Source organism: Salvelinus namaycush, chromosome 1 (assembly GCF_016432855.1).
Source record: "Salvelinus namaycush isolate Seneca chromosome 1, SaNama_1.0, whole genome shotgun sequence".
Classification (NCBI taxonomy): Eukaryota; Metazoa; Chordata; class Actinopteri; order Salmoniformes; family Salmonidae; genus Salvelinus; species Salvelinus namaycush.
In genome coordinates this window covers 7,816,525-7,959,962 of record NC_052307.1, presented here as the reverse complement: position 1 = coordinate 7,959,962, position 143,438 = coordinate 7,816,525, and the positions used below count along the sequence as shown (strand labels likewise).

At 45.7% G+C, this 143,438-nt stretch overlaps 7 protein-coding genes across 9 annotated transcripts in view; 3 read left to right on the top strand and 4 right to left on the bottom strand.

Annotated features, from left to right (window-relative positions):
- The first annotated feature begins 39,447 nt into the window (after positions 1-39,447).
- On the top strand, positions 39,448-66,867 carry LOC120044501 (SWI/SNF-related matrix-associated actin-dependent regulator of chromatin subfamily A containing DEAD/H box 1A-like). 2 transcript variants are annotated; one of them, XM_038989192.1, is made up of 23 exons: positions 39,448-39,906; positions 40,321-40,459; positions 40,600-40,747; positions 40,864-40,927; positions 41,175-41,266; positions 43,968-44,066; positions 44,963-45,041; positions 45,197-45,693; positions 49,632-49,828; positions 50,384-50,474; positions 52,560-52,659; positions 52,874-52,933; positions 53,219-53,294; positions 60,519-60,654; positions 60,883-61,014; positions 62,925-63,020; positions 63,308-63,425; positions 63,868-63,983; positions 64,169-64,357; positions 64,534-64,652; positions 64,877-65,059; positions 65,975-66,084; positions 66,308-66,867. In XM_038989192.1, exons 1-23 carry the CDS (start codon positions 39,795-39,797, stop codon positions 66,367-66,369), a joined length of 3,015 nt encoding a protein of 1,004 aa, XP_038845120.1. In that variant the 5' UTR covers positions 39,448-39,794; the 3' UTR covers positions 66,370-66,867. The 2 variants fall into 2 exon arrangements, with proteins under 2 accessions (XP_038845120.1, XP_038845195.1); XM_038989267.1 differs by lacking the exons at positions 39,448-39,906; positions 40,321-40,459; positions 40,600-40,747; positions 40,864-40,927; positions 41,175-41,266 and having other exon boundaries at positions 44,058-44,107.
- Positions 66,868-66,870: 3 nt separating this feature from the next.
- Positions 66,871-76,153, bottom strand: LOC120044662 (hematopoietic prostaglandin D synthase-like). 2 transcript variants are annotated; one of them, XM_038989370.1, is made up of 5 exons: positions 75,931-76,153; positions 73,828-73,920; positions 72,731-72,840; positions 70,667-70,765; positions 66,871-67,297 (listed from the first exon to the last, which is right to left on the bottom strand). In XM_038989370.1, the coding sequence occupies exons 1-5, from the start codon at positions 76,067-76,069 to the stop codon at positions 67,133-67,135; spliced, it is 606 nt and encodes a 201-aa protein (XP_038845298.1). In that variant the 5' UTR covers positions 76,070-76,153; the 3' UTR covers positions 66,871-67,132. The 2 variants fall into 2 exon arrangements, with proteins under 2 accessions (XP_038845298.1, XP_038845367.1); XM_038989439.1 differs by having other exon boundaries at positions 73,828-73,908.
- Positions 76,154-93,569: 17,416 nt separating this feature from the next.
- On the bottom strand, positions 93,570-106,083 carry prf1.5 (perforin 1.5). The gene is made up of 3 exons (XM_039000821.1): positions 105,998-106,083; positions 95,053-95,584; positions 93,570-94,686 (listed from the first exon to the last, which is right to left on the bottom strand). Exons 2-3 carry the CDS (start codon positions 95,577-95,579, stop codon positions 93,663-93,665), a joined length of 1,551 nt encoding a protein of 516 aa, XP_038856749.1. The 5' UTR covers positions 95,580-95,584; positions 105,998-106,083; the 3' UTR covers positions 93,570-93,662.
- A 906-nt stretch (positions 106,084-106,989) lies between these two features.
- mpeg1.1 (macrophage expressed 1, tandem duplicate 1) lies at positions 106,990-110,074 on the bottom strand. The gene is made up of 2 exons (XM_038989084.1): positions 109,586-110,074; positions 106,990-109,257 (listed from the first exon to the last, which is right to left on the bottom strand). Exons 1-2 carry the CDS (start codon positions 110,048-110,050, stop codon positions 107,557-107,559), a joined length of 2,166 nt encoding a protein of 721 aa, XP_038845012.1. The 5' UTR covers positions 110,051-110,074; the 3' UTR covers positions 106,990-107,556.
- A 10,569-nt stretch (positions 110,075-120,643) lies between these two features.
- LOC120044316 (histone H1-like) lies at positions 120,644-121,554 on the bottom strand. Its single transcript, XM_038988967.1, has one exon. The coding sequence runs from the start codon at positions 121,468-121,470 to the stop codon at positions 120,931-120,933; it is 540 nt and encodes a 179-aa protein (XP_038844895.1). The 5' UTR covers positions 121,471-121,554; the 3' UTR covers positions 120,644-120,930.
- A 1,661-nt stretch (positions 121,555-123,215) lies between these two features.
- On the top strand, positions 123,216-130,376 carry LOC120044223 (tetraspanin-36-like). The gene is made up of 7 exons (XM_038988860.1): positions 123,216-123,463; positions 127,334-127,525; positions 127,977-128,051; positions 128,187-128,282; positions 128,613-128,762; positions 128,921-129,004; positions 129,246-130,376. The coding sequence occupies exons 1-7, from the start codon at positions 123,404-123,406 to the stop codon at positions 129,321-129,323; spliced, it is 735 nt and encodes a 244-aa protein (XP_038844788.1). The 5' UTR covers positions 123,216-123,403; the 3' UTR covers positions 129,324-130,376.
- Positions 130,377-141,149: 10,773 nt separating this feature from the next.
- LOC120050284 (mitogen-activated protein kinase 4-like) overlaps positions 141,150-143,438 on the top strand; it is a 14,871-nt gene continuing 12,582 nt past the window's right edge. The window contains exon 1 of the mRNA XM_038996863.1: positions 141,150-141,692. Within this exon, the coding sequence (XP_038852791.1) occupies positions 141,150-141,692 (543 nt within the window). The remainder of the gene's footprint in view (positions 141,693-143,438) is intronic.

Sequence of the window (143,438 nt, the reverse complement as noted above, 5' to 3'; positions counted from 1 at the left end):
TTTATATAATACTTTTTCTCCCCAGTCCCTAAACATCTTTGCTACGCGTAAGAAGCAGAGATTATAGAGAAAACCTTACCGATGTCAACAAGTTTGAAGCATTCATCCTATCGAGTTATGACATTATTCTGGTGAGCAAGGGATAATTTAGTTTTCTAGGGCAACATATGACAAAAGAGAAGCTGCATGTATCTAATTCTAGACAAGTTGACTAACAAATAGCCTATACCAAAATGTCAGAAACATATCTAAATCAGGCAAAAGAAAATCCTGCAACCACTGTCAAAAAACATTTCCGCTGTCTCTGAATGTAGCGCACAGCGCATTTTCTATATTAGCAGGTTAGCGTCAGGTGTGGGCCTCAGATGTTCACATATAGTCGGGCGGTTGTTATTTGTAATTGCAGGTGGGTGCGGGTAAACAAACAGCGTACCCGCATACCACTAGCGGATGCAGAAGAGAAGGTAGAGAGGAAGGATGATAGGTCCTCCGGAAGTTTAGTTTTCCTCCATTTCCGCTCAAATGCCCGCAGCCCTATGCTGTGAGCTAACTCAGCCACGGAGCAGAGGGGGGACAGGAAGAGTCATAGGATGCAGAAAGGGAGGAGAGTAGGGTTGAAGAGGCAGAATCAGGAGAGAGAATGATTTAGCAGAAGGAATATAGGATAGAAGAGGAGAGACTAGTGGGAGGGAGAGTGAAGATTGCAATGGCGCATAACCACCTGGGAACGTCTGTAAAACCTACAGGGAGAAAAAGCGAACAGGGATAGAAAACACACACGGTTGAAAACGCTACAAGTTCGCCGATAGTCTTAGTTTTGGCTACGGAACGCCTCTGAAAAAAAGCGGAGACTGTAGTACTAACACTAATTGCTGCTTTCCTAGCAGAGGTGAAGGACACACCTCCCGGCACTAATTGCTGATTGGAGGAGAGGTGAAACCACTCCCCGTCCAACACAGGCACTGATAATGAAGGTTACGTATGTAACCACGGTTATGTGACCTATTTGGATTACTCCAATATATTGGTATCATTCCGCGGCGGAGGGATACATCCAAGGTGAGGATTTACAGATTCACTCCCATGTACACCTGTGTCACGGCTGGGGTCCACCCCTATATATAGACCCCATGGCCGTGACATACGTTCTCTACATCATTTTTAAGGCGCCTCTAGCACCGTAGAGGATTGGAGTGATCGAAATAGCTCACATACGTAACCTTCGTTATGTTTCACTATATTGGATCACTCCAATATATTGGTATACCCATACCAGATTAGTCGGTGCTAGAGGGACCTGGCCAGCCAGCGGCAAAGTCCTAGCGCTGGACTGAGACGCAGGGGCCGTCAATGTGGAAGGGGGGGTCCCGGCACAGTCCCCGGAAGGCAAGGCGACACCCAGGACCGCTGAACCAACCGCAGAAGGAGATGCCACATTTACCCAAAAGTACCTAGCAAAGGTGCAAGAGGAAGCCCAGCTGGCCGCAGCACAAATATCAGCGAGGGGCACTCCTCTCAGTAGAGCTCAGGATGCAGCCACACCTCGTGTTGAATGTGCCACCACAGATCCCAGCACTGGCCTGCTAGACAGGCGGTATGCTGTCATAATCGTTTCCACGATCCAGTGAGAGAGCCTATGCTTTGATAGTCCTGGGGGCTGGGCTCTCTCACCATAGCAGACAAAGAGCTGATCTGTTGTTCTCACTGACCGTGTCTGCTCCACATTGGCAGCCAGTGCACTCACAGGGCACAGCATGCCGGAGGGAGGCCCAGACTCCCCCGCCATTGCTGAGGGGTCATAAGCAGACAGGATAAAAGGGATGTTCACATGCCTGTCTGACAGAACCTTCGGGAGGAATGAAAGGTTGGGGCGGAGAGACATACTCCTCCCCCCAGGGTCCATCCGGTAGCATTCAGAACTTACCGAAAGAGCATGGAGCTCACCCACCCTCTTCATGGAAGTAATCACTACCAAGAAAGCCACCTTTATAGACAGGTGTTTCAGGGAGGAAGACTCCAACGGTTCGAAAGGCTGCTTCGCCAAAGCCGCCAAGACCACATCCAGATCTCAGCTCGCCATTGAGCGGGTACTAGCTGGACGCAGGCGACGAACCCCCTTCATGAACCTGGAGACCAGGGGATGGTGCCCCACTGGCCTGTCCATCCACCCCACATGGCAGGCAGATATAGCAGCCAAATACCCTCTCAGTGTAGATGCTGTCAAGCCCTCATCAAAGCGAGACTGCAGGTATTGGAGGATATAATGCACCCCGCATGACTCGTGCACAACCTCACAACCAAGAGCAGAACAACCGCCAGTGCAACTGGTGTGCCGTGATTGTAGCTGGCACCCTTGCATTCTGCATAGTGTTCCTTACACCCTCCAGTATTCCTAACGTGGACCATTGGTGCCATTCAGTGGCCAAGCCCACAGATTAAGGCGGTGCAGCCTCAGATGCCACAGAGTTCCCCCGGCCTGAGACAGCAGGTCCGGTCTCAGGGCAAGTTGCCAAGATGTCCCAGACAACAGCGACAGGAGAAGGCTGAACCAGGGTCGTCTGGACCAGTATGGGGCCACCAGAAGCAGACGATGCTCTGCCAATCTGGTCCTGTCCAGCACAGACTGGATCAGGGGGAAAGGGGGGAATGCGTAAAGCTCCAGGCCTGGCCAATCGTGAGCCAGAGCATCCAAGCCCAGAGGCCCTGGTGGCTCCGACATGGAGTACCACAGGGGGCAGTGTGCATTGTCCAGGGAGGTAAACAGGTCCACCTGGCCCTCCCAAACTTGACCCACAGGTGCTGCACTACCTGGGCATGTAGGCTCCAGTCGTAAGGTGGCGGGCCCTCCCTCGAGAGCATATCCGCTGCCACATTCAGGATGCCAGGTACGTGTGCGTACGAGACGTTAGTCATCCCTGAGCCCAGAGAAGGAGCTCCCGTGCCATAAGATGGAGGCGGTGCGACCTCAGTCCACCCTGATGGTTGATGTAAGCCACCACTGTGGTGTTGTCCATTCTCACCAGGACATGGCTTCCCTTCAGATGTGGAAGGAAAAACTGCAGGGCCAGCAGTACAGCTCGGAGCTGTAGTGTATTGATGTGCCTGCCGCTCCAAGGGGGTAGCCAACAGTCGCTGGCCAACCTGCCCTTGGTCACACACCCCCAGTCGAACTGGGAGGCGTCTGTGCTGACCAGCATCCTCAGCATCTCCACCCCACCTGAAAGAAAGGAGTGACAGAGCCACCTCAACAATGCCCTGAGGCACTGTGCGGTCACCCGCAGCTGGCGGTAACGGTGGCGCTTTGGGTGAAGCCGGTGGGAGTTGAACCACTGTTGAAGAGGCCGGAGATGTAGCAGGCCCAGAGGAATCAACAACAAGGCCGCCGTCAGCAAGCCCAACAGGTGTTGGCAGGTTAGGAGTTACTCCCGAAAGTGGTCGAGGCAAGATAAGATCGCTGGAACCCGGTGAGGGATACATTACCCAGTACCTCTGCAAAAACGGGGAAGACCCGTGTGGGAGAAACAGGCATACAAAAAACAGAAGGAAAGTAATGGATTTGATGTATGTGTTTTATGCCAACTGCAATATTACCTAGCTGGTTTAATATCCAAGCAGTAAAAATGATGGAGTAACTCCGTCAAGGAACTCTAAAGTTAATGTCTCAATGTAGTGGAAGCCCACCATGATACTCTTACATTATGCAGGGGAAAGAACAAGAAAAAAACTTGTTTGGTAATTAACAGAGAACCTGCGCAGCATGTTAAGCAATTCACAACACGCACAGAACTAGCCAGTCAGCAAGTTGTGTAAGGTAAATACAGTTTGTGGCTAACGAAAGACAAGCACGACAAATCACGGGCGGAAGATACAGATCAACCAAATGCAGCGAGTGGAGAATTCAAGAGGAGGGGCTGGCCATTTGGCCATGAAAGAGAATATGTGTCGCGGCCATGGAGTCTAAATAAAGGGGCTGACCCCAGCCGTGACACAGGTGTACACGGGAGTAAATCTGTAAATCCTCACCTCGGATGTATCCCTCCGCCGCAGAGTGATACCAATATACTGGAGTGATCCAATATAGTGAAACATAACCAGAGATTACTACAACAACTGCCCTGAAACTTATCCATGTCAGATTGTCAACACCACAAGTGGTGAACAATTAACAGTTCAGACAGCAATGGTTAATTAGGTAACTAGAGAGACAGCACTTTACATCGATTGACCAAGCAAGACTATATCAACAACAAGTTATTGAAACAAAAATGACACTGAACTATTCTTGTAGAAACAGAAACAGTCTCTTCCCAGCCATAGATGGAGCACAATAATAATAACAATAATACATTTCATTTGTATAGCGCTTTTCATTACAGAGTTGTCTCAAACCTCTACTGAGGAAAAAAATAAGAAATTATATACAATAAAAACAACATACATTTAGAATATATGCAATAGTGGGCTAGGTGCTAAATACATTTTATATTGGGACTAGGACTATGAAAAATACATTCTGTAGAAGTGAGTTATAAGGCCCGTTTTAAAAGTTCTGAGTGATGGAGAGGCTCTCAGATGGTCAGGGAGAGCATTCCATAGGCGAGGGGCAAGGGAGCAGAAGGCTCGGCCCCCTATATTTCGGAGACGTGTCTTGGGGATTTGAAGCAGTGGCTGAAGCGGAGATTGTGAGGTGGCTCGTTGATATTAATGAGGTCGCTGATGTAGGTGGGACTCAATCTTTTCAAGGGTTTAAATACACTACATGACCAAAAGTATGTGGACACCTGTTCGTTGAACATCTCATTCCAAAATCATGGCCATTAATATGGAGTTGGTCCCCCCTTTGCTGCTATAACAGCCTCCACTCTTCTGGGAAGGCTTTCCACTAGATGTTTGAACATTGCTGCGGGGACTTGCTTCAATTCAGCAACATGAGCATTAGTGAGGTTGGGCAATGATGTTGGGCAATTTGGCTTGGCTTGCAGTCGGCGTTCCAATTAATCCCAAAGGTGTTTGATTGGGTTGAGGTCAGGGCTCTGTGCAGGCCAGTCAAGTTCTTCAACATCAATCTCAACAAACCATTTCTGTATTGACTTCGCTTTGTGCACGGGGGCATTGTCATGCTGAAACAGGAAAAGGACTTTCCCAAACTGTTGCCACAAAGTTGGAAGCACAGAATCATCTAGAATATCATTGCAATGTTAAGATTTCCATTCACTGGAACTAAGGGGCCTAGCCCGAACCATGAAAAACAGCCCCAGATCATTATTCCTCCTCCACCAAAATGTACAGTTGGCACTATGCATTGGGGCAGGTAGTGTTCTCCTTACATCCCCCAAACCCATATTTGTCCGACAGACTGCCAGATGCACCATCGAGAGCATCCTGACTAATTGCATCACTGCCTGGTATGGCAACTGCTCGGCCTTCGACCGCAAGGCACTACAGAGGGTAGTGCGTATGGCCCAGTACATCACTGGCGCCAGGCTTCCTGGTGTCCAGGACCTCTATACCAGGCGGTGTCAGAGGAAGGCCCTAAAAATTGTCAAAGACTCCAGCCTAGTCATAGACTGTTCTCTCTGCTACCCCACGACAAGCGGTACCGGAGCGTCAAGTCTAGGTCCAAAGGCTTCTTAAAACTTATTGCGCATCAGTGGCACGCTAGCGTCCCATCTCACAACTTCCCGGTAAAATTGCAGAGCGCGAAATTCAAAAGACAGAAATAGTCATATTTAAACATACATGAAAATACAAGTGTCATACATCAGCTAAAAGCTTAACTTCTAATAATAATCCACCGGTTTCCCTCCTTCAAAATGCATACAAAATGAATCCCAAATGTTACCAATAAACTTCTCCAAACAAGTCAAACAACGTTTCTAATCAAACCTCAGGTACCCTAATACGTAAATAAATTATAACAATTAAGACGGAGAATCGTTATTGTCATTACCGGAGATAAACAACAAAGTACGCGCATTCGCCAGTACGCGAAACAAACACTACAGCCAAAATGGGAGCCACTTATAAAAACTACAAATTCTAGATCATTTTTCCAAAAACAAGCCTGAAACTCTTTCTAAAGACTGTTGACATCTAGTGGAAGCCATAGGAACTGCAATCTGGGAGGTTTTCCCTTCATGTTAAAAATGACAGCCATAGAAATCAGTGATGGGCTGAATTTGTTTTCTTTTTCTGGATGGTTTGTCCTCGGGGTTTTGCCTGCCATATCAGTCCTGTTATACTCACAGACATTATTTTAACAGTTTTAGAAACTTTAGAGTGTTTTCTATCCAAATCTACCAATTACATGCATATCCTAGCTTCTGGGCCTGAGTAACATGCAGGTTACTTTGGGCACACTTGTCATCCAGACGTCAAAATACTGCCCCCTAGCCCAAAGAGGCTAACAGCTTCTACCCCCAAGCCATAAGACTCCTGAACAGCTATTCAAAGGGCTAACCAGATCCCTCGTTTACTCTGCTGCTACTCTCTGTTTATTATCTATGCATAGTCACTTTAACTCTACCTGCATGTACATATTACCTCAATTACCTCGACTAACCAGTGCCCCTGCACATTGACTCTGTAATGGTACCCCCTGTATATAGCCTCGCCATTGTTATTTTACTGCTGCCATTGAATTATTTGTTACTTTTATTTTAAATTTTTTACTTATCTATTTTTTACTTAACATTCTTAAAACTTCTTAAAGCATTGTTGGTTAAGGGCTTGTAAGTCAGCATTTCACTGTAAGGTCTACACCTGTTGTATTCGGCGCATGTGACTAATACAATTTGATTTGATTTGAAGCATGATTCACCAATCCAGAAAACGCATTTCCACTGCTCCAGAGTGAAATGCTATACACCACTCTAGCCAACGCTTGGCATTGCGGATGGTGATCGGCCATGGAAACCCATTTCTTGAAGCTCCCGATTAACAGTTATTGTGCTGACTTTGCTTCCAGAGGTAGTTTGGAACTCAGTAGTGAGTGTTGCAACCGAGCATAGATGATTTTTATGCGCTTCAGCACTTCAGGACTCGCCGGTCCCGTTCTGTGAGCTTGTGTGGCCTACCACTTTGCGGCTAAGCCGTTGTTGCTCCACTTCACAATAACAGCTCTTACAGTTGACCGGTGTCTTGTTTTGCACGCTTTGTACAAAATAATAAAATGCAGTACTCCAGGATATTTCTTAACGTAGCTCTTTATTAGCTAGCTATAACTTGCATGTTCACGTATCTCCAACCATGATCAACTGACCATGACCTAACCATCTGGGTGGTCTTAACCAATCATAGCACAGTATGATACGGCGGTAAAATGCATCCAATTATAATTCAGTATGTTTATACATATGCATATTACAACAGGGGCAGCTCTAGCGGGTCAGAAATTTGACAAACTGACTTTTAGAAAGGATGTTGTGGTCTACAGTGTCAAAAGCAGAACTGAGATCTAAGAGGAAGATGATGCTAGGAGAGCCAGAACCAGTAGCCATCAGAGGAAGATGATGCTAGGAGAGCCAGAACCAGTAGCCATCAGTAGAAGATGATGCTAGGAGAGCCAGAACCAGTAGCCATCAGTAGAAGATGATGCTAGGAGAGCCAGAACCAGTAGCCATCAGTAGAAGATGATGCTAGGAGAGCCAGAACCAGTAGCCATCAGTAGAAGATGATGCTAGGAGAACCAGAACCAGTAGCCATCAGTAGAAGATGATGCTAGGAGAGCCAGAACCAGTAGCCATCAGTAGGAGATGATGCTAGGAGAGCCAGAACCAGTAGCCATCAGTAGAAGATGATGCTAGGAGAGCCATAACCAGTAGCCATCAGTAGAAGATGATGCTAGGAGAGCCATAACCAGTAGCCATCAGTAGAAGATGATGCTAGGAGAGCCAGAACCAGTAGCCATCAGTAGAAGATGATGCTAGGAGAGCCAGAACCAGTAGCCATCAGAGGAAGATGATGCTAGGAGAGCCAGAACCAGTAGCCATCAGTAGAAGATGATGCTAGGAGAGCCAGAACCAGTAGCCATCAGAGGAAGATGATGCTAGGAGAGCCAGAACCAGTAGCCATCAGTAGAAGATGATGCTAGGAGAGCCAGAACCAGTAGCCATCAGTAGAAGATGATGCTAGGAGAGCCAGAACCAGTAGCCATCAGAGGAAGATGATGCTAGGAGAGCCAGAACCAGTAGCCATCAGTAGAAGATGATGCTAGGAGAGCCAGAACCAGTAGCCATCAGTAGGAGATGATGCTAGGAGAGCCAGAACCAGTATCCATCAGTAGAAGATGATGCTAGGAGAGCCAGAACCAGTAGCCATCAGTAGAAGATGATGCTAGGAGAGCCAGAACCAGTAGCCATCAGAGGAAGATGATGCTAGGAGAGCCAGAACCAGTAGCCATCAGTAGAAGATGATGCTAGGAGAGCCAGAACCAGTAGCCATCAGTAGGAGATGATGCTAGGAGAGCCAGAACCAGTAGCCATCAGTAGAAGATGATGCTAGGAGAGCCAGAACCAGTAGCCATCAGTAGAAGATGATGCTAGGAGAGCCAGAACCAGTAGCCATCAGTAGAAGATGATGCTAGGAGAGCCAGAACCAGTAGCCATCAGTAGAAGATGATGCTAGGAGAGCCAGAACCAGTAGCCATCAGAGGAAGATGATGCTAGGAGAGCCGGAACCAGTAGCCATCAGTAGAAGATGATGCTAGGAGAGCCAGAACCAGTAGCCATCAGTAGAAGATGATGCTAGGAGAGCCAGAACCAGTAGCCATCAGTAGGTTGTTGGTTACTTCAACCAGAGCTGTTTCGGTGCTGTGAAAGGACATAGTAATAGGACTAGGGCCTTTGGGACAGAGAGGTCAAGGTCACCCACTATTAACCAGAAATTACTACACCAATTGCCCTGAAACTTATCTAAGTCAGGCTGTCAACACCAACCACAGAACAAGTGGTTAGCAAGGAACTGTTCAGACAGCAATGGTTAACTAGGTAATTAGAAAGACAGCACTTTTTTAATTCAATGGACCAACCAAGACTATGCCAACAGCAGGTTATTAAAACAACAATTATACTAAGCTATTCTAGTAGAAACCGTAGAGGTCCCTTCCCAGCTATAGGGAGGTCCCTTCCCAGGGACTGCCTCTTTTAGATTCAATCAAATCAAGCGTTAAACAGCGATAGCCGACACGCACATAGCTGTTGTTTTGGCGGTGTCGGAGGTATAACTGCGTTGGAGCTGTCAAATCGGTGAACAGCTGCTCTTCTGATCATTGTCACGAAGCCACACCCATCCCACTGGTGTTAGAAGTGCAGAAGGAGAAAGTGTAACCTATATACAGTTGAAGTCAGAAGTCTCCATACACCTTAGCCAAATACATTTAAACTCAGTTTGTCACAATTCTTGACATTTAATCCGAGTAAAAATTCCCTGTCTTAGGTCAGTTAGGATCACCACTTTATTTTAAGAATGTGAAATGTCAGAATAATAGTAGAGAGAGTGATTTATTTCAGCTTTTATTTATTTCATCACATTACCAGTGGATCAGAAGTTTACATACACTCAATTAGTATTTGGTAGCATTTCCTTTAAATTGTTTAACGTTCCAGACAGCCTTCCACAAGCTTCCCACAATAAGTTGGGTGAATTTTGGCCCATTCCTCCTGACAGAGCTGGTGTAACTGAGTCAGGTTTGTAGGCCTCTTTGCTCGCACACGCTTTTACAGTTCTGCCCACAAATGTTCTATAGGATTGAGGTCAGGACTTTGTGATGGCCACTCCAATACCTTGACTTTGTTGCCCTTAACCTGTCTGGCTCTGGCGTTCCGCCAGCGGAACTCCTCCCACATTCCACTGAAAAGGCAGAGCGCGAAATTCAAAAGATATTTTTTAGAAATATTTAACTTTCACACATTAACAAGTCCAATACAACAAATGAAAGATACACATCTTGTGAATCCAGTCAACATGTCCGATTTTTAAAATGTTTTACAGCGAAAACACCACATATATTTATGTTAGCTCACCACCAAATACAAAAAAGGACAGACATTTTTCACAGCACAGGTAGCATGCACAAAGCCAACCTAACTAACCAAGAACCAACCAAACTAACCAACAAACAACTTCATCAGATGACAGTCTTATAACATGTTATTCAATAAATCTATGTTTTGTTCGAAAAATGTGCATATTTCAGGTATAAATCATAGTTTACATTGCAGCTACAATCAGAAATTGCACCGAAAGCAGCCAGAATAATTACAGATACCAACGTCAAATACCTAAATACTCATCATAAAACATTTCTGAAAAATCGATGGTGTACAGCAAATTAAAGACAAACATCTTGTGAATCCAGCCAATATTTCCGATTTTTTAAGTGTTTTACAGCGAAAACACAATATAGCATTATATTAGCTTACTACAATAGCCTACCACACTACCGCATTCATTCATCAAGGCACGTTAGCGATAGCAATAGGCACGTTAGCGATAGCGAATAAACCAGCAAGATATATAATTTTTGACTAACCTTGATAAGCTTCATCAGATGACAGTCCTATAACATCAGGTTATACATACACTTATGTTTTGTTCGAAAATGTGCATATTTAGAGCTGAAATGGTGGTTATACATTGTGCTAACGTAGCATCTTTTTCCCACAACGTCCGGATATTTTTCTGACACTTTTTCTGACACACATACAGTGGGGCAAAAAAGTATTTAGTCAGCCACCAATTGTGCAAGTTCTCCCACTTAAAAAGATGAGAGAGGCCTGTAATTTTCATCATAGGTACACTTCAACTATGACAGACAAAATGAGAAAAAAAAATCCAGAAAATCACATTGTAGGATTTTTAATGAATTTATTTGCAAATTATGGTGGAAAATAAGTATTTGGTCACCTACAAACAAGCAAGATCTCTGGCTCTCACAGACCTGTAACTTCTTCTTTAAGAGGCTCCTCTGTCCTCCACTCGTTACCTGTATTAATGGCACCTGTTTGAACTTGTTATCAGTATAAAAGACACCTGTCCACAAACTCAAACAGTCACACTCCAAACTCCACTATGGCCAAGACCAAAGAGCTGTCAAATGACACCAGAAACAAAATTGTAGACCTGCACCAGGCTGGGAAGACTGAATCTGCAATAGGTAAGCAGCTTGGTTTGAAGAAATCAACTGTGGGAGCAATTATTAGGAAATGGAAGACATACAAGACCACCGATAATCTCCCTCGATCTGGGGCTCCACGCAAGATCTCACCCCGTGGGGTCAAAATGATCACAAGAACGGTGAGCAAAAATCCCAGAACCACACAGGGGGACCTAGTGAATGACCTGCAGAGAGCTGGGACCAAAGTAACAAAGCCTACCATCAGTAACACACTACGCCGCCAGGGACTCAAATCCTGCAGTGCCAGACGTGTCCCCCTGCTTAAGCCAGTACATGTCCAGGCCCGTCTGAAGTTTGCTAGAGAGCATTTGGATGATCCAGAAGAAGATTGGGAGAATGTCATATGGTCAGATGAAACCAAAATATAACTTTTTGGTAAAAACTCAACTCGTCGTGTTTGGAGGACAAAGAACACCATACCTACTGTGAATCATGGGGGTGGAAACATCATGCTTTGGGGCTGTTTTTCTGCAAAGGGACCAGGACGACTGATCCGTGTAAAGGAAAGAATGAATGGGGCCATGTATCGTGAGATTTTGAGTGAAAACCTCCTTCCATCAGTAAGGGCATTGAAGATGAAACGTGGCTAGGTCTTTCAGCATGACAATGATCCCAAACACACCGCCCGGGCAACGAAGGAGTGGCTTCGTAAGAAGCATTTCAAGGTCCTGGAGTGGCCTAGCCAGTCTCCAGATCTCAACCCCATAGAAAATCTTTGGAGGGAGTTGAAAGTCCGTGTTGCCCAGCAACAGCCCCAAAACATCACTGCTCTAGAGGAGATCTGCATGGAGGAATGGGCCAAAATACCAGCAACAGTGTGTGAAAACCTTGTGAAGACTTACAGAAAACGTTTGACCTCTGTCATTGCCAACAAAGGGTATATAACAAAGTATTGAGATAAACTTTTGTTATTGACCAAATACTTATTTTCCACCATAATTTGCAAATAAATTCATTAAAAATCCTACAATGTGATTTTCTGGATTTTTTTTTCTCATTTTGTCTGTCATAGTTGAAGTGTACCTAAGATGAAAATTACAGGCCTCTCTCATCTTTTTAAGTGGGAGAACTTGCACAATTGGTGGCTGACTAAATACTTTTTTGCCCCACTGTATTCTGACCAAATAACTATTCATAAACATAACTAAAAAATACATGTTGTATAGGAAATGATAGATACACTAGTTCTTAATGCAATCGCCGTGTTAGAATTCTAAAAATAACTTCATTACGACATCCAGCTTAGGTATAGCGAGAGAGTACCCAAAAGCTGGGCGCAAACGACTAGTACAACATGTTCGACAGATATATGAAATAGCATCATAAAATGGGTCCTACTTTTGCTGATCTTCCATCAGAATGTTGTACAAGGGGTCCTTTGTCGGGAACAATCGTTGTTTGGTTTTAGAACGGCCTTTTTCCCTCTCGATTTAGCAAGCACACTTGCCAAGTGGCGCGAATATCTCCATCGTCAACAAACTCAGAGAACGGAACACGGCAAAACTCCCGAAAAAATGTCAATAATCTGATTAAACTATATTGAAAAAACATACTTTACAATGATATTGTCACATGTATCAAATAAAATCAAAGCCGGAGATATTAGTCGTCCATAACGACAGCTTATCAGAAGGCAAATCCAGGTCCCTTCTCGCGCTCTCCAGAAAACAGGAAACTGGTGACACATCATACCAAGAGCTATTATTCGAGCCCAGATCAAGTTACACACTCAATTTCTTCTCTCACTGCTTGTCGACATCTAGTGGAAGACGTATGAAGTGCATCTAAACTAATAAATATCAAGGACTTTAATAGGCAGCCCCTAGAACAGTGCATCGATTTCAGATCTTCCACTTCCTGTCAGGAAGTTTGCTGCAAAAGGAGTTCTGTTTTACTCACAGATATAATTCAAACGGTTTTAGAAACTAGAGAGTGTTTTCTATCCAATTGTAATAATAATATGCATATTGTACGAGCAAGAATTGAGTACGAGGCCGTTTAAATTGGGCACGATTTTCCCCCAAAGTGAAAACAGCGCCCTCTGTCCTCAACAGGTTTTAAGCCATTTTCCACAACTTTGGAAGTATGCTTGGGGTCATTGTTCATTTGGAAGACGTATTTGCGATCAGGCTTTAACTTCCTGACTGATGTCTTGAGATGTTGCTCCAATATATCCACATAATTTTCCATCCTCATGATGCCATCTATTTTGTGAAGTGCACCAGTCCCTCCTGCAGCAAAGCACCCCCACAACATGATGCTGCCACCCTTGTGCTTCACGGTTGGGATGGTGTTCTTCGGATTGCAAGCCTCCCCCTTTTTCCTCCAAACATAACGATGGTCATTATGGCCAAACAGTTCTATTTTGTTTCATCAGACCAGAGGACATTTCTCCCAAAAGTACGATCTTTGTCCCCATGTGCAGTTGCAAACCATAGTCTGGATTTTTTGTGGCGGTTTTGTAGCAGTGGCTTCTTCCTTGCTGAGCGGCCTTTCAGGGTATGTCGATATAGGACTCGTTTTACTGTGGATATAGATACTTTTCTACCCGTTTCCTCCAACATCTTCACAAGGTCCTTTGCTGTTGTTCTGGGATTGATTTGCACTTTTCGCACCACAGTACGTTCATCTCTAGGAGACAGAACGCGTCTCCTTCCTGAGCGGTATGACGGCTATGTGGTCCCATGGTGTTTATACTTGTGTACTATTGTTTGTACAGATGAATGTGGTACCTTCAGGCGTTTGGAAATTGCTCCCGAGGATGAACCAGACTTGTGGAGGTCTACAATTTTTGTCTGAGGTCTTGGCTGATTTCTTTTGATTTTCCCATGATGTCAAGCAAAGAAATCAAATGTTATTTGTCACATACACATGGTTAGCAGATGTTAATGCGAGTGTAGTGAAATGCTCAGAGACACTGGGTTTGAAGGTAGGCCTTGAAATACATCCACAGGTACACCTCCAATTGACTCAAATTATGTCAATTAGTCTATCAGAAGCTTATAAAGCCATGATATAATTTTCTGGAATTTTCCAAGCTGTTTAAAGGCACAATCAACTTAGTATATGTAAACTTTTGACCCACTGGAATTTGATACAGTGAATTATAAGTGAAATAATCTCTCTGTAAACAATTTTTGGAAATATTACTTGTGTCATGCACAAAGTAGATGTCCTAACCGACTTGCCAAAACTATAGTTTGTTAACAAGAAATTTGTGGAGTGGTTGAAAAAACGAGTTTTAATGACGCCAACCTAAGTGTATGTAAACTTCCAAATTCAACTGTATCTACACAATACAGTCAATTTGCAGATGCTCTTATCCAGAGCAATTAGGGTTAAGTGCTTTGATCAAGGGCACATCGACAGATTTTTCACCTAGTCAGGTCAGGGATTCAAACCAGCAACCTTTCAGTTATTTGCCCAATGCTTCGAAGCGCTAGGCTACCTGCTGCCTCTTAATAATGATTACTGCACTGTTGGGTAGTAAACATGAACTTGATGCCTGGTGGGCCCCCTATGAATGAAATACAATGGTGGAGAATTAGCCTACAACGGGGAAGAGAATAGAGATTACGAAAACCAACCACTCCAAAGAAAACCACTATTGAAAATGTATAAAAGTACCCAGACTCTTCATGCTGGTACATTTCCCTATGTATGCATACAGACAGACAGACAGACAGACAGACAGACAGACACAGACAGACAGACAGACAGACAGACAGACAGACAGACAGACAGACAGACAGACAGACAGACAGACAGACAGACAGACAGACAGACAGACAGACAGACAGACAGACAGACAGACACCCAGTCTGTGTCCCTCCCCTGCCGTCCCCTGCTCATCATCCCCCTGCCCCTCCAGTGAACGGGCTAAGTACTTTGGGGAAGACCATGTGATGTGAGGGTCTTTAGCTGCCAGGGAGACAGGGCAACACAAATGGCCCCATTAACAAAGGCCCTGTATCCAGGCCGGGGCCAGCCATTGTTCTGCCCAGGGCCTGCCACTGAATGTGAGACGGCCAGGTCCCCCCTCCACACAAGGAACCTAATAGGAAATCAAAGTTCTCTGGGAGAATGGACCAGGCTCAGAGTTACCCTCCCTTGGGTCCCGCTGAAAGAGGAGTGCAGAAAGGCTCTGGCAGTGGTGGGGAAGGTTAATGTAGCGGATAGTCTTTCCCTGCCTGCACCCCTGGCCCCCTTTCGTCTCCGTAGCCCCAGCACACACCCCTGCTCCCCGATGCACAGGTTATGTGTCCATGCTTGACATCCTGGCTTTTATAGTGCTTGTGTGCTGCTGTGTTGTCAAACATACAGCCCATGATTATTCAACTTCGCTATTTACACATTGAATGTGTGGGTGTGTACAGTACAGTGCAGTACATACATTTTGGTGGATGTCAGAGGTCAAGGGACCTGCTGAGTGGAACATATGAAAACCCAGGGTTTAGCCCAGAATTAGGTGGTACTAAGGCAGTGTTAAGCTGCTTAAACTCCAGGCACCCTGGAGGGAGAAGGATCATCACCAAGAAGAAGTTAGCTGGGACTGACTGATCCTGCTGCTGATGCAGTGTCTCAGGCCTCCGCTCCCTCCTCAGCTCCTTTCTGGGTTACCTGCAGGAGAGAATAAGAGCTTTTTACAGTTCAGATACTTGGAAGGTGTTGGATGTCTGCAGTGTAACAACTAACAAAACCATTTGAAAACAAAGTGGTCCGGTGAATGCCCCGGTGCAATCCGATCCGTCGATCTTTGTGCTGCTAGAGAAAACGTCTCCCTCGGAATCAAGGAGCGACACCATTTAAATCCACAGATTTCCTCCCTTTTAAGTGCATTCTTCAAAGGTGAACATGCTATCTGAAACAGAGCTGTGTTACCGCCAAGGATCAGATCCTCTCTTCAATTCTTATTGAAATCGGTGTAGATTTTTTTTGCAGTGTTCCCGACTGCAAAATCAATAGAGAGAATTGCTGAAGAGTTGCACCAAGAAGAGCAAAGATTGAGGTCGACTTGTAATGGGAAATGTGCATTGTGTTAGAACTCTGGGGTTCAGCACAACCCTGTTTAGAGACTTCTGTGAAATAGTGTTCAACTAAAGCAGTGAGTGGAAGGAACAGTGTCAATCAACGACAACAGTTTATATTTGTGTCCTAGAAATCTTGCTCATTAGTCAGTTATGAAATTTAGTACACAAAGGTATGGAGAGGTTTCTGTCTCTACAACGATATAATAGCTCTTTAGTGGAGTTGAAGACTATAAAGCCTGTGTTGATATTTTGAAGCTGATTCTATCGTGGCGTTGAAAACAGTAATGTCCATTCAAGTAATTTACAAATCAATTATGTTTTGAGTTGTCAAAACATGGTGATCAAAGTTTTAAGTCATTGCATGCCTATAAGTTAAACTACTGTACATCCCAGATAGGCCTTTTCTCAATTAGATTTCCTCAACGCCTTTGTCCTCTCTCTTCTGGTCAAAGTTCATCGAAGAGAGGAGGCGAGGAGAGGGAAAGTGTGCTTGTAATGGGCTTGTATGAAATGACTCTCCTTCTCCAATCGCGCATCAGTCAAGTGACGTTTACAAGGTGGAATCCCAAAATAAATGTATAAAGTGATAAAAACGAATTTAGCTAGTTGTGCTAGACATTTTACAGATAAAAGGATAAGTAGCATATCATTTCATATTATAGCATATCATATCATAAGTAGCATATCATTTCATATTATAGCATATCATAAGTAGCATATCATTTCATATTATAGCATATCATATCATAAGTAGCATATAATTTCATATTATAGCATATCATATCATAAGTAGCATATCGTTTTAAAATGTTTGCTTGCTTTCTCCTTTGAGAAAACAATAGCTGATTTAAAGGGGGTGTGGCAAATTTCAAAACTCTTCCGTGAAGGACTCAGGTAGGACACATTTGTGTTTCCTCGCCAAAAGGAGGCTATCGAGAAGGGGAGGACCGTCTTCCATTTGCCTACTAACAAATTGACACACTCCTCGGCCACTCAACCACTTATCGGTTTCCGGCTCACGGAGGAGAGAAGATGGAAAACTTTTGCCCAAATGAGAAAATCCCACGACTGATTGACTCCAGACTTGAATCCCAGAAGAATCCATGGTCTTACGATACTGCGAATGCCGTTGTTACGTTACCCCATGTGATGCATCGGTACGACATTGAAGACTTGTGATGGGAAAGACAAGCCCTCTCTCCAAGTCCCAACGTGGCTGGGGGTGTGACTGTGGGACAAACAGACAGCTCCTTCACCTCTCCTCTGAGAAATGAACTGGCTGTCAATCAGGTCCCCAGTTAATTACCACTGAGTGTGAGACTGTGTCAGGAACTCTGACCCGGGGGGGCGCGCCCCTCATTCCTCTCCCAGGAGCCCACTGGGGTCCACCCTGCCTGCCTTCCTGCCCCATCAGAGCATGCGGACCAGGGCCGCCTCTCTTTGTGCACTGGGATGATGAGTGAGAGGACGATGACACCTACGTGAGTATGAGAGAACACACTACACAGTATGTGGGTTGGTTTGGGAGAGTTAACGCACACCGTGTGGACATAGACCTGTATTGGGCTTCAGTGTTTTGGCGTGTGTGTGTGTGTGTGTGTGTGTGTGTGTGTGTGTGTGTGTGTGTGTGTGTGTGTGTGTGTGTGTGTGTGTGTGTGTGTGTGTGTGTGTGTGTGTGTGTGTGTGTGTGTGTGTGTGTGTGTGTGTTTGACTGTGTGTGAGGAGTGTGAGGACCCTGTCTGAGGGAGACAGTGATGGATGGAGACGGACCCCCTGGGACTTCAACTAATCCAGTGGGCCAACAATGGGCCCCGGGCGGCAGGGGGCCTTTCACTGGGTCTGGCTGAGGCAAGGGGGGGGGGTGGGGGGGCAGGAAAATAACACAGTGACATGTTTCATTAGCTTGTTAAGGCTGTGTCTGCCCCTGTCTCTGTGCCTGCCACCAGTGCAGCTCGGGTCCCACCATCTCTCCTGGCTCCACTCACCACACACTGCTGGGAACCAGAGTATATCCTCTGTTGTTCTAGTATCCCCTCTTAACAATATCAAATCTATCTTGAAGTATGCTACAGTTACTTGGTAATGCTTTGTTGAGTACTTCTGACACTTGATTTGTTAGACGTGTAATATAACACATGTATAGGCCTGACATATAGGAATATCACATGCCTTTTGTTTCATTTGACCTCATTTATCTTTCTATTTATGGAGCATGCCAGTACTATACTTTTAATGTTGCTGTTTCCTCTAAGAGTGATCTAGGGTTGAGATGTTGCAGCCTATAGCCAACCCAATATCTTTGATGTTGCTGTTTCCTCTAAGTGTGATCTAGGGTTGAGATGTTGCAGCCTGTAGCCAACCCAATATCTTTGATGTGGCTGTTTCCTCTAAGTGTGATCTAGGGTTGAGATGTTGCAGCCTGTAGCCAACCCAATATCTTTGATGTTGCTGTTTCCTCTAAGTGTGATCTAGGGTTGAGATGTTGCAGCCTGTAGCCAACCCAATATCTTTGATGTTGCTGTTTCCTCTAAGTGTGATCTAGGGTTGAGATGTTGCAGCCTGTAGCCAACCCAAGAATACTGTACCATTGACCATCAATAAAAAAAGCAATGACCGCACAGACATCAATAAATGTAGTTTGTTTCCATCAGGGACCACCACATCATGACAAAATAGACCACAAATATTACTCAATCAGCACAGAAACCACAAGTAAACCATAGTGATTGGTCCCCTTATCAAATCTGAACCCCAACAGCAGCCCTTAGAATTCCTAGGACAGAAATAAACCCAATTTCAATGACCAATACCTACATGTGTCTCAGTTCATAAACACCAAAAAAAAGGTTGGTAAATAGATCAAGAGAAATACAAGAATGAAAATGAAAATGCCATCACCTTGTTGTAAGATGAAACATTGAGAATAAAAGTAAGGCTTTCGTAAACCTATTGGGTTAGGGCCACTGAAATCACATCGCTAAAGATTTGCCTCTCCACTGCAAATTTGATCTTGAGCAATAACCCGTTGATTAGGAGCCGAGACGGGCAGGTCTGAATAGAGTCTCTGGTCCTGGGTGACACTATGCTGGGACTACTGGGATTTGATTAGGGCTGATGTGAGTAGCCCAGCAGTGGGGGAGAATACTGATTAGGATAGGTGTGGGGACTGGAGGAAACAAATGTCCATGGAAGTGTCCAACAAATGTCCAAATGTCCATGGAAGTGAATTTCTGTTTCCTCCTCTTTCAACAGACCCAAGTGTTAACACAAATGTACAAAGAAATCTTCAAATGTAGCAATTTGTCAACTTTTAGTGATGTAGAAAAAAAGCCTTGGATTCATAAAATAATGGCCAGCAGAAAACACATAGCTCCGTCTCATATGGATAAATAATTCTTCTTCTTCTTCTTCTTCTTCTTCTTCTTCTTCTTCTTCTTCTTCAGTACACATAAACACATCATAGCTCCCCCACGGAGTCAAAGCTAGAGAGCTGCAGCCTCACATGATCTCAACTCACCCTGTAACCTCAGTCACCTCAGGTTACCTGATTCCTACCAGTGAACTCGGATGGCCACAGCCCTCTCTGATTTCTCCTGACAAATTGTCTTATCAGACTGCAGCCGATTGGGCGAATAAAAACATGACCTTTGCCTGGGCTCCCTGACATTCCCCCAGCAGCCATCGTTGAGTACACTGATGGGGAGATAAGGAGGATGGGTGCAGCCACTGAAGTGGCTAACAAGGACCATTATAGTCTCTTTCATGCATGCTGCTGGGGGCTTTTGGGTGGCGCTGGACGGACAGGGGGCGTGGAATTGGGGTGGGGGGTTGGGGGGTTGTAGCATAGGTAGCCATAATGGTGATGGTGGTGGTAGTGGGGGGGGGGGGGGGGGGGGGGGGGGGGTGTAAGAGCACATAGCAGGCTAACTTTCAGGTCGGCGGTGTCATTGTCTGGCATTAAAAGCAGGCAGCCATTGTGCAGGAAAGGTTCTCTGAGTGGAGGGTTAAGTAGGAGCAGGAGGGGAGGAGGAGGAGGAGGACGACGAGGAAGGACAAGGAGGAGGACGGGGAGGAGGAGCAGGAGGAGGATGAGGAGAAGGACGAGGAAGGACAAGGAGGAAGACGAGGAGGAGGATGAGGAGGAGGACGTGGAGAAGGACGAGGAAGGATGAGGAGGAGGAGGAGGAGGAGGAGGAGCAGGAGGAGGACGAGGGGGAGGAGGAGCAGGAGGAGGAGGAGCAGATGGAGAAGGACGAGGAGGACGAGGAGGAAGACGAGGAGGGGGAGGAGGAGGAAGGGGAAGAGAAGGAGGGTGAGGAGGATGAGGAGGGGGAGGGGTGTAGAGATAAGTGAGTCCTCTTTTCGGCCTCACGCTCGGGTGCTCCATGAGGAGCCGGGGACAGGCCAGGGACACAGTGGGGGCTTTGTGGCGACTTATCAGGAGTGAGACCAGTGAATAGGGAAGGAGAGAGGGATGGATGGAGGGTGGAAGGGAGGGAGGGTGGCAGGGAACTACAGACAGAATGAGAAAGGAGAGGGGTGCAGAGGGGAGAGTCTGCTGGACAAGCAGGAGAAGAAGAAAAATGCTCCCCAAGATCACATTCCTATCCTGAGACAGAGAAGAAGAGGGAGAGAGAAGCAGACGTGGTGGAAATAGAGAACGAGGGAGAAGGTGAAGAGGAGATACACAATTTGGATTGGGTGACTGTGTGAGCTTTGATTACACAAAAGCTGTCATGTCTGTCAAGCATATTTTTTTGGGGGGATTGGAGTGGAACAGAGATAATAGGGGGAATGTGTCAGTGCTACTTCCTCAATGTGATCTACTGGCATGACACAATCACACCCAGAAACAAGAACAATATCAAGGAGCAGTCACATCCGCATACTCCACAGAGCAGTGCAGTCCTTCAATGTAAGTAGAGGAACTTCACATGACTCAGGTATTTTTTTCTGTAGACAATGTGGACCCCAAAAAATAAATACAAATAAGGATGTTTATTTGTCACATACAGTGGCTTGCAAAAGTATTCACCCCCCTTAGCATTTGTCCTATTTTGTTGCCTTACAACCCGGAATTAAATTGTTTTTGGGGGGGTTGTATAATTTTTCTACTTTTAAACTCGGACAAAACAGAGATGCTAGTTCTAGGTCCCAAGAAACAAAGAGATCTTCTGTTGGATCTGACAATTAATCTTGATGGTTGTGGAGTTGTCTCAAATAAAACTGTGAAGGACCTCGGCGTTACTCTGGACCCTGATCTCTCTTTTGACGAACATATCAAGACTGTTTCAAGGACAGCTTTTTTCCATCTACGCAACATTGCAAAAATCAAATTCTGTCCAAAAATGATGCAGAACACTTCTAGGTTACAATACTGCAATGCTCTACTTTCCGGCTACCCGGATAAAGCACTAAATAAACTTCAGTTAGTGCTAAACGCGGCTGCTAGAATCTTGACTAGAACCAAAAAATTGGATCACATTCCTCCAGTGCTAGCCTCTCTACACTGGCTTCCTGTTAAGGCTAGGGCTGATTTTAAGATTTTACTGCTAACCTACAAAGCATTACATTGGCTTGCTTCTACCTATCTCTCCGATTTGGTCCTGCCGTACATACCTACACGTATGCTACGGTCACAAGAAGTAGGTCTCCTTATAGTCCCTAGAATTTCTAAGCAAACAGATGAAGGCAGGGCTTTCTCCTATAGAGCTCAATTTTTATGGAATGGTCTGCCTATCCATGTGAGAGACGCACACTCGGTCTCAATCTTTAAGTCTTTATTGAAGACTCATCTCTTCAGTAGGTCCTATGATTGATTGTAGTCTGGACCAGGAGTGTGAAGGTGAACGGAAAGGCACTGGAGCAACAAACAACCCTTGCTGTCTCTGCCTGGCCAATTCCCCTCTCTCCACTGGGATTATCTGCCTCAAACCCTATTACAGGGGCTGAGTCACTGGCTTACTGGTGCTCGTCCATGCCATCCCTAGGAGGGGTGCGTCACTTGAGTGGGTTGAGTCACTGACGGGGTCTTCCTGTCCTGGTTGGTGCCCCCCCTTGGGTTGTGCCTTGGGGGAGAACTTTGTGGGCTATACTTGACCTTGTCTCAGGATGGTAGGTTGGTGGTTGGAGATATCCCTATAGTGGTGTGGGGGATGTGCTTGGCAAAGTGGGTGGGGTTATATCCTACTTGTTTGGCCCTGTCTGGGCGTATCGTCGGACAGGGCCACAGTGTCTCCCGACCCCTCCTGTCTCAGCCTCTAGTATTTATGCTGCAATAGTTTATGTGTCGGGGGGCTAGGGTCAGTCTGTTATATCTGGAGTATTTCTCCTGTCTTATCTGGTGTCCTGTGTGAATTTAAGTATGCTCTCTCTAATTCTCTCTCTCTTTTTCTCTCTTTCTTTCTCTTCTTTATTTCTTTCTTTCTCTCTCTCGGAGGACCTGAGCCCTAGGACCATGCCTCAGGACTACCTGGCCTGATGACTCCTTGCTGTCCCCAGTCCACCTGGTCGTGCTGCTGCTCCAGTTTCAACCTTTCTGCCTGCGGCTATGGAATCCTGACCTGTTCACCGGACGTGCTACCTGTCCCAGACCTGCTGTTTTCAACTCTCCAGAGACAGCAGGAGTGGTAGAGATACTCTGAATGATCGGCTATGAAAAGCCAAGTGACATTTTCTCCCGAGGTGCTGACCTGTTGCACCCTCTACAACCACTGTGATTATTATTATTTGACCCCGCTGGTCATCTATGAACATTTGAACATCTTGGCCATGTTCTGTTATAATCTCCACCCGGCACAGCCAGAAGAGGACTGGCCACCCCTCATAGCCTGGTTCCTCTCTAGGTTTCTTCCTAGGTTCTGGCCTTTCTAGGGAGTTTTTCCCTAGCCACCGTGCTTCTACATCTGCATTTCTTGCTGTTTGGGGTTTTAGGCTGGGTTTCTGTATAACACTTTGTGTATAACACATCAGCTGATGTAAGAAGGGCTTTATAAATACATTTTATTGAAATTTGATTGATTTGATTTACACAACATGCCTACCACTTTGAAAATGCAAAATATTTTATATTGTGAAACAAACAAGAAATAAGACCAAAAAAAAGAAAACTTGAGAGTGCATAACTATTCACCCCCCGAAGGTCAATACTTTGTAGATCCACCTTTTGCAGCAATTACAGCTGCAAGTCTCTTGGGGTATGTCTCTATAAGCTTGGCACATCTAGCCACTGGGATTTTTGCCCATTCTTCAAGGCAAAACTGCTCCAGCTCCTTCAAGTTGGATGGGTTCCGCTGGTGTACAGCAATCTTTAAGTCCTTCCACATATTCTCAATTGGATTGAGGTCTGGGCTTTGACTAAGCCATTCCAAGACATTTAAATGTTTCCCCTTAAACCACTCAAGTGTTGCTTAAGCAGTATGCTTAGGGTCATTGTCCTGCTGGAAGGTGAACCTCCGTTCCAGTCTAAAATCTCTAGAAGACGGAAACAGGTTTCCCTCAAGAATTTTGTATTTAGCGCCATCCATCATTCCTTCAATTCTGACCAGTTTCCCAGTCCCTGCCGATGAAAAACATCCCCACAGCATGATGCTGCCAACACGGTGTTCTTGGGGTGATGAGAGGTGTTAGGTTTGCACCAGACATAGCGTTTTCCTTGATGGCCAAAAATCACAATTTTTATCTCATCTGACCAGAGTACCTTCTTCCATATGTTTGGGGAGTCTCCCACATGCATTTTGGCAAACACCAAACACGTTTGCTTATTTTATTCTTTAAGCAATGGCTTTTTTCTGGCCACTCTTCCGTAATGCTCAGCTCTGTGGAGTGTACGGCTTAAAGTAGTCCTTTGGACAGATAGTCCAATCTCCGCTGTGGAGCTTTGCAGCTCCTTCAGGGTTTTCTTTGGTCTCTTTGTTGGCTCTTGCCTGGTCCGTGAGTTTTGGTGGGCGGCAGGTTTGGCAGGTTTGTTGTGGTGCCATATTCTTTCCATTTTTAAATAATGGATTTAATGGTGCTCCGTGGGATGTTCAAAGTTTTGGATATTTTTAGAATCCAACCCTGATCTGTACTTCTCCACAACTTTGTCCCTGACCTGTTTGGAGAGCTCCTTGGTCTTCATGGTGCCGCTTGCTTGGTGGTACCCCTTGCTTAGTGGTGTTGCAGACTCTGGGGCCTTTCAGAACAGGTGTATATATACTGAGATCATGTGACAGATCATGTGACACTTATATTGTACACAGGTGGACTTTATTTAACAAATTTTGTGACTTCTGAAGGTAATTGCTGCACCAGATCTTATTTAAGGGCTTCATAGCAAAGGGGGTGAATACATATGCACGCACCACTTTTCCGTTTTAATAAAATAAAATAAAATTGAAACAAGTTCTTTTTTTCATTTCACTTCACCAATTTGGACTATTTTGTGTATGTCCATTACATGAAATCCAAATAAAAATCCATAAAAATGACAGGTTGTAATGGAACAAAATAGGAAAAATGCCAAGGGGGATGAATACTTTTCCAAGGCACTGTATATATATTGTAGGTGCAGTGAAATGTGTTGTTTTACAGCACACGTGTCATACTCATTCAACGGAGGGCCGTGTGTCTGTGGTTTTTCACTCCTCAAAATTTCCTTGATTGATCAAAAGATTGCTGGTTCGAATACCCGGGCAAACTATATGAAAATATGTCGATGTGCTCTTGAGCAAGGGCACCTGGTTGTTTAGGGCTGAATTGAAAGGAAAAAACAAAAACCCGCATCCCTTCCTGGAATGAGTTTGACACCCCTGTTTTACAGGGTCAGCCATAGTAGTACATAGAGCAAATTAGGCTTAAGTACCTTGCTCAAGGGCACAGCAACAGATTTTCACATAGTCGGGCCAGATATTCGAACCAGCAACCTTTTGGTTATTGGCCTAACGCTTTATTAACCGCTATACTGCCTGTTTAACTACAAAATTCCTTAGCTAGATGTAGAATTGGGTTGTTAATAGTTTTATAGAATGTTAAGACAGCAAAAAAATGTGTTGCCAAACTACTTTGATCTGTACAATTAATGTTTGAGTTATCAAGCAGATCAAATCAGATTGAATCTGATCTAAGACAATGGTTTACACAGGCAGTCCAACTCTTTTGACCAATCAGATCAACTCTTTTGCCAATAATTGGACAAAAAGATCAGAATTGAGCTGCCTGTGTAAACGCAGCCTAACGGGCATCACGAACGATCAATCGGTTGCCTCTAGTCATGGAAAATAATACAATGCTGTGACAGACTGTGGTGTATTTAGTATTTGGTTTATGTACGAGAAACATGAAGCAAACCTTTGTGATGTGTGCACATGCACAGTGGGACCCCTTAGTATTCAATCATATTCATATTCAAGCAGTTTGGTGAGACAGACAGACACAGACATACACCCGGACAGGGGGGAGAGTGCTCCATGGCAACTGGCTTTGGCTATAGCCTCCCAGTGGCCTGCTGGGGCCATGCTGAGGGGGTCATGTCAGACATCGACCCCCGTGGCGTCAGCCCCCCTCTCTCAGATCTCTTCTGCTGCTGTCACCAGGCCTCCCTGTTGGCTTGTCCCAATGCAGACACAAGCCCACCAGCCCTTGCCGGTAGGGGGTTGCTCCCATCTTCATATTCCCATTTCAGCCATCTCACAGTCTCTGCAATCCATAAAGCAAAGAAGGCAAGAGACACCACTAACAAGTTTCTAATTCTCTCTGCCCATTTCCCCGCTCTCTCCTGTCTGTTTCTCTGTCTGTCTGTCTGTCTGTCTGTCTGTCTGTCTGTCTGTCTGTCTGTCTGTCTGTCTGTCTGTCTGTCTGTCTGTCTGTCTGTCTGTCTGTCTGTCTGTCTGTCTGTCTGTCTGTCTGTCTGTCTGTCTGTCTGTCTGTCTGTCTGTCTGTCTGTCTGTCTGTCTGTCTGTCTGTCTGTCTGTCTATTTATTCCACAAGACAAAACTAGGTCCAGGGTATGACTGTGGCAGTGAGTAGGTCCAGAGACATGTTGGACAAAACCCACTGAGTCGATGATGGCGCCGAAAGGCTTTTGGAGTGGGTCTGTGGACTTTTCCATGTGAATATTAAAGTCATCAAAAATTTGAATATTATCTGCTATGACTATAAGATCCGATAGGAATTCAGGGAACTCAGTGAGGAACGCTGTATACGGCCCAGTGTCACGAATCCCGTCGAAGATGGTGCCTCTTCCTGTTCGGGCGGCGCTCGGCGGTCGTCGTCACCGGCCTACTAGCTGCCATCGATTCCCTTCTTTTTGTTTCTGTTAGTTTGGGCTGATTGGGTACACCTGTTTTGAGTTTAGTTTTGTGGGTAGGCTATTTAAGGGCAGTAAGCCCGCCGGCTTTTGTGCGGGCTTGTTTTTCTGTTCGTTGGTGTTGGAATTTAGGTGGATGCTATTTTTCCGGACAGTTTAGTCCTGTGTGTTTGGACTGGTATTTTTCATGCGCCTGTGTGTTGGGCATGACCGTTTTCACTGTCGTCAGGAATAAAAATCCACGTTCTGAACTAACCTGCTCTCTGCGCTTGACTCCTCCACCCAGTAATCCTAGAGGTTGTGACACCCAGGAGTTCTGTAATCAGTAGCTATAAAAAGTGATTGAGTAGGGTGCATACTGTAGATTTCATGACTAGAAGCTCAAAAGACGAAAATGCAGTCTTTTTTTTGTAAACTGAAATTTGCTACGGTAAATGTTAGCAACACCTCCGCCTTTGCAGGATGCACAGGGGATATGGTCGCAAGTGTAACCAGGAGGAGAGGCCTCATTTAACACAGTAGATTCATCAGGCTTAAGCCATGTTTCAGTCAGGCCAATCACATCACATCACATTATGATCAGTGATTGGTTCATTGACTATAACTGCCTTGGAAGGGAGGGATCTAACATTAAGTAGCACTATTTTGAGATGTGAGATATCACAATCTCTTTCAATAATGACAGGAATGGAGGAGGTCTTTACTCCAGTGAGTTTGCTAGAGCGAACACGTCATGTTTAGTTTTGACCAACCTAGATCGAGGCACAGGCACTGTCTCATTGGGGATAGCTGAGCTGACTACACTGACTGTGCTAGTGGCAGACTCCACTAAGTGGCAGACTCCACTAAGCTGGCAGGCTGGTGAACAGCCTGCTGCCTGGCCTGCACCCTATCTCATTGTGGAGCTAGAGAAGTTAGAGCCCTGTCTATGTTCATAGATAAGACGAGGCACCCCTCCAGCTAGGATGCAGTCCGTCACTCCTCAGCAGGCCAGGCTTGGTCTTGTTTGTGGGTGAGTCCCAGAAAGAGGGCCAATTAACTACAAATTATATATTTTGGGAGGGGCAGAAAACAGTTTTCTGAGAGTTGTGAGAGTTGTGAGACTCTGCTGTAGAGCTCATCACTGCCCCTAACTGGGAGGGGGCCAGAGACAATTACTCGATGCCGACGCATCTTTCTAGCTGATTTACGTGCTGAAGCTATGTTGCGCTTGGTGACCTCTGACTGTTTCATCCTAACATCGTTGGTGCCGACGTGGATAACAATATCCCCATTTTTATTTATTTATTTTTAGTTCACCTTTATTTAACCAGGTAGGCAAGTTGAGAACAAGTTCTCATTTACAGTACTGTCTACACTTGCCAGTTTTAGCCTTAGCCAGCACCATCTTCAGATTAGCCTTAACGTCGGTAGCCCTAACCCCTGGTAAACAGTGTATTATCGCTGGATGATTATTTTTAAGTCTAATACTGCGGGTAATGGAGTCGCCAATGACTAGGGTTTTCAATTTGTCAGAGCTAATTGTGGGAGGCTTTGGCGTCTCAGACCCCGTAACGGGTGGAGGAGAGACAAGGGAAGGCTTGGCCTCTGACTCCGACTCGTTGCTTAATGGGGAAAGTTTCTGTCAGCTGAATGAGCGACACCGGTTGAGCATTCCTACGGCATTTCCTTCCAGAAGCCATGAGAAAGTTGTCTGGCTGCGGGAACTGTGCGAAGGGATTTGTACTACCATCTGTACTTACTGATGGCACAGACGCTGTTTCATCCTTTCCTACACTTAAATGAACCTTGCCTAAGGATTGTATCGTTAAGCTGGGCTTGCAGCACGGCTATCCTCACCATAAGGTGATCCTTCTCCTGAAGGACCTGAAGCTTCAGGCTTCAGGCTTGGGTCATTTTATACCTGAGCTGTGTAAGCCAGTAGGTGATAGTAATTGATGCTAATTTAAGAGAGATCTAGAAGAAAGTGTAGCACAAATTGCATGTACTTCCTCAATGTATCCTCAATACATCTATTACAGTCTCAACCTTATGTTTTGTTTTTCTATTGTGTTATTGACTGTACGTTTGTTTATGTGTACCTCTGTGTTGTCTTGGTTTTGTCACACTGCTTTGCTTTATCTTGGCCAGGTCGCAGTTGTAAATGGGAACTTGTTCTCAACTGGAATAACTGGTTAAATAAAAGTGAAATATATATATATATTTTTTAAATGTGCATACTCCACCGACATCATTGAAATGAAACCAACAGAATTGGGCACATTTTTTGACAACCCTGTAGTTCCTAGGGGACATATTCAGAAAGGTTAGTAGAGCCCATCAAATCTGATTCGACGACAGCTTCAATGTTTGCATTGAAGTATTTACTAGGAGAAGCATGTGTAGAAAAATGCTAAGGTATTTAAGTACAGGCCATTTATTATGTAAGCGTGACAAAGCTTTGAGTGATGTTATGTAAGAAGTCAAGCCAGGGGATCAGCCTGACAATCTTGGGAATTTGCTCCTGCTGTTTTTTTTTTTTTACAGTGAGAAACATGAATGAATGATGACTAACCAAAACTGACTAAGCTGTGAATGTAGCGTAGATAAGTTCAATTGAGAAAGTAGATACAAAGATGCAGGTGGAGAGATACTGTTGATATGACTGTTGGCAGCCACTCATGTTTCATAGACTGACAATAGTCACTGTATTGATGGTGCTACAGTACATGTAGACTAATTCAGATTAGTTCTGAAATATGTGCGGTAGTTATAATAGTGACAGGTTAGTTCTGAGATATGTGTGGTAGTTATAATAGTGACAGGTTAGTTCTGAGATATGTGTGGTAGTTATAATAGTGACAGGTTAGTTCTGAGATATGTGCGGTAGTTATAATAGTGACAGGTTAGTTCTGAGATATGTGCGGTAGTTATAATAGTGACAGGTTAGTTCTGAGATATGTGTGGTAGTTATAATAGTGACAGGTTAGTTCTGAGATATGTGCGGTAGTTATAATAGTGACAGGTTAGTTCTGAGATATGTGTGGTAGTTATAATAGTGACAGGTTAGTTCTGAGATATGTGCGGTAGTTATAATAGTGACAGGTTAGTTCTGAGATATGTGTGGTAGTTATAATAGTGACAGGTTAGTTCTGAGATATGTGTGGTAGTTATAATAGCGACAGGTTAGTTCTGAGATATGTGTGGTAGTTATAATAGTGACAGGTTAGTTCTGAGATATGTGTGGTAGTTATAATAGTGACAGGTTAGTTCTGAGATATGTGCGGTAGTTATAATAGTGACAGGTTAGTTCTGAGATATGTGTGGTAGTTATAATAGCGACAGGTTAGTTCTGAGATATGTGTGGTAGTTATAATAGTGACAGGTTAGTTCTGAGATATGTGCGGTAGTTATAATAGTGACAGGTTAGTTCTGAGATATGTGTGGTAGTTATAATAGTGACAGGTTAGTTCTGAGCTTTGTGTGGTAGTTATACTAGTGACAGGTTAGTTCTGAGATATGTGTGGTAGTTATACTAGTGACAGGTTAGTTCTGAGATATGTGTGGTAGTTATAATAGTGACAGGTTAGTTCTGAGATATGTGTGGTAGTTATAATAGTGACAGGATGGGGAAAAGAGCATGATATCTCCTAGCAGTCCATTCAAGTCCGTACCCAATCACAGACCAGTTCATTCAAGTCCGTACCCAATCACAGACCAGTCCATTCAAGACCGTACCCAATCACAGACCAGTCCATTCAAGTCCGTACCCAATCACAGACCAGTCCATTCAAGACCGTACCCAATCACAGACCAGTCCATTCAAGTCCATTCCCAATCACAGACCAGTTCATTCAAGTCCATTCCCAATCACAGACCAGTTCATTCAAGTCCATTCCCAATCAATCAAGTTTATTTTATATAGCCCTTCGTACATCAGCTAATATCTCGAAGTGCTGTACAGAAACCCAGCCTAAAACCCCAAACAGCTAGCAATGCAGGTGTAGAAGCACGGTGGCTAGGAAAAACTCCCTAGAAAGGCCAAAACCTAGGAAGAAACCTAGAGAGGAACCAGGCTATGAGGGGTGGCCAGTCCTCTTCTGGCTGTGCCGGGTGGAGATTATAACAGAACTATGCCAAGATGTTCAAAAATGTTCATAAGTGACAAGCATGGTCAAATAATAATCATGAATAATTTTCAGTTGGCTTTTCATAGCCGATCATTAAGAGTTGAAAAACAACAGGTCTGGGACAGGTGGCGGTTCCATAACCGCAGGCAGAACAGTTGAAACTGGAATAGCAGCAAGGCCAGGCGGACTGGGGACAGCAAGGAGTCATCATGCCCGGTAGTCCTGACGTATGGTCCTAGGGCTCAGGTCCTCCGAGAGAAAGAAAGAGAGAAGGAGAAAATTAGAGAGAGCCAAGATTTTCAAAATGTTCATAAATGACAATCACAGACCAGTCCATTCAAGACCGTACCCAATCACAGACCAGTCCATTCAAGTCCATTCCCAATCACAGACCAGTCCATTCAAGAACATTCCCAATCACAGACCAGTTCATTCAAGTCCATTCCCAATCACAGACCAGTTCATTCAAGTCCATTCCCAATCACAGACCAGTCCATTCAAGTCCATTCCCAATCACAGACCAGTCCATTCATTCGGCCCAGTAGTACCCCAGCGGCCCAGTAGTGGCCCAGTAGTACCCCAGTGCCCCAGTAGTACCCCAGTAGTGCCCCAGTAGTGCCCCAGTAGTGGCCCAGTAGTACCCCAGTAGTACCCCAGTAGTGCCCCAGTAGTACCCCAGTGGCCCAGTAGTACCCCAGTATTACCCCAGAGGTCCAGTGGGTGCAGTAGTACCCCAGTGGCCCAGTAGTACCCCAGTAGTGCCCCAGTAGTACCCCAGTAGTGCCCCAGTAGTCCCCCAGTAGTGCCCCAGTAGTACCCCAGTGGCCCAGTAGTACCCCAGTAGTGCCCCAGTAGTACCCCAGTAGTACCCCAGTAGTACGCCAGTGGCCCAGTAGTACCCCAGTAGTACCCCAGTAGTACCCCAGTAGTGCCCCAGTAGTACCCCAGTGCCCCAGCAGTACCCCAGTAGTGCCCCAGTAGTACCCCAGTAGTGCCCCAGTAGTACGCCAGTGGCCCAGTAGTGCCCCAGTAGTACCCCAGTAGTGCCCCAGTAGTACCCCAGTAGTGCCCCAGTAGTACCCCAGTAGTGCCCCAGTAGTACCCCAGTAGTGCCCCAGTAGTACCCCAGTGCCCCAGCAGTACCCCAGTAGTACCCCAGTAGTACCCCAGTAGTGCCCCAGTAGTACCCCAGTAGTGCCCCAGTAGTACCCCAGTGCCCCAGTAGTGCCCCAGTAGTGCCCCAGTAGTACCCCAGTAGTACCCCAGTAGTGCCCCAGTAGTACCCCAGTAGTGCCCCAGTAGTGCCCCAGCAGTACCCCAGTAGTACCCCAGTGCCCCAGTAGTACCCCAGTAGTGCCCCAGTAGTACCCCAGTAGTGCCCCAGTAGTGCCCCAGTAGTACCCCAGTAGTACCCCAGTAGTGCCCCAGTAGTACCCCAGTAGTGCCCCAGTAGTACCCCAGTAGTGCCCCAGTAGTGCCCCAGTAGTACCCCAGTAGTACCCCAGTAGTGCCCCAGTAGTACCCCAGTAGTGCCTCAGTAGTACCCCAGTAGTGCCTCAGTAGTACCCCAGTAGTGCCCCAGTAGTACCCCAGTAGTGCCTCAGTAGTACCCCAGTAGTGCCCCAGTAGTACCCCAGTAGTGCCCCAGTAGTACCCCAGTGCCCCAGCAGTACCCCAGTAGTACCCCAGTAGTGCCCCAGTAGTACCCCAGTAGTGGCCCAGTAGTACCCCAGTAGTGCCCCAGTAGTACCCCAGTGCCCCAGCAGTACCCCAGTAGTACCCCAGTAGTGCCCCAGTGCCCCAGCAGTACCCCAGTAGTACCCCAGTAGTGCCCCAGTAGTACCCCAGTAGTGGCCCAGTAGTACCCCAGTAGTGCCCCAGTAGTACCCCAGTGCCCCAGCAGTACCCCAGTAGTACCCCAGTAGTGCCCCAGTAGTACCCCAGTAGTGCCCCAGTAGTACCCCAGTACCCCCTCCACTCCATGCACTTCCACCCTACCATTTGAATTAAAGTCTCCAGGCAGCGCCACCCCGTACCTGGACTCGCCAGGGTTCAACCCTAGCATACCACTGATGGAGACGGAAAGCCCACTTCCCTTTCCCACATCTACTGGCTATGGAGACAGAACGAGAGAGAGAGAGATGGAGTGAAATTCACAAGACAGTCACAGTCCTTGTTGATAGGTGGGTTTTCCCTCCTCTAATACTACTCATTCATATCCTACTGACTTTGTTTTGATAAAACACTTGTTTTAAGGCACTTTCAAGTCAATTATTAATTGCACCACAGGAGGTTGGTGGCACCTTAATTGGGGAGAACGGGCTCGTGGTAATGACTGGAGCGGAATCAGTGGAATGGTATCATATACAACAAAGACATGATTTCCATGTGTTTGATACAATTCCATTTGCCCCGTTCCGCACATTATTATGAGCCGTCCTCCCCTCAGCAGCCTCCTGTGAATTGCACATAGCTTACCAGTATTCAAATGTTGACATGACAACTCTATATAGAAAATACAGTATTTCATCAAAATGATAACAGGGATTGTTTCTCAGCCAGTACAGAGGTATGTTTACTTCACATTTATGTGCATTATCCATCACATGATGAACATATCTAAAACTGTTGATGCAAATTAAATTCTGACACATCTCATTACCATAATCAGTATTATGATCGTTCCAATCATGAATATCATCATCACTGTGTCAACTCTCGAGCCCCCCCCCCCCCCATATCAAGTAAGGAGGTTGAAGGAGATGATATGTATTTTCAGAAGGGGGGGGGGTCAAATACCAGACGTGTTGCCACAGAGATAAGGTGCTCCCTGACGCCGTCGGGTCTCGGCCAAGTTGGATGTCATGGCGACCGGATAGAGAGAGACACAGTGACAAGTCCACTGAGATATCGGGTCAAGCTTGAAAAGTGCTCTCTCAACGGGATACCCCATCTCCATGTGTACATCATCTATAGATGGGGTCTTATCGTGTACCCAGTCACTAATCCAAACCCTCATATTAATTTTCATCAACCACCTTTATTCTGACTCCCCTGACTGCTCTTAATGTCTGGCCCACACCTCTGTCCATCTCTACTGAAAAGCGTCGGCGACTAGTAGGTCAAAGGTAAAACCAAGGGCATACATAAAGTATTCATACCTGCTAACACACAGTGGCTGCCAGCTCACGTAAGTAAACTGGTTGTTGTGCTTCCCATGTATAGTTTGAGGTGACAGTGGTAGCAATGGGGCATTCATCTCTTTTTAAGAGCCAGACAAGAGTCCTGTTACTGAGTAAAAATTGTAAACACACAGACAGAGAGAGAGAGTGAAAGAATGGGTGTGCGAAAAGTTCATGTGCAAGCCGAGACTGCAGGAAAACCTGACCAGGAGCCATGGTTTGGCTTCCCGCTGTGTGGGGTCAAGGCCCTGATCAGACTCCATGTCAGTGTGCCCATTGTCTTCGTGGCAGTAGTGTAAGTTATTGGGTCTCCATAGTGATGGGGAGAGGAGACAGGGTGGCGGGCGGCAGATCGGAGCTGCAGTGCTGACACAAGCCAGGACTGTACACTGTAACACATCCAGTCAATGTTATGCTATAGGGGTAAATGCATTTTAAACAGCATTGCATGCCCATCACAGCAGGTTAGTATTTATTTGCATCTGTACAGTATAACCTATAACCTATGAACCTATGAACACGATCAACCTGGTTTAAATAGTGTGCTGAATGTATGTGGCAAAGCAATGCATACATTGTTTTTTTTCTCTCCAATTGTTGGTGGATTGGTAGCACTTCAACCCATTAAGGTCTAAGAGTTTAAAGAGCAAATGAATTGAATACAGGTGAGCAGGGGCACATAATGCAAGTATTATACAATGAAAGGTATACAAGAAAGTTAACCTAAATAAACGTATGTTTTAAGAGGATGTTTGTTCCATAGTGACATCACTCATTCCAAAAACAGTGACACTGGAATATGTTCTAGATTTAGCATGAATTAATTCACTTTTTTTCATCCATATAGCCGGGAGTCTCGTACTGTAAGATGAGTACGTGTTTAGGTTCAGCCAGCTCAAACCACCCAATTTCAACTCAATGCCAAAGTTATTTTCCCGACAAGTTACTAGAAGGAAGTCGATGAATGGTTATTAGTTTGGTCCTTAGAGCTATAGTCTAGATGTGCTGTGCTGTAATGCATCTGGTCGGCTACTTTCACAAAAATTGGGCAGTTTTTTGTGAGTAGCGTTGATGATATTAAAAAGAGTGGTTCACACCTGTAGTTGTCAAATGGACATCATGAGAACCCCAGCCCCAGCTCCAGCCCCTACTCACTGCCCAGCCGCATCCCCAGCCCCTACTCACTACCCAGCTCCATCCCCAGCCCCTACTCACTGCCCAGCCGCATCCCCAGCCCCTACTCACTACCCAGCTCCATCCACAGCCCCTACTCACTACCCAGCTCCATCCCCAGCCCCTACTCACTACCCAGCTCCATCCCCAGCCCCTACTAACTACCCAGCTCCATCCACAGCCCCTACTCACTACCCAGCTCCATCCACAGCCCCTACTCACTACCCAGCTCCATCCCCAGCCCCTACTCACTACCCAGCTCCATCCCCAGCCCCTACTAACTACCCAGCTCCATCCACAGCCCCTACTCACTACCCAGCTCCATCCACAGCCCCTACTCACTACCCAGCCGCATCCCCAGCCCCTACTCACTACCCAGCTCCATCCACAGCCCCTACTTACTACCCAGCTCCATCCACAGCCCCTACTCACTACCCAGCTCCATCCCCAGCCCCTACTCACTACCCAGCTCCATCCCCAGCCCCTACTCACTACCCAGCTCCATCCACAGCCCCTACTCAGTGCCCAGCTCCATTCCCAGCCCCTACTCACAACCCAGCTCCAGCCTATACTCACTACCCAGCTCCAGCCCCTACTCACTACCCAGCTCCATCCCCAGCCCCTACTCACAACCCAGCTCCAGCCTATACTCACTACCCAGCTCCAGCCCCTACTCACTACCCAGCTCCATCCCCAGCCCCTACTCACTACCCAGTTCCAGCCTATACTCACTACCCAGTTCCAGCCCCTACTCACTACCCAGCTCCATCCCCAGTCCCTACTCACTACCCAGCTCCATCCCCAGTCCCTACTCACAACCCAGCTCCATCCCCAGCCCCTACTCACTACCCAGCTCCATCCCCAGCCCCTACTCACCACCCAGCTCCATCCCCAGCCCCTACTCACTACCCAGCTCCATCCCCAGTCCCTACTCACTACCCAGCTCCATCCCCAGTCCCTACTTACTACCCAGCTCCATCCCCAGCCCCTACTCACTACCCAGCTCCATCCACAGCCCCTACTCACTACCCAGCTCCATCCCCAGCCCCTACTCACTACCCAGCTCCATCCACAGCCCCTACTCACCACCCAGCTCCATCCCCAGCCCCTACTCACAACCCAGCTCCATCCCCAGCCCCTACTCACTACCCAGCTCCATCCCCAGCCCCTACTCACCACCCAGCTCCATCCCCAGCCCCTACTCACTACCCAGCTCCATCCCCAGTCCCTACTCACTACCCAGCTCCATCCCCAGTCCCTACTTACTACCCAGCTCCATCCCCAGCCCCTACTCACTACCCAGCTCCATCCACAGCCCCTACTCACTACCCAGCTCCATCCCCAGCCCCTACTCACTACCCAGCTCCATCCACAGCCCCTACTCACCACCCAGCTCCATCCCCAGCCCCTACTCACTACCCAGCTCCATCCACAGCTCCTACTCACTACCCAGCTCCATCCCCAGCCCCTACTCACTACCCAGCTCCATCCACAGCCCCTACTCACTACCCAGCCCCTACTCACCTCCCAGCTCCATCCCCAGCCCCTACTCACTACCCAGCTCCATCCCCAGCCCCTACTCACTACCCAGCTCCATCCCCAGCCCCTACTCACTACCCAGCTCCATCCCCAGCCCCTACTCACTACCCAGCTCCATCCACAGCTCCTACTCACTACCCAGCTCCATCCCCAGCCCCTACTCACTACCCAGCTCCATCCACAGCCCCTACTCACTACCCAGCTCCATCCCCAGCCCCTACTCACTACCCAGCTCCATCCCCAGCCCCTACTCACTACCCAGCTCCATCCCCAGCCCCTACTCACTACCCAGCCCCTACTCACTACCCAGCTCCATCCACAGCCCCTACTCACTACCCAGCTCCATCCCCAGCCCCTACTCACTACCCAGCTCCATCCACAGCCCCTACTCACTACCCAGCTCCATCCCCAGCCCCTACTCACTACCCAGCTCCATCCACAGCCCCTACTCACTACCCAGCTCCATCCCCAGCCCCTACTCACTACCCAGCTCCATCCCCAGCCCCTACTCACTACCCAGCTCCATCCCCAGCCCCTACTCACTACCCAGCTCCATCCACAGCTCCTACTCACTACCCAGCTCCATCCCCAGCCCCTACTCACTACCCAGCTCCATCCACAGCCCCTACTCACTACCCAGCTCCATCCCCAGCCCCTACTCACTACCCAGCTCCATCCCCAGCCCCTACTCACTACCCAGCTCCATCCCCAGCCCCTACTCACTACCCAGCCCCTACTCACTACCCAGCTCCATCCACAGCCCCTACTCACTACCCAGCTCCATCCCCAGCCCCTACTCACTACCCAGCTCCATCCACAGCCCCTACTCACTACCCAGCTCCATCCCCAGCCCCTACTCACTACCCAGCTCCATCCACAGCCCCTACTCACTACCCAGCTCCATTCCCAGCCCATACTCACTACCCAGGTCCAACCTCAGCTCAAGCCCCTACTCACTACCCAGTTCCAGCCCATACTCACTACCCAGCCACTACTACCCAGCTCCACCCCCTACTCACTACCCAGCTCCATCCCCAGCCCCTACTCACTACCCAGCTCTAGCCTATACTCACTACCCAGCTCCATCCCCTACTCACTACCCAGCTCCAGCCTATACCCACTACCCAGCTCCAGCCCCTACTCACTACCCAGCTCCATCCCCAGCCCCTACTCACTACCCAGCTCCATCCCCAGCCCCTACTCACTACCCAGCCCCTACTCACTACCCAGCTCCATCCCCAGCCCCTACTCACTACCCAGCCCCTACTCACTACCCAGCTCCATCCCCAGCCCCTACTCACTACCCAGCTCCATCCACAGCTCCTACTCACTACCCAGCTCCATCCCCAGCCCCTACTCACTACCCAGCTCCATCCACAGCCCCTACTCACTACCCAGCCCCTACTCACCTCCCAGCTCCATCCCCAGCCCCTACTCACTACCCAGCTCCATCCCCATCCCCTACTCACTACCCAGCCCCTACCCACTACCCAGCTCCATCCACAGCCCCTACTCACTACCCAGCTCCATCCCCAGCCCCTACTCACTACCCAGCCCCTACTCACAACCCAGCTCCATCCCCAGCCCCTACTCACTACCCAGCTCCATCCCCAGCCCCTACTCACTACCCAGCTCCATCCCCAGCCCCTACTCACTACCCAGCCCCTACTCACTACCCAGCTCCATCCCCAGCCCCTACTCACTACCCAGCTCCATCCCCAGCCCCTACTCACTACCCAGCTCCATCCCCAGCCCCTACTTACTACCCAGCTCCATCCACAGCCCCTACTCACCACCCAGCTCCATTCCCAGCCCATACTCACTACCCAGGTCCAACCTCAGCTCAAGCCCCTACTCACTACCCAGTTCCAGCCCATACTCACTACCCAGCCACTACTACCCAGCTCCACCCCCTACTCACTACCCAGCTCCATCCCCAGCCCCTACTCACTACCCAGCTCCAGCCTATACTCACTACCCAGCTCCATCCCCAGCCCCTACTCACTACCCACCTCCGGCCCCTACTCACTACCCAGTTCCAGCCTATACCCACTACCCAGCTCCAGCCCCTACTCACTACCCAGCTCCATCCCCAGCCCCTACTCACTACCCAGCTCCAGCCCCTACTCACTACCCAGCTCCAGCCTATACTCACTACCCAGCTCCATCCTCAGCTCCAGCCCCTACTCACTACCCAGTTCCAGCCCATACCCACTACCCAGCTCCAGCCCCTACTCACTACCCAGCTCCAGCCTATACTCACAACCCAGCTCCATCCCCAACTCACTACCCAGCTCCAGCCTATACTCACTACCCAGCTCCAACCCCAGCCCCTACTCACCACCCAGCTCCATCCTCAGCTCCAGTCCCAGGCAAGAGTATTTGTATGTGTTGCCCCCCTGTGGACACTACATGTATGAGGGTGGATGAAATAGCAGATCTGTTATAGTGTGTCACCTAGTGGACATTCGTATCGCATACACGTCTAACCACAGCTTCAAACCTTACCGGCTGGCCTGCAAAGATCATTGTTTATTTAATCGATCATCTTATTTTATAATTTTATCCTGTTACAACAATATCATTAATTTCTTATTATGTAATTACCATTATGGATCAGATTGAAACATTACTGAAATTAGCAAATATTGAAATAACCAAGGCAGAATACCATAATCATGAAAAACGTTTGACTAACTGCAATTCATTTCTGTTGTGCTGGAATACATAAAATATATACAAAGTTACTGGCTACACAAATGTATTCGTTAAAATGTAACAAGCTGCATGTTAGCTTACGTTACAAAATGTATGTGGTTACATATTGGTGCCGGATGTGAAAAGCCGGTCGGTCTCTGCTTTAGTGTGTGGTTTTGCTATTGGTCCATTGCTCTTGCCGTTGAGAATTCTTGTCCAATCGAAAGCGTCGTTATTGTCTTTCGAGACAGAATGAGTTCGCGGGCAAATAAATGGATTTTTCTCATAGTATAAGATTTTTATAGTTAGTGTTAACGTTTAGCTAGCCGTATATCTAAAATAATGAACGTTATACAATGTTGGATTGTATAATTGATGAGTTTATCGTTGGATAGTTTGAGTACTGACAACTTGCAACTATTGAGAGTCCCGCTTTCAAAGGTGGAACGTTTCGTGGCTAGCTTGCTAGCTACTACAGCGTTATTGGCACCAATTCATTGGTTAATCGTAGCCAGAATAAGGAATCTTTTGTGCCGAGACAAAGAGCTCACCTCTATTGCTTGCTAGCTAGCTGTGTAACGTTTTAATACTTGTCGTTTGAAAATGAGTTTATTTAATTTGGACCGGTTTCGTTTTGACAATAATAAAGCAACGTCTAACCAGGATAAATACAGCGGTTCCGTAAGTCCAGAGTCAGAAAAGGAGAATAAACCAGGTATGATTTGCTTGCTAACTAGCTAAGCTAACAGTAGTCAGCCATTATGTAGCTAGCTAGACCGCTAGCTGCCACATCGCTTATAACCAGCGGCAAGAGCAGGACCTACACTATACATATGTGGCTTAGCTAGCTAACCCTAATCATAATATATTATGACTTTGTACTGTTGACATTTAGCTATACCTTAGCCTTTAGCTAACGTTAGCTAGCTTTATCAGTCACTTTCTCTGGGCGACAGCTAACATTTAACGTTAGCTAGCTAAATAGAAAGCTAGTTGGTTGGTCAACCAAATTGTGTTTTGGGTGGTGAACTGATTGCTAGCAACAATCGCATAACTATAGTATGTGCCCTCGCTTTAATTACATCTGATTGCTAAACTGTCTTTGCCCATATTTCTATGGCCCATACAGCACGAGTAACAACACCTATGGCCAACCTAGGAAAACCTGCGCGAGGAGTAGTGTTTGAAGATGTCATCAGTGTCATCAGTGACTCTGATGACGATTTGGCAAGTGATTCGATGAGGGATAAATTCACGAAAGTGGTGAAGTAAGTAGAGCCGCGTTGAGATGAAATATCTAGGCCTAGCCTATATTTCCCCCATGACTTGCGTCAAGGTAACGTTATAACTAATTCCATTAAGTGTTGCTTAACATGCCAGTCTAATCTTGTAGTTCTTTCTCTTTCAGGGAACCAGTGAAGAAACCAGTGAAGCTAGAGGTAAGAGAGATGACTGAGCCATATGATAAGGAAGACCAAGTTGACAAGGAGCTGGAAGAGAGACTGGAAAAACTGCAGGAAATTTTCCCTAACAGAAACAGGAAGGAGTTGCTGGAGGTAATTTCATATCAATCACTTTTCTGACACAAACTATTGTATAGTCTCTTAAAGACAGCTGCTGCTCAGTGTCTGGATTCACATCGCTTATATATTGAACTTTGCTTTGTTTTCAGGTGATTGAAAGCACAAGCACTTTAGATGGTGCCGTAGCCTCATGCCTGATGTTTGGTGACAAAGGTATCTGTTTGATTTACTACTACCATAGACAGCAGGTTGCGGCCTGTCCCCTACTATACCACCAAACATGGCCTGCTTGACCAGTGTTTTCCAGTGTTTTCTATGTTTATGACATCTCTTCTTCCGCTCATGACAACATAGCCTGGACCTCATTGTAATGATGGCTATAGGGCTTTGTCTGCCATTGCTAAAACATGAAAAATATAGGCATGTTTCTCCTCACACATTGACTCAATCGGTTGTCCAGACTCAACGCGGAAGAAGAAACCGGACGGATCCAGCAGTTGTCGAGACAAAGATGTGGTCCAGCAGCCCAGCAAGAGGAAGAGAACGTCTCCGGTAAGACGGGGGTGGAGTAGACCGTCTCTGGTGAGGCCGCTGGGGGTGTGGTAGATCGGCTCTGGTGGGGGGGCTTTAGACCGTCTCTGGTGGGGGGGGGGGGCTTTAGACCGTCTCTGGTGGGGGAGGGGGTGCTTTAGACCGTCTCTGTTGGGGGAGGGGGGGCTTTAGACCGTCTCTGTTGGGGGAGGGGGGGGCTTTAGACCGTCTCTGTTGGGGGAGGGGGGGGCTTTAGACCGTCTCTGTTGGGGGAGGGGGGGGGGGGGGCTTTAGACCGTCTCTGTTGGGGGAGGGGGGGGGGGGCTTTAGACTGTCTCTGTTGGGGGAGGGGGGGGGGATTTAGACTGTCTCTGTTGGGGGAGGGGGGGGGATTTAGACTGTCTCTGTTGGGGGAGGGGGGGGGATTTAGACTGTCTCTGTTGGGGGAGGGGGGGGGGATTTAGACTGTCTCTGTTGGGGGAGGGGGGGGGATTTAGACTGTCTCTGTTGGGGGAGGGGGGGGGATTTAGATTGTCTCTGTTGGGGGAGGGGGGGGGATTTAGACTGTCTCTGTTGGGGGAGGGGGGGGGATTTAGACTGTCTCTGTTGGGGGAGGGGGGGGGATTTAGACTGTCTCTGTTGGGGGAGGGGGGGGGATTTAGACTGTCTCTGTTGGGGGAGGGGGGGGGGGATTTAGACTGTCTCTGTTGGGGGAGGGGGGGGGGGATTTAGACTGTCTCTGTTGGGGGAGGGGGGGGGGGATTTAGACTGTCTCTGTTGGGGGAGGGGGGGGGGATTTAGACTGTCTCTGTTGGGGGAGGGGGGGGGGATTTAGACTGTCTCTGTTGGGGGAGGGGGGGGGATTTAGACTGTCTCTGTTGGGGGAGGGGGGGGGATTTAGACTGTCTCTGTTGGGGGAGGGGGGGGGGATTTAGACTGTCTCTGTTGGGGGAGGGGGGGGGGATTTAGACTGTCTCTGTTGGGGGAGGGGGGGGGGGATTTAGACTGTCTCTGTTGGGGGAGGGGGGGGGGGATTTAGACTGTCTCTGTTGGGGGAGGGGGGGGGGATTTAGACTGTCTCTGTTGGGGGAGGGGGGGGGGGATTTAGACTGTCTCTGTTGGGGGAGGGGGGGGGGGATTTAGACTGTCTCTGTTGGGGGAGGGGGGGGGGATTTAGACTGTCTCTGTTGGGGGAGGGGGGGGGGATTTAGACTGTCTCTGTTGGGGGAGGGGGGGGGGATTTAGACTGTCTCTGTTGGGGGAGGGGGGGGGGATTTAGACTGTCTCTGTTGGGGGAGGGGGGGGGGATTTAGACTGTCTCTGTTGGGGGAGGGGGGGGGGATTTAGACTGTCTCTGTTGGGGGAGGGGGGGGGGATTTAGACTGTCTCTGTTGGGGGAGGGGGGGGGGATTTAGACTGTCTCTGTTGGGGGAGGGGGGGGGGATTTAGACTGTCTCTGTTGGGGGAGGGGGGGGGATTTAGACTGTCTCTGTTGGGGGAGGGGGGGGGATTTAGACTGTCTCTGTTGGGGGAGGGGGGGGGATTTAGACTGTCTCTGTTGGGGGAGGGGGGGGATTTAGACTGTCTCTGTTGGGGGAGGGGGGGGGATTTAGACTGTCTCTGTTGGGGGAGGGGGGGGGGATTTAGACTGTCTCTGTTGGGGGAGGGGGGGGGGGATTTAGACTGTCTCTGTTGGGGGAGGGGGGGGGATTTAGACTGTCTCTGTTGGGGGAGGGGGGGGGATTTAGACTGTCTCTGTTGGGGGAGGGGGGGGGATTTAGACTGTCTCTGTTGGGGGAGGGGGGGGGGATTTAGACTGTCTCTGTTGGGGGAGGGGGGGGGGATTTAGACCGTCTCTGTTGGGGGAGGGGGGGGGGATTTAGACCGTCTCTGTTGGGGGAGGGGGGGGGGATTTAGACCGTCTCTGTTGGGGGAGGGGGGGGGGGGGATTTAGACCGTCTCTGTTGGGGGAGGGGGGGGGGGGATTTAGACCGTCTCTGTTGGGGGAGGGGGGGGGGGGGATTTAGACCGTCTCTGTTGGGGGAGGGTCTGTTGGGGGAGGGGGGGGGGATTTAGACCGTCTCTGTTGGGGGAGGGGGGGGGGGATTTAGACCGTCTCTGTTGGGGGAGGGGGGGGGGGGATTTAGACCGTCTCTGTTGGGGGAGGGGGGGGGGGATTTAGACCGTCTCTGTTGGGGGAGGGTCTGTTGGGGGAGGGGGGGGGGATTTAGACCGTCTCTGTTGGGGGAGGGGGGGGGATTTAGACCGTCTCTGTTGGGGGAGGGGGGGGGGATTTAGACCGTCTCTGTTGGGGGAGGGGGGGGGGGATTTAGACCGTCTCTGTTGGGGGAGGGGGGGGGGGATTTAGACCGTCTCTGTTGGGGGAGGGGGGGGGGGATTTAGACCGTCTCTGGTGAGTGGGGGGGGGTGGGGAGACTCTGGTGGGGGGGGGGGGGTGCTTTAGACGTCTATGGTTGTGGGTAGACCGTCTCTGGTGAGGCCGGTGGGGGGGGGGGAGCGTAGAACGTCTCTGGTGAGGTTTGGGGGGTAGAACGTCTCTGGTGAGGCGGGGGGGGGGTAGACCTTAACACCATGCATGCATTGTGCCGTTGCTGCTTCTCAGCAGTACTAACCTTCACTGTGGGTGTATTCACTATTTACTTTTTTTTTTTAAATGTTTTGCTACGGTGTACACTAATGAACACGCTGTCTGATTCACCAGGCTGAAGACTCTGAAGAGGAGGGCGCAGAGCCCAGCTGGGAAAGACAGGAGGCCATGGTTAGGAAACTGCAGAGGAAGTTCTTTGACCAGGATAAGGAAGTGAGTGAGAGTGTCAGCCACACAGAAATCCTGGCTACAAAGTAGGTAGCAAGCCCATAGTAAGTTAATAGAGCTAACTGGCTAGCTAGTACTGTTAGCTAGTCATATAGCCACAAAGAATTGTAGCTATCCATGAAGAATTGACATTTACCTTGGGTAACATTGGCTTTAGATAATTTTTTGCCTGTTATTCTATCTGGTTAGGTACATTATTAAGATGCACATGTAGCTAGCTGTGTTAGCATGAAGTAAAATGTTTGCTTTGTGTATATCTTGTTTGGTCTATATTGCTGCCATTGTCCTGGCTGGAAGAAGGGTCAGTGAATGGGGAGGTGCAGAGTGAGGTATTACAGTAGGGGGAGTGCCAGTGTTTTATGCGTTCTCCACACTCGTCCTCACAGGAACGTACTCAATAGAAGGTCATCTAAGAATGTACTTGGAGAACGAGTGTTGATCACGGTAGTATTCATATAGAGAAACGCTCCAATGTGTCTGATGTATTTGATACCATTCCACTTATTCTGCTCCAGCCATTACCATTAGCTCGTCCTCTCCAATTAAGGTGCCACCAACCTGTGATGTAATTCTATAGTCAGCTGTTGCCACAGCAACCACACACACCTCGAGAGTCATGATCATAACACACCAGGTGGTGAGAGAATCTTTCTTAGACTCACTGTAAACTTCCAGGAATAGGCCATTTTTAAAGTGTTGGTCTGACTGTGGCCTCTGTCGTCATCATCCTCCTCCCTCGCTTGCAGAAACAATAGAGAAGCAATAAAGAACAAAAGAGGAAAGAGTCGTTTTTCCATTTTTAAGTAAATCGGGTGATTTTTAGAAAAGGTGACTGGAGTGTGACAATTGATCTCTTCTACCCTGTCTGTCACATCCTACAGGAACTCAGGGCTGTGCTCCAGGAACATGAGTGGAACGTGGCCGACGCCTTGGAGGCGCTTCGCATGTTCTCTGACCCAGGTGATCATGTGACTGTCCTCATCCAGTTGAAACATCACTGATAGTGTTGCTAGTCATGTGACTGTTTCACCTATTCTTACCATCTAGTGTGTTTATTACTACTGTACTCATTATATTTATCAACGTGCCCTTTTTACTGATTTCTTCTACTGAAGAGGAATACTCCAGCTCCCCTGAAGTCAAGAAAAAGGAACCCAAAGCCAAGAGCGACACCAAGAGTGACGCCAAGCCGAGCAGAGAGTCCGAGGACGGCATGGAGGAAGCCAAGCCAAGCAAAGCTTCCCCTCTAAAATGGATGTTCAAGAAATTTGCCCCTGAATCTAAACCTACCTCCTCCTCAAATTCGCCGAGCCTGAAGATGTCCAACGGGACCAGCATGGCTAAAATGGAGGCAGTGGAGAGGAAGAGGAAGGCTCACACCTCTGACGAGAGGGCCAGCAGCTCGGAGGACGAGGAGACGGCCAGCAGCGAGTTTGAGTTTGAGGACCTGGACTCGGGGGCGGAAGACGTGGGCACATCCAAGCTCCAAGGCCAGATCCTGCTCTTCTTCCAAGAGGCCTCGCTGGACGAGCTGTCCCTCATCGCCGGCTGTTCGGTGAAGAAGGCCAAGAAGATCGTGGAGCTGCGGCCTTTTGCTTTATGGAGCAACCTGGTAAGAGATTGCACACCACCTCTCCTATCTGCATGCTCTTGTGTCACTGAGCCTCAATGCTCCCTCCAACTAAGGCCCTGCAGTTCTGTCCTCAGTGGCATTTTCTTCCATTTGTGTGTCTTGTTCTTTTTGCCTTGTACACTGATTTTGGTTTTAGGTGAAGGTGTGTTCTACTCAGTCTACGACTCGTGGCCTGGCCTCCTTAGCCATGTTAGGTTTCTACTCTCTCTCTCTCTGAGCCAATGGCCTACTATGACAAACCATGTGACTAGTTGTGGAATGATGGAAACCCCAGCTCATTGGCTGCTGCCAATGTCACTCATGCTGGCAGCAGAGCAATATAGGCTAGCAGTGTTTTCCACTAGCATCAGCTATACACACACTTTCAGCTGGGTACTTTTTCCACTTAAATATAAACGGCTACTTTTTTACAATTTACTAGTCAGAAAAAACAGTCAGCCAAGTCCTCTCCCCCTAGAATGAACCATAGGCATCTTCTAGCGATTTATTCATAGGACAGGCGCCTGTTAGTCACAAAGTGAGCGACGACAGGGAAACACTGCTGTAAACTAAAGAGCTTGTTTGTATTTTCGATATGGGGGGGGGGGTGTTCCAAATCTCTCTATCACAAGTCAGTTCAGAACAAAGTCTTATTTACAATGATGGCCAAACCTGGATGACGCTGGGCCAATTGTGCGCCACTCTATGGGACTCCCAATCACGGCTTGATGCGATACAGCCTGGATTTGAACCAGGGACTGTAATGTGACACCTCTTGCACTGAAATGCAGTGCCTTAGACAGCTGCGCCACCCGGGAGCCCAAATTGTCTAGACTTGAAATCTAAAGATTAGCTGGCTACTCACTAGCACGTGGGGGGGGGTGCTTGCTTTAGAGATTGTTTGAGTCCTGTATTCATTTTCTATAATGCCTGCCACAAGAGGTTGATTATTCGTTTTTATTGAATACTAAAACATACAATCTACCTGCAGTGAAGCTGCTCAACATTTACATTCCGTTCAGTCACCTAGCAGACACTCTCATCCAGAGAGACCCACAGGAGCAACCAGGGTCAAGCGCCACGCCCAAGGGCACGTCGACAGATCAGGACCGGGACCCGGACCAGCGACCTGTTGGAGTGCATGTGGAACTATTTATGTGTGTGTGTGTAGCTGTGCGGCGTCAGCCTCAGGCCAACAGGCATACAGGCATTCGCTGTAATAATGGTGTCATTCAAACTTTTTGGGGGGTTTATTTAGACTTTTTTTCCTTTCTTTTTCCTTTGACCGTCATTCTATCCCCCGCCCAGCATCTCCACTCCCACTTGTCTCCAGTTCCACATCCCAACCCTCAGCTTCCCTCAGCCCATCCCACCTATCGCTGCTGGCCACCCTCTTCGGATTTCTACGTGCCATATATCTTTCTACTATGCTATGATGTTTAACATACAATTTGAATATATCGAATAGAATCAACAGATTGCAAGTTGAAGATAAATACTTCTACTAAGAGTATTAGAATATTAGTAATTGACTAACCAGGTCTCTCCAGATATCCCAACAATTCTATTTCTAGGGTCAACTTTGGATTCATGTTATGCTTTCTCAGCCATTCCTGAACCTGATACCAGAAACAGGCTACCTGAGTGCAATACCAGAACAAATGGTCATGATTCTGTATCCTCACAACTAAATCTGCAGAGATACAATGATTGTATGCCCCAAATAGTCAACATTTTGTTTGTGGCAAGAATTCTGTACAATTTTAGCTGAAAAGCACGAAGTCTTGAATCTTGTGTCGTTTTACATATCAATTCATACACCCTTTGCAATGAAATCGATACATAAAAACAATCTGTATGGCACAGTTGTCAACATCCTGGTCCTCAAATGAAACTGAACGTTGGTCATTATCAGTGGATGTGCATTGTGTACGGTTTTGGTTACATTGTAACAAAAATGGCCTTTTAGGACCTAATGAATATCATTACATGGACAGAAGGGGAACCTGTCAGTACTTCAAACCGTGAGATGCTCTATGAATAAAGGCCCTGACGTCTGTGATGGTATCCGGCGTGGGCGTGACAGACTAGGCAGGATGTAGATAAACAGAGTAGCATTAGCTTGTGAGTGGAGTCAGTATAAATGTGTGTGAGTGAGTGTGTAGGGCCCTGTGTGTGTGTAGAGATGGTGCAAATGTTAAAATAAAAGGTCAGTGAACATACAAGGTGAACTCGGTCTGTGCAGCCATTTTGTTAGCTAGTTATCAGTCATATTGCTTGGGGATAAAAGCTGTTCAAGAGCCTGTTGGTGTCAGACTTGATGCACCGGCACCTCTTGCTGTGTGGCAGCAGAGAAAATAGTCTATGGCTTGGGTGGTTGGGGTCTTTGACGCCTGATCTAGAGGTCCTGGATGGCAGGGAGCTCGGCCCCAGTAATGTACTGGGCATGTCCACACAACCCTTTGTAGTGGCGTGCGATCGAGAGTGGTGCTATTGCCATACCAAGCGGTGACGCAGCCAGTCAATATGCTCTCAATGGTACACCTGTAGATCCAGAGTCCTAAGCTTGGTGAGGGGATAATGGTGTTGAACTCTGAGCTGAAGTCAATGAACAGCATTCTCAGGTGTTCCTCTTATTTAGGTGGATAGGAGCAGTGTGGAGAGCAATTGAGATTGTGTAATCTATGGATCTGTTGGGGCGGTATGCAAATTGGAATGGGTCTGGGATGGTGGAATTAATGTGTGCCATAACCAGATTATCAAAGCACTTCATGATTACAGATGTGAGTGCTACAGGGCGGTAGTCATTGAGTCATGAAGCCTTAGAGTTCTTGGGAACAGAAATGATGGTGGTCAGTTTAAAACATGTGGGGAATACAGACTGGGACAAGGAGAGGTTGAAAATTACAGTGAATATATCTGTGAGCTTTTCTGCGCATGCTCTGAGAATGTGCATGGAATACCGTCGGGGCCCGCCTCAGAGAGCGAGCTCACCCAATCCTCTGGGTCGGTGACAGCCCTCATACCCGCCTTGATGTTTTTGTTTTCAATGCGTGCATCAAATGCATTGAGTTTGTCTGGTAGAGCGGCATCGTTGGGCAGATCACGGCTGGGTCTTCCTTTGTAATCTATAATAGACTGTAGCCCCTGCTACATGCGGAGGGCGTCGGAGCCTATGTAGTATGATTCCACCTTATTCCTATATTGTCCCTTTTCTCGTTTGATGACTGTGGAGGTCATAGTGGTTGTTCTTGTACTTGTTCCTGTCCTCAGCCGTAGCCTCAGGGTTGTGTGTGGTAGCCCTGTGTGTGGTAGCCCTGTGTGTGGTAGCTCTGTTCTTTAGTTTAGCGCCAAACTCTGTTAATCCAGGGCTTTTGATTGGGGAAGATGCGAACCCTCACCATGGGCACAACGCCGCCGATGCATTTTCTAATGAAGCCGGTGGTGGTTTGCTCGTCGACGTTATCTGCGGAGCCTCAAAACATTCCAATCAGCGCTAGCAAAGAAGTCCAGAAGCATACCCTCTAATTCTGGTGACCACTTCTCAACGGAGCAAATCACGGGTACTTCCTGTTTCGGCTTCCGCTTCTAAACAGGGTCATTGGACATGCAAGGTTGTCACTCCCACACAGCTCTAAGCAGGATCATTGGATATGCAGGTGTGAATTGAAGAGCCACAAGGCACTTTAAACCTGAACCGGCTCCACCACCACATCCACCACCAGCTGAAAGATGTTATCTGAATGTGGTGTGAATTCAGCTGGCCCACTGTATGGTAGTCCTCAACGACCATGACATAGCCTCATCTTTAATTCACGGCTTGGGCTTCGTTGTGCAACCATACAATTGCATAACTGATATCACGTCAAATGAAAAAGATGAGGCATTATGACCGGTTGGTGACACACTTTTTTTTTAATGCGTGTGTCCATTTTTAGAAGGAGCTGTTCCACAAAGAGAAAGGCCTGTCTTTGGTGCTGCTGCTGGGCTGTAGGGTGGTGCTGAGGGAGAGAGCCGTGGTCCAGGGCCTCATGTCCAAGTGCCAGAACATCTCGGGCAAGATGTTGAAGGGAGTCAACCAGGTCATCGACAAGGACATGGGCTCCGTGACCCAGCCCTCCATCCTCAACAGAAAGTAAGTGCAATGTCCAGAGGTGCCGTTCGGCAGGACGCAATGTTTTGGAACCGTTCAGGTAGAAATATGTTATATTAGAACAAATATGCCTCTCTGACAAGGAGTAATGGCATTTCTATCTGAAACGTTCAACGTTTGCCTACTAAACATAGATTACATCTAATCTGCTGTAGTCATTTTATATTCCGATTGGGGAAATAAAAGGTATTGAAGGACCGCCCAATAGACCCTTTATTAAGAGAAAAAATCCTCACTGGTAACAAACATAAAAATCCCAAATGCTAAGTGAATGCCATTGTAATTCATTCATCCATTTACCATGGCATAATGGATGTATTCTGAAAAGTTATCTCCACATATGCTATGACTTATTGTCTAGAAATAATAAAGGAATAAACCTTTTTGACCCCATTAAACAAATGATGTATCGTATCATAGATAAATGTTATGCTACACGGCTGTCAGATACTGGATGTCTCGTTTTTTCCTCTAAATATATTGTATTGTGATTGGTTTGTCTCTAAATGTCTTACATCGTGATTGGTTGCCATGCAGGTTACAATTGAAACCCTACCAGTTGATTGGGCTGAAGTGGCTTCTCCTGCTGCACCAACACAAGCTGAGTGGAATCCTGGCTGATGAGATGGTGAGCTGACTACCCAATATAGATGCACGCTGTTTCCCAAATGCCACCCTATTCTCTCTAGTGTACTATTGGCCAGGGCCCATAGCGAATAGGGTGCCATTTGAGACTTTGCCACATACTATGGTGTTTAATTATGTGGATTACCCCTCCCTGTATTGTAGAACTGTTACCAACCGAAAACAGACAATGGCAAGTATAAAATGGCTGTGAAGGCCGTCCTGCTCCTTTCTGTCGACTTCCACTCGCAGTCCCTTCAGTTTCTCTTATGTCCCGTCAGTTTGGCTGCTCAGCCTACCTTCGTTATCCCTCTCATCATAGCACTGCCATTCCTAACCAATCAGAGTGCTTGAAAATGCGCATCTGGACACTGCACCCGCTCAGCTCCGGTCAGAGCGTTATGATCATCCGAAGGGAGAAGACGTATGTTTTTACTGTCAACGCTAACAGGAATGTCTGAATGTTGTGCGTGCATCAAAATGGAAGTTGCAAGAGGGTTTTATCTGGGTTTTCACATGCTGGGTGGTAATAGATAATTACCACTAATTACTAAATGTTACGTTGCTACGTTTCAGCCATATGTGTTCTACTGTATGGCTGTTACTATTCATTAATTACCACATGTTACGTTGATACGTTTCAGCCATATGTGTTCTACTGTATGGCTGTTACTATTCATTAATTACCACATGTTACGTTGATACGTTTCAGCCATATGTGTTCTACTGTATGGCTGTTACTATTCTTTAATGTTAGAGTTGCCAATACTACTTGATGGATTGTTTATCCTATGTAGTAATATTCTGTACTGCCAGAAGTGTTATTGCATTGGTTGGACAAGTACTTGTGCAGAAGTGGTTTAATTGTCGTATTGATAAACACAGTGTTTTGTCTGCTCACGCTTCCACAGCGTTTTCCATAGCGGCCTTTTATTAAAGGGTTTTATTGTGCTTCCATGAGCGAGCGTCATCCCAGACAGTTCTTGGAGATTGCTCATGTCCAGAGTCATTTACGACTCAGCAAGGCACATCTGATCTCAAGGTCTCAACCTGGAAACATTCTCACCAGGCTGGAGCGAGATGGTGCCATAAATCTTGACCCTTTTTCAATCCAAGTAATTAGTTTCTCTCTCTCTCTCGCTCCAAGAGGTGAATGTATATGTCTATATTGATGCTGTGTTTATAACCCATTATAGACAGGTTATACGGGTAATGACATTTGCCCCTTAATGTACATATATTGCATAGTTATAACCCTTAACTAATATTGTTTACATGTGTTCGTATCTTTGTCTTCTACAACCACAACAATAAGATTCCAAGTCATTTGGATGACCAGAATCATATAAACATCCTCAAATGGAAACGTGTAATGGTGACTGTCAAGAGTACAGTGATGTTCTAACCGGACAGCACTATAGTGGGCAGAACCAAACCAATCAGTTATAAGTATACAGCGGGTGAGGGCGTTCACAGCTGACCGCTCAGACGGATGAGGGCATACCAGCCAATCGTTTTTACGTGGTCCTTCTAGACGGATTTAGCGACCAACATTTTTTTACAAAGGCTCTAGATAAGTGAGTGTTTGAATAATGGTGTGGGTGGAGCAACGGCAGGTGAATACACACAGAGAACTAAAGGAATGGGTGGGACATATCTGTTATTTTAACATTTTAAAAGGAAAGGCTGTGTCTTGTTTGGTTGAAATACTGTTAGGTTGCCAGTGGTGTCTTGTTTGGTTGAAATACTGTTAGGTTGCCAGTGGTGTCTTGTTTGGTTGAAATACTGTTAGGTTGCCAGTGGTGTCTTGTTTGGTTGAAATACTGTTAGGTTGCCAGTGGTGTCTTGTTTGGTTGAAATACTGTTAGGTTGCCAGTGGTGTCTTGTTTGGTTGAAATACTGTTAGGTTGCCAGGAGGTGATTCCAAGTCCTGACAATAGACCTGGGGCTCCGTGATGCTGTTTTTAACTCATACTTGTTTTGAAGAGCAGATATTGATCTCTATTTTCTCTCTTGCTCGCTCTCTTTCTCTCGCTCTCTTTCTTTCTCTCCATCTCTCTTTTTACTCTCTTGGTCGTCTACTCGACAGGGTTTGGGAAAGACCATCCAGGCCATAGCCTTCCTGGCCAGACTGTACCAGGATGGCATCAAAGGCCCCCACCTCATCACTGTGCCCGCCTCCACCCTGGGTAAGGGCTCTGCTCATGTCAATCCACTCACTTTATAACCAATTAAGTGTGTTTTATAACCACTTATAGAAAACATGACACGAACAAAGGAGTATTGTTTGATAATTTCACTTAAAATTGTCTGGCCTTTTAATAATATCTGTGTGGCATAATGTCAGGTTTTGTCTGAGTCAATTGTATTAAAGTGGTCTGAAATGTGTTCCCTTTGCTCCAGATAACTGGGTTCGGGAGCTAAAGCTGTGGTGCCCCAGACTCAAGGTGCTAGTCTATTACGGTGAGGCGTTTTGATTGGTTGATTTTATTTGTCAAATTATTGTATATATTTTTTTTTACATGACTGGCACAATAACATCTGACTTATTTTGGTTGCGGTCCCATCTCTTCCTTTTTATCTGTTCAAGTCCAGGATAAAGCGATCGGTTGTTAGCTTTTGAGTCTAAGCGGATGATGTGTAAACCGTTGACATATTATTACTAGAAAGGGCGTCCCCGTTGTAATCAATGAGGCCATATTGGATGGTAATTATATTTCTATGGCGTAAACACTGATGTGTTTTCAGGCTCTATGGAGGACCGGCAGTACCTGCGACATGACATCCTTAATAATAAGTTGGACTTCAACGTCATCGTGTCCACGTGAGTCGTTCAACACACATGCTTGTTAGATATTACTGCACTGTCGGAGCTAGAAACACAAGCATTTCGCTACACCCGCATTAACATCTGCTAAACACATGTATGTGACCAATAACATTTGATTTGACACATGCAGACATACAGTTGAAGTCGGAAGTTTACATACACCTTAGCCAAATACATTTAAACTCAGTTTTTCAGTGTTCCTGACATTTAATCCTAGTACAAATTCCCTGTCTTATGTCAGTTAGGATCACCACTTTATTTTAAGAATGTGAAATGTCAGAATAATAGCAGAGTGATTTATTTCAGCTTTTATTTCTTTCATCACATTCCCAGTGGGTCAGAAGTTTACATACACTAAATTAGTATTTGGTAGCATTGCCTTTAAATGATTTAACTTGGGTCAAACGTTTTGGGTAGCCTTCCACAAGCTTCCCACAATAAGTTGGGTGAATTTTGTCCCATTACTCCTGACAAAGCTGGTGTAACTGAGTCAGGTTTGTAGGCCTCCTTGCTCTCACACACTTTTTCAGTTCTGCCCAAAAATGTTCTATAGGATTGAGGTCAGGGCTTTGTGATGGCCACTCCAATACCTTGACTTTGTTGCCCTTAAGCCATTTTGCCACAACTTTGGAAGTATGCTTGGGGTCATTGTCCATTTGGAAGACCCATTTGCGACCAAGCTTTAACTTCCTGACTGATGTCTTGAGATGTTGCTTCAATATATCCACATAATTTTCCATCCTCATGATGCCATCTATTTTGTGAAGTGCACCAGTCCTTCCTGCAGCAAAGCACCCCCACAACATGATGCTGCCACCCCCGTGCTTCACGTTTGGGATGGTGTTCTTTGGCTTGCAAGCCTCCCCCTTTTCCTCCAAACATAACGATGGTCATTATGACCCAACAGTTCTATTTTGTTTCATCAGACCAGAGGGCATTTCTCCAAAAATTAAGATGTTTGTCCCAATGTGCAGTTGCAAACCGTAGTCTGGCTTTTTTATGGCGGTTTTGGAGCAGTGGCTTCTTCCTTGCTGAGCGGCCTTTCAGGTTATGTCGATATAGGACTCATTTTACTGTGGATATAGAGACTTTTGTACCTGTTTCCTCCAGCATCTTCAAGGTCCTTTGCGGTTGTTCTTAGATTTATTTGCACTTTTCGCACCAAAGTACGTTCATCTTTAGGAGACAGAACGCTTCTCCTTCCTGAGCGGTATAATGGCTGCGTGGTCCCATGGTGTTTATACTTGCGTACTATTGTTTGTACAGATGAACGTTGTACCTTCAGGCGTTTGGAAATTGCTCCCAATAATGAAGCAGACTTGTGGAGGTCTACAATTTTTGTCTGAGGTCTTGGCTGATTTCTTTTGATTTTCCCATGATGTCAAGCAAAGAGGCACTGAGTTTGAAGGTAGGCCTTGAAATACATCCACAGGTACACCTACAATTGACTCAAATGATGTCAAATTGCCTATCAGAAGCTAAAAGCCATGACATCATTTTCTGGAATTTTCCAAGCTGTTTAAAGGCAGAGTCAATTTAGTGTATGTAAACTTCTGACCCACTGGAATTGTGATACAGTGAAATAATCTGTCTGTAAACAATTGTTGGAAAAATTACTTGTGTCATACACAAAGTAGATGTCCTAACCGACTTGCCAAAACTATAGTTTGTTAACAAGAAATGTGTGGAGTGGTTGAAAAACAAGTTTTAATGACTCCAACCTAAGTGTATGTAAACTTCCGACTTCAACTGTACACACCATAGACTTAGACGACTCGTCTTTGTGTCTGTCCGATTATGGCGTCTGTGAATGTACGGATAGTGCTAATGAGGCCATCTCCATTTTGAAGTAGTCCATTTTCTTCTACTACTTTTTATGAGTTGGTAAACAAACTGAAAGGGTGCACACTGCCACCTGGAGTGTGTTGTCTGAACAGGTATGAAGCCACGGTTGGAGATTTACTGCCACCTGGAGTGTGTTGTCTGAACGGGTATGAAGCCACGGTTGGAGATTTACTGCCACATGCAGTTATGGAATGTTTGCGAACAAGTATAAATCATTGGTTTATCCCTCCTGAGGGCCTGGATGGAATTATGTGATCCTTCCTTAACCCATATGAAGTCCCACCCGGTTGACTACTTCAAAATGGTCAAAGTACTTAATGGCGCTGCCCATGCTTTCTTTAAATGGCTTTTGGGAACTAGAGTTGTCTATGACAGACACATGCACGCCATGCTGTCAGATAGGTTTCAGTCTGTCAGTGGAACCACAATAACCCCTAGTGCAGGGTGCCCCAACTGGAGGGCTGCGGGCAGAATTTTGCCTGCGTGTGGTATAATTTGGCCCCCCAAGTTTTCTGAGCAAAACATTTTTTATGTGTTTTATCATTTATTTATTTTCAAACTACCTCAAGATCAGCATCTAGGGCCAACTTCACTCTACACCTTTACAGCTATGCAGGGGTGCACTGACCCAGATCAACGTCTAGGGCCAACTTCACTCTACACCTTTACAGCTATGCAGGGGTGCACTGACCCAAGATCAGCATCTAGGGCAGGGGTAGGGAAACCTTTTGGCTCAAGGGCCACTTTCAGCTTTTGAAACCAAGTGAAGGGACACGTATTATATGTGTGACAACATATGAAGCCTTTTGTTCACGTTGACACACAAGTAGTAGTGTACTGTAGGTGTACATATGCTGCTAAGATTGCAGAACAACTATGTACTATCTCTACCCACAATCAGACTCAGACACAAAAAGTGCAAACTTTTGAAATATGAAAAAACATGTTTATATGACTGGAAACAGCAGACATCTGATAAAGATCATCTGTTCCTGATGTACAATCTGAGTGACGCAAATAAGAGCAAAAATTAAGAATTTGAGTTCATATTGAATGGCCTGTTTATGGAATACTTCTTATTTCACTTCCACCCTAAAAAAATACCATTGTAAACCGCATACACACAAAAACATTTGGCTTCATGTTGATATGTAGATGGTCTTTAACTCTGTATATTAAAGCAGATTACTGAACAGTTGTCAAATCATCTCAGCCCAAATAAAGTACTGAGCCATTGCAGTAATGTTAAATGAATGGGGACAAGGCCAGTATCCAAGTGCATTGCTGGATAATTCTCACTGCAATAACCATCACCATAATAATTTGTTAAAAGACTGTTGAAAACAGGGAAATAACCCTGGCCTGGCCTACCACTCTTGGTGATTTCAGTCTTAATGTGAGCAATGGGTCTGTTCAGCTCTCTTGGAAAGGGCGTTGAAGTCTGGTGTCATTTCTGAAGTAGAGATCCTCAGAACAGCTGACAAATGGTTTGTTAAATTTGACCTGTGATGAGATTTGCTGTAGTTGCCTTGCCCATGCATTAAATTACTGAGAAAAGTTTGTTCACACACACGACCCGAATAAAACCAGCATCCTCTGGGCGTGCTTTTTCATGTTTGGAAACTGTTTCATTCAGTGAGCCATAAAACTGGTATTTTGTGGTTGTGTTGTACTTCTCCTTCAAAGCACTGTCACACTGGATGTCCATGAGCTCTAGTTGTGTGTCTGGTGGGGGGGGGGGGGGCGGCATGATACAACCTCCAGCTTAGTCTCAATCTTGCCAAATGTCTACTGTACAGTCGTGGCCAAAAGTTTTGAATGACACACATATTAATTTTCACAAAGTCTGCTGCCTCAGTTTGTATGATGGCAATTTGCTTATACTCCAGAATGTTATGAAGAGTGATCAGATGAATTGCAATTAATTTCAAAGTCCCTCTTTGCCTTGCAAATGAACTGAATCCCAAAAAAACATTTCCACTGTATTTCAGCCCTGCCACAAAAGGACCAGCTGACATCATGTCAGTGATTCTCTCAACACAGGTGTGAGTGTTGACGAGGACAAGGCTGGATATCACTCTGTCATGCTGATTGAATTCAAATAACAGACTGGAAGCTTCAAAAGGAGGGTGGTGCTTGGAATCATTGTTCTTCCTCTGTCAACCATGGTTACCTGCAAGGAAACACGTGCCGTCATCTTTCCTTTGCACAAAAGGGGCTTCACAGGCAAGGATATTGCTGCACCTAAATCAACCATTTATCGGATCATCAAGAACTTCAAGGAGAGCGGTTCAATTATTGTGAAGAAGGCTAAAGGGCGCCCAAGAAAGTCCAGCAAGCGCCAGGACCGTCTCCTAAAGTTGATTCAGCAGCGGGATCGGCGCACCACCAGTACAGAGCTTGTTCAGGAATGACAGCAGGCAGGTGCATCTGCACGCACAGTGAGGCGAAGACTTTTGGAAGATGGCCTGGTGTCAAGAATGGTAGCAAAGAAGCCACTTCTCTCCAGGAAAAACATCAGGGACAGACTGATATTCTGCAAAAGGTACACGGAATGGACTGCTGAGGACTGGGGTAAAGTCATTTTCTCTGAATCCCCTTTCCGATTGTTTGGGGCATCTGGAAAAAAGCTTGTCCGGAGAAGATGAGGTGAGCGCTACCATCAGTCTTGTGTCATGCCAACAGTAAAGCATCCTGAGACCATGTGTGGGGTTGCTTCTCAGTCAAGGGAGTGGGCTCACTCACAATTTTGCCTACGAACACAGCCATGAATAAAGTATGGTACCAACACATCCCCCGAGAGCAACTTCTCCCAACCATCCAGGAACAGTTTGGTGACGAACAATGCCTTTTCCAGCATGATGGAGCACCTTGTCATAAGGCAAACGTGATAACTTAGTGGCTTGGGGAACAAAACATTGATATTTTGGGTCCATGGCCAGGAAACTCCCCAGACCTTAATCCCATTGAGAACTTGTGGTCAATCCTCAAGAGGCGGGTGGACAAACAAAAACCCACAAATTCTGACAAACTCCAAGCATTGATTATGCAAGAATGGGCTGCCATCAGTCAGGATGTGGCCCAGAAGTTAATTGCCAGCATGCCAGGGCGGATTGCAGAGGTCTTGAAAAAGAAGGGTCAACACTGCAAATATTGACTCTTTGCATCAACTTCATGTAATTGTCAATAAAAGCCTTTGACACTTATGAAATGCTTGTAATTATACTTCAGTATTCCATAGTAACATCTGACAAAAATATCTAAAGACACTGAAGCAGCAAACTTTGTGGATATTAATATTTGTCATTCTCAAAGCTTTTGTCCACGACTGTATGTCTGTGCAGCACTGCGATGTGGGCACATTCAGTGCGTCTGGTGTCAGAAAATCGTCGAGAGACCGGCTGCTCATTTGTCTGGAGAACAACATAAGTTTGGTCTTGAATGCGTTCCCGTTAGAATACAGTCCATGCACAAAAACACCGTTCAGATGGTTCAGATGCCCCAATATGGCCACACCGAAAGCAAAGTCGCTCAGCCAATCTGTCTTTCAACTCGTTGAAGTCGTCAAGGAACATACCCATCTCCCCTCAGTTCCCACACACGGCGAAATAATACTTTTCCTAGGCTTAGCCAGCGCACATTTGAATGGTACAACAAGTCCTGGTGCTCTGCCTCTGTGTCATTGAACAGCTGAATGAACTGACGATGGTTAAGTCCCCTTGACAAGTTTTACAACCACTTTGACATGATTTTCCAGCTTTAACACACTATATTACACAGGGCTTCCTGATGAATAATACAGTGAAGAAATATCAAATCCTCTGAGTTGGTGCTTTCTTCTTTTAGTTTGTCTTGTAATCTTTTTAGTAGGCCAATGTTTTTACCGGTTAGATTTGGTGATCCGTCTGACGTTTGTTCCACAGTAGATTCATTTTTTCCAAGCATTTTTTCCCTGTTAGCATGCTTCATTAAAGTTTCGATTGAGATTATATTCCTTAAAAACGGCAACGCTTTCTTGGCGTAGACATACCGCCTTGTGTCCAATATTAGTAAAGTATTTTGCTGTCCATTCTTCTTTAAACACACGACATTCAGAGTCCACTTCTCATTTTCGCAGAACTAATTTTTCACGTCAAAAGTCGTCAAGCAATGAAGTGGCAATGATGACTTGAGTGCATTCTGAATCTGACTGTAGGCCCAAATACAGAGAGCGCTGCCAGGCTACAGCGCCATCTATTCATTGTTTATCATGGAATGAGTTATTTTAGGGAAAAAATCGTAACTTAAATATAATAATTAATATTTAAATGTCTCACGGGACGGATTGAAGTGTCCGGCGAGCCGTACTTTGCCCCCCTCTTGGTCTAGGGCCAACTTCGCCCTACACCCTTAAAGCTGTGCAGGGGTGTTTTAATGGCCTAGGTGTCTGTCTGAACCAGAAAAGCACTTTGTTATGCATGGATGAATGATATTAAAGAGCTTTACGTGCTGTAGCTGTCCCAAGTGGCACCCTCTTTCCTTTATAGTGCACATATTTTGACCAGAGCCCTATGAGCTGTGGTGAAAAGTAGTGCACTATAAAGGGAAGAGGGTGCTATTTGGGATGGTTCCAGTGTACGAGTGCGCCATATGGAAAATGAAGGCACCGAGTCCACCCTTGGTACGTCTTCTCCAATCTTGTTAGCTGACATTAAGCTTCCACACACGATGAGTCAATTCGATAAGTACCAGGAATTCACTGGAACTTATAGGCCCTGGCATCTTGACTTTGCTTAGTGTGCGCGTGGGTGCTAGGGGTGTTAATGTTTTGAGAGAATCGCTAACTGAAAGTTGTTTTTTCCCCCCGCTTTTTTTCCCACAAAATGTAAATGATAAAATGCCTAACGCAGCAATGCTGTACAGTTAGTAGGAGATATCCATCGTCCAAATGATTTGCCACAGATATAAAGTGCTCAGCATGCCATCGTTGTTAACAGTTGGGAAAATGGCAGAGAATGGCAAGCAACCGCTGTGAAGTCCAATATGGCAGTACTTTGAGATGTTAAATGAGATGGTGGTGAAATGCTAACTTTGAGGTGGTACTGAGGGACAGTAATGGTAGTACAGGTTCAATGCCTAGCCATCTGAAAGAAATGCACCGTGACACCCAAACAGTTGCTGGCAGCAGCGCAGGCCCCCAACAACAAACATTACAAGACAGCTTCACACGAAAGCTGACAGTATCTGATGAATGTAAATAGAACGTCATTGCCCCCCCCCTAGTCGTCATAGGCATGCGCTTGCATGCCTGTAGCCCTTCCACTTTGATGTAGGCCCTACATAGGGAATGAACGTTCAACTATAGATGCTGATGTCTGTCATTCCTCTCTGCAGATACAGCCTGGCCATCGGCAACGACAGCGACCGCAGTCTCTTCCGCAAGCTCAAACTGAAGTACGCCGTGTTTGACGAGGGCCACATGCTGAAGAACATGAAGTCCCTCCGTTACCGCCACCTCATGGCCATCAATGTTAGTGTACCCAACACTGCCTGGTTCTGTCTGACTCTGTGTGTACCCAGGCTGAGCACCGGTTGCTCCTAACTCTGTGTTTACCTCTCCCTTCCTGTGTTTACTCTTCCCTCCCTCCCTGTGTTTCTCTCCCCCTGACTACCTGTCTCTGTGTCAACCAGGTACTGGTTGCTCCTCCCGTCCTGCGTCCCTCTGCCTCCCTGACTACCTGTCTCTGTGTGTCCCCAGGCTGAGCACCGGTTGCTCCTGACTGGCACCCCTCTGCAGAACAACCTGCTGGAGTTGATGTCGCTGCTCAACTTCATCATGCCCTCCATGTTCTCCAGCAGCACCACGCAGTTAGTCAAGATGTTCTCCATGGTAAGGTCAGGTTTATGCTTGAAATATTTCGGTCACTTTCCCCAAATTCCCAGGGTTGGAAGATTTGAAGACAGTCGGAACATTCTCGTAATCTGGAGGGAATAAGCAGGAAATCTAGCATCCTCCAACCACGATTTACAGACAAACTGGGAGTTACCGGAATTTTGCAACACTAGTCAGTCTGGCATTGCTTGGATAGAGCGGATGGGGATTTGAGATCATAACTGGGTTTCAAACCAAGCTTGTACCACTCAGACCAGGGCCTGTCTTCACAAAGCGTCTGATTAGGAGTGCTGATCTAGGACCAGTTTTGCCCTTTTTAAATCGTAACAACTAACCCTTGATCAGTGCTCCTACTCTGAGACATTATCATGCCAATACAAAAACCCGCCAACTTCAGCTTTTTACCACTAACTTTATCTGAAAGGTACTTTTTATTTCCGCTAACTGAGGTAAATCATGATTGCGGTGTTATGTTTAAACGTCCCACCAACGCCTCAGTATAAAATGTCTCCTTTCATCTTACCGGCTTTGGCCCTCGTTAAATCATGAACATTCTTATCTGACATCAAACTCCTCAGTCACAATACATTTTAATGCATTTACTCTCTCCATTAAAATGGAGCTCTTTTGGTCCTTGAGCTGTTCATGCTTGTCACAGTAATGCTTTGCCTTTTTAACCATTTAATGTTTTCTTCTCGACTTTTGACAGGTAAATATTTAAAAGGCCCTTATATTTAGCTTGAAAATGATGGGTAATATGCATGCGATTTTTGTAGTGTATCGGTCTTCAGCCAAAATAGCTGGTGGGGACTTTGAAAAGAGAGAGAGCGATGTTGTGATCACATTGGCTGGTGATGATACATTTACTTCAGTATTACACCTAATATTTATCCAAGGAATAATGCGCAATTATGCAAGCTGCTGCACTAGTCTTCTCCTGGAGCCAGAAGCTATAGGTTACAGTATCTTGGACATTTATGTTGAGCATGTTTTACTTCGATTATTCCTATTTAGATATCTGTCTGCTGCTACTATTAAAAAAACAGTTAGCTGGGATGTTTTGCAGCAAGCTATCAATGTGCATGATACTGTATCTGACAAAGCAGAGTGATGGTAGGAAACAAAGATGAAACATTGATGGGAGAAAAACAACTTTTTCAAATGCTCCAACAGAGGTCATTCAGGTCAGATTTGACATGATTTAGAAACCTTACAATTTGCTGTTTTAAAATTGGAGCAGCAGGTAGCCGAGTGGTTAGAGCGTTGAGCCAGTAACCGAAAGGTTGCTAGATCGAGTCCCCGAGCTGACAAGGTAAAACCCTGTCGTTCTGCCCCTGAACAAGGCAGTTTAACCCACTGTTCCCTAGTAGGCCGTCATTGTAAATAAGAATTTGTTCTTAACTGCTTAAAGGTTAAATACATTTTAAAGAAGGCACTTTTTTTTTGTTATGACAGGTTCCCATGACACAAGTTGATGGGGAAAAATATTATATTCCATTATTCTTACTATAAAATGTGTGTTGACTAATCAGCGGTACGTAAGTGTGTCGTAAATTTTGTTTGAACAAACTGTTGACTTAATTTGGTGCAGTCGTGTTTCCTCTAGACCAGGGCGTCCATGACTCGGTCCTTTTGTCTTATCGTTCTGAAGACCTGCCTAAAGGAATTCAGAATGTGTCTACAATGGATTTATTCAAATAGACGTACACCACTATTCCCACTCAGCATGTGGGGAGATATAAAAGGCTTAGAATGTGGGGGAGGGAATCATCCCCTTTCACAGGTAACATACCAACAATGCTGTCTAAATGAGGTATTTGTCTATACGGACCTTGGTCCCACTCCCCTCATGTTTAGTCAGGCTCGTACTGTAGGATGTGTTTTTGATGGTGTTTATTTTGTGGTAGAAATCCTATGAGGAGCAGAGTTCTTTCGAGAGGGACCGCATCACCCAGGCTAAACTCATCATGAAACCCTTCATCCTCAGACGAGTCAAGAGTGAGGTAAGGACTCAGTGACTGGTTAAACTTAGAAATGTTGGATGTTTCACAATGTAAAATGTTAAAGATATCTGTATGGGGCGGCAGGTAGCCTAGTGGTTAGAGCGTTGGGCCAGTAACCGAAAGGTTGCTGGATCGAATCCCTGAGCTGACAAGGTAAAAATCTGTTGTTCTGCCCCTTAACAAGGCATTTAACTGGTAGGCTGTCATTGTAAATAATAATTTGTTCTTAACTGACTTGCCTAGTTAAATAAAGGTTCAATTTAAATGTGTCTGTGTGCGTGTCTCAGGTTCTTAAGCTGCTGCCAGCGAAGGAGGAGAAGTTGATATTCTGCCCAATGAGTGAGAAGCAGCAGCAGCTTTACCAGACCATGGTGGGCAAGTTCAAGAAGTCTGCCATCGGAGAGAGTACGTACTGCACTGAACTGTAGGGAGCTCTAGGAAGTTTCTCCTAGGTACAGATCTAGGATCAGTTTCCCCTCCCTATTCCTAACTCCAACCATTAGCGGGGAAAATGTCAAATTGACCCAAAGTCAGGATCTAGTGGCAGCTACTCCCTACTCTGTGTGTTACAGCAGTGCCTTGACAAATTGGTGCCTCGTAACTAGCACAGTGTGATGGCAGATGAGATAACGCGGTCGGCGTCTTACATCCTGTGTCCTCAATTTAACTAAACTGTTTCTCTCACTCACACACACACACACATGGGTACCGTTGTTGCCAAAGCAACGCAATTATAGTACAGTAAAGCAATTGAATAGATCAGTTACATTAATTTATACATTTAATTCCGTTCAATTCAATAAATCTTTCACCCGCCCACTCGCTCTCATTCTTTCCACGTGTGTAGAGAGAGAGCTGCGCAACGTGATGATGCAGCTGAGGAAGATGGCCAACCACCCTCTGCTACACCGGCAGTACTACACCACAGAGAGACTGGAGGCCATGAGTGGCCTCATGCTCAAGGTTGTTGCTTCATTGGCCATTTTGTGTTTGTCTGTTCTGGTTTATTCAGTAAATAAGAGATAAAAGTCCCTCTCCTACGTAACCCTGTTGTTACCACCCTTACCTGTAAAATCTGCTCTCTCTGTTTATATTCATCTCCTGTCTCTTCTGTCTTTAATTGTTGTTTATGCCCCCCCCCCCCCTAGGAGCCGACCCATTTTGATGCGGACCCAGTGCTGATCCAAGAGGACATGGCTGTGATGTCTGACTTTGAGCTCCACAGACTGTGCCAGAAGTACTCGTCCCTGAACAAATACCAGCTGGACAAAGACCTTGTACTGGACTCTGGGAAGTTTCACCTGCTCCAGACACTACTTGCCACACTCAAGACCAAGGTAATGAGAGGAAGAGGGGGGAGGGAGGTGAGACGAGGAAGAGGGTAAGGGCTAAATGTCATGGTGTCTCCACATCACTGAATGCAGTCCTGATCTGTGCCTTGCTGTGCTCTAATAACAATAATACATGAGATTTCTATAGCGCTTTTCAAAGACTTAAACGTGCGTCTCTGCAGGGAGACCGGGTAGTGCTCTTCAGTCAGTTCACCATTATGATGGACATCGTAGAGATTCTGCTCCAACACCTGGGCCACCGCTACATCCGACTGGACGGCTCCACGCCTATAGCAGACAGGTGAGCTTCAGTTGTGTTCAACTCAATGGCTTCCGTCCAACATTGTATGTAGTCTTTTGGCAGAGAGTGTAACTGGAGCCAAGGTAATTCATCACAAAAAGCTCTTTAACTGGCAGTGGCCAATATTCAGAGACCGATGTTAGTGTTGTAGTAGTGTATGTAGCGCCGGTACAGAAAAAGCAGAAAGCCGATGTTCTCCCCGGACCCACCTGTGTTTGGTGCAGGATCGTGCTGATTGACGACTACAACACGGACCCGGAAATCTTTGTGTTCATGCTGTCGACGCATGCGGGCGGCCTGGGTATCAACCTGACCTCGGCCAACGTGGTCATCATGCATGACATCGACTACAACCCTTACAACGACAAACAGGCTGAGGACCGTTGCCACAGACTAGGGCAGACCAGGTGAGAGACACGAACCGGAGCCTGGGTCAGGTGAGACAGACAGAAATGGGGGCAGACCAGGTGAGAGACACGAGCCGGGGGCCTGGGTCAGGTGAGAGACAGAAATGGGGGCAGACCAGGTGAGAGACACGAACCGGAGCCTGGGTCAGGTGAGAGACAGAAATGGGGGCAGACCAGGTGAGAGACACGAACCGGAGCCTGGGTCAGGTGAGAGACAGAAATGGGGGCAGACCAGGTGAGAGACACGAACCGGAGCCTGGGTCAGGTGAGAGACAGAAATGGGGGCAGACCAGGTGAGAGACACGAACCGGAGCCTGGGTCAGGTGAGACAGACAGAAATGGGGGCAGACCAGGTGAGAGACACGAGCTGGGGGCCTGGGTCAGGTGAGACAGACAGAAATGGGGGCAGACCAGGTGAGAGACACGAACCGGAGCCTGGGTCAGGTGAGAGACAGAAATGGGGGCAGACCAGGTGAGAGACACGAACCGGAGCCTGGGTCAGGTGAGAGACAGAAATGGGGGCAGACCAGGTGAGAGACACGAACCGGAGCCTGGGTCAGGTGAGACAGACAGAAATGGGGGCAGACCAGGTGAGAGACACGAGCTGGGGGCCTGGGTCAGGTGAGACAGACAGAAATGGGGGCAGACCAGGTGAGACAGACAGGGAGAGACAGGTGAGACAGACCCCTACTGACCCTAACCACATAATGCGGACGGACGGACGGAGAGGGCTGGGCTACATTATGGGGTTAGGGTCAGTAGTGAGAGATGGCTTGCTTAGAGACAAGTCTCTAGAAGTAGTGACGATAAGAGTTACCATATGGTCACACAAAAACCTGGCAAGTTATGAGACAATACTACAATACTCTTGTGATGAATGACTGGTGGTCAATGTCTGTCCATGTCCTCCTACAGGACAGTCCAGGTGATCAAGCTGATCCATAAGGACACCATAGAGGGCTCCATGCTGCAGCTGGGTCAGAAGAAACTCAAACTGGAGCAGGACATGACTGCTGCCGAAGAGGGTAACGACCTAGCACACATAGACGCGCGCTTGACACACTCACTCGACACACTCACTCGACACACTCACTCCCACACACTCACTCCCACACACTTGACACACTCACTCCCACACACTCGACCCGGAAGTCCAAAGTGTCCATGGTCTCTTTTCTTTATGTAATAAATCAGTATCACATGTTGAGAAATGGAATCATCACTTAATCGTTTTGTGTCCGTACCCAGGTGACGAGGGCACCATACCCGAGGACATGGCCTCTCTGCTCAAAGCATCACTGGGCCTGTGAGGATCTGGGATCCAGCCTGGAGCATCACACCCCAGGTGCCACCGATTGACTGAAACTTGCCACGGATACTTGAATCCTCCTCCTGGAACTTTGTGGGTCTCCCTGCTCACACTATACCCATGAGACATATGACGGAGTCACAGCTGTGCACTTCCAACAGTCTGGAATAGAGATGATATGAATGTCTTGAATGGGTTGTTTGCCCCTGTTGACAGTGGCGTTGAGGCCATTGGCCACTCTGCAGAACTAGGGGTGTATTCATTAGGAACCAAACGAAAGCAAAAGGGCCTAAACGGGGAAGGACTAACCTGAACTTGTCCATTTAAGAAATGCTTGTTTTTGTTGCAAAATATTTTGCTATGGTTGTACTGTAAAACCCATGTCGTAGTGTAAAACCCATGTCAAAGCTGTTACTTGGCTGTTTGTATTTTTTTTGTATGTCACTGTTGCGACATCAACAGGGTTTGTCGAAACATTAAATAAAGATTTTAATATTTATTTTCTTTTGTTTCAATGGTTTATTTTAAAAGTACATTTGCCATCTTCATTTTGTCATGTCTGGCTATACTTCTACAGTAATGTGCCTCACATCAGTACTTTCTGCATACACATTCCTCATTGCAGGGTAAGTTGTGGTTTGTGTTCAGTAAGCACGGAAATGCAAACACATTTGAAACTGAAACATTTAAATGAGAATTATTGGACCAATTCTAAGCTTCAGAACATTTATCCTGCTTTGTCCCTACTGAACTGGGCCCAGGTTTTAGAATTCTGTTGTAGGTCTGCTCTGGATCCACTTAGCGATGTTCGGGATGGCCTCCACCCGGTCAGTCAAGCCACACAGGGCAGGATGGTGATCAGCAAAGCCCGGTCTCAGCACACTGAAGGTAGTGAAGCACACATGGCAGTAGAGATCAGCCCAGGTCTCCTGAACCAAACAGAATAAGGTATGTCAGACTATGGTTTCCACATTGAGCGAGGCAGTTGGAGGAACTGACATGGCTTGGTCCTAGATCTGTGTGCTATCCTGTCAACTCAAACAGGACAATTGGCAGGTTTCCATTGACCCAGGTTTATTCTATAAAAGCAATGTCGCAAAAAAAAAACTATTGTGACTGCAGATATGAGACATTTTCTAAAGATCTACATTTTTGTCTGGTCGACAGGTAGATTCTTTTATTTCGTCAATATATGGAAACGGATTTTCAAATTATTGCTGAATACTTTTGAAGGTATGCGAGGTAATCCCGTAACTAAACTCCACACCAATAAATGCAACATGTAAAGTGTTGGTCCCATGTTTCATGAGCTGAAATACATCCTAAAAATGTTCCATATACACAAAATGCTTATTCTCAAATTTTGTGCACATTTGTTGACATCCCTGTTAGTATTTCTCCTTTGCCAAGATAATCCATCCACCTGACAGGTGTGGCATATCAAGAAGCTGAGTTAACAGCATCAATACACAGGTGCACCTTGTGCTGGGGGCAATAAAAGGCACAGTTTTGTCACAACACAATGCCACAGTTGGTCAAGTTTTGCAGGAGCATGTAATTCCCTGTCTTAGGTCAGTTAGGATCACCACTTTATTTTAAGAATGTGAAATGTCAGAATAATAGCAGTGATTTATTTCAGCTTTTATTTCTTTCATCGCATTCCCAGTGGGTCAGAAGTTTACAAATACTCAATTAGTATTTGGTAGCATTGCCTTTAAATGGTTCAACTTGGGTCAAATGTTTCAGGTAGCCTTCCACAAGCTTCCCACAATAAGTTGGGTGAATTTTGGCCCATTCCTCCTGACAGCGCTGGTGTAACTGAGTCTGGTTTGTAGGCCTCCTTGCTCGCACACGCTTTTTCCAGTTCTGCCCACAAATGTTCTATGGGATTGAGGTCAGGGCTTTGTGATGGCCACTCCAATACCTTGACTTTGTTGTCCTTAAGCCATTTTGCCACAACTTTGGAAGTATGCTTGGGGTCATTGTCCATTTGGAAGACACATTTTTGATCAAGCTTTAACTTCCTGACTGATGTCTTGAGATGTTGCTTCAATATATCCACATCATTTCCATCCTCATGATGCCATCTATTTTGTGAAGTGCACCAGTCCCCCTGCAGCAAAGCACCCCCACAACACGATGCTGCCACCCCCGTGCTTCACGGTTGGGATGGTGTTCTTTGGCTTGCAAGCCTCCCTCTTTTTCCTCCAAACATGACGATGGTCATTATTATTTCAACAAGGAACACAGACTGAGACCAAGGTCTCTTTTACAGCTGGGCCCTGCGTATACATGTTTACACATACGTACATTATGGCCAAACAGTTCTATTTTTAGCGCCTCCTGGGTGGCGCAGTGGTCTAAGGCACTGCATCGCAGTGCTAGCTGTGCCACCAGATATTCTGGGTTCGAGCCCAGGCTCTGTCGCAGCCAGCTGCGACGGGGAGGCCCATGGGGCGGCGCACATTTGGCCCAGCGTTGTCCGGGTTAGGGAAGTAGGCAGGGATATCCTTGTCTCCTCGCGCACTAGCGACTCCTGTGGCGGGCCGGGTGCAGTGCACGCTGACCAGGTCACCAGGTATACGGTGTTTCCTCTGACACATTGGTGCGGCTGACTTTCAGGTTGGATGTGCATTGTGTCAAGAAGCAGTGCGGTTGGGTTGTGTCCTGCATGGCTCTCGACCTTCGCCTCTCCCGAGTCCGTACGGGAGTTGCAGCGATGAGACAAGACTAACTACTACCAATTGGGGAGAAAAAAAGGGGCTAAAAAAAAAAAAAAATGTAAATATATTTTTTAAGTTATATTTTTGTTTCATCAGACCATTGGACATTTCTCCAAAAAGTACGATCTTTGTCCTCATGTGCAGTTGCAAACCCTAGTCTGGCTTTTTTATGGCGGTTTTGGAGCAGTAGCTTCTTCCTTGCTGAGCGGCCTTTCAGATTATGTCGATATAGGACTCATTTTACTGTGGATATAAATACTTTTGTACCTGTTTCCTCCAGCATCTTCACAAGGTCCTTTGCTGCTGTTCTGGGATTGATTTTCACTTTTCGCACAAAAGTACGTTCATCTCTAGGAGACAACGTGTCTCCTTCCTGGGCGGTATGACGGCTGCGTGGTCCCATGGTGTTTATACTTGCGTACTGTTTGTACAGATGAACGTGGGTACCTTCAGGCATTTGGAAATTGCTCCCAAGGATGAACCAGACTTGTGGAGGTCTACAATTGTTTTTGAGGTCTTGGCTGATTTCTTTTGATTTTCTCCTGATGTCAAGCAAAGAGGCACTGAGTTTGAAGGTAGGCCTTGAAATACATCCACAGGTACACCTCCAATTGACTCAAATGATGTCAATTAGCCAATCAGAAGTTTCTAAAGCCATGATATCATTTTCTGTAATTTTCCAAGCTGTTTAAAGGCACAGTCAACTTAGTGTATGTAAACTTCTGACCAACTGGAATTGTGATACAGTGAAATAATCTGTCTGAACAATTGTTGGTAAAATTACTTGTGTCATGCACAAAGTAGATGTCCTAACCGACTTGCCAAAACTATACTTTAACAAGAAATTTGTGGAGTGGTTGAAAAACAAGTTTTAATGACTCCAACCTAGGTGTATGTAAACTTTCGACTTCAACTCTCTCTCTCTCGATAGATATATCATAACAGACACATCTTAACATCCACTGTTGAGTATAAAGTACCAGTCAAAAGTCTGGACACTTACTCATTCCAGGTTATTTGTATTTTTTTTAACATTTCAAAGTTCTTGACATTTTTTGGATTGACTGACCTTCATGTCTTAAAGTAATGATGGGCTGTTGTTTCTCTTTGCTTATTTTAGCTGTTCTTGCCAAGAGTGTGCAAAGCTGTCATCATGGCAAAGGGTGGCTACTTTGAAGAATGTCAAATATATTTAGATTTATTTAACGCTTTTTTTTTGTTTACTACATGATTCCATGAGTGTTTTTCATAGTTTTGATGTCATCACTATTATTCTACAATGTAGACAATAGTAAAATAAAGAAAAACCCTTGAATGAGTAGGTGTGTCCAAACTTTAGGAGGACAGGTTCATTGTAATGGCTGGAATGGAATCTATGGAATGGTACCAAACATCCAACACATGGGAATAACTGTTCCATTGATGCCGTTACAATGAGCCCGTCATCCTATAGCTCCTCACACTATTTAGATGTCTCATGAGTCATGTTAACAAACTGATGTCATTGGCCAAAATTATGGGACTGAATTACAGTGGAGAGCCCCCCCCCCCCCCCCCCCCCTCCTTTCAACTTACCGAATCACCCACTAACCACTCCCTGTCTCCCAGATGACACTGGAGATGGTCCAGTAACTTGGGGGCGTGGCTTTGGAAAAGCAGGTCAATCTTCTGTGTCTGCAGAACAAAGCAGGGTTCTCACTCAGATGAGCACTGTGAATCCTGCAGAGGCTGAGCCCCACTGTGGTTTCAACTCAAGTCACTATTAATGACTTGACTTCTTGGGATGGGTTTCCCTGACAAAAACAACGTCTGTCCTGGAAAAAAGCAAATGGAGATTCTCCATTGAGAATGCTATTTATTCGAGAAGTGGTCGTAAGTGTAGAGTGTCCTAGACACAGATTATGTTATGAATGATTGTCAAGGCATTGTCAAACACTTCATGAACACACCTCTGGTCCAATCCTAAATGGACCACTAGACCCTATGCACTTGTTGAGATCTGGGAGAATTAGCTAATAGCTCTACCTTGCCCTCTGATAAGCTAGCACTAGATGGAGGTTTTTTCATATCAAATCCTCTCAGATCTTCATAACTGCATAGGGCATACTGTTCTCTTTTTCCACATTTTGTTACATTAGACTTATTTTTAAATGGATTAAATAGAACATTTTCCTCAACAATCTACACACAATACCCCATATTGACAAAGCAAAAAACATTTATACATTTTTGCACATTTATATAAAAATAAAATACCTTATTTACGTAAGTATTCAGACCCTTTGCTATGAGACTTGAAATTGAGCTCAGGTGCATCCTGTTAACATTGATCATCCTTGATGTTTCTACAACTTCATTGGAGTCCACCTGTGGTAAATTCAATTGATTGGACATGATTTGGAAAGGCACACTCATGTCTATATAACCTCCCACAGTTGACAGTGGTGCATGTCAGAGCAAAAACCAAGCTATGAGGTTGAAGGAATTGTCCGTAGAGCTCCAAGACAGGATTGTATTGAGACAGATTTGGGGAAGGGTACCAAGACATTTCTGCAGCATTGAAGGTCCCCAAGAACACAATGGCCTCCATCATTCTTAAATGAAAGGAGTTTGGAACCACCAAGACTCTTCCTCGAGCTGGCCGCCCGGCCAGGGAGGTGATCAAGAACCCGATGGTCATTCTAACAGAGCTCCAGAGTTCCTCTGTGGAGATGGAAGAACCTTCCAGAAGGACAACCATCTCTGCAGCACTCCACCAATCAGTCCTTTATGGTAGAGTGGCCAGACGGAAGCCACTCCTCAGTAAAAGGCACATGACAGCCAGCTTGGAGTTTGCCAAAAGACACCTAAAGGACTCTCAGACCATGAGAAACAAGATTCTCCGGTCTGATGAAACCAAGATTGAACTCTTTGGCCTGAATGCCAAGAGTCACATCTGAAGGAAACCTGGCACCATCCCTACGGTGAAGCATGATGGTGGCAGCATCATGCTGTGGGGATGTTTTTTAGCTGCAGGGACTGGGAGACTAGTCAGGATTAAGGGAAAGATGAACGGAGCAAAGTACAGAGAGATCCTTGATGAAAACCTGCTCCAGAGTGCTCAGAACCTCAGACTGGGGCGAAGGTTCACCTTCCAACAGGACAACAACCCTAAGCACACAGCCAAGACAATGCAGGAGTGGCTTCGGGACAAGTCTCAATGTCCTTGAATGGCCCAGTCAGAGCCTGGACTTGAACCCGATCTAACATCTCTGGAGAGACTTGAAAATAGCTGTGTAGCGATGCTCCCCATCCAACCTGACAGAGCTTGAGAGGATCTGCAGAGAAGTTTGTAGAAACTCCCCAAATACAGGTGTGCCGGCTGTAATAGCTGCCAAAGGTGCTTCAACAAAGTACTGAGTAAAGGGTCTGAATAGTTATGTAAGTGTGATATTTCTAGTTTTATAAATTAGAAAAAATGTATACAAACCAGTTTTTTCTTTGTCATTATGGGGTATTGTGTGTAAGGGAAAAAACGATTTAATCAATTTTAGAATAAGGCTGTAACGTAACAAAATGTGGAAAAGGTCACAGGGTCTGAATACTTTCCGAATGCACTGTAAGTGTCCATTTGGGATTGGGTGTCTGTGCCTTTCTTACTTTGATCTGTGGGTTGTCCTCTCTCCATGGGATTAAGAGGGTGAAGTCGTTGAGGGTGTCTACCAGAGCGTCTGCCTGGGCCTCGGCTAGTCTGCTGTTACCCACAAGCCCTGGGAAAAAAATAGTTGCCCCAGGAAGGGAGTGAACACAGTTGTTACTAAAGCACAGTGGCTACCGAGTTCCCAAGCGTTTTATGTTCCTCTCTTGCCTTTTAATTTAATTAAATGCAAGAGGAGAACAGAATGCTCTGGAATATCCTCTTCTTCTTGCTACTTGACCTGTTTCACCATAACAAGCTTATTAAATATATTGTTAAAAGATCCAGTGCAGTTTCCTATGTTGTGTATATATATATATTTCCACACTATGAGGCTGCAATAATACTGTGAAAATTAATGATAATGCCCTTTTAGTGTAAGAGCTGTTTGAAAAGACTGCCTGACATTTCAGCCTGTTTTGGGGGGATGGAGTTTTGGCCTGCCTGGAGACATCCCCAGGTGGTAAATTATTTAATAGACCAATAATAAAGAGTTCCAAACCTCTCTGCCGATAACAGCTAGTTTCCCCTCCCCACTCAGACCAGTCCAAGCTAAATTATTGCTTGAGAAATTGCTCTTGCTAAGAAGCTATTTTTCTTTTTTACAATTTTGATTGAAAACAATCGCAGTAAGGTACTCGATTGTTAACCAGAAATTATTTGATATTGAGATAAAAATGTGCAGTAGGGGGCCTTTAAGATCTGAGCTGTGCATGTTGGGGAATACTAGTCATTACTAGCATACAGTAGTTGGCTACCGTTCAAATATAGGATTATAATATAAGACACATCTCCGTCACTATGGAGGACCGAGCCTTCTGCTCCCCTTGCCCCTGGCCATCTGAGAGTCACTGCATCAATCTGAACTTTTAAAAACAGGCCATGAAACACATTTCTACAGACTTTCTTATAGTCCTAATCCTTTTAGCACCTAGCCTATTATTGCTATTTCCTGTCTTTATTCAAAAAAAAATTATTATATTTTTGCCTATGTAGAGCTTTGAGAACACTAATGAAAAGCACTTTACAATTTAAATGTATTAGTCTATATTATTATTACCTGCTTCCTTTGCCAGGAACCGTGCAATGGCCAGACTCTGGGTCAGAGGGAGTCCATTCACCTCCAACACTGGGAGCTTTCCTAATGGAAAGGCTGAGAGAGTGTTAATGAGTATGCTCCTGTTCATCATCAACACTTCTAACCAGAAGATAGAAAATATCAGTGTTGTGTTTGAGACCACCTAAAGTGAGACCGATTCAAGACCGGGGCAAATCGAATCGGAGTCAAAACCAAGACCGTGAGGGGGGCAAGGGGACCGAGACCGAGTCAAGACCAGAAGAATGTGAGTCCAATTCAAGACCATGATTGTAATGTTGTCAAATTGCCACCATAAGAGGTAAAAATGTCCAGTATTTCTGTGTTCATATTTCAAAAGAACATATGGATTCTTTATGCATTCAGAATGGTGAAAAAAGTGCATGCTGGGGACAAATAGAGTGTCACTTTACAAATGCCCACTGACCCAAACAGGTCTATAATAGATAAAAAGACCAGACATGTTACAACTTCCCCCTTAGTAATAGTGAGTGTGCAACTTTCAAACTATTTCCCAAGTGCAGTAATGCTATGAGTAAAGTAAGTCCGGGTTTCAATAGGCGATGAGATATTGTGTCATAAAACCCTTACAAAAAAAGATTGCAGTTTTGAAACTGGAGTAGACTGTGGTATTTTGGACGCAGTAATTGCAGAATTACTGCAGTTGATCTGAAGCTTTACTGCATTCTAATTGCAGTTACACTGCAATTACTGCAGTACAAATACATTATTTTGGACTCAGTATTTGCCACATACTGCAGTTTTACTGCAATCTTTTTTCGTAATTTAATGTAAGGGGTGAGGATATTTTAACTGACTAACGGTTTTAATGTACTGGCTGAATGGGAGCTGATAATTAGTTTTTTTACTGGGCATGTCTCTGGAAGAAATTAGGAGTCTTCAGTATCTAGGTTTCCATCCAATTGACGACATATTTTCATGCGAATATCCTAAAATCAGCATAAAGAAAATATGCACATTTTCCCTCCAGTGGTGTGTTTCCACCAAACTGATTTCTACCGAATACAAATCTAAAGTTCAATGTGTTTCCATCGCATTTTCAACTCTACGGATAGTTCTGTCCCTCCAAAAAGGTTGCGTTAAATACCAAATATGCCGACTCTGGTCTATGCACATGCGCTCTAGCCAACAGCTCGCAGATACAGTGCAGGTAGGGTAGTCGACATGATGAGATTATGGATAAGAGCGAGAATATTTGTATTTGTCAAACGGCAGTCAAGCATCGACCATCATGTCACCAGAATAAGACCCTCGATATTTATTGGAAAGCAGCATCAAGGTCATAGCGTGCACTTTCAACACCCTGTCAAATTCATCATAATGTACTTAATCTGTAGCCTAATAAACTGCATCGTTTCCGGAGTCGTAAATTAGTGGTACGACCACACACCATATATTGTTTGCTTCGATATGATGGTTATTATATCATTATTCGCGCAAAAAAAAAGCGTTCCCAACGCTATTTCTCGCATATTACATTGTACTAACACAAAAAAGATCCCACCATGTCTAATGAACAAATTATCCGTAGGAAAATTATACAATTGTACCGAAACTTCCTGTTTCCATCACTGCTGTCTTGATTTTTTTATATATATATACGATATGACTTCACTCTCATGAAAACTGGATGGAAACGTACTGACCGAGTAAAAATGTATCCGACAACGAGATTGAGACCGAGTCTCACTGGTCACAGACGTCAGTTCAACGTTTAGTTTTGATGTACATTTGGTTGAGTTGTAATCTAACGTGAATTCAACAAATATTTCACCATGCTATTGCATTTAAGTTAAAAGTTGGGTGAAAATACTAAATTCCCTTACGTTGGTGACTTTTCCACGTTGATTCAAACTTTCCCCCCGAATTGGTACCTACAACACTGGAAATGGAGGCCATACCAGGGTAAATAGGGGTTGGGATCATCAAGTCCAAACAGTCGCATACCGATTTTTTCTTATAGCCCCTCTATTAGCTCATAACTGCTCAGTAGTTAATTGTCTGTCAATGTTGTTGAAGTGGTCTGGTTACTAAAACATTACTCACTCTTCTTAATCGATGGCCAGTCTCTCCACTCTACCCGCCGATCCTCGAAGGCTATTCCAGCATAGGCAAAGATATACCGAGGCAGCTCTGCTCTACCTCGCATGTTGAAATAGGTGAGCTTGTAGGATGGCATTGTCATTGCTCCTGCTGAGTTGGAATGCAATTTGAAAGGTTATCCAGTGCAATTTTGAGTGAGGATAAGTGATCCACCCCTGAACTGAGACCTGGTGACCCATATGTGTATGAATAAGGCGACTTCGAAAAAAACGACTCGTTTTCGTTTTCTGCATTTGAAAAACAAAACCCTTAAATCGACTTGTTTTCTCATTTATTGTGTCAAAATTGGACATGGAATAACAGAAAACAAATAACACAATTTATTAAATGTTTTGATTTTCGTTTTTTGCTTTGTTCATATCCTGAAGTACACACCCCCTCATAGAATATTCATGAGTTTAGGAGGTGTATTAAAAGCCTAGGTTGGCAGCAAAAACAATGGATTAGACTATGTGAGTGTGACAGGAAGATACAAATACTCATGTTAGCTAAGATGCTGAACTTATCATGAAGGTAGCATGCCAATAGAACAAACTCAACTACAACTGAACAAAGTTGGCTTGCAAATGAATGAAGATGGTGCCGACAGACATAGCAGCTCTGCTTCTAGCTCCTAAGCAACTTTACAGTATATCGTTTTTTTTGTGTGATATTTCTTACATTATTAGCCCAGAACGTTTTTTGTGTTATTACATACCATAAATAACTTTTGGATATCAAAGCGGTAGGAACTCAAGCATTACGACCAGAAATACAACTTTCCCTAATTGGATCCTGAGGACAATTGAACTTATGACAGAGGCTGCCCCAAGACGTAACCGGCGGAGAAGAGGTATTCAGAGTGGACCTCTAGTATGACTCAGGAGGCGTGCACACCATCCACCACTTCAGAGTATATTACTCGCTAATGTTCAGTCCCTGGCCAATAAAGTAGATGAGCTCAGGGCGAGGATCTCCTTCCAGAGAGACATCAGGGACTGTAACATACTCTGTTTCACGGAATCAAGGCTCTCTCCGGCTATACTGTCCCCGGCCATACAGTCAGCTGGGTTCTTGGTACATCGTGCAGACATGAATAAAGAACTCTCCGGGAAGAAGAAAGGCGGTGGTGATTGTGATAAAGTACAGGAACTCAAGTCATTTTCTTCACCCGACCTAGAATATCTCACAATCAATTGCCGACCATATTACCTCCCAAGAGAATTATCTTCGGTTATAGTCACAGCCGTGTATATTCCCCCTCAAGCCGATACCACGACGGCCCTCAAGGAACTACATTGAACTTTGTGCAAACTTCAAACCACATATCCTGAGGCTGCATTTATTGTAGCTGGGGATTTTAATAAAACAAATAGGGAAAAAGCTACCGAAGTTCTATCAACACATTGCCTGTAGTACTTGCGCATTAAACTCGACCATTGTTACTCCCCCTTCCGGGATGGCTACAAGGCCCTCCCTTCGGCAAATCAGATCACGACTCCATCCTGCTCCTCCCTTCCTATTGTCAGAAACTCAAACAGGAAGTACCCGTGCTAAGGTATATTCAACGCTGGTCTAACAATCGGAATCCATGCTTCAAGTTTGTTTTGATCTCAAGGACTGGGATATGTTCCAGGTTGCCTCTGAGAATAACATTGACGTACACACGGACACGGTGACTGAGTTCATCAGGAAGTGTATAGGGGATGTTGTTCCCACTGTGACTATTAAAACCTAGACAAATCAAAAACCGTGGATAGATGGCAGAATTTGCGCAAAACTGAAAGCGCGAACCACTGCATTTAACCACGGAAAGGTGACTGGGAATATGGTTGAATACAAACAGTGTAGTTATTCCCACCGTAAGGCAATCAAACAGGCAAAACGTCAGTACAGAAACAAAGTTGAGTCGCAATTCAACGGCTCAGACACGAAACGTATGTCGCAGGGTCTACAGACAATCACGGATTATGAAGGGAAAACCAACCATGGACACCGACGTCTTACTCCCGGACAAGCTAAATACCGTCTTCGCACGCTTTGAGGATAACACAGTGCTACTGACGCGGCCCGCTCCTAAGGACTGTGGGCTCTTGTTCTCCTTGGCTGATGTGAGTAAGGCATTTAAGCGCGTTAACCATCGCAAGGCTGCCGGCCCAGACGGCATCCCTAGCCACGTCCTCAGAGCATGTGCAGACCAGCTGGCTGGAGTGTTTACGAACATATTCAATCTCTCCCTATCCCAGTCTGCTGTTCCCACTTACTTCAAGATGTCCACCATTGTCCCTGTAACCAAGAAAGCAAAGGTAACTGAACTAAATGACTATCTCCCTGTAGCACTCACTTCTGTCATCATGAAGTGCTTTGGGAGGCTAGTTAAGGATCATGTCACCTCCACCTTACGTGACACCCTAGACCCACTTCAATTTGCATACCGCCCCCAATAGATCCACAGACAAAGCAATCGCCATCACACTGCACACTGCCCTATTCCATCTGGACAAGAGGAATACCCATGTAAGAATACTGTTTATTGACTATAGCTCAGCTTTCAACACCATAGTACCCTCCAAGCGCATCATTAAGTTTGAGGCCCTGGGTCTGAACGCCACCCGTGCAACTGTTTCCTGGACTTGCTGATGGGCTGCCCCCAGGTGGTGAAGGTAGGAAACAACACCTCCACTACACTGATCCTCAATACAGGGGCCCCAGAAGGGCCTCCAGAAGTGCATGCTCAGCCCCCTCCTGTACTCTCTGTTCACCAATGACTGCGTGGCCATGCACGCTTCCAACTCAATCATCAAGTTTGCAGACAACACAACAGTAGTAGGCCTGATTAACAACAATGACGAGACAGCCTACAGGGAGGAGGTGAGGGTCCTGACGGTTTGGTGCCAGGAAATAACCTCTCTCAATGTCAACAAAATGAAGGTGCTGATCGTGGACTTCAGGAGACAGCAGAGGGAGCACACTCCTATCCACATCGACGGGACCGCAGTGGAGAAGGTGAAAAGCTTCAAGTTCCTCGGAGTACACATCACTGACAATCTGTGTGGTGAAAACAGCACCTCTTCAACCTCAGGAGCCTGAAGAAATTCAGTTTAGCCCCTAATGCACAACTGAGAGCATCATGTCGGGCTGTATCACTGCCTGGCATGGCAACTGCACCGCCCGCAACCGCAGGGCTCTCCAGAGGGTAATGCTTTCTTCCCAGTGCATTTTAGTCAATGCCACTCCAACATTGCTCATCCTAACATATTTCTTAATTCCATTCTTTTACTTTTAGATGTGTGTATTGTTGTGAATTGTTAGATACTACTGCACTGTTGGAGCTAGAAACACAAGCATTTTGCTACACCTGATAAATATGTGCATGTGACCAATACATTTTGATTTGATTTTAAAGTGGCCTGTTATTTTCTCCAGCACAAAGTGTACCTGTGTGATGATCATGCTGTTTAATCAGGTTCTTGATATGCCACACCAGATTATCTTGGCAAAGGAGAAACACTCACTAACAAGGATGTAAACAAATTTGTGCACAAAATTTGATAGAAATTAGCTTTTTGTGCACAAGGAACATTTGTGATTTTTTAATTTTATTTCATTTGATGAAACACGGGACCAACATTTTTTACATGTTGTGTTTATATTTTTGTTAAGTCTTTTTCTGCAGTGTCTAGTGGAAACATAAGCAACCCTGTTATACTAGCTAGTAGTAGCTAGTGGAAGTAAGTTAGTCCCAAAGCTACCAGCTACAGTCAGATTTCTCCATTAATTGATGTAGCTAACTTAACTAGATCTTCTGGCTGGCTGATGGTGCTTTATGACTGAGTAATAATTAACTGCAATTACTGTAAATGTTTACCTGTCTGGCACTTTGCATAGCTAACCTAGCTATTGCTTACACATCTAACTCAACAATATCGATTTAAGCTACTGTCATTGCTTGTGTGTGTGAGTTCTGAATGTTTCCGCAGGAGAAGGGCACAGTATGGCATTTGAGCAGGTCATCATAAACTTTGTGTAGGTGCATCAGCCAATACAGTAAGTTACTGTTGGATTTTCAAATCCAAACAACGAGGGGTCTCAACCCCTCAGACAAAAAAATAAATTTGAGAGAACCAATCAATGTGTCCACACAATTTCTGAGCGAATATTGCATTAACAAATAGCCTCCTGTCCAGACCAGTGAGTCAGAGCTCTTCCTCACTTTGTGGTCACGTGGGTCGCGCCTGCACAACCAACAAACAGATGACCGGGTGCACTTACACATAAAGGTTGGACGAATGTACGATGTACATGGACGATGTAGGTGTGCATTCTCAAAGACTGAGGAGGGCAGATTGAGGATCACTGACCAGGTCTCCCTTGTCAATACAAAATAGTAAAAGCTAAACTGATCCTCTATTTGCTCCGATGAAGATCATTAAAGTAGGCTGTGTGGCCAATGATGAGAGCTTATGGTGAGGCAGTAAATGCCAGCCCCCGATGCGTGTCTGTGTTCTCATCATTTCTGGACCGATGTGATGTATGAATTACATTAAAGAATTGCACTAGACAATAAATATCAGCAGACACTTATCCAGAGTGACTTACTAGAGCAATTATGTTTATGTGCTTTGCTCAAGTACACCGACAGATTTTTCACCAAGTCTACTCTGGGATTAGAATAAGTGACTTTTCGGTTACTCGCCTAACACTCTTAACTGCTAGTCTAGCTGCCGCCCCTAGTTACTTGAAACCACACATTTAATTATATTATAGCACTGCAGTGGCCGTTTTTTAAGTGTATCTCCACAAACAATAGTGGGAAGACAAGGCCACACAAAGAGTAAGAGATAATCAGACACCAGTGGATAATTGAAGTACCCAAAATGGCCACTAGATGTCCCACTGACAGATAAAAAATAAATCGATATTACAGATGTATCTCTACTAGAGGACGTGTTAAATGTAGTGTTAGTACATGGAACCTATACTCTCAAGAAGCGAGCAATACAACCGTAAAATGGCGAGAACAGATACAACAATATAGAAAATGAAGAAGACAACTAGATGCAAGTAAAGGCTACCTATAACACTAAGGGCAGATATTGCCATGACACAGGTTAAGTTTAGTCCTAGACTAAAAAGCCCTTAGAAATCAATAACCTCCATTGATCTTGATTTTAGACTCAATCTGTGTTTGGGAAACCATCCTTAAATCCATTAGCAGCAACAGAAATATCACACTGACTAGGTGTAGGTAGGTACAGAGCCATAGTGGGGCAACTATTCTCCATCTTGGCACTAAAATTACCATGCCATTCTCATTCATCATTTAGTTTTATTGTGGCCATGGAACCTTTGAGCCACCATAGCACCCACCAAATTTATGTCAAACACCCTACGAGAGCTTTTTAACCCAGTCTCTATTTTTAGCGGTGTACACTTTTATCGTTAGGATATCCTGTTGGAGCAGCAAGAACATTTTGCTATTGTTATTTCACTGCTGCTCTTTAATTACTTGTTACTTTTATCTCTGATTCTTATCTGTATTTTTTGAAACTGCATTGTTGGTTAGGGGCTCGTAAGTAAGCATTTCACTGTAAGGCTGTTGTAATCGGTGCATGTGACTAATAACATTTGATTTGAAGTTGCAAATTGGTCAACCTATATGGGTCATTTTCATGACCAGGGGCAAATGAGCGAGATTTACTACATTTAAATTAGGAATGGGATTGGTGTGTTTTACTTTGTTTTACTCTAGGCTAAAAAACAACAACAACAGGAAATGGGCTTTAAGCTCACCATTACCCTTTGAAACTGCTAAATCCATCTGTCAACTTTCAGTAGAGGTGGTAGCACATGACTGCCACCTAGTGGATAAAAAAGTGGGCAACGGGTATTCTGTGCATGGGTCTTTCTATATACTGGGATACAAGTTCTTGTAATAGAGCTGCTACAAAGTCATTAAAAATAATTAGCCTTTTTATTTTCATGTGAATTCATTAAGATAAAGAATACAAATATAAACGCAACCTGTAAAGTGTTGGTCCCATGTTTCTGAAATCAAAGATCCCAGAAATGTTCCATATGCACAAAAAGCGTATTTCTCTCCAATTTTGTGCACAAACGGATGGATAATCCATCCATCTGACATATGTGGCATATCAAAAAGCTGTTTAAACATCATGATTATTACACAGGTGCACCTTGTGCTGGGGACAATAAAAGGCCACTCTAAAATGTGCAGTTTTGTCACACAACCCAATGCCACAGATGTCTCACATTTTGAGGGAGTGTGTAATTGGCATGCTGACTCCAGAGCTGTTGTCAGAGAATTGAACGTTCGTAAGCTACAAACACAATTTCATTTTATAGATGGCAATTTGAATGCACAGAGATACCATGATTATCGTTCCATTCACCCGCCGCCATAACCTCATGTTTCAGCATGATAATGCAGGGCCCCATGTCGCAAGGACCTGTACACAATTCCTGGAAACTGAAAATGCCCCAGTTCTTCCATGGCCTGCATATTCACCAGACATGTCACCCATTGAGCATGTTTGGGATGCTCTGGATTGACGTGTACGACAGCGTGTTCCAGTTCCCGCCAATATCCAGCAACTTTGCAAAGCCATTGAAGAGGAGTGGGACAACATTCCACAGGCCACAATCAACAGCCTGATCAACTCTATGTGAAGGAGATGTGTCGCGTTGCATGAGGCAAATGGTGATTTTCTGATCCACACCCCTACCTTTTCTTTAAGGTATCTGTGACCAATAGATGCATATCTGTATTCCCAGTCATGTGAAATCCATAGATTAGGGTAGGGCTGCCCAACCCTGTTCCTGAAGATCTACTGTCCTGTGAGTTTTCAGTCCAACCCTAATTTAACACGCATGATTATACTAATTAGCTGCTCAACAAGACCTTAACTAGCTGAATAAGATACGCTAAGTTAGGGTTGGACTGAAAACCTACAGGACAGTAGATCTCCAGGAAGAGGGTTGGGCAGCCCTGGATTAGGGCCAAATTAATTAATTTAAATTCACTGATTTCCTTATATAAACTGTAACTGAGTAAATCTTTGAAATTGTTCCATATTGCATTTATTTTTTTGTTCAGTATAGATACATTCAATAAAATGTATGGGTTGAATCAACCCTTTCTCATGCTTGGTCTTTGCAGATTTGGAAAAAATCGTGTGACATAAAACACTACCTTTCTTTCTTTGCATTTATGATACTGCTGTTTGTCGTTATATCATATAATAAGCATTTATCAATTGAATTACACACTGACTTTGATCACGTCAGATTCCTGGACATTGCTGTCGGACTCTGTTTTGTATGGAGATCTCTAAAGTGTACTGTAACATTTTCTCTCTCCCTATGTTACGGTGTGAAAACAATTTTCATGGGCACACATATCCAAAATAATGTATGTGATTGAGTAACTTCAATATGATTAATAACAAAAATATTGATACAGTCGTTGACAGGGTTCTTCAATAAATATGCATAATAGTTGTTTGATACGTATTTGATGTCTAGCTGTTTAGTTACGTGGAGACATTAACAACATCGTCTGATTCAGGAAAGAATTTTCTGAATGACAGTCAAGTGATAAAGAGCTCGTGTGATACTGCATGAGACTTAACAACAGCCAAAGTGCAGGAATTTATGTTGATCTTGAAGATTGACAGAACATTTGTGTCTAATGTATTCAAATTAACTTAAATCACATTTACATAAGCATTCAGACCCTTTACTCAGTACTTTGTTGAAGCAGCTTTGGCAGTGATTACAGCCTCAAATCTTCTTAGGTATGACGTCACAAGCTTGGCACACCTGTATGTGGAGAGTTTCTCCCATTATTCTCTGCAGATCCTCTCAAGCTCGGTCAGGTTGGATGGGGAGCATTGCTGTACAGCTATTTTCAGGTCTCTCCAGAGATGTTAGATCGGGTTCATGTCCAGGCTCTGACTGGGCCACTCAAGGACATTCAGAGACTTGTCCCAAAGCCACTCCTGCATTGTCATGGCTGTGTGCTTAGGGTTGTTGTCCTGTTGGAAAGTGAACCTTCGCCCCAATCTGAGGTTTTCAGCACTCTGGAGAAGGTTTACATCAAGGATCTCTGTACTTTGCTCTGTTCATCTTTCTCTTGATCCTGACTAGTCTCCCAGTCCCTACCACTGAAAACAACCCCACAGCATAATGTTGCCACCACCATGCTTCACCGTAGGGATGGTGCCAAGTTTCCTCCAGATGTGACGCTTGGCATTCAGGCCAAAGAGTTCAATCTTGGTTTCATCAGACCAGAGAATCTTGTTTCTCATGGTCAGAGTCCTTTAGGTGCCTTTTGGCAAACTCTAAGCGGGCCACTTTACCATACCGTTTACCGTCTGGCCACTTTACCATAAAGGCCTGATTGGTGGAGTGCTGCAGAGATGGTTGTCCTTCTGGAAGGTTCTTCCATCTCCACAGAGGAACTCTGGAGCTCTGTTAGAATGACCATCGTGTTCTTGGTCACCTCCCTGACCAAGGCCCTGCTCCCTCGATTGCTCAGTTTGGCCAGGCGGCCAGCTCTAGAGAGAGTCTTGGTGGTTCCAAACTTCATCCATTTAAGAATGATGGAGGCCACTGTGTTCTTGGGGACCTACAATGCTGGAGACATTTTTTGGAACCCTTCCCCAGATCTGTGCCTCGACACAATCCTGTCTTGGAGTTCCAGGGGAAATTCCTTTGACCTCGTGGCTTGGTTTTAAGTTTTAGTTCGTCCAATTTATCATCCATCGATTGTAGGTTGGCCAATAGTAAAGGCAAAGACAGATTAGCCACTCGTCGTCTGATCCTCACAAGGCACCCAGATCCCCTTCAACAACATCTCCATCTCTTTCTCCTGCGAATGATGGGGATGAGGGCCTGTTCGGGTGTCTGGAGTAAATCCCTCTCGTCCGACTCATTTAAGAAAAAATTATTCGTCCAATTCAAGGTGAGTAATTGCTGTTCTGATGTGCAGAAGCTCTTTTAGGTCATAAGAGACGGTAGCAGCAACATTATGTACAAAATAAGGTACAAACAATATGAAAAAACAAACAAAATAGCACGGTTGGTTAAGAGCCAACAAAACAGCCATCCTCTCTGGCACCATTACTTCACCTTTGGTAGTGATTACAGTTATGGCCTCATTGTACCTACCTGGACTCTTATTCCTGAAACTATACATGTGAAGCCAGGTAAGGTCCGCCCATTAGGCAGCCGTCTAGAATGACAGATTGGCGAGGACAGCGTTTTCTGAGCTAAACTGAACAAGACACATCTCCAACACATAACATTTCATAATTCTGCCGCAAAACAATATAAACTTTTCTCACTCAGTGGCATATGGGCTATTAAGGTGAACTAATAAGAAGAATGACTTATTCTACTGATTTGCGTGCCAGTTATGATTTTCATATTTGTATTTTTGTGCAACAGTTTCATTTCAATAATAATGTTTCTCAAAATCATTGTCGCTTGGTTCCAAAAATGATTTATAAGCTCAGCTTATTATTAGTGGTGGTCAGAAATCAGACATCCCCAACTGGGCACTTTCCTACATTTGGCGCAGCAGGCCAGGTGCACTCCATCAATATTAACAGGACATAGAAACATATCTGACACATGCCCATTTCTCACATGGAGCGCTCCAAACAAAAGACAATGGAAACATTTACAAAACTCTTAAATGATGGTATGCAATGAAAAAAAACATGTTTTTCACAAGTGTAGCAAGTTGTGAACTCTGCAAACAATGTTTCCACTCGGTCAATGAGAACGGTAAATTACTGTAATTAATTCATGCATTAACAGGAATGTATGTAACCAAATAAGGGTAAATTTACTACTGGTGACATATGTAATGGGGAATTGATAAAAACCAAAGGGAAAACAATTCACACCATTCAACAATTAATTCACAAGAATTGAGGGAGACCACTGAGTGCATTCTGGAGAGCAGAGTGCATTCTGGAGAGCAGAGTGCATTCTGGGGAGCAGAGTGCATTCTGGAGAGCAGAGTGCATTCTGGGGAGCAGAGTGCATTCTGGAGAGCAGAGTGCATTCTGGGGAGCAGAGTGCATTCTGGAGAGCAGAGTGCATTCTGGGGAGCAGAGTGCATTCTGGAGAGCAGAGTGCATTCTGGGGAGCAGAGTGCATTCTGGAGAAAGATGTGCCTAATTCTTCGCCACCCATCCCTCCCCTTCTTCTTGTCTCAACTTTCCAAATTATACTCAAGACACATTATCTTCACACATATTTTAGATCCTTTTCACTGAAAAGCTACTCAATAATCAGCTAGGCCTCCTGCCATGTGTGCTGCTCAAATTGCGGACTTCCCCACTAAGCATAGGCCTACTCGCTTGTGATTTGAAACAATCCGCAACAAAAGAATGAAGAAGCTGGACTTCCCCACTAAGCATAGGCCTACTCGCTTGTGATTTGAAACAATCCGCAACAAAAGAATGAAGAAGCTAATGATCCTCTGTGGCTAAGTCATGCTCTCTGGTCAAGTATTTTGAATGACGTGATTTATTTATGTAAAGACAGGAGTTACACACCGCCTATGGTAGCTGGTATTCAGAGTTCGAATAGCCAAAATTGTTAGTCTTAAGTCTTTGTCAGGTATCAGGACTATAAAGCCAATACAACTTCCTGTTTAACAAACGGTACGCTGCCACATGGATAGGCATTAAAGAGCATTGTGGGCCGACACTGTATAGCCTATTAAACATTTTTTTGTTTCGCCTAGGGTGGCATATTGGCCAGGACTGAGCCTATGTGAAGCTGCAAGAAAATCATATGTAAATTTATATCAAACCGTTTTGAAAGTTTGACCCTGATGTCACACATTGGCCCCTTTATTTATATATTTATTATATTATTTATAAAAAAATAAGACCCACATACACTAGAATTCAGCCGTATTTGACTGCCTTTACACAGGCAGCCCAATTCTGATCTTGATGTGATTGGTCGAAAGACCAATTAGGGGGGGGGAATCAGAATTGGGCTTCCTGTGGAAATGCAACATTTGAGACTTGACCCATGATTAGGGCCATGCTTTTTGGTTGTTGGTTTTGCTTTTATCGGTATTTCCAGCATGATCCACTAGGTTTACTGCAGGCAGAAAATCATAGGAACATTGTATTTAATAAACAAGCTGTCGCCAATCAATCAATGTCTGGTTGTGCTTGTATGTTTGGTGGGGGATTGCCTAAGCCAGAGGAGGCGTAGCTCTGTGAATCTTCATTTGTCAGGGAAAACTATTTGTAGATCAGTGAATCTACACCTCACTTTGCTCAAGTTGATCCTCTCCAACGAACACATAAGTTGTAGCTAAAAAGGGGTCAATTAGGGGCAGGTCAATGAAACCAACAATGGAAGTATTTAGTAGCGAATTCAGAGGGTAGCCTCGACCAGGACTCGAACCCGTATCCAGCAACTGTCAAGCCAACACCTTAATTGCACGCACACAAGTAGCTAGCCAGCCAGCTGTTGCAAGCCAACTTTGTTCAGTTGGGTGGGCCTGGCTCCCAAGTATGCCCTCCCAGGTCCATCCGTGGCTGCGCCCCTGCCCAGTCATGTGAAATCCATAGATTAGGGCCTAATTAATTCATTTTCAATTGACTGATTTCCTTATATGAACAGTAACTCAGTAAAACCATTATAATTGTTGCATGTTGTGTTTATATTTTCTTTCAGTATAATTAATTGATTAATTAATTTTAGTTAAGGGAAAATCAACGGACATTTTAACGTGGAAATTACAAAACTTTAGAAGCCTTTTAAAACCTAGAATACATCTACAAGTTTGCATTTCCTGCTGTACAGTATCTCCCGGGTGGCGCAGTGGTCTAGGGCACTGCATCGCAGTGCTAGCTGCGCCACCAGAGTCTCTGGGTTCGCGCCCAGGCTGGGCTGGGTTCGCGCCCAGGCTCTGTCGCAACCGGGAGGTCCGTGGGGCGACGCACAATTGGCATAGCTTTGGCCGGTAGGGATATCCTTGTCTCAGTATGTAAAATGTAATAATAATGTATGCACTCTACTGTAAGTTGCTCTGGATAAGAGCGTCTGCTAAATGACTAAAATGTAATGTACAGGAAATTTCCTGTAACAACAGTGTGATCAAATTAAAATTCTATGACTATATACATTCAGAGAAGTAGGGCAATTTTCACAGTAATATTTTTGCAATATTTGCCTACTTCTGCTTTTCATTGATCAGGATGTTGGTGAAGTATACCCATACCAATTCAAAAGCTTATTTAACTTACTGTATTGGCTGATGTGACGATCTGCTCAGATGCCATACTGTGCTTTTCTCCTGAGGGAACAATCACAACTCACACATACATCAGCACTGTCTATATCTTAATTGGATATTGTTGTATGTGTAAGCAATAGCTAATTTAGCTATGCAAAGTGACAGATAGGTAACCATGTACGGTAACTGCTGTTTGTTATTTCACAGCCAATAAACACCATCAGCTGACAAAAGAGCTACCTAAGTTAGCTAGAGAAAGTAATGGAGAAATCTGACCTTTCTGCAGCAGGTAGTTCTGGCTGGGCAGCATCATCTTGTAGCAGGTTGAAGGACTAACTTATTTCCGCTAGCTACCTTTACGAAAAAAGAGTGCAGTATAACTACAGTATGCAGCAAATACTGCATACAAAATAACATTTTTTTTTTACTGCAGTACTTGCAGTGTAACTGTAGTTTGAGTGCAGTATAACTGCAGTTATTCTGCAATCACTGCATTCAACATACCACAGTCAACTGCAGTTTCAAAACTGCAATCTTCTTTGTAAGGGTACTACTAGCTAGCATGACTATTGCCAGTAACCAGGTAGGGCTAGCTAGCCAGCCTGCTAGTGAGTCAATAGCCAGTTAGTACTAACTAGCCAGCTATTACAAGCCAACTTTGTTCAGATGTAGTTGAGTTTGTTCTATTGGCATGCTAACTTCATAATAAGTTCTTCATCTTAGCTAACATTAGTATTTTATCTTCCTGTCACACTCCCACAGTCTAATCCTTTGTGTTGCCAACATAGGCTGTAGACAACCCCCCCTAAACCTCTGAATATCCTATGAGGGGGTGTGTACTTCCGGGTATGAACGAAAAAAACAAAAATCTCAAATGTAATACATTTCATTGATATTTGTTTTCCATTATTTCCATGTCCAATTTTGACACTATAAAAAAATAAAACAAGCTATTTTTCAATTCTCTGTTTTGATTCGGAAATCAAAATAACAAAACATACACGGACCAAGAATGAGCTTCATAGCCATTGAATTATACCATGCATTATAGGGAAATAATGCTCTCTCTAGAATGCCCTTCAAGCCAATCAGAAACGAATATTCAACAATGCCATGGTATACATTGGATATTCGTGGAACAATCCACACCTTTTTTTATTGAAATGTCGATCTTATTTACAAGCTATTTAAGACTGAAATCTGGGGGGGAAAAGTGGCATGCATGAGGTCGATTAACTTAGAGGACGATTTGGCAATTCATTAGCCACTCATGCACTATCGGCTACCTAGGCTAGCAATTTATATTCATCTTGGGGGTTTGTGGGTAATAAACAAAGTGAAATGTGTCCCACCAACATTGTGCTGATATACAGTATTTCAACAAATGCCTGTGCAGGGGAATCTAATTTGTTCTCGTTTATTTTTTATTTTTTTGATGGTAGACATATTTGTTTCTGGAGTGGACTACATGGGGAGCCAGCTTACGTTCTCAGCGCTGTCTATCCCTCTCTAGATGTACAATATGCTGGATAGAGATGTAGATGACTTCAAAGAGGATTTTAATACCACTTTACAATCCATTGGTTGGAAGGAAAATGTGTCCTCTCCCTTTCCCAACACCAAGAAATACACACAAGTTGACACAGGGTCAGCAGCAGTGCAGATCCCCTGGATGGAGAACAATTTTTGGAGGGTTAGGTGCCTTGCTCAAGGGCACAGTGTCAAGAGATGGTACATGTGATCAATGACCAGCAGCCTTCCAGCTGCCAGCTCCGGTCCACTCCAGCCTCTGTTTCTCAATTCTGGTCCTGGGGATCCAAAGGGGTGCACATTCTTATGTTTGTCATAACACTACACAGCTGATTCAAGTGATCAATGTATCAAACTTTGATGATTTGATTCAGATGTGTAGTGCTAAGGCAAAAACTAAAATGTGCACCCCTTTGGGTCCCTAGGAGGACCAGGATCAGGAAGCACTGCTCTAGGACTCTTACAGGAGTAATGAATGGGTCTGCTGCCAAGACTACAATGATTCAAACCTAGGGCGACACAAAAATGGGTGTGGAACTGAACTGGCAGCTGGAACTCTCCCATGTACCATCTCCTGCCATTGTACCCTTGAGCAAGGCACTTAACCCCCCCACAATTGTTCTCCACCCAGGGGTGCTGCACTGCGGGGTGTTGGGAAAAGCGGAATTCACATTTCCGTTCTAATCAATGGACAATGAAGTATCTATTCTGTCCACGTTCTTGTCACAGGATGACTCTTTGCACATTTCTACACCCACACCACTGCTGCCTCTATTGCACCACTGTACAAGTATTCATTGTATTCCACTACATTGCCATTACTGAATGTATGGCTACTATTTAGTTGTGCTATGTAAACTGTCCTGTATCTACAGAACAAATAAACGTTGAGTTTATTGCTATGCCTACTTAAGTATTTGACACTGAAAGACTAATGTCTCGATTACTATGCCTAATTTGAGTATTATTGTGAATTACTTGTTCATTGTGAAAGATTGTGATCTTGGGAAAGACTCATATAATATATACTATATAATATTTTTACTTGGCCAGCAAATGAGAGAGCTGAAATGAAAGAGTTAAAATGATACCTTTGAACATGAGATGGGTGAAATGGACTAGTAGCACAGCTATAACAATGAGCCAGATGTTCAACCGGATGTATAAATCTGAAACATCTGGTTGGCATTTCCACCCAGACATTCTGCACATTTTGTCATCGATGAAACATTAGATCTCCGTACAGTTTTCTGTTCCCAAAACAAAATATGTTACAAACCTGGCCTCCCGGGTGGCGCAGTGGTCTAAGGCACTGCATCGCAGTTCTAGCTGTGCCACCAGAGACTCTGGGTTCGATTCCAGGCTCTGTCGCGACCGGGAGGTTCATGGGGTGACGCACAATTGGCCTAGCGTTGTCCAGGTTAGGGAGGGTTTGGCTGGTAGAGATATCCTTGTCTCATCGCGCACTAGTGACTCCTGTGGCGGGCCGGGCGCAGTGCGCGCTGACCAGGCCGCTAGGTGTACGGTGTTTCCTCCGACACATTGGTGCGGCTGGCTTCCAGGTTGGATGCGTGCCGTGTTAAGAAGCAGTGCGGCTTGGTTGGGTTGTGTTTCAGAGTCCTTCGGAGACCTCTTGACCTTCGTCTCTCCCGAGCCCGTACGGGAGTTGTAGTGATGAGACAAGACAGTACCTACTAACAATTGGATACCATGAAATTGGGGATAAAAAATAAATAATAATAATAATATGTTACAAACAAAGTCGGCTAAATTTTTTTTTGACTTTACCTTTTGCCAACGTTTCAAAGAATTGCATTGTTTAGAAGGGTGAATAGAAGGGTGAATCTATTGCAAATGCGCACTTCACAGACTAGGCGTTTCCTTACGGGAAAACTACATGCTAGAACGCGCCAATAGGATCTCGCTAGCTCCTGCTTGGCTCTGCCCACCTCCTCGCTTGTTCTGCACACTATGATTCATTTGCTCCCATTGAAAACGACAGGCTGTGTTCTATTTTGGGTTAGCTATAAAAAATATTTGTTAGAGTCCATCGTGACCAGTCAAAGTACAACTATAGAGATCTGTGGATTTGGTTGATTGGTAAATCCACATGAATTCAATCACTTTTGACAGAATCCATGTTGATTTAATCAAAACTTTGCATACATGTTTGCCCATGGAAGAAGTCGTCAGAAACGTTTTTTTGGGACCTGAATACCAAAACATTCAGGAGATAGAGGTGCTCAAAGTTGACACATTTTGCAAACGCTACCATACCATGAGACATCCATGTCTTCATCACTGGAAAACAGAAACGGTTGGGTTGATATAATGTAAAAGCTTACAAACAGGGTGGTCAAAATATTTTATATAAATATATACAGTACCAGTCAAAAGTTTTGACACACCTATTCATTCAAGGGTTTTCCCTTATTTTTTACTATTTTCTACATTGTAGAAAAATAGTGAAGACATCAACTATGAAATAACACATATGGATCATGTAGTGACCAAAAAAGTGTTAACCATCTCAATTGGGTTGAGGTCGGGGTGATTGCGGAGGCCAGGTCATCTGATGCAGCACTCCATCACTCTCCTTCTTGGTCAAATAGTCCTTACACAGCCTGGAGGTGTGTTGGGTCATTGTCCTGTTGAAAAACAAACAAGTCCTACTAAGCTTAAACTAGACGGGATGTTGTATCGCTGCAGAATGCTGTGGTAGCTATGCTGGTTAAGTGTGTCTTAAATTCTAAGTAAATCACAAACAGTGTCACCAGCAAAGTACCCTCACACCATCACACCTTCTCCTCCATGCTTCACGGTGGGAACCACACATGCAGAGATCATCTGTTCACCTACTCTGCATCTTACAAAGACTCATCAGACCAATGGACAGATTTCCACCAGTCTAATGTTCATTGTTCATGTTTCTTGGCCCAAGCAAGTCCCTTCTTATTGGTGTCCTTTTTATGCAAACCCCCCCTCACACACAAAAACAAATGAAGATACAAAAGTGAATTCTACAGCGTTTTAGATCGGCCTAATTGACGTTTAAGGCTACAAAATGACATTTAAGAAAATATTTTTTTTTTTTTCAAATTATAAAACTGTTTGACAACCCTGTTTTGAAGCTTTAAATTATATCAACCTTTTCCTTTATGTCTTGAATGTTTTTTTCATTCAGGTCCAAAGAGTCACTTTCTGAGCACTTCTACAATGCGTACATACGTATGGAAGGTTTCGTTCAAATCAAAAGGGGTGCTGTCAAAAAGTGATTGAAATCAAATGGATTTATCCTGATGGTGCATCTGAATTTAGAGCACAAAAAAAATATTATATAGCAGTGTTTGTTGTAACTGATTTTACAATGACAGATTCACCTGGAGATGGTCAAACAATAAATAATTGTTGTGTTCATTACTGAACAAAAACCTGAGACGTGAATACTTTTGTTCATCTACTTTATTGGTATGTATTTCTAGGTATATAATAGATACAGAAATAAAGAAAGGCTGACTAAGGCCGGGATTCAACCCCGAAGCACATTGTAGCTCGCTTGACATTTAAGGTTATTTCCAAATTAGCGGACATTTGCAGCTATTGCCGATAATGTGATCTCTGTGAACTGAAACTGGATCATTGACTTTAATGGCATCACTCCAAAATGCGCTTTATATTGAATCCCGGCCTTATTCTAAAATAAACACCAATTATTGATACAGGCCAGGGTTGGAACACGTCAACATTTTGACCAACAATCTTATTGTCAAATAAGAAATGCTTGTGTCCCCCCCCCCCCCCGTTGCAAAATATTTTGCTACGGTGTGCACTAATGAATACGACCAAGGTGTATTTTCAATCCATAACCTTATGTACTAGGAGAGTACCGTCCACACCTGTAGCCTGTTAAGTGGGCGTCACATTCAGAGCTGTAAGTGAAGTGCAGAACCCCTTTCTTTAGCTGACAGCTGTGTGAATGAGTTCCTCGTTCAGGGAAGACCAAACATCTTCCTGCCATGTCATTGTAAATCACATCTCTGTCCCAAACCTCAAACAGCAGCTGATGACCAAACTCCACTGAGCCAAAGTTGTACGTGGCATTCCATACCGGATCATTATCATCCATGACAGTATTTGTTTCCTCATACATGCCATTGTACCATATTTTAACATAGCCATCAGTCTTTGTGAAGGTATCTGCTCTCAAACCTGCGGCTCTGTGGACCATTACCCTGAGAGTCCCGCGGCCTGCCCGTAGAGGACAACAGTTGTGATCCAGGTTAGGGGTCGGGGAGCAGGTTTTGAATTCCCCCTGGTCTACAGGAAGCTTGTTCTCGTCAATGTACTCTGTCACCGTGCTCCTCAGGTTGGCACTAACCTCTGGATCATCAACCAGGTTGTGCAGGGGGAATATAGCATAGGAGACCACATCTGGATTATCATGCAAGCTGTTCATCCAGCTATGGTATGCTTCGGACGGGTCCTGATGGTACAAGATATCGGGAAAATACTTTTCCCCTCCTAGAACCTCAATCTTGTGGGTCATAAACCCCTGGTAGAAGCCCATGCTCATGTTCCCCTTAAGGAGGTCGTCACATTTGTTGGAGAAGGACGCGTTTGCTGGGAGGAAGCCTAAGGCCATTTTCAGCTCAACATTTAAGCAGGTCTTTATCTCGGACTCTGAGAAGCCCTTCAGGGTGGCCAGGCAGGTGCGGAAGGCAGTGACGCGCCTCACCCTACCACCCAGCTGTACCTGACGGATGTAATGAGTGCCGTACGTGTCGATCATCCGCCGGTACAGCAATTTGCTCTTGTTGTCAAGCTCCTGTGGCAGTCTCTTGAGATGTTTAGCAAATTCAGCGCTGAGGTCCGGATGGTCTGCCAGCCTGTAACTGGAAAATCAACAACGGGGCATGTGGATCTACATCAACCCCTTTTCATTGAGAATACTCAGCCTGGTCCCAGATCTGCTTGTGCTGTCTCATGCCAACTCCCATGGTCATTGTCATGTTTGGCATGACACCCACCATAGGTGTTTGCTATACAGCACTAACAGATCTGGGACCAGGATAGACGATACTGTATACTGCAACGATTAGTGATTCAGTAAGTTGTCATAATGATATCATATGCGTTGTAATAATTCATGCAAATAGAACGACACAGATTAACCTTAGCATAGATATTTAATCTATTTAGTGACAGTGAGGTAGATTAGTCTATAGAAAACAGCTGTCAACAATAAAGCCCTTCCCTACCTGTAGTATGTACAGCTGATCTCATGGGTGGCAAAGGTGGCCTTGTCCACACTGTGCTGGGATCTGGCAAACTTGGCCATTTCGGAGCGGCTGCCCCCCAGCACTGCCTTGCCATAAGTCTCTAGCCTCAGGTCCATACCCCAGTTGTTGTTGATGAGGGAGCTAGAGCTACGTAGTAGGGAGTCCACAGAGTGGTGCAGGGCACTGGATAGCTGCTTGCTGCAGCGGCTCAATGGACGCCAGTCCAGCACGGCAGAAGGCAGCCTCTGGACCTGTCCCTCCTGGAAGCGGTTCTCACAGAGAATACATGTGTGGTTGTCAGACAGGTGGGCTTTGACGTTGATGACATAGGCCCCTTTACGACGCATCCTGACCACGTCGAAGCCCTCCCCTGCCAGGTTGTAGCCAGGCACAAAGGGGGCTTTCTCACACTCTGACCCCGATCCAGTCCTACAGGCTCTGCTACTGGGCATCTGCACCAGGACGGGCAGGCTCAAGGTATAAAGGAAGAGACTTCTTAATGCCATGGCTCCTGGAATTTACAGAGGTTATTATCAGGAATGGAAAGCTTTCTTGTACTGTAAACAGTGTCTACATTCTTTAAAAAATGTAAATGCCTCCACAATGCAATGGGATGTTGAGTGATGTTTTATGACATCTTCTAAATCAAAACATAACTATTTTAAAATTTCCATAGCCCCTCTGACGTAGCCCCTCTGCCATAGCCCCTCTGTCACAGCCCCTCTGTCATAGCCCCTCTGTCATAGCCCCTCTGACGTAGCCCCTCTGCCATAGCCCCTCTGCCATAGCCCCTCTTCCATAGCCCCTCTGCCATAGCCCCTCTGCTATAGCCCCTCTGACGTAGCCCCTCTTCCATAGCCCCTGTTCCATAGCCCCTGTTCCATAGCCCCTCTGTCATAGCCCCTCTGCCATAGCCCCTCTGACGTAGCCCCTCTGACGTAGCCCCTCTGACGTAGCCCCTCTGACGTAGCCCCTCAGCCATAGCCCCTCTGCCGTAGCCCCTCTGCCGTAGCCCCTCTGACGTAGCCCCTCTTCCATAGCCCCTCTTCCATAGCCCCTCTGCCATAGCCCCTCTGCCATAGCCCCTCTTCCATAGCCCCTCTTCCATAGCCCCTCTTCCATAGCCCCTCTTCCATAGCCTCTCTGCCATAGCCCCTCTGCCATAGCCCCTCTTCCATAGCCCCTCTTCCATAGCCCCTCTGCCATAGCCCCTCTTCCATAGCCCCTCTGCCATAGCCCCTCTTCCATAGCCCCTCTGTCATAGCCCCTCTGACGTAGCCCCTCTGCCATAGCCCCTCTGCCGTAGCCCCTCTGCCGTAGCCCCTCTGACGTAGCCCCTCTGACGTAGCCCCTCTGCCATAGCCCCTCTTCCATAGCCCCTCTGCCATAGCCCCTCTTCCATAGCCCCTCTGTCATAGCCCCTCTGACGTAGCCCCTCTGCCATAGCCCCTCTGCCATAGCCCCTCTTCCATAGCCCCTCTTCCATAGCCCCTCTGCCATAGCCCCTCTGCCATAGCCCCTCTTCCATAGCCCCTCTGCCATAGCCCCTCTTCCATAGCCCCTCTGTCGTAGCCCCTCTGACGTAGCCCCTCTGCCATAGCCCCTCTGCCGTAGCCCCTCTGCCGTAGCCCCTCTGCCGTAGCCCCTCTGCCGTAGCCCCTCTGACGTAGCCCCTCTGCCATAGCCCCTCTTCCATAGCCCCTCTTCCATAGCCCCTCTTCCATAGCCCCTCTGCCATAGCCCCTCTTCCATAGCCCCTCTTCCATAGCCCCTCTGCCATAGCCCTTCTTCCATAGCCCCTCTTCCATAGCCCCTCTGCCATAGCCCCTCTTCCATAGCCCCTCTTCCATAGCCCCACTGCCATAGCCCCTCTTCCATAGCCCCTCTGTCATAGCCCCTCTGACGTAGCCCCTCTGCCATAGCCCCTCTTCCATAGCCCCTCTTCCATAGCCCCTCTTCCATAGCCCCTCTTCCATAGCCCCTCTTCCATAGCCCCTCTGCCATAGCCCCTCTTCCATAGCCCCTCTTCCATAGCCCCTCTGCCATAGCCCCTCTTCCATAGCCCCTCTTCCATAGCCCCTCTTCCATAGCCCCTCTGCCATAGCCCCTCTTCCATAGCCCCTCTGTCATAGCCCCTCTGCCATAGCCCCTCTGCCATAGCCCCTCTTCCATAGCCCCTCTGCCATAGTCCCTCTTCCATAGCCCCTCTTCCATAGCCCCTCTTCCATAGCCCCTCTTCCATAGCCCCTCTGACGTAGCCCCTCTGCCGTAGCCCCTCTTCCATAGCCCCTCTTCCATAGCCCCTCTGCCATAGCCCCTCTTCCATAGCCCCTCTGCCATAGCCCCTCTTCCATAGCCCCTCTGTCATAGCCCCTCTGACGTAGCCCCTCTTCCATAGCCCCTCTGCCATAGCCCCTCTGCCATAGCCCCTCTGCCATAGCCCCTCTGCCATAGCCCCTCTTCCATAGCCCCTCTGTCATAGCCCCTCTTCCATAGCCCCTCTTCCATAGCCCCTCTGCCATAGCCCCTCTTCCATAGCCCCTCTGCCATAGCCCCTCTGCCATAGCCCCTCTTCCATAGCCCCTCTGTCATAGCCCCTCTTCCATAGCCCCTCTGCCATAGCCCCTCTGCCATAGCCCCTCTTCCATAGCCCCTCTGCCATAGCCCCTCTGACATAGCCCCTCTTCCATAGCCCCTCTTCCATAGCCCCTCTGCCATAGCCCCTCTGCCATAGCCCCTCTGCCATAGCCCCTCTGCCGTAGCCCCTCTGACGTAGCCCCTCTGCCATAGCCCCTCTGCCATAGCCCCTCTTCCATAGCCCCTCTGCCATAGCCCCTCTTCCATAGCCCCTCTTCCATAGCCCCTCTTCCATAGCCCCTCTTCCATAGCCCCTCTGACGTAGCCCCTCTGCCATAGCCCCTCTTCCATAGCCCCTCTTCCATAGCCCCTCTGCCATAGCCCCTCTTCCATAGCCCCTCTTCCATAGCCCCTCTTCCATAGCCCCTCTGTCATAGCCCTTCTGACGTAGCCCCTCTGTCATAGCCCCTCTTCCATAGCCCCTCATAGCCCCTCTGACGTAGCCCCTCTTCCATAACCCCTCTTCCATAGCCCCTCTGCCATTGCCCCTCTTCCATAGCCCCTCTTCCATAGCCCCTCTGTCATAGCCCCTCTGTCATAGCCCCTCTGACGTAGCCCCTCTGCCATAGCCCCTCTGCCATAGCCCCTCTTCCATAGCCCCTCTGTCATAGACCCTCTTCCATAGCCCCTCTGCCATAGCCCCTCTGCCATAGCCCCTCTTCCATAGCCCCTGTGCCATAGCCCCTGTTCCATTGCCCCTTTTCCTCAGCCCCTCTGCCATAGCCCCTCTGCCATAGCCCCTCTGACGTAGCCCCTCTTCCATAGCCCCTCTTCCATAGCCCCTCTGTCGTAGCCCCTCTGACGTAGCCCCTCTGACGTAGCCCCTCTTCCATAGCCCCTCTGCCGTAGCCCCTCTGCCGTAGCCCCTCTGCCGTAGCCCCTCTGCCATAGCCCCTCTGCCATAGCCCCACTTCCATAGCCCCTCTGCCATAGCCCCTCTGCCATAGCCCCTCTGCCGTAGCCCCTCTTCCGTAGCCCCTCTTCCATAGCCCCTCTTCCATAGCCCCTCTGCCGTAGCCCCTCTGATGTAGCCCCTCTTCCGTAGCCCCTCTTCCGTAGCCCCTCTGACGTAGCCCCTCTGACGTAGCCCCTCTTCCATAGCCCCTCTGCCATAGCCCCTCTTCCATAGCCCCTCTGACGTAGCCCCTCAGCCATAGCCCCTCTGTCATAGCCCCTCTGCCATAGCCCCTCTTCCATAGCCCCTCTTCCATAGCCCCTCTTCCATAGCCCCTCTGCCATAGCCCCTCTGACGTAGCCCCTCTGCCATAGCCCCTCTGCCATAGCCCCTCTTCCATAGCCCCTCTTCCATAGCCCCTCTGCCATAGCCCCTCTGCCATAGCCCCTCTTCCATAGCCCCTCTTCCATAGCCCCTCTTCCATAGCCCCTCTGTCATAGCCCCTCTGACGTAGCCCCTCTGCCATAGCCCCTCTTCCATAGCCCCTCTGCCATAGCCCCTCTGCCATAGCCCCTCTTCCATAGCCCCTCTGTCATAGCCCCTCTGACGTTGCCCCTCTGCCATAGCCCCTCTGCCATAGCCCCTCTGCCATAGCCCCTCTTCCATAGCCCCTCTGCCATAGCCCCATTGCCATAGCCCCTCTTCCATTGCCCCTTTTCCTCAGCCCCTCTGCCATAGCCCCTCTGCCATAGCCCCTCTGACGTAGCCCCTCTTCCATAGCCCCTCTTCCATAGCCCCTCTGCCATAGCCCCTCTTCCATAGCCCCTCTTCCATAGCCCCTCTGTCGTAGCCCCTCTGATGTAGCCCCTCTTCCATAGCCCCTCTGCCATAGCCCCTCTGACGTAGCCCCTCTGCCATAGCCCCTCTGTCACAGCCCCTCTGCCATAGCCCCTCTGCCATAGCCCCTCTGCCATAGCCCCTCTTCCATAGCCCCTCTTCCATAGCCCCTCTGCCATAGCCCCTCTGCCATAGCCCCTCTTCCATAGCCCCTCTGCCATAGCCCCTCTGCCATAGCCCCTCTTCCATTGCCCCTTTTCCTCAGCCCCTCTGCCATAGCCCCTCTGCCATAGCCCCTCTGACGTAGCCCCTCTTCCATAGCCCCTCTTCCATAGCCCCTCTGTCGTAGCCCCTCTGTCGTAGCCCCTCTGACGTAGCCCCTCTGACGTAGCCCCTCTTCCATAGCCCCTCTGCCGTAGCCCCTCTGTCGTAGCCCCTCTGCCGTAGCCCCTCTGCCGTAGCCCCTCTAACGTTGCCCCTCTTCCGTAGCCCCTCTGCCGTAGCCCCTCTGCCATAGCCCCTCTGCCATAGCCCCACTTCAATAGCCCCTCTGCCATAGCCCCTCTGCCGTAGCCCCTCTTCCGTAGCCCCTCTTCCATAGCCCCTCTTCCATAGCCCCTCTGCCGTAGCCCCTCTGATGTAGCCCCTCTTCCGTAGCCCCTCTTCCGTAGCCCCTCTGACGTAGCCCCTCTGCCATAGCCCCTCTGCCATAGCCCCTCTTCCATAGCCCCTCTGCCATAGCCCCTCTTCCATAGCCCCTCTGTCGTAGCCCCTCTGACGTAGCCCCTCTGCCATAGCCCCTCTGCCGTAGCCCCTCTGCCGTAGCCCCTCTGCCGTAGCCCCTCTGCCGTAGCCCCTCTGACGTAGCCCCTCTGCCATAGCCCCTCTTCCATAGCCCCTCTTCCATAGCCCCTCTTCCATAGCCCCTCTGCCATAGCCCCTCTTCCATAGCCCCTCTTCCATAGCCCCTCTGCCATAGCCCTTCTTCCATAGCCCCTCTTCCATAGCCCCTCTGCCATAGCCCCTCTTCCATAGCCCCTCTTCCATAGCCCCAATGCCATAGCCCCTCTTCCATAGCCCCTCTGTCATAGCCCCTCTGACGTAGCCCCTCTGCCATAGCCCCTCTTCCATAGCCCCTCTTCCATAGCCCCTCTTCCATAGTCCCTCTTCCATAGCCCCTCTTCCATAGCCCCTCTGCCATAGCCCCTCTTCCATAGCCCCTCTTCCATAGCCCCTCTGCCATAGCCCCTCTTCCATAGCCCCTCTTCCATAGCCCCTCTTCCATAGCCCCTCTGCCATAGCCCCTCTTCCATAGCCCCTCTGTCATAGCCCCTCTGCCATAGCCCCTCTGCCATAGCCCCTCTTCCATAGCCCCTCTGCCATAGTCCCTCTTCCATAGCCCCTCTTCCATAGCCCCTCTTCCATAGCCCCTCTTCCATAGCCCCTCTGACGTAGCCCCTCTGCCGTAGCCCCTCTTCCATAGCCCCTCTTCCATAGCCCCTCTGCCATAGCCCCTCTTCCATAGCCCCTCTGCCATAGCCCCTCTTCCATAGCCCCTCTGTCATAGCCCCTCTGACGTAGCCCCTCTTCCATAGCCCCTCTGCCATAGCCCCTCTGCCATAGCCCCTCTGCCATAGCCCCTCTGCCATAGCCCCTCTTCCATAGCCCCTCTGTCATAGCCCCTCTTCCATAGCCCCTCTTCCATAGCCCCTCTGCCATAGCCCCTCTTCCATAGCCCCTCTGCCATAGCCCCTCTGCCATAGCCCCTCTTCCATAGCCCCTCTGTCATAGCCCCTCTTCCATAGACCCTCTGCCATAGCCCCTCTGTCATAGCCCCTCTTCCATAGCCCCTCTGCCATAGCCCCTCTGACATAGCCCCTCTTCCATAGCCCCTCTTCCATAGCCCCTCTTCCATAGCCCCTCTGCCATAGCCCCTCTTCCATAGCCCCTCTGTCGTAGCCCCTCTGACGTAGCCCCTCTGCCATAGCCCCTCTGCCATAGCCCCTCTTCCATAGCCCCTCTGCCATAGCCCCTCTTCCATAGCCCCTCTTCCATAGCCCCTCTTCCATAGCCCCTCTTCCATAGCCCCTCTGACGTAGCCCCTCTGCCATAGCCCCTCTTCCATAGCCCCTCTTCCATAGCCCCTCTGCCATAGCCCCTCTGACATAGCCCCTCTTCCATAGCCCCTCTTCCATAGCCCCTCTGTCATAGCCCTTCTGACGTAGCCCCTCTGTCATAGCCCCTCTTCCATAGCCCCTCATAGCCCCTCTGACGTAGCCCCTCTTCCATAACCCCTCTTCCATAGCCCCTCTGCCATAGCCCCTCTTCCATAGCCCCTCTTCCATAGCCCCTCTGTCATAGCCCCTCTGTCATAGCCCCTCTGACGTAGCCCCTCTGCCATAGCCCCTCTGCCATAGCCCCTCTTCCATAGCCCCTCTGTCATAGACCCTCTTCCATAGCCCCTCTGCCATAGCCCCTCTGCCATAGCCCCTCTTCCATAGCCCCTCTGCCATAGCCCCTGTGCCATTGCCCCTTTTCCTCAGCCCCTCTGCCATAGCCCCTCTGCCATAGCCCCTCTGACGTAGCCCCTCTTCCATAGCCCCTCTTCCATAGCCCCTCTGTCGTAGCCCCTCTGACGTAGCCCCTCTGACGTAGCCCCTCTTCCATAGCCCCTCTGCCGTAGCCCCTCTGCCGTAGCCCCTCTGCCGTAGCCCCTCTGCCATAGCCCCTCTGCCATAGCCCCACTTCCATAGCCCCTCTGCCATAGCCCCTCTGCCATAGCCCCTCTGCCGTAGCCCCTCTTCCGTAGCCCCTCTTCCATAGCCCCTCTTCCATAGCCCCTCTGCCGTAGCCCCTCTGATGTAGCCCCTCTTCCGTAGCCCCTCTTCCGTAGCCCCTCTGACGTAGCCCCTCTGACGTAGCCCCTCTTCCATAGCCCCTCTGCCATAGCCCCTCTTCCATAGCCCCTCTGACGTAGCCCCTCAGCCATAGCCCCTCTGTCATAGCCCCTCTGCCATAGCCCCTCTTCCATAGCCCCTCTTCCATAGCCCCTCTTCCATAGCCCCTCTGCCATAGCCCCTCTGACGTAGCCCCTCTGCCATAGCCCCTCTGCCATAGCCCCTCTTCCATAGCCCCTCTTCCATAGCCCCTCTGCCATAGCCCCTCTGCCATAGCCCCTCTTCCATAGCCCCTCTTCCATAGCCCCTCTTCCATAGCCCCTCTGTCATAGCCCCTCTGACGTAGCCCCTCTGCCATAGCCCCTCTTCCATAGCCCCTCTGCCATAGCCCCTCTGCCATAGCCCCTCTTCCATAGCCCCTCTGTCATAGCCCCTCTGACGTTGCCCCTCTGCCATAGCCCCTCTGCCATAGCCCCTCTGCCATAGCCCCTCTTCCATAGCCCCTCTGCCATAGCCCCATTGCCATAGCCCCTCTTCCATTGCCCCTTTTCCTCAGCCCCTCTGCCATAGCCCCTCTGCCATAGCCCCTCTGACGTAGCCCCTCTTCCATAGCCCCTCTTCCATAGCCCCTCTGCCATAGCCCCTCTTCCATAGCCCCTCTTCCATAGCCCCTCTGTCGTAGCCCCTCTGATGTAGCCCCTCTTCCATAGCCCCTCTGCCATAGCCCCTCTGACGTAGCCCCTCTGCCATAGCCCCTCTGTCACAGCCCCTCTGCCATAGCCCCTCTGCCATAGCCCCTCTGCCATAGCCCCTCTTCCATAGCCCCTCTTCCATAGCCCCTCTGCCATAGCCCCTCTGCCATAGCCCCTCTTCCATAGCCCCTCTGCCATAGCCCCTCTGCCATAGCCCCTCTTCCATTGCCCCTTTTCCTCAGCCCCTCTGCCATAGCCCCTCTGCCATAGCCCCTCTGACGTAGCCCCTCTTCCATAGCCCCTCTTCCATAGCCCCTCTGTCGTAGCCCCTCTGTCGTAGCCCCTCTGACGTAGCCCCTCTGACGTAGCCCCTCTTCCATAGCCCCTCTGCCGTAGCCCCTCTGTCGTAGCCCCTCTGCCGTAGCCCCTCTGCCGTAGCCCCTCTAACGTTGCCCCTCTGCCGTAGCCCCTCTGCCGTAGCCCCTCTGCCATAGCCCCTCTGCCATAGCCCCTCTGCCATAGCCCCACTTCAATAGCCCCTCTGCCATAGCCCCTCTGCCGTAGCCCCTCTTCCGTAGCCCCTCTTCCATAGCCCCTCTTCCATAGCCCCTCTGCCGTAGCCCCTCTGATGTAGCCCCTCTTCCGTAGCCCCTCTTCCGTAGCCCCTCTGACGTAGCCCCTCTGACGTAGCCCCTCTTCCATAGCCCCTCTGCCATGGCCCTTCTTCCATAGCCCCTCTGACATAGCCCCTCAGCCATAGCCCCTCTGTCATAGCCCCTCTGCCATAGCCACTTTTCCATAGCCCCTCTTCCATAGCCCCTCTGACGTAGCCCCTCAGCCATAGCCCCTCTGTCATAGCCCCTCTCCCATAGCCCCTCTGCTATAGCCCCTCTGCCATAGCCCCTCTGACGTAGCCCCTCAGCCATAGCCCCTCTGTCATAGCCCCTCTCCCATAGCCCCTCTGCTATAGCCCCTCTGCCATAGCCCCTCTGACGTAGCCCCTCTGACGTAGCCCCTCTGACGTAGCCCCTCTTCCATAGCCCCTCTTCCATAGCCCCTCTGCCATAGCCCCTCTGCCATAGCCCCTCTGCCATAGCCCCTCTTCCATAGCCCCTCTGACGTAGCCCCTCTGACGTAGCCCCTCTGACGTAGCCCCTCTGCCGTAGCCCCTCTGCCATAGCCCCTCTGCCATAGCACCTCTGCCATAGCCCCACTTCCATAGCCCCTCTGCCATAGCCCCTCTGCCATAGCCCCTCTGCCGTAGCCCCTCTTCCGTAGCCCCTCTTCCATAGCCCCTCTTCCATAGCCCCTCTGCCGTAGCCCCTCTGATGTAGCCCCTCTTCCGTAGCCCCTCTTCCGTAGCCCCTCTGACGTAGCCCCTCTGACGTAGCCCCTCTTCCATAGCCCCTCTGCCATAGCCCCTCTTCCATAGCCCCTCTGACGTAGCCCCTCTTCCATAGCCCCTCTTCCATAGCCCCTCTTCCATAGCCCCTCTGCCATAGCCCCTCTGTCATAGCCCCTCTGTCATAGCCCCTCTGACGTAGCCCCTCTGCCATAGCCCTTCTGCCATAGCCCCTCTTCCATAGCCCCTCTGCCATAGCCCCTCTTCCATAGCCCCTCTGTCATAGCCCCTCTTCCATAGCCCCTCTGCCATAGCCCCTCTGCCATAGCCCCTCTGCCATAGCCCCTCTGCCATAGCCCCTCTTCCATAGCCCCTCTGCCATAGCCCCATTGCCATAGCCCCTCTTCCATTGCCCCTTTTCCTCAGCCCCTCTGCCATAGCCCCTCTGCCATAGCCCCTCTGACGTAGCCCCTCTTCCATAGCCCCTCTTCCATAGCCCCTCTGCCATAGCCCCTCTTCCATAGCCCCTCTTCCATAGCCCCTCTGTCGTAGCCCCTCTGACGTAGCCCCTCTTCCATAGCCCCTCTGCCATAGCCCCTCTGCCATAGCCCCTCTGACGTAGCCCCTCTGCCATAGCCCCTCTGTCACAGCCCCTCTGTCATAGCCCCTCTGTCATAGCCCCCCTGACGTAGCCCCTCTGCCATAGCCCCTCTGCCATAGCCCCTCTGCCATAGCCCCTCTTCCATAGCCTCTCTTCCATAGCCCCTCTGCCATAGCCCCTCTGCCATAGCCCCTCTGCCATAGCCCCTCTGCCATAGCCCCTCTTCCATTGCCCCTTTTCCTCAGCCCCTCTGCCATAGCCCCTCTGCCATAGCCCCTCTGACGTAGCCCCTCGTCCATAGCCCCTCTTCCATAGCTCCTCTGTCGTAGCCCCTCTGACGTAGCCCCTCTGACGTAGCCCCTCTTCCATAGCCCCCCTGCCGTAGCCCCTCTGTCGTAGCCCCTCTGCCGTAGCCCCTCTGCCGTAGCCCCTCTGACGTAGCCCCTCTTCCGTAGCCCCTCTGCCGTAGCCCCTCTGCCATAGCCCCTCTGCCATAGCCCCTCTGCCATAGCCCCTCTGCCATAGCCCCACTTCCATAGCCCCTCTGCCATAGCCCCTCTGCCGTAGCCCCTCTGCCGTAGCCCCTCTTCCGTAGCCCCTCTTCCATAGCCCCTCTTCCATAGCCCCTCTGCCATAGCCCCTCTGCCATAGCCCCTCTGCCATAGCCCCTCTGCCATAGCCCCTCTTCCATAGCCCCTCTTCCATAGCCCCTCTGCCATAGCCCCTCTTCCATAGCCCCTCTTCCATAGCCCCTCTGCCATAGCCACTCTGCTTCTTCTAGAAAAGTGTTACAAATAACATACATTAAATACGGATTCACAAATGGGGCTAAGATTCCCAAAGATCAAAGATAATATACAGTGTTGTTGTATATTGTTCTACTCTTGTTTTGTGTCTAAATGAGGGCACACCAATAACCCCCTCCACACTGAAAGGCTAAGTGGAGCACAAAATCTCACTACAGCTCTGCCTGCAGCTGTAGTGAAAACAGAACCGTGCACACTCGCCGACACGCACTCCTACCTTTAAATCATCCAACTGCGTTTGTTTTCGTCTCACCCTCTCTTCTCAGTCAGCTGCTTTACCTTTGGAATTTCACGAGACCCGTCTTCTCTTGTAAAAACTGCCTGCTGCTGCACAAAATGTCGTTTTGCTGCTTCCTCGTGACATCCATAAGAAACTATGAACCGAATAACACTTGGTCCTATATCTGGTTCTGTGGGGAACACTTCTTCGCTGTGCTGAATGTCAAGGCCATTGTGTGGCTAAGGGACTTCCCTGCTCCAGGCCTCTCTTCCTGAGGTTAGACAGATTTCCACGGCTGAGTGGTTTTGTTTTGATGTGCACAAGCTGACAGTATGAATCCCAGATGAGTGTGGGGGAAGGTTTTCACAAGACTCAAGAGTGGCATGGGCATTCTGCCTCTTTACGGGAAGCTCAGTGTGTGTGTGTGTGTGTGTGTGTGTGTGTGTGTGTGTGTGTGTGTGTGTGTGTGTGTGTGTGTGTGTGTGTGTGTGTGTGTGTGTGTGTGTGTGTGTGTGTGTGTGTGTGTGTGTATGTATGCAACTGTGTGTAACTGTATATTTATGTCTGTCTGTGTACTAATAACAAAATCAACTCCTTGTCCTCAGATTCTTCATTGTCTTTTTATGTTCAGGGGGAAATTAGGAAGGCTTTATGGAGGAAGATTTAAGATGATATGTGTTGTGATAGCAAATTAGGCAATAGTATTTTACAAAAATAAAATAAAAAATGACAATGATGAGTCTCAATTTGAGTCTTGAGAAATTATACTGTTTATCAAGATACATGTGACCTGCTTTGGTTACATGTACATTCATGTATTCCACTTCCCCACCGCAATACTTTTGACGGAGAAGAAATATTCTGAGGGGACTGCGATGTCTGTCAAAACACGCTAGAGGTCACCAGACTATAATGTCCTATAGTGAACCCTTGTTGGCGTCTTTTAAAGTACAGCTGTGACATTTGACAAGATAAGTAACTTCAATGAATATTGTGTTAGTTGTTTTATTTTCATGTCCAACACATACACAAGCGAATTAAAATGTTATAACAGAATACAATAATGCTATTGAATCATAGTAGATTTCAGTAAAAACATTCTCAATGGAAAGCATGAAAGCATAACCACAGGATAAAAATTAAACTCAAAACATCAAAAATAGGTCAATAGATTTTTTCACCCTTTTTGCCATACATTCATTAACAGTATTGTGTTGTATTGTGTTGTATTGTATTGTGTTGTGTTGTGTTGTATGGTATTGTATTGTGTTGTATTGTATTGTGTTGTGTTGTGTTGTATGGTGTGGTGTGGTGTTGTGTACTAATGTATTGTGTAGTAAACCCCTGGTGAAGGCAGGAAGCTGCCAACACGTTGGTGACTTTTACTAAATAATTTGCGTCGCAGTAAATTTGTGCATTTTCCATCTTATATCTAGCCAGTATTTGAGATTATTGATCGTAAAGGGAAAGCAAGTGTGAGAGGTTGATTATACAATAGAGCACAGTTATCTCAAAGCTGTTTTCTTCTTAATATGTAAACTGTGTGGAAGGTGGTCTCATGGCAACAGGGTCTGGGTCATTGTCTCCGAGCCCTGCTCTTCTTGACTCTCCACACCTCCCTCACTCTGCCCCTCGCTGTGGATCTCCTCATATCCTCTCCCCCTCCCAAACCTTGAGACCCTCCTCCGTCTCACCAGCAGCACAGCCCCAACCACCACCAAGGCAACCAAGCAAATTACTCCAAAGGCCACACCAGACTTCTGCCCCCCTGTCATCTGTCCCGAGGCTGGATCGAACACCTGCACCATACTCTGGATCTCTGTCACCTTGGCCAGCTTCCACATCTTGGTCTGTCCCACCCTGACCCACGCCCGATCTCCCTCGGTCATCACAGCCACCGTGTTGGTGGCAGTCATGCTGATCAGTGGAGGACGAGTGAAAGGTGGCAAGCGTACAGGCAGCAGCTGGCCACCTGTGAACAAGCCAGACTGGACACAGTAGAGCACCTGGCAGCCATCACTAACAGCAGCCAGGTGCTGGCTGAACTGGGGAGGGCAACGGGGTTGATTCTGTGCAAGGGGGTTGTTAGACTGGCAACTGAACAGGCCTCCAAAGGCGACTGAAAACCTGGTGGCAGTCTCATAGTCATTGCTCAGGCAGATCATCAGACCGTTGGACAGAAGCTTCATTTGAATGTTGAAGTTTGGAGGGCAGCTCTTAGTTTTGGTCAGAGGGTTCAACAGGGATGGGCTATAGAGTCCCCCAAAGAGGTATCCTGAGTACTCTGGGGTTGCCTCATTGGTGGAGCACCAGTAGGTGTCAATGCGAGCGGAGCGGACATGGTAGGCATCTCCACAGACGTTGTCGCAGCAAGTTAAAAGCAGCCAGCAGCCATGGCAATGCCTGTGGCACTCATACGTGCTGTAGCTCTCCTCTCTCACCTCAGAGCGTAACAGGGTGGCATTGTAGGGCTGACCACATGAGTAAGAGCCTGTGTCGGGGTTCTTCTGAGCCAGGGCTTGGCAGATTGGGTCTGCATCCCCAGTGAGCTTGGTGCACTCCTGAAACACCCCACCGAAGCTGAGGTTGGTGGCCGGACCCTCGCAGGAGCTGTCGTCCATATTGGCTTGGAAGTTGAAGTTCTTGGAGTCTGGTTTAACACAGCCAGGGTGTGTGTTAATGGTATAGTAGCGCTGGATGGCCTGACTAACAGACAGCGCCAGTTTGCCGATGGTTGGTTCAGGGAGATCGGGGAAGGTAATCCGGTTGAGGAAGTAGTGCAGAGGCAGTCCTGCCCGGTCGATGCCCACCAGGTTGTTCTTGGTGCTCTCCTGCCACTTCTGCAAAGTGATGCCTGGGTAGAAGGGAGCCCCACCATGACTCTGTATTATGGAGTAGGTGATGTTGCCCTGATAACTATGTGACTCGGATGTCTCTTGTGTGTCCTTGCTGCCAATGTCAAATTTGACTTTATCAAAGAAGTTAAGACCTGCCGATGCCGAAACAGAGAACTTTGCCGTCTCACTGTCGGACACGTAAGATGAACGGAGATAGTCCTCTTGCACTAAGGCCGCCCCTGCATCAACACTGGTTATCACATGGGTTCCATAGTCCAACACCATCTTCTCAGATAAATACGCTGCCTGTCGAGTCTGGTTGTTTTCTATTGCATCTGCGATCTCCTCAGCCTGGTGGGCAAAGCGCCCATCCAGAGTGAAGTCAGGGTGAGCCTTTACCGTGTATAGGAAGTTACGCACCTGGAAGGGAGCAATCCGTTGTTTTTTATTTCATCATTAACCAGGAAATAACCTTGAGGCTTGGTGTCCTTAATTGCTAATCTAGAGATCAAAGTATACTAAGATAAGGTACACTATCTAGTACTGACTGTTCAGAAAGCCTTAAAAGGAACAGGATTACTGTAATAACATGGATATTCCACTCTCTCTTTTTAAAATCTAGTAAGGGAGACTTACTACAAACTATGTCAAAACATAAATTATTTTATCATTGCCGAGATGAATGTACGCGACATTAAATAGATAAATAATTGTTCAAAAAGTATTGTTTCTTTATGGAGAAACTCACTTGTACACGAGCGGTGACAGAGCTCCCTTTGACCTGGTGAGTCTTCACCCGCTGATTCTCGATGGAGAACTTAGCATTGAGCACGGAGAGAAAGGACACGTCTGAGTTGATTGAGAAAGACGTGGAGCTGCGTTGTTCCAGCCAAGTGTTGATGATCTCAGAATTGGTCTCCACACCAGTGAGCTTCTGTGGGATGACAAAAACCTCATCCGGGATGAGGTAGAATCCGTCCTCCGTGGTCTGGCACTGGGAGAAGCTGAAGTTCATGACTCGTCCCATGTCCATGTTCCTCAGGTTGTCCCATCCCCCGCCTGGGAGCACCTCCAGGGCTGGAATGGACAAGTTGGTGCGACACTTACGAAGTCCATTATTCGGAGGAGTGAGTGGGTGAGGGACACACTGGTGGAGCAGGGAAAGTACTAGCAAGGTGAATGCTGTCAGACCCAGAGCTGTGTCAGATGCCATAGCTATGTCATATGTGGGTGCTGTGAGAACAAGGTGAAAGAATATGACGATTCTCAATAGCGGATGTGGTAATGGTAGGTTTCGGTCACAAGATCACAGCTAACTTGACTTTCAATTTCCTCAAATAAAATGCAGAACAATCACAACAGCTTTCAGATAAGCCGCTGCCAATCTGACTAATAGAGTTATTTTGTGTGTAAATACTTCCCCTTTCTAAAAGGTGTATATTTGTGTGTGTGTGTAGTAGGTGTCCCACAGCAGTCAGGTCTGTATGTGTGTGTGTGTGTGTGTGTGTGTGTGTGTGTGTGTGTGTGTGTGTGTGTGTGTGTGTGTGGTAGGTGTCCCGCAGCAGTCAGGTCTGTGTGTGTGTGTGTGTAAGTTGCTATCATCTAAATCAATTAAGTGAAATTTAACTTACACTAAAAGCAGATAATGATACCATAATAAAATGTTAATCATTCTGAAAAAAAACATAGTACTTCAGATAATAGTAAATTGACCATCCTTATGATCAATCAAGTCATGCACAAGCATATACAGTCAGCATGACTGTATAAAATATAGAATACAAGTACTGAGCTATATTGTATGCAGAAAATTGGGAAGTTATATTATTTTATACTAATACAATTGTATAAGGAGTGGCTTTCAGGACAAGTCTCTGGATGTCCTTGAGCGGCCCAGACTCTGGAGAGACCTGAAAATAGCTGTGTTGCGATGCTCCCCATCCAACCTGACAGAGCTTGAGGTTTCGTTCTTAACTGACTTGCCTAAAACAATACAGGTGTGCCAAGCTTGTAATGTCATACTCATGAAGACAAAGGGTCTTCAACAAATTGCTGAATACTTATGCAAAAGTGATATTTCAGTTTCTTAAAACTTGTTTTTGCTTTGTCATTATGGGGTATTGAGATAGATTGATGAGGGACATTTAAAAAACATTTTTTTTTTTAGAATAAGGCTGTAACATAACAAAATGTAGAAAAAGGCAAGGGGTCTGAATACTTTCCCGAATGCACTGTATAAGCAGAAAAGAGCCCCATACCTACTGTAAAATATGGTGGTGGATATTTGATTGTATTGGGCTATTTTGCTTCCACTGGTCCTGGGGCCCTTGTTAAGATCAACAGCATCATGAACTTTACCCAGTACCAGGACCTTTTAGCCAGAAACCTGGTTGCCTGTGCCAGGTGGCTGAAACTTGGCTGCAGGTGGGTCTTCCAGCAAGACAATAACCCCAAGCACACATCAACATCCAGAAAGAAATGGTTAATGAACCACAAAATCAACATTTTCGGACTTGAACCCCATTGAAAACCTGTGGTATGAATTGAAGAGGGCAGTTCATATGCGCAGACAAAGGTTATCAAGGATCTGGAAACAATCTATATGGAGGAATGTATCTGTATGGAGGAATGTATCTGTATGGAGGAATGTATCTGTATGGAGGAATGTATCTGTATGGATCCCCCAATATGTTCTCCAATCTCATAAAACATTTTAGAAAAAGGCTCAGGGCCATTATCCTCACAAGGTGAGGTATTAAAAGGTATTGAAAAATAGGGTTCCAATAATGTTGACCCCTCTCTTTTGAGAGTATTACTTCTCTTTCTCTGAGTAATGTATAATTTCCCCTTTTTTATGAGCATACAATACAGCTCAGTATTTGTATTATATATTTTATACATACTTTTTTGCTCATCTTTATCAAGGTTGTCAATACTTTTGGACCTGACTGTATATCTGTCATTGATTGAAGGACTATAGTTTACATAAAGATCTAAAGTCTATGCTGTGTGTTTACCTGTGCGTGCAGCTGAACATTGTATACTGGAAACACTCGGTTTGTTATTTGAAGATTCATCTGCCTCACCTAAAGCCCATTTTTGTGGGAAGCAGCTATAGACCACCAAGTGCTAACAATCAGTATCTGGATAATGTGTGAAAATGCTTGATAATGTATGTGATACAAATAGAGAGGTATATTTTCTGGGTGACTTAAATATTGACTGCCTTTCATAAAGCTGCCCACTCAAGAAAAAGCTTCAACTGTAACCAATGCATGCAACCTGGTTCAGTAGAGTGTTGGACGCTATTTTGTAAATTACACCGCTGAAGTCAAGGATTGGTAGGATAGTCAGTTTTACGAGGGTATGTTTGGCAGCATGAGTGAAGGAGGCTTTGTTGTGAAATAGGAAGCCGATTCTAGATTTAACTTTGGATTGGAGATGCTTAATGTGAGTCTGGAAGGAGAGTTTACAGTCTAACCAGACACCTAGGTATTTGTAGTTGTTTACATATTCTAAGTCAGAACCGTCCAGAGTAGTGATGCTAGACGGGCGGGCGGGTGCGGGCAGCAATCGGTTGTAGAGCATGCATTTAGTTTTACTTGCATTTGAAAGCAGTTGGAGGCCACGGAAGGAGTGTTGAATGGCATTGAAGCTCGTTTGGAGGTTTGTTAACACAGTGTCCAAAGAAGGGCCAGAAGTGTACAGAATGGTGTCGTCTCCGTAGAGGTGGATCAGAGAATCACCAGCAGCAAGAGCGACATCATTGATATATACAGAGAAAAGAGTCGGCCCGAGAATTGAACCCTGTGGCACCCCCTTAGAGAAGGCCAGAGGTTTGGACAACAGGGCCTCCGATTTGACACACTGAACTCTATCTGAGAAGTAGTTGGTGAACCAGGCGAGGCAGTCATTTGAGAAGCCAAGGCTATTGAGTCTGCCGATAAGAATGAGGTGATTGACAGAGTTGAAAGCCTTGGCCAGGTTGATGAAGACGGCTGCCCAGTACTGTCTTTTATCGATTGTTTAGGACCTTGAGCGTGGCTGAGGTGCACCCATGACCAGCTCGGAAACCAGATTGCATAGCGGAGAAGGTACAGTGGGATTCGAAATGGTTGGTGATCTGTTTGTTAACTTGGCTTTCGAAGATTTTAGAAAGGCACGGCAGGATGGATATAGGTCTATAACAGTTTGGGTCTAGAGTGTCTCCCCCTTTGAAGAGGGGGATGACCGCGGCATCTTTCCAATCTTTGGGGATCTCAAGCGAAATGAAGGAGAGGTTGAATAGGCTAGTAATAGGGGTTTCAACAATTTTGGTGGATCATTTTAGAAAGAGAGGGTCCAGATTGTCTAGCCCAGCTGATTTGTAGGGATCCAGATTTTGCAGCTCAAAAGTTGTCTGGATCAGTTGTCTGGATTTGGGTGAAGGAGAAGCAGGGAGGGCGGGCTTGGGCAAGTTGATGCAGGGGGTGCTGAGCTGTTGGCTGGGGTAGGGGTAGCCAGGTGGAAAGCATGGCCAGCTGTAGAAAAATTCTTATTGAAATGATCGATTACCGGCAACGGTGAGAGGCTTGTTTCTGGAAAGGTGGATTTTTAAAAGTAGAAGCTCGAACTGTTTGGGCACAGACCTTGATAGTATGACAGAACACTGCAGGCTATCCCTGCAGTAGATTTCAACTCAGCCCCCTTTGGCAGTTCTATCTTCTCGGGAAAAATTTTATAGTTAGGGATGGAAATGTATGAATTTTTGGTGGCCTTCTTAAGCCAGGATTCAGAAACGGCTAGGACATCAGGTTTGGCGGAATGTACTAAAGCAGTGAATAAAACAAACTTAGGGAGGAGGCTTCTGATGTTAACATGCATGAAACCAAGGCTTTTACGGTTACAGAAGTCAACAAATGAGAGCGCCTGGGGATTTGGAGTGGTGCTGGGGGCTGCAGGGCCTGGGTTAACCTCTACATCACCAGAGGAACAGAGGAGGAGCAGGATAAGGGTACGGCTAAAGGCTATAAAAACTGGTCGTCTGGTGCGTTCGGAACAGAGAGGAAAAGGAGCAGATTTCTGGGCGCGGAAGAATAGATTCAAGGCATAATGTACAGACAAGGGTATGGTAGGATGTGAGTACAGTGGAGGTAAACCTAGGCACGGAGTGACGATGAGAGAGGTTTTGTCTCTAGAGGCACCCGTTAAGCCAGGTGAGGTCAACGCATGTATGGGGGGTGGAAGGAAAGGGCTATCTAAAGCATATTGGGCAGGGCTGAGGGCTCTACAGTGAAATAAGACAATAATCACTAACCAAAACAGCAATAGACTAGGCATATTGACATTAGGGAGAGGCATGTGTAGCCGAGTGATCATTGGGTCCAGAGAGTAGCAATAGATGAGTCAGGGAGCCAATTCAGTAGTCGCTACTCCACTAGGCGTGCTGGAGACACAGGAATTCAGATAGCTAGCAGTCCGGGGAGAGCAGATGGGCCTCCAGCGACGTCGCAACGGAAGAGCCTGTTGAAACCACCTCGGACAGTTACGGTGGCAGACCAATCGTGATGGATCAGCGGGGTTCCGTGTCGGCAGTAAAGGGTCCAGGCCAATTGGCAAAAGAGGTATTGTAGCCCAAGAATTGGAAATGGACCTCTTCGGCTAGCCAGGGAGATGGGCCTAGCTCCAGGCTAGCTCCAGGCTAACTGGTGCTTGCTTCGGGACAGAGACGTTAGCCAGGAGTAGCCACTCGGATAGCAGCTAGCTAGCTGTGATGATCCGGTGTAAAGGTTCAGAGCTAGCTGCTGCCTTGGCAGGAACTAATAGGGATTGCTAATAAATACAAATACAAATATAATGAACTAGACCATTGTGTCAAAGTGGAACAATGTTTTGCTGATAAATATTTTAAAGTTCACTGCAGAGAAAATATCAGACTTGATTTGCAGATATGAAACTAGGATGTGAAAGAGGAACCAATCTTGTTAAATGAGTTCCATGCATGTTTGGAACAGTACTTTGAGTATGATTCATAGGGGATTTCACAGTGGTCCAGTAAAAATGAATAATTAAACCTACTATAAAAGATATGTGACAAGGTGAGATAACAACATGCAGTCTTATCAATCATTGCCCATTCCCAAAAAATATACTGGATGTATGCTGAAAATCAAATATAAAAAAGTTTAAGGGGATTTTGGACTTTTTAATTAATTATACCAACTGATTCTTGAACAATATAACTTAGTTCAACTGTTGTCAGAAAACATAATATAATATAGTTTTACTCCATTGTTTGTAAAACTATCATTTTGATGTCATGTATGGTTAGTCCTTGCATTTATATCCCTGTCTATGAATATGGGAGTGGTTACGTTTTTTCCAGCCCCTTAGCTGTTTACCGAAACAGTGACGGGGTATCTGCTTTGTTACTGTTATTGACTGCAGATTGCTCCTTAGCTGTTTGATTTTCTCTTCAAATTGTAGGCTTACAGTATGTCATATTGTGGTATGAGCCATACTCAATAACAGGAGATCAGGCCTTGGTGTTGTTTATCTGGTGTTATCTGGGCCTCCTGAGTGGCGCAGTGGTCTAAGACACTGCATCTCTGCGCAAGAGGTGTCATTGCAGTACCTGGTTCAAATCCAGGCTGCATCATATCCAGATGTGATTGGGCGGCACACAATTGGCCTGGGTTTGGCTGGGGTAGACTGTCATTGTAAATAAGAATTTGTTCTTAACTGACTTGCCTAGTTAAATTAAGGTATAATTGTAAGGGTTTTTAGCAGTTACATTATGTTTTGTTGCTATATGCATGATGTAGTATCCTTAAAGGCTTCTTAGAATTACGACTCATGAGACTTACGTACGGTTTAGTATTTAATTGTAACTTAGATTTACATTATCTTATGCACCTGGCTTAAACTACCTGAAGCTTTCTTAATCATAGTTAAATAGGCAAACATAGGAAATAGCTACGGATAGCGGGAAGCAAACCCCCGTCTTGAGTCAATACTGCCATCTATTGGTAAACATAAATATACCAGGTTACTACACATGAGTTAGTGAATTATAGTGTAGTCTGATCACTTTCAGTTTGATTTTGGATGCTAAACCAGCTGACTCTTTAATACTGTTGGTGCCCATATGAAATGGCTATTAATCTGATCACCATGATTGACCAAATAAGAGAATGTCTACATTTGGAAACCGATATGTTGGCTCGTACAGTACATACCTAATCAGGACAACTATACCACCCTAAATGGCTGAATCAGGATATGACCCAAATACTGTCCAATAGATGGTAGCAAAACCCTGCAGAGGCCTATTTTCCTGACATATATCGAGTTTGCAATGGTCTTGTTTCACATTCTGAATGGAAGTTCTAAACTGTATTCATGCTTATCTTGAATGAATATATGAGAGACAGTGAATTCCAGTCGGATGTAAAATGTTATGGTTCATGCCATGACATATGGTGGCTGTTCAGGAGGGTGCATCTTTGAATAATGATCAGTTAGAAATTAATTGTTGGACAGTTGTGTATATGCCGCGCTAGGTGAGACAAAAATATTGCCTCTCTCCTATCTCCACAAAGTACAATAGTAGCCTAGGCTATACAGTGTGAGGCCCACAATGTACTTTGATGAATGCCTATCCATGTGGTAGCTTACCTTCGTTAAACAGGCAGTTGAAATTGGCTTTATAGTCCTCATACCTGACAAAGACTTAAGACTAATAATTTTGGCTAGTCAAGCTCTGAATATCAGCTACCATAGGCGGCATGTAACTCCTAACTTTACAGAAATATACTGAACAAAAATATAAACGCAACATGCAACAATTTCTACGATTTTACTGAGTTACAGTTCATACAAGAAAATCTGTCAATTTAAAGGAACTCATTAGGCCCTAATCTATGGATTTCACATGACTTTTAATACAGATTGGAATGTTGGTCACAGATACCTTAAAAAAAAGGTAGGGGCGTGGATCAGAAAACCAGTCAGTATCTGGTGTGACCACCATTTGCCTCATGCAGCGTGACACATCTCCTTCACATAGAGTTGATCAGGCTGTTGATTGTGGCCTGTGGAATGTTGTCCACACTCCTTTTCAATGACTGTGAGGAGTTGCTGGATATTGGCGGGAACTGGAACACGTTGTCGTACACGTTGAACCAGAGCATCCCAAACATGCTCAATGGGTGACATGTCTGGTGAGTATGCAGGCCATGGAAGAACTGGGACATTTTCAGCTTCCAGGGATTATGTACAGACCATTGCGACATGCATTATCATGTTGAAACAGGAGGTGATGGCGGCATGTTGAAATGGCACGACAATGGGCCTCAGGATCTCGTCACGGTATCTCTGTGCAAATTGCCATCGATAAAATGCAATTGTCTTTGTTGTCTGTAGCTTATGCCTGCCCATACCATAACCCCACCATCACCATGGGGCATTCTGTTCACAATGTTGACATCAGCAAACCACTCGCCCATATGACACCATAAACGTGGTCTGCAGTTGTGAGGCCGGTTGGTCGTACTGCCAATTCTCTAAAACAACATTTGAGGCAGCTTATGATTGAGAAATTAACATTACATTTTCTGGCCACAACTCTGGTGGTCATTCCTGCAGTCAGCATGCGGATTGCACGGTCCCTCAAAACTTGAGACATCTGTGGCATTGTGTTGTGTGACAAAACAGCACATTTAGAGTGGCCTTTTATTGTCCGCAGCACTGCGTAATGGTCCAGCTGTTTAATGATCTTCTTGATATGCCACACCTACCAGGTGGATGGATTATCTTGGCAAAGGGGAAATGTTCACTAGCAGGGATGTAAACCAATTTGTGCACAAAATTTGAGAGAAATAAGCTTTTTGTGCACATGCAACATTCCTGGTATGTTTAATTTCAGCTCATTAAACATGTTTCCTTTACATTTTTGTTAATTGTAAATAAAATCATTAAAAATACTTGACCAGAGAGCATGACTTAGCCACAGAAGATCATTAGCTTCTTTAAAAAATTGCTGTGAATTGTTTCAAATCACAAGCGAGTAGGCCTATGCTTAGTGGGGAAGTCCGCAATTTGAGCAGCACACGTGGCAGTAGGCCTAGCTGATTGTTGAGTTGCTTTTCAGTGAAAAGGATCTAAAATATGTGTAAAGATAATGTGTCTTGAGTATAATTTGGAAAGTTGAGACAAGAAGAAGGGGAAAGGTGGGTGGCGAAGAAATAGGAACATCTCTCTGCAGAATCCACTCAGCTTTCCGGAAAGCACTCCGCTCTCCAGAACGCCTTCAGCTGACTCCTGACAATTATTGCTAATGAATTGTTGCATGGTGTGAATTAATTGTTGCATGGTGTGAATTAATTGTTGCATGGTGTGAATTGTTTGCTGTTTGATTTTTGTCAATTCCCCATTACTTAATGCTACAGTATACAATGACTTTCTAGAAAATTCTGTGCTTCCAACTTTGTGGTACAGTTTGAGGAAGGCCCTTTCCTGTTTCTGCATGACAATACCCCGTACACAAAAGAAGGCCTATATAGAAATGGTTTGTCGAGATTGGTGTGGAAGAACTTGACTGGCCTACATAGAGCCCTGACCTCAACCTCATCGAACACCTTTGGGATGAATTGGAATGCTGTTCTACTAACCAGGCTTAAACACCCAACATCAGTGCTCGACCTCACTAATGCTCTTGTGGCTGAATGGAAGCAAGTCCCAGCAGCAATGTTCCAACATCTAGTGCCAAAAGAGTGGAGGATGTTATATAATGTTATATAACATTATAACATGTTATATAATATAATGCCCATGATTTTTGTATGAGATGTTAGGTGAGCAGGTGACAACATACTTTTGGTAATGTAGTGTATTTATTTTTTCACCAGTAATGACCAATACAAGTGCCAACCTTGAGCAGATCATGTAAGCTAATTTCGTATGCTTGTTGTTGTTGTCACATGGACACACAACATTGCATTTCCTCTTCAGGATGGTGTCACTGATTTGAAGCTCCTGATCCCCTAAGAACATGCTCTGTAGAGTTAAGAATCCCCTGTCAAGCTAGGCCGATATCTTTCTCCCCGGTACAGCCAGTGGGAGGATCTTGCCATTGCGTTAGCCTAGAACCCTCTCCCCCTAAAAAGCTGACTCAACGCTACGAAAAATGCGCCATTTGGGTGTGCCAAATGCATTTCTGTAGCCTACAACTTGCCAGAAAACGTTATTGTCACGCCCACGGTTTGTTCATTGATATTGTTATCTGGTTGCATAAAGGTTACACCCAAATGAAAATCCCGCCGAAACGCTTTCATAACTTCAGCAGATTGCACGCAGAGTCGCCCGTCACCAATCGACGGTTGTCCACCAAAGCCATTTGGCAACTCCTGTGTCTTCATAACCATTCGTTTATTTAAACTATCAAAAATATAAAACCCGGATAACTAAATTAGCCGATTTTCAAATCACAATTAAATATTTGTAACGAATAAGTGTAGCGCTTTCAGTCAATTTACGGAATTATATGCCAATACTTTTCATTTATTTACTCGGCGGTGAGGTGAGAGAAAAGATGAGGTAAGGCCAATGATCAACGGCTTTGTCAGGGCCATGATGTTTAACATATTTTATAGAATATGAGATGATAATGATTTCGTTCCTCTCAATGATATTATGTCAACACCGCTGGCCATCAATAAAAGGTAAAACATTGTGAAGAGGTAGGCTATATTGATGACATGTGTTCACACACATTAACCCTGAGAACCTGTTTTTGCTATTAGATAACAGCACCAACGGATGTTTCGCGTCACACCCTATTCCACTCAATGTTGTCAGCCATGATTAGGTTAAGCTCTGCAATCATCTACTCAATATCAGTGCTGCTAAATGATTGGCTGCTGGCATGCTCCACGTGTACATTTGTTTACGCAATATTCTCTGTCCAAAAGGTGGTGTTTAGGCTTGTTGCGCGTAACATTAGCATAGCCTATGCATAACACGCATCTTGGAAGTGCGTAATGGTGTGCGTAAAGCTACACATTGCATCTTCTCCAAGCACTCCAAGGGAGCGTAAATAAAAATTACCCGCAACTAATTTGAATACATTGAACTGGTTTCAATGCAGCACACACCATTTCAGTCACAACCTTTGCAAATGTTTCTAACGTTTGAATAGGCCATGCCTGCATCGCGCGCAAAAAAATTATTTAATTAACATTATGCCAATATATGAAAGGCGCCAAAATATTTTGGGTTCATTTTGACTACTGAAGTATTCCAAAACGGTATAAAACATTGCTTTCTTTGTGTGTTGTTACAAAACCTAAAGTAATTTCAGTGTTTTCAGTAGCCTAGTTTTTAATATGCCTACTGCAAATACCTACAGCCTAATTAATGATAATATCCTATAGGTCTACGATGCCTAGTTAATTATTGGTAATTATGTTATTTTAGTTACAATAATACAACTATGATTGAATGGTAACACCCGCCTAACTCTTCACTCTCTTCACTCGTTGCAGCTCGTGCGTAAATATGAACACGGCCGAGTAGTAGTTGAACTGTTTTATCAGGTAGGACGACTTTTCCGTGCAATTAAACACTTTAAAACACAGTAAACATATGTTCGTATTAATTATCTGACATAGTTGAACAACTGTTGTAGACTATTTTGGTTTAGATGGTACTATTCAATTTCGCAATTGAGTAATGCAATGGAATCCAGGCTCCCAACCTGTAATCATTCATTTACTATTCATAGTGGGCCTATATAGGTTAAATTCAATGATTCCACAATAAAACATTCAACCATTTAAATTAAATACATTTATTGTTTTTTTAAACAATAATATCCATGAGCCTCCCCTATCTCCACATTCATGAAAAGCTAGCGCAAGACAGGTAACAGTGTCAGCACTCTAAAAAAAACAAAAATCCACTGTCAGGACAAAACAAACTGCTAAGCATTCTTATTAAAGTCCATGAGATGGATTCTTCGGATGTACACATGCACTTGAGGCCTCTTAAGCTGTGCAGGGAAAATAAATTCCACGGTCTTCCACGAGTAACTGATCGAGTAGGTCTACCTTAGGCCTATTTCTTCTTAGGAGCAGCTTTAGCCCGGGTGGATTTGGCGACTCTGCGCTTGGTCTTCCTGGGGCTCTTGGGCTTTTTTGCCCCTGCAGGTCTTTTGGCCTTCTTGGGACTCTTCCTCTTGGTTTTCTTTGGGGACTTCTTGGCGCCCGTTGCCTTCTTGGGTGACGCTCTCCTGACCTTCTTGGCCCCCACCTTCTTGGCTTGATTCTTGGTAGGTTTTTTCTTTTTAGCGACGGCTTTGTTTTTGTTAATTTTGAAAGAGCCGGATGCCCCAGTGCCCTTAGGCTGCAGAAGATATCCTTTGGCCACCAAACGCCGGACAGCCAGTTTGAGTCGGGCGTTGTTCTTCACAACATCATAGCCGCTGGCTGCCAGAGACTTTTTGAGAGCCGCAAGAGACACACCACTTCGGTCATTGGATGCTGACACAACCTTCAGGATGCGGTCAGATACGGTGGGTCCAGTCTTCTTGGGCTTGGATCTCTTTTTAGGAGTCGTGGCTGGTGTCGCCAGGGGAATTGCAATCACCCCAGACATGTTCTCTGTTATGGAGATGTAATTGGCTGAAGATGCTTGAGAGATGAATGCCTTGGAATGAGTGGAGTGATGGGTGACATGCCCATTTATGAAGATGTGATGAGAACCGTGTAGATTCAATCATTGTCACTAGGCGCCCTTTCTCCTGTCAACACCTGACTTGTGTTTTCTTCCTCATACGAAATGTGTATATTTTATTCGTAAAATCCACTAGATCTGTATAATCATCATATCATAAGAATCAGCACAAACTGTACTTTTTATTTTTACCCTAGTACCACCATTATTCAAAAGCCTTGCCAGGTAAATTCTTAAATCGTTCATGGGCAGTAATTGAACACCATTTCAACGGTGACCTTTTCGACATTTTGACCAAGTTATGTAATACAAACGTTTGCGTATGTGCTTCAGTAATTCCATACTCTTATACAGACATATTCCTAGTACATTTTCAACCCAAAAAATACTCGATTGATACTGCACTGAATAATTAATAACATTTTTTGATGACCATAAAAGCACACCGAATGTCTAACCTGAGACGAGAAGCTTCATCTAAATATAATATTTTTCTAAAATAATAAACATGATATGTCTATGTGAGTTTTTGACGAGTGAAAATATTTTTGTTATTGTTTGTGCATTAAAGTATAATTTCACTGATATGTTATTTTTGTACTTTTTTGGGCCTACTATAGCAGGTAGTGGGACTAATTCTGGAAGGCTCATTTGCGCCCAATGGAACCACGCCAAATAATGAGTTAACAGTATTGCATGGGTGGTGACAGAAAAAAAACATGAAAGTTTCACATTCAGCTTGTCACATGCAGGCTTTTCCTTTGAAATCGCGGGTCTTTTTCGCGCTGTTTTAAGCTCAACTAAACACTGGAAATACAACCATCAAACCCCCAAGTATAGGCCTGTATTATTTTCAGTTCAATAATTGTTTATGTTGCTTAATTTTCGTTTCACAATATAGCTTAGGCCTATTATTATTGGTGGGAAAGTTTGTCATGTAATTTAATAATGCAGCTTAATTATTGTTTATAAAATATATATATATATATTTGGTCCTTTGCCCTAGCCTACAGGGCATCGAATTACAACCGGACAGAATTAGAATGAATCCATTATGGTCTTGCTCTTGATTCTTAGGATTCACAGAATATCATTTGATCCAGTAGGCCTGATAAATTAGGCCTATTTATGATCTTGAGTGTCACTGACTCCTACCTAAATTGACTGTGATCGAAATCTTGAGCTATAAACCGATAGGGTTCATGGAAGGATGCATGCATATCGACGTTTTATGAAGCAAGCGATAGAACCCTTTTTTGGTTCGATCCAGAACCTTTTTTTTTATATAAGAGTTTACACCCAGTCATATACATGCGTAATGTTGTGTGGAGGCGCCAAAGGACCACTAAAGAAAATGATTGGACATGCATGATTTACGCGCAGATTGATGGCCTGTTTAGATTGCACAAGATAGGGAAGGGTAACTAGGCCAAGGTTTCTTTTTTTAGTCATTATAATAATATAACAGAATCTAATTTATATAGGCACATAGGGTTTATGACTAATGGGAAAAAAGTTACATGTTTCAAACACAGCACAGATCTCAACACGTGAGTGCTCCCTCACTCTGTTGTGACGCAGGTCTAACAGCTCAGACTGGGGACGGATCGACTGGATAAACGGGTGATTGTTCCTCTCTAGACCCTATGGAGCAATACAATCGCAAAGGGTAGGCATTTAGAACCCCCCCCCCACCCCAAACCGCTAGGCCATGCGCTTCATAAGCATGTGATGTGTCAGCAAGCCAGTCATGCAGCTCAAAGCAAAGCCGTCATGAACTCCATTATAATAAGAACAGAGAGCGACACGATCCTATTTGATCATCAGCTGAAAGGCTCCCTACCACCATATCAACATGGATTGCGGGATTATTACATCGAAAACAGTCCTTTTGCTTCTGAATGTAATATTTTGGGTAAGTGCTTGTTCTGTGTTTATCGTTTCACTTCTTTCCACTGCTCTAATTGGGGATGTATTCATGACGTCTTGCATTGGAAACCGTTTACTGTTTAAGAACAAAACGTTCTCAACCAACCACCACCCACACCATATCTGTAGCTTAATCCAGGGACAGACTTGCATAGGGCAATTCTGGAAAATGCCAGATGGGCTGGTACATCTTTAGCCAAGGTGCCTGTCTAAATCTTTTTTTTAAATGCAGAATGAAGAATGACCATTATTTGGTGGTGTGGAGATTTGAGGGGAAGAAATGGGCCAATGTGGGGGTCTAAGGAAATAAAATGGGTCTGTACTTTAGAAATGACCTGGTCCCAGTCTGTCCCCTGCTTAAACCATTATGCACTAATTCTTTTTTTGAGTGAACACTTCTACATGCCAGGTTTTTTCCACTACATGATGAGTCAGAAAGATAATGTTACTAAAAACCAGGAGGGCGGGGGGGGGGGGGGTTCTCAGGGGACTTCCTTTGAGACCATTAATTTCTGGCTTCATATAGTAGCCTTAACAAGTTCCCCAGACCATGTTGAGCAACTCATTCTGTATGCTTCTCCATTATGACAGCAGCCGTTCTCTCTCTGTCTGGCTGTCTTCTGGTAGATGTTAGGTTGCAGCAGTGCATAACTTCCTAGGTGGTGAACTTTGAACTAATTCAATAAGGAGTATGAATCCTGTGTGTATTCACCAGGGGAAGTAAACACAGGTCTGCTTGTGTATCAGTGGTCAAAAGCCACACATACTTTGTAGTTCCCCTTGAACTATCTCTTGCTCAAATCTCTCTCTCTCTCTCTCTCTCTCTCTCTCTCTCTCTCTCTCTCTCTCTCTCTCTCTCTCTCTCTCTCTCTCTCTCTCTCTCTCTCTCTCTCTCTCTCTCTCTCTCTCTCTCTCTCTCTCTCTCTCTCTCTCTCTCTCTCTCTCTCTCTCTCTCTCTCTGTGTCTCTGTAGTTGGTGCAGTAGCTGTGTGATTGGTTGAGACTGAAGACGTAGACTTCTGAGATCAGGCTGTTTGTTATAATGTATCAGAGTTCGTCTGCATCCAAAAGAAAAGACAACAGTATTTGTAGAGCACAACTATATTCTGCCATTAGTCGCCTCTCTCTCTTAGTGCGTCCCCATATCATTTTTATTGTTGTTGTCATACAATAGTGAATATTATAGCCTCTTCTTATATGTAAACAGATGAACTAATTTGACATTGATAACCAAAGGAAAATACATAGAGCACAAATACTGTATGTTTTGCCAGTACTCGCCTCTCTCGCTCTCTCTCTCAAAAATATAGACACATGAATTCCAAATGTTAGTCTTAAAAAGCACAATTACAATTTAATCTTGACAATAGCATCCCCTTATGAGTTGGCACTAAATGTACACCATTTTTCATGAACAGCGTGTGTCATAACTTTTCTGCATATGACAGAAAAAGCGTGGCTAGCTACCTTTCGTAATGCATAAAACTGATTTGAGCACAAGCATGCAGGGCCAAAACATAAGTATGCAGGGATGCAAAATAATAACTGAAACATGCTATATAAAGATATGAACCTGGTGAAATTCAAAGTATTTTAACAACTATTACACCTGAACGGAAGTCAAATATGTAGCCCTAAAGCTGAGTCTTTAGGGGGATGAGGAGGGAGGTTTGCTGTGGGCCGTTAGCTTGTCATTGAACAAGTCTTGCACTGTCACATAATATTGGACTAGTTTTGTTTTTTCTGTTGAGTTCACCTTTCCTTTAGAACGCATCTGTGATCTGAGTCTGGAGGGAAACAGCCTACCCTAAACGTGATATTTTGTATAATGAAGTTTTCACAAATACACATGCACTTTAAGGCAGCAAAACTGTGAACATGTCTTTCACTCGGTCAATACAGGAGATAATGTGGTCGATTGACAACAACATAATAACCAGCGAAAAATGTCAATCTTACAGTCCATTTCCTTCTCCTCTTTCCCGCTTTAGTAATCACCACAACACATTTCATTTTTGCACTCTCATATCTGAGGCACAAGATCCAAGTTCCAGGAAGGATTAGGAGGTGGTGTGTGTGTGTGTGTATTCCACTCGGGTGGGGGTGGTGGTGGTGGTGGTGGGTCTTGTGACTGAGGCCTGATTGTGAGAATGTGGTCATGTGCTCTGGAGCCTTGATTCTAAAGGACTATTAGGCAATGAGCAGCACACCATCTGATCCATGCATATGATTAGCACACATGTGTTTGTATCATCATGACATAAAAGCATGACCAACTTTAAAGGGATGGTTCACCAACATTACAAATGGGTTTTCTTATGCTAATATCGTGGGTATCCACTTGCATTGGTTTTGTTCAATAAATACTAAAAAGTTTGCATTTGGAACAGTGGCCAGGTAAACAAAACCAAAGCATTGCTGTCTTACCTTGTCCATAGACTGCTTACAGAAGGTAGATTACTTCTATTTAACTGGGGAATTGATTGTATGAGCTGCAATTCACAGGACAATGTTGTATGTGTATGAGTTTGCCTAACCCTAGATGCATCCATATTCTCTACCCTTCTCCTGTAGTGTTCACTTGCACACATTCTCATATGGGTTTAACAATGGTGTAAACTCCAGCCAATGTTTACACCAATCATATGCTTTTAAATCCATGACAGGGAGTATGCACGTGGACACGTTGGGAGAAGGGTGGAGAATAAGCAGCACAGCCTTGATTAGCGGTGGAGAATAGGTAACACAGCCTTGATTAGCGGTGGAGAATAGGCAACACGGTCTTGATTAGCGGTGGAGAATAGGCAACACGGTCTTGATTAGCGGTGGAGAATAGACAACACGGCCTTGATTAGCGGTGGAGAATAGGCAACACGGCCTTGATTAGCGGTGGAGAATAGGTAACACGGCCTTGATTAGTGGTGGAGAATAGGTAACACGGCCTTGATTAGTGGTGGAGAATAGGCAACATGGCCTTGATTAGCGGTGGAGAATAGGCAACACAGCCTTGATTAGAGGTGGAGAATAGGCAACACAGCCTTGATTAGGGGTGGAGAATAGGTAACGCGGCCTTGATTAGCGGTGGAGAATAGGCAACACGGCCTTGATTAGGGGTGGAGAATAGGTAACACGGCCTTGATTAGCGGTGGAGAATAGGTAACACGGCCTTGATTAGGGGTGGAGAATAGGCAACACGGCCTTGATTAGCGGTGGAGAATAGGTAACACGGCCTTGATTAGCGGTGGAGAATAGGCAACACGGCCTTGATTAGGGGTGGAGAATAGGTAACACGGCCTTGATTAGCGGTGGAGAATAGGCAACACAGCCTTGATTCGGGGTGGAGAATAGGAATAACAGCCTTGATTAGGGGTGGAGAATAGGTAACACGGTCTTGATTAGCGGTGGAGAATAGGTAACACAGCCTTGATTAGGGGTGGAGAATAGGTAACACGGCCTTGATTAGCGGTGGAGAATAGGTAACACGGCCTTGATTAGCGGTGGAGAATAGGTAACACGGTCTTGATTAGCGGTGGAGAATAGGCAACACGGCCTTGATTAGCGGTGGAGAATAGGTAACACGGCCTTGATTAGCGGTGGAGAATAGGTAACACGGCCTTGATTAGGGATGGAGAATAGGCAACACGGACTTGATTAGCGGTGGAGAATAGGTAACACGGCCTTGATTAGCGGTGGAGAATAGGTAACACGGCCTTGATTAGCGGTGGAGAATAGGTAACACGGCCTTGATTAGCGGTGGAGAATAGGTAACACAGCCTTGATTAGGGGTGGAGAATAGGTAACACGGTCTTGATTAGCCATATAAAGTGCTCATGTTGTTGTTTTGTTCTTCTCTCTAGGCTGCGGGTGGCGCTCTTGCCTACGTAGGCTCTTACGTGATCAAGAGCTACAACAACTTTGACAACTTCCTGGAGGATAAGTACACACTCATCCCTGCAGCCATCATCATCACTGTGGGAGTGGTGATGTTCATTATCGGGACTGTGGGCTGCTGCGCCACCCTGAGAGAGTCCAAAGTGGGCCTGAGCTTTGTGAGTATGAGCCTCCAACGCAACAAGTGGTTTACCCTAGGTATAGATCTAGGATCAGAATCACGTCCACAAATCTGAACGTTAACAATTAGTGGGGAAATTTCCAAACTGAACCAAGATCAGTGTCCAGGGGAAATGTCACCTGACACCTGCCTCAGACATTGTGGTGTTGGTTCCTGGTGGGTGATGGTGAAAGGAGCCATCCGTCCATCCAGGTCTTTCATAAACACACTTTGTATCCCAAATGGCACCCTATTCCCCTATATAGTGCACTACTTTTGACCAGGGTTCATAGGTCTCATGTCAAAAGTAGTACACTCATTACATAGGGTAGGGTGCCATTTGGGACACACAGTAGGCACTGAGGATCTCTGTGTTTGATAAGTCCTGCTGCACCACTTGTTCACGGCCTCCTTGCTGATAGCCGTCTGGTCTGCCCATCTCTTTTCAGTTCCTGATGATCCTCCTGGCCATGTTTGCAGCAGAGGTCGCTGCCCTAGTGTTTGCGTTCATTTACCAAGGCAGGGTGAGTGAACGTCACATTTGGACACATTTTCACCACATGTATTTCATGTATTATATGCTACAATCATATAATATTATTTAATGCTTGCAGGTACAATACTTAAATAGATGCATTTTGTTTTGTATATCTTTACAGATAAAAGGTGATTTGGAGCGGTCAATGAGCGATGTGTTCCAGAAGTATAATGGGGAGAACTCTGAAACCCGGGCTGTGGATTATCTGCAGTCTCAGGTCAGTGCCACTTCCTCTATTGACAAGTTTGAATTCCCCTGATAACCAGTATGATGCCAAGCAGGTCCTTACTAGGTTTGAAAACCGAGCGACTCACTGTGCGATTACTTCCTGTGTATACAGGCACATCAAAGTGGACAAATTTCCCACTCTCCCATTGATGGTCTTTGTCGTAGGTGTTAGAGGAAGTTATCACTTGTTGAGTCTCTCTGTTTCAAACTTATCTGGTGCTAACACGCACTGGCACACACAGCGATGTGATGATACTGGAAATTGGGCTTTTGTCAGCTAGGAGCTGTGAACGAGTGTTCTTCCTCTCTCTGTATTCAGTTGCAGTGCTGTGGAGTGCAGACCTACATGAACTGGACCACCACGCCCTGGTTCAGCAGCAGTAACAACACTGTGCCCATCTCCTGTTGTAAACGGAACAACACCGAGTGCACGGGCAAATTGGACCAGCCAGACCTGCTCAATACTCAGGTATAGACCAATTCAGTCAATTTCTAACTTCTAGTTTCTGTATTTGATACAATGATTTAAAGTGTAATGACATTACTCTCTAACCAGTATATGTGTGTGTGTGTGTGCGTGTGTGCGTGCGTGTGTGCGTGCGTGTGTGTGTGTGTGTGTTGCTCCAGGGTTGTGAGGTTAAGCTGGAACAGCTCCTTCAGGATGTGATGAGCTATGCCATGCTGGTCATCCTTGGCTTTGCCATCATCAAGGTACTGTACCTGACTGACCTCTGACTTTTAACATTTGATTTATCATGTTCATTTCCATTATTAGACTTTGCGCCGGTGTTTGGCCTAAAGGTGAAGGCTTTCGTGTTTCTACATCTGAGGCCGGGTCCCCAAAAAGGACTTAAAACTTTTTTTTAAAGTCTACCCTGGACCTACCCTGAAAGGTACCAGCCAATTTACTCTGTACTGAATTTCACTGAATATCTTTGTCCTTTTCTTTCAGTTTTTCGGGATGCTCAGTGTGTGTGTGATCACCTGTAAAAGTGGCAGGCGAACTGGCTACCAGACCCTGTATGTCTGATATGACCTGCTGTCTTGAAGGATGCTTTAGAGGCTTGTCTTGCTGCAGCTCCTGACCCTTGACCCCTGACACCTCTCCCCACTCCTCTCCAGCAGTGTGAGGTCATAAAGCCAAAGGACTTGTGTTCCCCACACTAATATTTTAGCATCCTTTCAGGAACATTGTCTTACTTTTTTCCCTCAGCTTTCCCGGGCAGTTGTCAGGCCCACCAAACTAGGCAAACCACTGCCAACATTGGAAGCAATGGAAAACCACGAGATGCCATTTTTTAAAAGATAGTTGCAAATTACCACTCAAACTTTTAAACAAAGGAAGTTAGTTTAAGATTAAAGGTGTTGTAATTTGCTGCTGTACATACTGAAAAAAAGAAAGGATATGCACAGTGATATATCAGTATATGGAATATGTTCCATTTAAAGGGGAAATCTGGGGTGACCTGGGATTCAACAACAGCAAATTGGTCACCCCTGACAGTTTTTTGATAAACAACTGAGGGATGGGGCTGGGGAAATGTAACCACTCTCAAACCTGCATGCATGGACTGACCATCAATGATATCAAATTGATAGTTTTAACCATGTTTTGAAGCAATACAGTGATTGTTTACAATTACTTCGTTTATAAACAATGGTGTAAAACATGCTTTTATTTAGGGTTCTGATAGGATAAGACAGTTGAACTAAGCTATATCAATGGCTATATATCATTCATTTAAAAGTCCAAAAATGCATCTTCCAATCCCATATTTCCCCTTTAAGGATTGAAATGTTGTGTTGATTCTGCCAAGTAGTTTTTCAGTTTCCAACTCATCAGGTAGTGGGCATTTGTCTAAGATATACAGTATTACATTAGAAAAGAACTGTCAACATTCTTTTGGAAATTAATGCTTATTGTACTTGAAAGAGATATTGATTTCAATGTCCATGAACACCACTAATTTCTGCACCATTGTAGAGTATTGTGCAATTAAATGTAATCATATCTGGTAGAGTGGATGGCATACAGTTGGACTTGCTTGTGTATATTTGATTTCTAATGTATTAAAAGCTAACTACAAAGACATGTACATTTTATGCGTTTACTGATTTGACATAAAACACATTTCTACCTTTTGATTTAAAAAATAACATCTATTTTCTATCAATTATATACACAAATACTTGTTCATGACCTTTCCCAGAAAACTAGTGTGGCAAAATGCAAATTCTGAAAACGTTGTAGGCGTTGAGCGTAGTGGTTATCTCTCTTGGTTAGTTGATAAAGACACGTCTTATATGCTCAAGATAGACAAGAATTCCCAATGCACTTCTTTGTCCAGTATAAACACAGATAGTGCACCAGGCATCGTTCTCTATTGATTTTCATCTTTATTTAACCAGGAAAGTACCTTGAGGTTAGAGAAGTCTTGGCATGTACATTTGCAGGGAAAATGCACCCTTTTTCAAAATCAAATTAATAATTTCCAGCACCACCGCATTGTCAACATATGTGAGAACAGCAGGTTTCTGTTTTGGAGTCAACAAGATAGAGGAAGATACGTGATTCCAATGACATCATGGGGAGACGCTGATGACATCATCTAGTGGGCTTCATGTGATTTTAAGGTAAGTAAGTCACAAAACACTCCATTTAGAGCCAACCATAAATGTGTTCTGATGAACAGTTTTAATTGGGAAGGAAACATGTATCATATTAGAATATCATGTAACAGAGCCCAAGCAGATCTGATCAGAGTTCTGTTTGATAGAGTATTTATCAAACAGTCATGAATTCCATCTACAGTCACAGATGGACTGGCTATAGGGCAGTTCTGTTAAATCATATTTAACACAGTTAGCCTGTCTAAATGTGGGTACCCCAATTATTATTTACTGTATATATATTTTTTTCATGTGCAAAATTATCATTATTTAGCTAATTATGGGGGCCTTGAGGAAATTAGAAATTCCAGGGTTGATTTCTGGTCCCAGTTCATCCCTGTCTACAAGAGCACAGGAAAGAATCTGTGAGCCATACAGTTGTAGTAACAGAATCAACCAGCAGAGTACACTAAGGTTTCAGTGATCAACTACGGAGGTCCAGTTCCCATTGACATTTAAACACAGCTGTGCTCCTATTCCAGAGAGAGATGTTTTCCTGCTTTAAAATGCAGACAACAAAATAACATGTCATCTTTCTCTCTCTTTTTTTCCCTTCTTTTGTTTTTTTGTTTTTTGTTGTTGCATGTAGCTCAGTTTGCGTCATCAACACGAGTGTTGTTAACCTACCTGATCCAAGAGGCTTTTAAGAAGCTCAATCTGCAATTCAGATATGATGACTATTTAGTAAGTCACATTAAGTCTTCAATAGAAGTTACATTGTATCCTGCTCTGAACCAGAATTACATTGTATCCTACATTGAATTAGCCAACAGGGCATGTAGTCATTAAGCATCTCAGAGTAGGAGTGCATCTCAGGTTCCTCCCTGTCCATGTCATATTATTCACTGTGATCTAGAAGAATAAACTGATCCTAGATCATCACTCCTACTCTGAGACGCTTTATGAACACGGGCCCTGATCGTTATCTGTAATGCTGCTCACCTCTACAAAACTGATCCTAGATCAGCACTCCTACTCTGAGATGCTTTATGAACACGGGCCCTGATCGTTATCTGTAATGCTGCTCACCTCTACAAAACTGATCCTAGATCAGCACGTCCCTTTTCCAGAACAGTTCACACAAAGAGCTGAGTCAGGTGTTGTAGTGGGGAAATTTCAGACCTGCTCCTAATTTATTCATTTCCCACCACTTCTGCACAGAGTGTTCTGGCCAGTAACCTGACACACAGGATGTTGATGCTGGTGCTGTGGGAGAGCGGCCAAACATACTGCCTCTCAAAGGGGCCAAACATACTGCCTCTCAAAGGGGCCAAACATACTGCCTCTCAAAGGGGCCAAACATACTGCCTCTCAAAGGGGCCAAACATACTGCCTCTCAAAGGGGCCAAACATACTGCCTCTCAAAGGGGCCAAACATACTGCCTCTCAAAGGGGCCAAACATACTGCCTCTCAAACATACTGCCTAACCCCCTACCCTAACAGCTTTTGTTTGGTCAAAGGCGCAAAGGATGTCTGCAGATTTTTACGTCTACAGCTTTATTTGATCATAATGAAAAGAATACATTTTTTTGTCTCAAAACTCACAGACATTTTTAGTTTGAATCCTCAGCTGACATTTTATTATTACTGCTTCCTCGTGTCATAACTCTGCTACATTTAGGTCCAAGGATGGAGTGACCTTTTGGTTATATGGAAGATACCGCTTCAACTTACTGATCTTCTACTTCTTCTTCCCCCTTCTTCTCTACCTCTTTCTTTTCGTGATACTGACATTTAAAAAATATATATATCACTAAAACCCTCTCACAGAAATGGTGGTGTAGGAGGCCATTTTGGTGAGCTGAATCTCATCTTCCTTTCAACGAGGACATGAGGTTCACTGGCTCTTTCATTTAGAGTAGGTTGTCAAGTAATAGTCTGGAAATAGTCACAAGTCACTCTAGCTTTCTGATGTCATCTAATGAGAGAGAGAGTGAGAGATGAGAGATATGTATTTGATGTAGACTGGCTTTGCCAGTCGTAGAGGGCACTCTAAGGGAAGAGCCCCAGACGTGTTTATAGAGAAAAGATTTCATCCTTCATCTTTAAGAGTCTATTGACACACCCGTGCGTCAATCTAAGTAACATAATAAAAAAATCCCCATCAAAATCAGTCAGTTGAAGCTAGAGATATCTGTTTTTTGGGCTGCGTCTCAGTCCACCACATCCGCCTATGTCGGCCTTCCGCATCTCAGTTTGTCTAAAGGTAACCAATACAAATGAATGGAAGTATGGAGGTAGTTTAGTGCCAAAAATATATATATATATTTCCTGAGCTTTCATATATCTCCTAGATATAAGACAGATACTTCAAAACCTTATTCCTTAGGATACATTTCTTTTGCCATTTATGAATGTATTATTCAATGCGTTTCTATGGGTTATAGTAGTAAAGGCCAAATTCAATATTTTATCAAATCATTTTTAAATATTATTATTTTTATACCTAAAGTTGTCCTAAAATTCATAATCAAATAGCTAAATAATCTACATGTTAGCTTAGATAAGACTGTCACTCATTAAAAACATATGTCTCTGCTTAATACGTTTTCTCTGTACATATGAGTGTTTTTTTATCTCATTATGTGTGTAATATGTAAAATTATACTGGATGAAATGTTGAGGACCATCAATCACAGACCGTGAGCAGGCCCAACCCCCACTCTTACACTAGCCCAAGCCAACGGTAGGTGCCAGATTCTCAGCAGGCTCTGCTCACACTTACTGGACTGAGGCCAAACCACACGACCAACAACATTGGACACTTTATGGAACTCAAAGTCTTCACTATCTTATCCTGGAATATCCAAGGCCTGAGGTCATCTGCCTTTGGCTTAAAGAACAGGAACCCAGACTTCATCAAAGAAATCGGAAATACAGACAATGTCACTGGTTGCCCTCTAGGTTGCAGAGAGCTGGTAGTCCCATCCACCAAACTACCAGGTGTGAAACAGGGAAGGGACTCGGAGGGTATGCTAATATGATATAGAACAGACCTAATACACTGTACTAAATTAGTCAAAACAGGAACATTTGACATCTGGCTAGAAATTAATAAAGGAAATGATCTCAACAGAGAAAAATGTCCTCCTGTGTGCTACCTATATCCCCCCAGTAGAATCCCCATACTTTAATGAAGACAGCTTCTCCATCCTGGAGGGGGAAATCAATAATTTCCAGGCCCAGGGACATGTACTAGTCTGTGGCAACCTAAATGCCAGAACCGGACAAGAACCCGACACCCTCAGCACACAGGGGGACAAACACCTGCCTGGAGGTGACAGCATTCTCTCCCCCATATGCACCCCATGGCACAACTATGACAGCATAACCAACAAAAACGGGTCACAACTCCTGCAGCTCTGTCGCACGCTGGGTAAAACGTTCCACTGTAATAGTGAAGTTGTAAACTTGGCAGTAGAAAATCTTAACAGTATATTTGACCTCTCAGCTTCCCTATCAAATCTAAAAATCTCAAATAGAAAACCGAAGAAAATTAACAACAATGACAAATAGTTTGATGAAGAATGCAAAAATCTAAGAAAGAAATTAAGATATCTGTCCAACCTAAAAACATAGAGACCCGGAAAACCTGAGTCTACGCCTTCACTATGGTGAATCACTAAAACAATACAGAAATACACTACAGAAAAAGAAGGAACAGCACGTCAGAAATCAGCTCAATGTAATTGAAGAATCCATTGACTCTAACCACTTCTGGTAAAATTGGAGAACACTAAACAAACAACAACACAGAGAATTACCTATCCAAAATGGAGATGTATGGGTAAACCACTTCTCCAATCTTTTTGGCTATATAACAAAGAACAAACAGCAAAAACATATACATGATCAAATACAAATCTTTGAATCAACTATTAAAGACAATCAGAACCCACTGGATTCTCCAATTACCTTGAATGAACTACAGGACAAAATAAAAACCCACCAACCCAAAAAGGCCTGTGGTGTTGATGGTATCCTTGATGGTATTTGAAATGATCAAATATACAGACAACAAATTCCAATTGGCTAAACTAAAACTCTTTAACATCATCCTTAGCTCTGGCTTCTTACCCAATATTTGGAACCAAGGACTGATCACCCCAATCCACAAAAGTGGAGACAAATTTGACCCCAATAACTACCGTGGTATATGGGTCAACAGCAAACTTGTGAAAATCCTCTGCATTACCATTAACAGCAGACTCGTACATTTCCTCAGTGAAAACAATATACTGAGCAAATGTCAAATTGGCTTTTTACCAAATTATCGTAAGACAGACCACGTATTCACCCTGCACACCCTAATTGACAAAAAACAAAAAACAAAACAAAGGCAAAGTCTTCTCATGCTTTCTTGATTTCAAAAAAGCCTTCGACTCAATTTGGCATGAGGGTCTGCTATACAAATTGATGGAAAGTGGTGTTGGGGGAAAAACATATGACATTATAAAATCCATGTACACAAACAAATGTGTGGTTAAAATAGGCAAAAAACACACACATTTCTTCCCGCAGGGCCGTGAGGTGAGACAGGGATGCAGCTTAAGCCCCACCCTCTTCAACATATATATCAGCGAATTGGCGCGGGTACTAGAAAAGTCTGCAGCACCCGGCCTCACCCTACTAGAATCTGAAGTCAAATGTCTACTGTTTGCTAATGATCTGGTGCTTCTGTCCCCAACCAAGGAGGGCCAACAGCAGCACCTAGATCTTCTGCACAGATTCTGTCAGTCCTGGGCCCTGACAGTAAATCTCAGTAAGACAAAAATAAGGTGTTCCAAAAAAGGTCCAGTTGCCAGGACCACAAATACAAATTCCATCTAGACACCGTTGCCCTAGAGCACACAAAAAACTATACATACCTTGGCCTAAACATCAGCGCCACAGGTAACTTCCACAAAGCTGTGAACGATCTGAGAGACAAGGCAAGAAGGGCATTCTATGCCATCAAAAGGAACATAAAATTCGACATACCAATTAGGATCTGGCTAAAAATACTTGAATCAGTTATAGAACCCATTGCCCTTTGTGGTTGTGAGGTCTGGGGTCTGCTCACCAACCAATAATTCACAAAATGGGACAAACACCAAATTGAGACTCTGCATGCAGAATTCTGCAAAAATATCCTCCGTGTACAACGTAGAACACCAAATAATGCATGCAGAGCAGAATTAGGTCGATGTCTTGATAATTATCAAAATCCAGGGAAAAAAAGACGTTAAATTCTACAACCACCTAAAAGGAAGTGATTCCCAAACCTTCCATAACAAAGCCATCACCTACAGAGAGATGAACCTGGATAATAGTCCCCTGAGCAAGCTGGTCCTGGGGCTCTGTTCTCAAACACAAACACACCCCCCAGGACAGCAACACAATTAAAACCAACCAAATCATGAAAAAACAAAAAGATAATTACTTGACACATTGGAAAGAATTAACAAAAAAACTGAGCAAACTAGAATGCTATTTGGCCCTAAACAGAGAGTACGCAGTGGCAGAATACCTGACCACTGTGACTGACCCAAACTTAAGGAAAGCTTTGACTATGTACAGACTCAGTGAGCATAGCCTTACTATTGAGAAGGGCCGCCGTAGGCAGACCTGGCTCTCAAGAGAAGACAGGCTATGTGCACACTGCCCACAAAATGAGGTGGAAACTGAGCTGCACTTCCTAACCTCCTGCCCAATGTATGACCATATTAGAGACACATATTTCCCTCAGATTACACAGATTTTGATAAACTCCCATATCTACTGGGTGAAATACCACAGTGTGTCATCACAGCTGCAAGATGTGTGACCTGTTGCTCAAAGAAAAGGGCAACCAGTGAAGAACAAACACCATTGTAAATACAACCCATATTTAGGCTTATTTATTTTCCCTATTGTACTTTAACCATTTGTACATCGTTACAATACTGTATATATACATAATATGACATTTGTAATGTCTTTATTCTTTTGGAACTTCTGTGAGTGCAATTTTTCACTGTTCATTTTTATTGTTTATTTAACTTTTGTATATCATCTACTCCACTTGCTTTAGCAATGTTAACATATGTTTCCAATGCCAATAAAGCCCCTTGAATTGAATTTAATTGAGAGAGAGGGGGAGAGGAAGAGAGGGGGAGAGAGAGAGAGAGAGAGAGAGAGAGAGAGAGAGAGAGAGAGAGAGAGAGAGAGAGAGAGAGAGAGAGAGAGAGAGAGAGAGAGAGAGAGAGAGAGAGAGAGAGAGAGAGAGAAAGAGAGCTTTGGCCCTGTATGCTATCATTGTAAATAATATTTTTTTCTTAACTGACTTGACTAGTTAAATGAAGGTTAAATAAAAAAAATAAAAAAATAAAAACAAGGAGTTGGCCTGATGGGTACTCTGTGATGTTGTTGGTCCTCCTTCCTTGCTCTAGGAACAGTAGAGGAGCATTAGAGGACAAAGAGGAAAGGCCTCAGAGGGGTTGGGTTAAATGCGGAAGACACATTTCAGTTGAATGCATTCAGTTATACAACTGACTAGGTTTTCCCACCCCCCTCCCAGGTGATAAATGAGGCGCTATGTAGGCGGGGTCTCGGATCGGGGGAGGGGAAGGGGTACCTAGGGCAGGGTTTCCTCAATGTTGACCTGCGACCCCATTTAGAAACCTCTCTGTTTATTACAACTAATGTACCCTCGGTTTTATGAACCAAGCGCTTTTTTTTTCCAGAGTTTCTCTCGTAACCCCATTTTCAAGGCAACCCATAGTTTGGAAAACACTGACCTACTTCACCCCAAATAAGATGGAACAGGGCTAGGGCCTCTATTTTTTTTTTACCTTGTGTGCGACCAGTATATCACCCAGGTCGCTCACCTCACAAAATACTTTTAAAAAAAAACTTTATTTAACTAGGCAAGTCAGTATAGACAAAATTATTATTTACAATGACGGCCGACCCTGACCAAACCCTAACCCGGACGACACTGGGCCAATTGTGCGCCGCCCTATGGGACTCCCAATCACGGCGGGTTGTGATATAGCCTGGAATCAAACCAGCGTCTGTAATGACGCCTCTAGCACTGAGATGAAGTGCCTTAGACCGCTGCTCCACTAGGGAGCCCCCCAAAAGTTAACCAGCTATGTTCTGAGCTGGTTCTCCTTCTGATATAACTGAATGATTGACTTAAGGAATCTCTAAGTGAGAACATAGGATAAAAGTGAGTGGCAGTATTTTTTTGTATTTTATTAGGATCCCCATTAGCTGTTGAGAAATGACTAAGGACACAAACACCATTGAATAGAGTGCAAAAATAAACTATTCCCTAAATATATTTTTTAAATATATATATAGAGGCTATGAGAGAAGAGCAGGGGGTTTTCTCCTTGACCCATATGGCACTTCAGGCTTCAGCAGGTGTCAGACACTTTGATTGATGGCTGCCAGCGTGACGTCATATCGTTGGGGGGTGGGGGGTGCGGTGGTGGATTTTTTATTTATTTATAAGAGGTAATGCAACGCTCGGTGTGGGAAGTAACCTATAGGCCGGCTTACCGAAAGAATAAGAGGAACACTCAATCATTCATGGTGCAGCTTTTGTCAGTCTGTGCTTACTGGCTGCTTAGACTACTGGAACAGATCGGAAAGAGTGGTAGCCTAGCCTATTCCTCTAAATACATTATTTACGCAGCAGCGGATTGCTAGGTAGGCTAATATAACCACAATCACGGATACTGGTACAGTCCCGCCGGCTGATTCATTAACAAAAATGAAACAAATATGTTATGCTTTACTTTATTTTTGACAGTCAAATAGACTGCCAAAAACACGCATTATTTTTTTGTGACAGGCTGCGATGTTCACGGCGGCATATATTATTATGGTAAGTGCTCTCGCTGTGTTGTGATATCTTGTGCCTTTGTAGTTATTCAATGGATGGGCCGATAGATGTAAAGATAACGCTACACTTGCTGAGCAATAGGCTACTCACTGGCTCATGTTCATCAGCTGTTTTCATGGCTAGTACATTGGGGAAAACACTTAGTTTTACGGCGTCTTCTTTTCTTTTTTTTATCTTTAGGGGTTTTTAATGTTTTTGTTGCGATTGGGGCGTTACAATGTAGCCACAACCACACACAAAGGCAGACGCAGACGGGTGCATCGTACTACAGTAGCCTCGACTATCACTGAGAAAATGTATGCATTGTTTTAATGGACCCTAATATTATAATAAGGATAATAATAATAATTTTTTTAAAGAACATGGAATAACATTTTCTCTCAGAAACTACTGTTTCTTTCACACTAACAACTACTTCTACTGCTTATGGAGCTACAGGCTATTTTACAACTGGCTAATACAGATTCGAATGCCTCAATCAACTATGTTTTTTAGGAATTATACTTGCGTTACATAACGCCAGAACTATGAAATAGAGGACAGCGTGCACCGCAGGCGTCATATCCATTAGCCTGCCCTATACGTCATTTATAAAGTTAGCCAATACCTTCCAGTATATCCAGTGTCAATATCCTCGTTTCCATAGATAAAGGGAAAATAGCATAGAACAACAAAGAACATATAGCATAAAACTTGCATAGAACAAGAGCATATTAATTGTGTATTTTACTGAAAGATCACTATTATTATGTGGTAAAAGACTAAAGCTTACATTTGTGATAGTAGGCTTTGACATAGCAGCATTCTTGAGCACATTTACCAGATTGGAACTGAGTAGCTATTTAAATGTCCAATTGGAGCACGTTCATTTCATAAATATCCTGGCCTCAAATATCAACTGATTTAAAACAATAGCAACTGTTTGGCCTATGTCATATTGTACCCCAGTAGTTACCTTATAGTCCTAGTTATCAGTATATCACATCTAGCTATTAATTCATTTGAATGTACAACATATTTATATTAAAAATAGGCTTTGTGGTGATGTCTAGATTATTCTTCCACTAGGCTATGCAGCATTTGCTCTTTCTGTTCCTTGCAGCTATTACATTATAGATCCACAGGTAGGAATCAAATGACACCAAGTAATAGCAGTGTGTCAAAATGAACAGTGGAGGCAACATTTTATCACTAGTTCATATTGAAATGTGACACATAAGATATTTTTTGCATTTAATGTGTAACTTGCTTCATCTCGGCCCTCCGTTACAGAAGCAGCAGGTATGTGATGGTGTCCAATAGCTGTGTCCAGTCCAGAGGGAGCCGGTGCCACACTACGGCTCCACAGGCACAAGGCGGCCGGCAGCTAGATTACTGAGGGATTACACGGACACTCGTTAACTCAATGCCACAAAACCGAGACTGAGTGGGAAGTCTGGGAACATCGACCAGGGAGGGACTGAATGGGCGGCCGGCCAACTGACTGACAGACTGCTATGGGAAGCGCAGGATCCTCTACAATCTCTGTGAATGTAACTCTCAACTAATTTCACCAGCGGGAGTTGAGCTGGGATCGCTCCGCTAGGATCAGAGACCAGTGGTGAATGTCTGCCTCTGCCATCCAGTGCATCTATCTGTAGCAGGCACAGATGGTGGGGTGTTGCTATGACAACACTTGCCCTGCACCAGGGTGTGGAGTTGTCTCCTGACTTGCTCTACTGTCTCTGATATGAGGTAGATGGAGCCACTGTATACCTATTTATTTACACTTCGTTCAAGAGTGATACACTCAACATTCTATGGAGCTCATTCCAGGAAAGCGTAATTGCAATCAAATCCCATGCATATTCAAGTTGCGCCACATGCACAGGATACAACAGGTGTATAACAATATAACAATACAGTAAATAGTTTACCTTGGGATCTCTTTCCAACAATGCAGTGATAATAATAATATAGATAGTAATAATAAAGATTATAATAATATAGATTATAATAATATAGATCATAATAATATAGATAGTAATAATATAGATAGTCATAATATAGATAATAATAATATAGATAATAATAATATAGATAATAATAGAACATAGAATACAACATGTATATTGATCTATTATCTATGCTATTACAAAATACATTTCAATATAAAGTAATTACCATTTTACAGATGGGATTATTATACCTACAGTATGTGTATGTTTGATTCCAGTCATTTTATTTGCTTTGTTATCAAATCATGGATGATCCTTTCTGATTTCTAGACCTCATCATGCAATAACCAGTGGACACCAGTAGTCAGCTGAGCCATGGCAAAACAGGACTCCCCACTGTTCCTACACGGCTTTGACCTGGGGGGACACTTCATAGACCCCCGGCCTCTGGGCAGCGGGGCCACTGGTCTGGTTCTGTCCGCTGTGGACAAGCGCAGCGGCCAGCGGGTGGCTGTGAAGAAGCTGGTGATGCGTGACGCGGTCAGCGTGAAGCACGCACTGCGGGAGGTCAAGATCACACGGCGCCTGCAGCATGAGAACGTGGTGCGTGTGCACGAGGTTCTGGGCCCTTACGGCCACCCGCTGCCTCGCGACCCGGCCCAGCTGAGTGCCCTGTACATCGTCCAGGAGTGCATGGAGACGGACCTAGCTCAGCTGCTAGAGCAGGGACCACTTCCTGGTGGTCACGCCATTTTGCTCTTCTACCAGCTACTACGAGGCCTCAAGTTCATCCACTCAGCCAACGTGCTGCACCGCGACCTCAAACCAGCCAACGTGTTCCTCAACACAGACCAGCTACTGCTCAAGATCGGAGACTTTGGCCTGGCTCGAATCGTTGACCCACACTACTCCCATAAGGTGAGACTACAGTAGGCTGCCATTAGAAGAGAATAGCTAGCTCGGGGTCTGTATTCATAAAGCTTCATAAAGCCTCTCAGACTAGGGCTGATGTAGGATCAGGTCCCCCCCCCTGTCCAGGTCTTTTGATCCATTATTATCTGAAAGGCAAAACTGTTCCTAGTCCAGCACTCCTACTCCAAGACGCTTCATGAATCAGGGCCCAGGAGTTACCTAGGTATTAGGTGAACAATGGATAAGTAAAGAAATAAAAACAACAGTAAAAAGACAGTGAAAAATAACAGTAGCGAGGTTATATACAGTAGCGAGGCTATATACAGGCACCGGTTAGTCGGACTAATTGAGGTAGTATGTACATGTAGATATGGTTAAAGTGACTATGCGTATATGATAAACAGAGAGTAGCAGCAGCGTAAAAGAGGGGTTGGGGGTGGGACAATGCAAATAGTCTGGGTAGCCATTTGATTACTTGTTCAGGAGTCTTACGGCTTGGGGGTAAAAACTGTTGAGAAGCCTTTTTAGTTCTAGACTTGGCGCTCCGGTACCGCTTGCCATATGGTAGTAGAGAGAACAGTCTATGACTGGGGTGGCTGGGGTAATTGACCATTTTTAGGGCCTTCCTCTGACACCACCTGGTGTAGAGGTCCTGGATGGCAGGCGGCTTGGCCCCAGTGATGTACTGGGCCGTACGTACTACTCTCTGTAGTACCTTACGGTCGGGGGCCGAGTAGTTGCCGTACCAGGCAGTGATGCAACCAGTCAGGATGCTCTCGATGTTGCAGCTGTAGAACCTTTTGAGGATCTGAGGACCCATGCCAAATCTTTTTCGTTTCCTGAGGGGGAATAGGCTTTGTCGTGCCCTTTTCACGACTGTCTTGGTGTGTTTTGACCATGACAGTTTGTTGGTGATGTGGACACCGAGGAACTTGAAGCTCTGAACCTGCTCCACTAGAGCCCCGTCAATGAGAATGGGGGCGTGCTCGGTCCTCCTTTTCCTGTAGTCCACAATCAGCTCCTTAGTCTTGGTTACGTTGAGTGATAGGTTGTTATTCTGGCACCACCCGGCCAGGTCTCTGACCTCCTCCCTATAGGCTGTCTCGTCTGCAAACTTAATGATGGTGTTGGAGTTGTGCCTGGCCACGCAGTCGCGGGTGAACAGGGAGTACAGGAGGGGACTGAGCACGCATCCCTGAGGGGCTCCATTGTTGAGAATCAGCGTGGCGGATGTGTTGCTACCTACCCTCACCACCTGGGGGCGGCCCGTCAGGAAGTCCAGGATCCAGTTGCAGAGGGAGGTGTTTAGTCCCAGGATCCTTAGCTTAGTGATGAGCTTTGAGGGTACTATGGTGTTGAACACTGAGCTGTAGTCAATGAATAGTATTCTCACATTGGTGTTCCTTTTGTTCAGGTAGGAAAGGGCAGTGTGGAGTCCAATAGAGATGGCATCCTCTGTGGATCTGTTTGGGCGGAATGCAAATTGGAGTGGGTCTCAGGTTTCTGGGATAATGGTGTTGATGTGAGCCATTACCAAACTTTCAAAGTACTTCATGGCTATGGACGTGAGTGCTACGGGTCTGTAGTCATTTAGGCAGGCTGTATTAGTGTTCTTGGGCACAGGGACTATGGTGGTCTGCTTGAAACATGTTTGGTATTACAGACTCAATCAGGGACATGTTGAAAATGTCAGTGAAGACACCTGCCAGTTGGTCAGCACATGCCTGGAGCACACATCCTGGTATTACGTCT

What these genes read in the sequence shown, in the direction of transcription:
- prf1.5 (XM_039000821.1), bottom strand. Translation starts at nt 95,579, where the DNA reads ATGGCATTAAGAAGTCTCTTCCTTTATACCTTGAGCCTGCCCGTCCTG. An exon ending in ATCAGCTGTACATACTACAG is followed by an intron (nt 94,687 to 95,052) that starts GTAGGGAAGGGC and finishes TTGATTTTCCAG; the next exon opens with TTACAGGCTGGCAGACCATC.
- LOC120044316 (XM_038988967.1), bottom strand. Translation starts at nt 121,470, where the DNA reads ATGTCTGGGGTGATTGCAATTCCCCTGGCGACACCAGCCACGACTCCT.
- LOC120044501 (XM_038989192.1), top strand. Translation starts at nt 39,795, where the DNA reads ATGAGTTTATTTAATTTGGACCGGTTTCGTTTTGACAATAATAAAGCA. An exon ending in GCCACCTCATGGCCATCAAT is followed by an intron (nt 60,655 to 60,882) that starts GTTAGTGTACCC and finishes GTGTGTCCCCAG; the next exon opens with GCTGAGCACCGGTTGCTCCT. An exon ending in TCCACGCCTATAGCAGACAG is followed by an intron (nt 64,653 to 64,876) that starts GTGAGCTTCAGT and finishes TGTTTGGTGCAG; the next exon opens with GATCGTGCTGATTGACGACT.
- LOC120044223 (XM_038988860.1), top strand. Translation starts at nt 123,404, where the DNA reads ATGGATTGCGGGATTATTACATCGAAAACAGTCCTTTTGCTTCTGAAT. An exon ending in TTCTGAATGTAATATTTTGG is followed by an intron (nt 123,464 to 127,333) that starts GTAAGTGCTTGT and finishes TCTTCTCTCTAG; the next exon opens with GCTGCGGGTGGCGCTCTTGC. An exon ending in TTGGCTTTGCCATCATCAAG is followed by an intron (nt 129,005 to 129,245) that starts GTACTGTACCTG and finishes CTTTTCTTTCAG; the next exon opens with TTTTTCGGGATGCTCAGTGT.
- mpeg1.1 (XM_038989084.1), bottom strand. Translation starts at nt 110,050, where the DNA reads ATGGCATCTGACACAGCTCTGGGTCTGACAGCATTCACCTTGCTAGTA. An exon ending in CTGTCACCGCTCGTGTACAA is followed by an intron (nt 109,258 to 109,585) that starts GTGAGTTTCTCC and finishes GCTCCCTTCCAG; the next exon opens with GTGCGTAACTTCCTATACAC.
- LOC120044662 (XM_038989370.1), bottom strand. Translation starts at nt 76,069, where the DNA reads ATGACAATGCCATCCTACAAGCTCACCTATTTCAACATGCGAGGTAGA. An exon ending in AGGACAACCCACAGATCAAA is followed by an intron (nt 70,766 to 72,730) that starts GTAAGAAAGGCA and finishes TTTGTTCTGCAG; the next exon opens with ACACAGAAGATTGACCTGCT. An exon ending in AGTGGTTAGTGGGTGATTCG is followed by an intron (nt 67,298 to 70,666) that starts GTAAGTTGAAAG and finishes TGTTTGGTTCAG; the next exon opens with GAGACCTGGGCTGATCTCTA.